Source organism: Callorhinus ursinus, unplaced genomic scaffold (genome assembly GCF_003265705.2).
Source record: "Callorhinus ursinus isolate GAN/ISIS: 27379988/994484 unplaced genomic scaffold, GSC_fseal_2.0 scaffold10, whole genome shotgun sequence".
Classification (NCBI taxonomy): domain Eukaryota; kingdom Metazoa; phylum Chordata; class Mammalia; order Carnivora; family Otariidae; genus Callorhinus; species Callorhinus ursinus.
The window spans coordinates 67,907,955-68,014,257 of NW_027397072.1; the positions used below are offsets into that span (position 1 = coordinate 67,907,955).

The 106,303-nt window shown below is 37.4% G+C and overlaps 1 long non-coding RNA gene across 1 annotated transcript; it reads right to left on the reverse strand.

The window, feature by feature from the left end:
- Positions 1 to 10,522: 10,522 nt before the first annotated feature.
- On the reverse strand, positions 10,523 to 70,401 carry LOC141373520 (uncharacterized). The gene is made up of 3 exons (XR_012379585.1): positions 70,320 to 70,401; positions 52,660 to 52,734; positions 10,523 to 10,698 (listed from the first exon to the last, which is right to left on the reverse strand). It is a non-coding gene; the product is annotated as an uncharacterized lncRNA (long non-coding RNA).
- Between the last annotated feature and the right edge of the window lie 35,902 nt (positions 70,402 to 106,303).

The window sequence follows — 106,303 nt, forward strand, 5'->3', positions numbered from 1 at the left end:
TATACATACCACATCTTCTTTATCCATTCATCTGTTGATGGACATCTTGGCTAGGGAAAGAATGTTTTTAACACAGCATCATCTTACATATGCAGATTGTGCCTTCTCTAGTTACTTGGTATAAATCAAGTAGTAGATATTTCTAGCAGTAGTGTTCTTCAAAAGGCTTAGCTAGCACAGTCCTACCTATCTAGGAAGTGTTCAATATATAGGTGGGGATTAGTTGACTATGCATATTGTCACTTTCTTGTCATTCATTTTTTTTTTTAAAGATTTTGTTAGAGAGAGAGAGAGCACATGAGAGGGGGGAGGGTCAGAGGGAGAAGCAGACTCCCTGCTGAGCAGGGAGCCCGATGCTGGACTCGATCCTGGGACTCCAGGATCATGACCTGAGCTGAAGGCAGTCGCTTAACCAACTGAGCCCCCCGGGTGCCCTCTTGTCATTCATTTTTTTAAAAAGATTTTATTTATTTGCCAGAGAGAGAGAAGGAGAGAGAGAGAGAGAACACGGGTGCATAAGCAGGGGGAGCGGCAGGTAGAGGGAGAAGCAAGCAGAGGGAGACATAGGCTCCCTTTGATGAACAAGGAGCCCCATGCAGGGCTCAATTCCAGGACCCTGGGATCATGATCTGAGCCGAAGGCCAACGCTTAACCGACTGAGCCACCCAGGCATCCCATCTTTGCATTCATTTTTAAGACTTAACTGTGTGAGCATGCATGCCAGTAGAACATAAAAAATACTTATTATGGGTCCATTATGCATTAGTTTCTGAGGAATACAGTGGTGAACAAGAGATAGTTTTTGCCCTCAAGGGATTCAGTTATTGTAAGATGGTAAAGAAACTTCTAAGGCTGTTGGTTAAGTTATACATACTACATTAAGCATCCTGAATACACGGTCCTGTGGATGGTGCTGGAGATACAAACACAATTGATACGGCACTTTTGCCCTCAGGGAGCTTACAGACCAGTTAGAGGCAAGATGTGCATACACAACTAGGTAACCAGCAAGGTAAGGCCTGGGAGCTGACAGGTGAGTGCTGCCCATCTTGTCTCTTCTTCTATGTTCCAGACAAATGGATGTTGCCCTCATACACTTCATGGATGCAGCTCCTTAATTCTTTCAGGAACTTAGATTTCCACACTTAGAGTTCTCCCCTGCTTTCCCATCACCGTTTACCTTTCATTTTTAAACTTGTTTCTGATGTCTGAAAGTTTCAGAGGGAGAATATGTGGTCCCTCTATTCTCAGACTCCTCTCTGATTGGAAGAATAATCATTCAGCACAGAGGATGGATTTTTTCAGGTATATGATCTCCACTGAACCATTTAAGTTGCTTTTGCTCTCAATTTTTTGATCATTTCAGATTGCATCTGCAGAAGACCCCATTATTGCCACAAACTCTTTAATCAACTCAGTGACCTTCATCACATTATAGGCAAAGACCCATAGAGGTAATTTTAGCAAAAGTGAATCCTTCATATTTGATTTGATAGAAGGCTAAAATCACTCTATTCAACCTAAGTGACCTTATTTGGACTTTTTATTTAACAAAATCCTGGATTAGCTTAGATTGTCGGTGACCATCCTTGCATAAGATAAAATATAACTGCAGGGCAATGTTAATGTCTTGAATTTGGTTTTAGAGGGGAAAGAGATACAATTAGCTGTAATAAGTAAGAAAGGAAAGGAGGGAACGCGAGTTTTAGAGTAGACTTTATTTTTAGTTTCTTTATTGCAGATGCTAAATTCAGATTTCTAAATGTGAAAACAGTATATCAGCCTGCTTTGTCATGGTGCAGAGCGCATCATTTATTCCATAGATGACTGAGCAGGGGAATGGTCTTAGATCTTATGACTAAATCACAAATACATTTCCTTTCTTGTAGATGACTGAGATAATATATATCCCATAAAGCCCTCTGATCAAACATATTTTTTTTTCTATAAAAAAGAGGTATAATCTTGTAAAAAGATCGGTGGTTCTGGTTTTTGTTTATGTCCAGGGATACATTTTATCCTTTCTTGTCTGCACCATTGGAATTGCCTTTTAACTAGTTTTACTGCCTCCACTTTCTCCCTGTTCAGTCAATTTTGCATTCTGCTATAGGAGTAATCTTTGGGAAACTCATCACTTTTGTACTCAAAATATTGGATGGCCTCATGTTGTTTGTACAGATATTTTATCTTGTTCTAAAATATTCAGTTCACCTTTTAAAATATTATTTATGAGTAGTTAATGTATTAGTTCTGTTTCACTGAAATGAAACCATTACGATTTGCCACTCCCTACACAAACTTTTTTCTTTCTAAACCCTTTCTTTAAAGGCACTTTCAATTTCTTAAAATGTACCTCATCTGATCTCCTTCACCTAAATCCTTTCTATAACTTTAAGACTGAAAGGCCATTATTTTACAAAGGCTTCCCAGGATTGCCACTACTATGAATCATCTCTCTTTTGCTTAAGCCCTCAATGTACTTGGCACATTTTGACGGCAGATATGTATGTGTATCTGCATGTGTGTGTGCATATGTATATAAATACACACGCATATACGGGTTGTGTCTGTGACTTGATTTACTAGACTGAACTTACTGAAGGAAATAATGGTGAATCTTCATTGTACCACTTCTTTTAGTACTTTCTTCCATGCAGTAGATATCTAATAATCATTCCTAATTTAGGATTTGGTGTGAGGCTTATCTGTATTAACCTGTGGTCAAAGATGTGAAATTATGGAAATTCTGGAGTAAAGAGACCCTCAACATAAATAATTTTACTCTGGAGAATATTGATTTTCATGTGTTTCACAATGAGACTTCAGAAGATGGTATGTGATAGCTATTGGTCCATCCATATCAGCCAGAATTGGGGGCAAGGAAAGAGAAAGACAGTCAAAATAGCTTTTGCCAGCCTATGGTAATCTGGAAAAAAAACTAAAATGTGATTAAAATGTGATACAATTAAAATACTGTGGTCTAAATCCAAAAAAAGGAAAAGAGTAATGGCATGTGATAGACTACAAAATGTGATCCTGATATTGAGGAGGGACAGTGGGGTCAGAGCCTTTGGCTATCAACAGCTCAGCCAGCTAGACGATTGGACCTCCAGAGAGGTGGCTCTCATTTTTCATGGCATTCAACTGTGATCACTGTTCAAGATGCAGGGTTACACATATGTCCTTCCCCTGAAGAAGAAAAGAAAAAGTGGGACAGAATGAGTGTTGAAAGCATATTCAAGTAAATTTACTCAAATAAATGACAAAACCATTAATAAAATCAGTAGATTGATATCAAATTTCTTAACAAATATTCAAAACAACAGATAAAGGAATAACATCTTTAAGGTACTCAAGAAAGGAGGTGAAGGATGTTATTCCATTCAAGTTGTCCTTCCAGTCGAAGGCTGTAGGAAACGTGTGAAACATGCAAGAACTCAGGGGATAGTGTCCCCAGAAGCTCTTCCTAAGGAAACTACTAGAAGATGAGCTGTATAAAAAAGAGATAGGGCAGAATTTGACAAAGAGATTGGTGGTGAGTATTTTATATATCTAACTATAGATTAAAGATCTCAAAGTTGTGGACAAGGGCTAAAGAAGAGTTCATTTAGTGTTAAATGTAATACCAAAGTAAGAGTGCCATAACTAAAACACACAGAAAGATGGGAGGGAAGGAGATTAGATGATACTTTTAATATTATTTAAAGTCGAGACAGAGACATGAAAAGATGCTAAACATCACTCATCATCAGGGAAATACAAATCAAAACTACAGTGAGATCAACCTCACACCTATCAGAATGGCTAAAATTAACAACACAGGAAAGAACAGATGTTGGCAAGGATGCAGAGGAGGAACCCTCTTGTACCGCTGGTGGGATATAAACCCTCTTGTACTGCTGGTGGGCAGCCACTCTGGAAAACAGTATGGAGGTCCCTCAAAAGGTTAAAAAGTAGAGCTACCCTATGACCCAGCAATTGCACTCGTAGATATTTACCAAAAGGATACAGAAATACTGATTCGAAGGTACACATGCACCCCGATGTTTATAGTGGCATTACCCACAAAAGCCAAAGTATGGAAAGAGCCCATATGTCCATCAACTGAAGAATGGATAAAGAAGATGTGGTATAGATGTACAATGGAATATTATTCAACCACCAAACAGAATAAAATCTTGCCATTTGCAACCATGTGGTTGGAGTTAGAGTGTATGATGCTAAGCAAAACAAGCCAGCCAGAGAAAGACAAATACCATATGATTTCACGCATATGTGGAATTTAGGAAACAGAACATAGGGGAAGGGGAGAAAAGAGAGGGAGGCAAACCGTAAGAGACTCTTAACTATAGAGAACAAACTGAGGGTTGCTGGAGGGAGGTGGGTGGGGAGACAGGCTAAATGGGTGATGGGGATTAAGGAGGGCACTTGTTGTGATGAGCACTGGGTGTTATATGTAAGTGATGAATCACTAGATTCTACTCCTGAAACCAATATTGTATTAACTAACTGGAATTTAAATAAAAACTTGAAACAAACAAAAAAATAAAGCCAACAAATAACAGAAGCTTTGGTATATTTAAGAGGACAAAGATTAAACACGAAGAAAAACTAATGTTGACTAAAGTACATGGTTGAGAAGGAAAAAGGGTGAAAAAGGTATTAGAATGGTAAAACATTATCATAGTAGTAAAACAATATGGTTTGGCTGAAGAAAAAGAGGTGTTATGGGCATTACCAAAAATATTAATAAAAAGACAATCAACAGAACAAAATTTAAACTTCCTTGATGCTAAAAGAACACAAACAAAGCAAAAAGTGGCCTATAGTCTAGAGATTAAAGGAACTGAGAGGAAATCTTAAACATGTTAGTAGTAGCAATATTGATAGTGTTATTTTGTATTTTTTTACTATGTTGCAAAATAATTCAGTAATTACACTGAGATTTTCAATGTATGAAAAAACAATTATTGAGTCAAAAATTACATGAAAATTCTGTTAAATTTGCCTTTGGAATATCAGTTTGATTCATGATGATAGGCTATATTTCCTATTTCTGTCCAGTGTAAGAGCATGGGAGTAATGGCACTTTATCAGGAATCACCATTTTGCTGTCCAAATTTTGTTTTCTAAAAACCATTCATCACAGAAAGCAATTAGGGTTCCTTGGAGAAGTGGCTGGAGGATTATAGGCTGGAGGAAAGAAAAATACAAGGTGAACTTTAGGATACTGTGTTGTGCTAGAAAGCAGGGAAACAAAGACCAATAGGTTGGGTCAAAGGGTTATGAGGGCAAGATTTAAGAAGTTCTCATTGGCCAAATTTGGAACATTTTGTTAATCTAAAAGGATACTGACTATATTGATTGAAACAGATAGTGTACATAAGTATCCAAGAGGCCATGAAGAAGAAAAAAGCTTTCAAAAATGAGTTGAATTTGTTTTTTGTGTTTTTTGTTTGTTTATTTTTTAAGATTTTATTTATTTATTTGAGAGAGAGAATGAGATAGAGAGCATGAGAGGGGAGAGGGTCAGAGGGAGAAGCAGACTCCCCGCTAGGCAGGGAGCCCGATGCGGGACTCGATCCCGGGACTCCAGGATCATGACCTGAGCTGAAGAAGTCACCCAACCAACAAAAAATGAGTTGAATTTGAATCAGTTGAGTAAGTAAAGCTGATTGCTCTCCCCCATGTGGGTGGACCACATCTAATCAGTTCAAGTTGTAAATAGGAGGAAAAAGCTGATCCTCCTGAGTAAGAGGGAACTCCTTTAACCTGACTGCCTTGAGCTGAGACATTGGTCTTTTCCTGCATTCAAACTTGAATTGAAACATGGTATCTTCTTGGGTCTCCAGCCTGCTGGCTTTTGGACAGAACTTACACCATAGACTCTCCCGATTCTTAGGCCCTCAGATTCGAACTGCAACTGTATCATTGGCTTTCTTGGGCCTCCAACTTTCTGACTCCAGATCTTGGGGCTTCTTAGCCTCCATAATGCATAAGCCAATTCCTCATAATAAATCTTGTTCTTTCTTTCAGAAAAAAAAATGAGTCGATACTATTGGAATTGACTATTAGGTGTACTCCTGAAAGTTGGTATTAAAGAAAAATTATTATATATTTATCCTGGCTTTTCAGTGGGAACTATAGTCATGGCATACTAAATAGCCTAATTCATGAGTAAAAGTTTTCTCTACAGAAGAATGTTAGCTAATGTATATGGAATGAATGATAGAATTTAAAAATACACAAATGATAAATATATATTGATATATATTTCCTATATGTACATTTATTTCTAGGGAAACCTATTATTATATAGGAAGTTTTCCCACTGTAAAAAAAAAAGTTTTGCAAAGAAGTATTCATTTATTTAACGATCTTTTGAAGACCTAATATGTACCTTTGAAAAAAATGCTGAATGGTTAATGTTACCATATTTTGTGAAGCCAGGTCATTTAAAGCAGTGATTATGAATGCCATTTAACTATATAATTTCAGAACTAGAAGGACCCGGACAGGTCATTTGGTCACTCCCTTCTCCATACCCCTTCTCATTTATAAACAGGAGTAATTTTTGGCCTTTCAATAAGTGAGGAAATAAAAAGAAATTTACAAATCTAAGAAACTAAAAAATCATTGCAGCATATGAAAATTTGGCTTATACTTAAAAAAAAAAACCGCTAGTCCCTTCTTTCACCTATTTGTTTTTAACCTTCAGAAAATTAAAATACACACATGGTCAATCTGGATCATTATAAATTTATTTTTCTTTCTTTGACCAAATTGATATTTTCTCTAGATTGCTCTCAGACTTGAGCTGTGTTGCTGTGGTAGCAGTTCAGGGACCAGGGCATACCTGTGCCCTCTCCACTCAATAACCGGCAAGCTAATTTGATGTTCCTATTGACTTGAATCTGTCTGCTTTCTATCTTAAACCTATGAGTGTGTGACCTCTTCTGCAGAGATCTGCTGCTTCTGGGCATTTTGTAAAGAGCTGAAATTGTCTGGAAAACTGCTCTGAGTGCTTTGCAAAATAATGGAAAGACAGAGTATTTCCTCTTGGCTGCTTGTAGCAATTCCCCAATAATAAAGTTGAAATGTATGTTTTAATTTTATATCCATTTAGTTTTGGAGCACCATCTCGAGGTACTTGGGTTTCTCACTATTCCTCCTTATCTGCTATCTTTTATGATTCACTGTTTCTCTCAGCTGTAATTTCTCTTAGACTCTGCTTCATAACAAATAGCTCCATATTTTCCCAAGTCCTTCTATTTTTTTTTTTGAAATAAAGTGGAAACAAAAGATAATATTAGGCCCGTCTCAATCTTGAAATTCCATCCATTTCCTAATGTGTTTAGCAGTTAGGCAATTAAGAAACTGGCCTTCTCTCTCATCATCTCAGAAAATTAGATTTTCTTTATGGCTAAATTGCATTTCTGAAAACAGTTGAAAAGGCTTTTTGTAATTTATGCAGAAACTTATGTTTTCCTCGAGCTTTTGTATATAATTAGTCATTAAAGAAATAACTTAATTTTCTCTTCATCCTCCCCTCCTTCCCCTCCCCTTCCCAATTGTCCTTTTGAAACCTGCCAGGGCCAAGGTGAGCTACTTTAGTGTTTGGGCAAATAGACCATTTAAAGAACAGCACATCTATGTAAGGTTATGGAGTAGTTAGTAGGTTGTTCCCTGACTCCTAGCAGCAGGCTTTACCTGGTTCAAGGAGGCCTTGAACCCCTTTCTGAATACATGTATTTCCCCAGGTCCTTGGTTTTTACAGACAGCAAGAAGTCTAAGATGGCTTAGAGAAGAGATACTCTGTCCTGGGATTTGCATTCCTATCACTCTCTCCTCGCTAGGACTAGACTCTGACTAGAGTCCGAGACCTCGGGGCTTACCCGTGTGGGTCGACTTGCTCCATCTGATGTCTTCTCCAACTGAACTCCTTCCCCTCACCCTGCCCTTGTGCTTTCTATGATGTTTTGCCAGGACTGTGATGTTACAGTCTGATGCTGTGTCTTCTTTGTTCCAACATCCTCAACTTAGAATCTTGCCCAGAGTGGTGGGTCTCAGTAAATATTTGCTGACAGATTGTGTTAACTGTAGCACACAGGGAGTAGGTCAGAGTGAGTTGGAAGTGCTTGGTTGTTGAGAATTTGTAAGGAATCCTTGTGTGAGAAAACCAAGAACGATGGAGTGGGTACCTGGGTTATTTTCCTGTACCTTTCCTCTCCTCTTCAGTATGTATTCATAATGAGCTTAAGTGAGTGTCGGTCAGTGTAGGACTGGAAATAGACCATTCCTCTGAATCATACTTGCCTTGGCTCCTGCACTTTTCCAGTTTCTACCCTTCAATCCTCTTACCAGAAAAATAGTGGAGATTCTCAATCTCCTTATTTTAAAGATATAGTGAAATGTCTACATGAGCTTGGGGTAGAGGGAGAAATTTGGATCATGAGATTTTAAGAGTGCAGTGAAGATGTATGAAATATTGAAATCTAAACTTCTTTCATGGGACAGAATGGTTTAGGGGGATCATAAGACAATAAATGCAAGTCCTGCCATCAGTGCACAGGACTGAAGGGTTAGGGAAGCAAGGAGAGAGGTAAATGTGCTGAAGTTTGAGATGCCTCAGTACTGGGGTTCCTGGGTTCCTGACTATAGGCAGCTGTTCAGTGCTGTGTGCCTATGGGAAGGCCATAGGGGAGCTTGCTTTGAAACTTGAGTCACTGGTGGCCTTAGAAATGAGCTTTCGGGCATCTGGGTGTCTCAGTTAAACGTCCATCCGGTTCTTGATTTCAGCTCAGGTCATGATCTTAGGGTTGTGAGACTGAGCCCCACATCGGGCTGTGTGCTGGGCATGGAGCTTGCTTAAGATTGTCTCTTGCCTTCTCCCTCTGTTCCTCCCCCCTCCATGTTTTCTCTCTCTCTCTTTCTCTCAAAAAAAGAGCTTTTGTGCCTGTTCTGCCATTGGCAGAACATCTTGGGTGATCTAGCATGACCACCTTGGACAGGCAGGGATACTCACCACTATACTAACAGTTAAAAACATGTATGCACTTTGCTGACTGCTCGGATGATGGACATAACTCTGCCCTTCTGTAACCACCAAGGATCCCTTCTGTGAGGCTCCTTCAGGAGCCAAGAAATGTCTTTCTCTTTCTTTCAACTTAAATGCATCTTGTGGATTCATGTGTCTGCTTTAAGATAGGGACTTGTTTTATTTTGCTCCTTTTCTTTCCTGCACCTTATCTTGTGTTAGCCTGAGATTGGGAAAATGAATACCCCGGAGGTGGGGGTGAGGGGGTGGGGGAGTTGGGGGCTTCTGCAGCCCAGATAGCAGGAGCCTGAAGAGCGCTCTACTCTCTGTGTTTTTATGTCCTTTCAAAATGTCAGTTAGCACCATTAAAATAAAGTCTGCCATCAAAGACACACTCTTCTCCTCCCTGTCTGGTGTGCCAAAGATAGACATTACTCTGTCTGCTTCAGTTCTCAGCTTCCTGTCATGTTTGGCAAAAATTTAATTGCCTCTCCTTTCAGAACAACTTTTATTTGTTTTCTTGGCCTCAACATCTCCTCTACAGGAGAGTTTTTGCAGCAGGGCAATGTAGATGGCTTTTGTTTCTGCCTCTTCATGATTGGCTTCCCTATGTCTTTTAAAATGAAATTTGTGCCCAGAAAAGATGCCACGGGAGCCCGGCAGTGTTGGTTTATTCAAGGGTGACCGTTCCCACAGGGAGGGAGCCAGTCTGACTCCGCTTCCACTCCAGGCTGTGCCTCTACTACAGGCAGCAGCATCTCTCTCTCCTGCCTTGGAAGCCACGTCACAGGCTGCCTTTGCAAAGTGAATTAAATAATAATTAGAATCACAATAAGACTCCTCCATCGGCTCTCTTATCTTAAACTTAATGTTTCTTCTCTTTAGAAGGTCCTTGTCCTTCAACCTGGTGATTTTATACTAATCCTTTGAAACCCGGCTCAGATGTCATAGGGAATGAATACGGCTTTCTTCTCTGTTGCCAGAGCCCTTGTCACACACACACACTGATCCCAGAGCACTGCACTTGTGCACGGAAGGATGACTGCTTGCACATGGCCCTGACAGCTCAGCGTTCCCACTCCCCCTGCCCCAGACTGTGAGATGCTTAAGGTTCATGAACATGACTTTCACTTGATTCATTCTCAGATCCTCACCATCTAGCCAAAGATTTGATACACAGTAACCATTTAAAAGATATTTATTAGCTGACTGAATAAAGGTGAATGGTACTTTTGCACATAGATACCACAGTTCATACTGTCCTCAAGTATTATACGGTGGGGATGCAAGTTGATATCCCAAGAGGAGCACAGATTGAAACTGTTCCTGGATGAACTGAGTATGCAGATGTTTACATAGGACCAAAGGATGAAGCAAAAAAGAAAGTTTAATTATTAAGTAAAAGGGAATGACTAGCTGTCTCCTTTGGGGTTTTGTGAAAGAACTGAGAATTTCTTGAGATTGGCAAACAACAAGAATGGTAAGACTTTACAACTGAAGAAATGAGAGCACATATTCAGAAGGGTAACCTGATACACCAACGTGAACAAAGGACCTTCCGGGAGGGTAGGGAGAATGCAGGCTTTCTGGGTGAGAGGTTCTGAAGCAGAGATGCCACTGGTCTTCAGTAGAAGGGAGCGATCCTGAGTGTAGAAGGCCACCTGGGGAGAAAACATCTGGAGAGGTTGCAACTAGAACTGGGGATTCTGAAGTTTCGGAAGAAACTGCTGGAAATCCAAGTGAGGATGAACTACACATGGGCCATGTTGTTAACAGTCTGCTGGACCAAGCCAGCAAAAAAAAAAAATCTATAAGTTCATGACCCCAGCACATCTCTTTCACCATTACCCAGCGAGACAGTGTGTTGTGGCAAGAGACACTCTTTCATGGCAAAGCAGACATCTCATCCATTAGCCAGATGACCTGCAGAAGTCACTAACCCTTGCTGGGTCTCAGGTGATTTATTTGTAATATGGTAATAATGGTATTTTATCTGCCTGAAAGGAAAGGATAGCACTGAATGATATATCAAGGTCTTCAGCTACTATAAAATCCACATCTCGCTGGAAATTCAACATTGTGTCACTGGGTTTTCTTAAGAGTCTACTGTTAGAATTATTTCATTATTGAGATTCATGATAGATAGCTGTCAAGTAGCTCAGATCATGTGACCCATCTTGGGTGATCTAGCATGACCACCTTGGACAGGCAGGGATACTCACCACTATACTAACAAGGAACACCTTCATGACCACCTTGGAAAGGACTTTCTTGTTGGTAGTATTGAAAACCCGCATTTAAGCCAGATGAGCTTTATATTTTAATAAGAGGGTTGAATGTTAAAAGTTGACTACTTCTGAAGAGCTGAAATGTATAGAGTTGGAATGATATCTGAATATCACATTGTAGTATGACTCTCACATAAACGTAATTTTCCTTTAACTTGAGATCTTGGCACTTTGGAGTTCATCAAAGATACGTCTAGCTTTCTGAAGAATTAGATGTTCTAGAAGGTTAAATAAGAGTTGATTAAAAGCATTTTTAAAAATGTCTTAACAGAAGAAATTCCTTTTAATCAGATAAATACTGTCTTTCCATTTCTGTCCTTCTCAAATACTGTATAAACATAACCACACCGTTTAAAAAAATAGGTATTTCTTTTTTTTAAAAAAAGATTTTATTTATTTATTTGTTAGAGAGCATGAGCAGGGAGAGTGGCAGGCAGAGGGAGAAGCAGGTTCCCCACTGAGCAAGGAGCCCGATGTGGGACTCCATCCTGCACTTAATGGACTGAGCCACCCAGGCAACCCCCAAAATAGGTATTTTTAATGACAAGATAATGTACGTATTTTAAGAAAAATATAAATGAAGAAAAGCCAAAGAAGAAAATTAAAATGGCCTCCTAGGAATCACTGTAATATCTCTATTTCAGTGTATCTATCTTTTCTGTCTTGTGTGTGTATGGAATCACCTATATAGACATACACATAGTCTCATATGAATCTATATATATGTATGAGTACCATTTTATAACTTTATCACTTAATAATTTAGCATTTGAGTCATTCAAATTATTTTGAAAATAATAAAATAGGGGCTCCTGGGTGGCTCAGTCGTTAAGCGTCTGCCTTCGGCTCAGGTCATGATCCCAGGGTCCTGGGATCGAGCCCCGCCCTGGGCTCCCTGCTCGGTGGGAAGCCTGTTTCTCCCTCTCCCACTCCCCCTGCTTGTGTTCCCTCTCTCACTGTGTCTCTCTCTTTCAAATAAATAATAAAATCTTTAAAAGAAAAAAAAGGAAAAGAAAATGATAAAATAATAAGAGCATATAAAAAAATGAAATTTTTCTTTACCTTCCCTTTCTCTTTCTAAGCTCCACTCTGCATAGGTAACTGCCTTCAACTCTTTCAGTTTTAGATTTTCTGATTAGTATACTTAGGTCTATCTATATCTTAATTTTATTCTAATATGTATTACTCCTTTGCTATTGAAGATGAAAAATCAGCACAAAATTCCCACCTTTCTTTCTTCCCTCTATGTCCTCATTTTAAAAGTTGTATCATTACTTCCCCTAGTCTTACAATGAGTTCACTTATAACTAAAATTCATGTATTAAACTAGCTGTGGGCTATGTTCAGTCGCTCTCTTCTATGTAGGATGAAGGAAGAGCATACCTCACTTTCCTTCAGTCTTCTCCTGCACTCCCTTAATTTTACAGCATCAATGCATATAGTCTTGTTCTTTTGACTTACAACCATAATTGTGTTTTCTGTGCTTGATTTTTAAGTTTATTATAAAAATTAAAAACCAATGAAATAATGTAGTTAGTACAAGCACAGGCCCTGGAACTGTATCGCTTGGCTTCAAAGTCTTTTACTTTCTATCTGGGCTTTTATATATATATATATATGTTTAGAGGTGCAGGTGCAATATATATATATATTTAGAGGTACAATATATATATAAAAATATATATATATGTATATTTAGAGAGATTGCACCTGCGTATGCACACAAGTTGGTGGGGAGGGACAGAGGGAGCAGGAGAGAGAGAATCTCAAGCAGACTCCATCCCCAGTGCAGAGCCTAATGTGGGGCTTAATCTCACCACCCTGAGATCATGACCTGAGCTTTGAACAACTTTAAATGGCCTCCGAAGGGTCAGGTGCTTAACCGACTGAGCCACCCGGGTGCCCCTGAGTTTTTATAATTTTGGATAAGTTATTTAACTTCTCCGTGCCTTATTTTCCTAATATGTAAAATGGTCATAAAATAGTGTCTACCTGATGGTGATACTGTGAGCATTAAATGAGTACTTGTTGAGTCCCTAGAATGAACGGTGCATGGTACATAGTAAGTGTCCAGTAATAACTGTTTCTCAGAGAGCCCCAAAGTATGAATGGGTCCGTTTCTCTAAACCTGTGCTGTTCAAACAAAAATGTTCTAGAAATTGAAGCAAAATGGTTTTTCATCTTGTTAGTTATTAGAAGAGAGAAATGCCCTCATGACATTGTTAATCTCTTTCAGGAACTTATTTATTAAATTAATTTAAATAGAGATTGAAAATAGAGCAACAGTGTAGAGAGACACTTTCTTTCTACAGATTATTAAATTTGATTTAATGTCTGTCTTAAGGTCTTTTCAGAACCAAATTTGAGTCTGTCTGGCCTCAAAGACCAGCTCAACATGGCAATCACAAGTAGAATTGGTTGACATTTTTTCTATGGTGCATTCTCCATCTCTCATTATTCTGGTTTAATGCATCAGATTGGCTCACTGTGACCCTGACTTCTTAAGAGTTTTTTTCCTCTAGAAAAATTACTTGGAGAAGTGAACTAGGTGGATTTTTGCACCTTGAGGTTGGTGCTTCAACTTTTATTATCTATGCACTACCTCTCCAGTACTTTACTCAAAGCCAAGGCTTCTAGACCGAATTTGGAGTTGTTCAAATAGCCTTAGTGACCTGCTTCCCTGAAAACAGCTGTGCAGAAAACCCTATTTAGAGGCATCCATGTGTGGATAAGCACTTATGTTTGGGGAACAGTAAACCATTCAGCATGTTTACAATTAAGGGAGTTTTTGAGGGAGTAATGATAGATGAGCCTGGAGAGGCACATGGCTAGGGGGGAGAGGATGAAGAATGTAGAAAAATTTGGCAATGAATTTTAAATTTATTCTGTGCTATAGAGAGGAAATGATGGAAACAACTGTAGTAGAAGAGTGCCATGATCAGATGTGTGTTTCCGAAAAGAACTCTTTAGTGGAAGTTTTCAAGATGGTTACAACAATGAAACATTAGTGAGAAAAAAACTGATTGGAGGCCATTTGAATTCTTTAAATTCTTGACAGTGGAAACTTAACATCCAAACAATTTTTAATAGAATTAGTGGGACATACTATTCAGTTATATATGACAGATTAAAAAAAAAGATTTGAAGACAAGGTTATAATGTGAGCATAATAGGTTTTGGGGAAGAAGATAAAGAATATTAGCATTTGTATGCCTGTGAGATATTCAGATAGAGATTCTTAGTTGGCAGTTAGGAACAAGAATTGGAGATTAACAGAGGGGAGGCTTGGAGACCCTGATTTAAGAGTCATTGATGTAGCAGTTGTAGCCAGCGATACTGGATAAGCTCTTTTCAGAGAGACTCTATTGCATAAGAGGAGGTCTGAGGACAGGAAAAATCCATGGATCTCAAGTGTTAGACAGATGATTTGAGGAAGAGGAATTAGTGGTAGGGAGCTTATCTTGTTCACCTTTGTGTGCCCAGTGTCTAACATGACCTCTCGTACAAATGCCTACCGAGGGACTCCGTGAGCCTAAAAGAATTTAGGAATGAAGAAATGAAATCAAGGGTACTAGGGACCTGGCAAGCAAAAGCAAACAAATGCAAGCAAGAAGGAAACATTAAGTAAGACGAGAAGTGTCCTTTGGATGTGTGCTTTGGTCATTTCCTACCTTAGCAAGAGTTTGTGATTTAGTGTGATGGTGGAGCCAGAACCATGTTGGAATGAGCTGAAGGATTCATGCTAGACAAAGAGGAGAATGAAGAAGTTAGACTGTGAAAGGAAGAAGGTGATATTTATAAGATAAAGGATAAAAATCTTATCTATTAATAAGCATTCCTATTTGATAATTTTGTGGGGGTTGGAGGGACCTGAGAAAGAAAAGACTACAGAATGGAGAGCAAAGGGAATAACCTCTCACTTGATACTAAACATTCATTGCCTGGTCTTGGTTACATGTTTGTGTGTGGATGTGATTTAGTGCAAGAAGACCATCAGTTGTTAAGAGGCAAGGTCTCACCCCAGACTTCTATTTTTCCTCAGCCTATTTAATACATGACATGCATATGGTTATTATGCTTGAGTTATAGCCATTTAATATCACTGTATAAGGATATATTTGGAGGCAGATCTCTGGATAATTCCTTCATTATTTGTTTTTAAAGTAGACTCAATGTTGAAATGGTGCCACAGATCTCTTAGCAATAGCTCCAGGCCTCTTGCTATGTAAGTTGGTATGTAGTTGTGCACTTGAATTGTTCCATTTAGTTTTCCTATTTGAGCATTGTCCCCACTCTTTAAACTGGAAAATTGGCTCCATTTTTGGTAAGATTAGGGAGTTTCTAACTCTACACTTTGGATTGGGAAAGCATGTTCTCTCTTCAAAAAGATAAAAGATAACATTATTCCCATTTCTCTCCATTTCACCTGTTCTAAGCCTTTTTTTTCTTCCAGAGGCCAAGGACTTTCCTGAAGCTCTGGTCCCACATAGGCTTGTATGACTGACTGGCTTTTCAGTCTCCTGCATATATTTGCAAAGGCAAAGGGGAGAAATGTTTTACAGTTATGCCTTGAACTTGATGATACCAGTAGATGTCACTCTGGACAGCAGAATAGAGTATCCCTGTTCTTAGCTCTGGTTCAGAATGGGCTGTGATAGTCCTGCTCCCAACCACTTTCCAACATCTCAGCACTGACACATCTGAATTATGACATTCTCTGCATTGCCAGTTTTACTTCTATGTTGTGAAATAAGAGGGCTGGGAGAACTGCCATTTCATCTCGTTCTCATTCAGCTGGAATGCCAAATGCTTACACAGTTACACCAATCAACTAGGCAAGAAAAAAATGGTTCAAGGGAAGAATGGAGGAAATACATATTTTAAAGCAGCATATCTGAATTCATTGTTCAGGCACATTAAATTCTGCTGAGACTTAAGGCAGAGGAGAAGCAGTAAATACTTTACTTACTATATGTGGGCAGATCCAGACTAAGCTGACCTCTCCCTACCTATATAATATAACTTTCCACTAGTGACCCAAATCAGTGATTCTCAAGCAAGGTCCTAAATTAGGGAAAAGAGGAATCTTCCTAAAATTCACAGAAGTCAGTAAAGTTAATAAATAAATTTTCCTCAAATTGATTTTTTTTTCTTCCATACTCAATTCCCTCTCCACAAACCTTTGGAGTCTGCTTTAACACATAACAAGATCAATGAGCAAATAGCAAACAGGAAATGTTGAGAAAAGGATCAGTCTAGCTGGATAGATTCATATTTTGTAGACATACGTTTGTGGTTGTCATTCTGCATATAATTTCATTTCATCATATTTTCTTTTAAAAGTGTTTCCATTATGGGCATTGTATACACTGTATATAAGATCGTATGTATCAGTTAATGACTTTCTGTCATCTGAATGTGAGGACAGTGCCCTGTGTAAACGACCCTCCACATTTAGTCTTGGATACTCATTTTACCCTCTGCAAGCCCTGCCCACTTTAGGTCAAAGTTCTTGGTGGAGCTTTAATCCTTGACTTGGAATTCCCTTCCGTTTTCCTTACCAAATGTATACAATCCCACCAACACTCAGGACCCCTCTCCAGTGCCCCCCTTCACCATAAGGAAATGTTGCTCAAGCAATAGGGATTATTAAGAAAGGGAGTAAAAGATGGTACATGCAGGAATAAAAGACTTTTCATTGGGAGGCAAACATATGACAGATTTGGAGGCTAGAGTTAATGGCTCTGAGGGCTCCTGGGAGGAAAACTCACTCGCAGTAGGTGTGAGAAGACACATTTGTTGAGGAGGTAGAATTGATACTCAACTCCTTGAAAGCTTAGAAGTATGTGGTTAGCCAGCAAATAGGAGATGGGTCCTCTAGGAAGAGAAGATAAAAAGAAAAACACAGAGATGGACAAGGTTCAAAGGGGGATGGGTGACAGTGAGGTTCAATTGTCTGGAACCCAGGATTTAGGACTCAGTATTATTAGGGACAAGGCTAATATGGCTTCCTACCGATTCCTCCTCTCTACTGAGACTGAAGACCAAAGGGATCATAATATTTTTTCCAAGCACATGTGATTCTCTTCCTTCTCTATGTCAGCTGTGAGTCCCTCCATCAATCCCATCCTCCATATGTTCTTTAGATTACCTTTTTGAATGTGAATCAACAAGAAGATGCATGTTTAATAATAACAAAAAATAAAAGATAGTGCTTGACTTTTCTGTATATCTTGTCAAGGTTTGAGAGACTTGGACTGCCCCTGATCTTCCTGGTATTGTGTCAGCTCAAAATATGTCGTAAAAACAGGTATATAGAACTCGAAAGAACTCTTAAGAGTCCTTTGGAGAAGGAGAGACACAGATAATACCATTTTAATTAAGGTTTTCTTAGAATCCCCATTATAATTTCCTTCTTCAAAGGGTACACAGGTGTTAAATCTGTGACACTGTACTGAAAAAATGAATACCTTTCAATACTGGAAATAATTTTCTCACTAATAACTATATTCTCAAGATGTTATTTTAATACTATTTTTTTTTTCAGAGGTTGAGGACACATTTCTGTTTTCCCATGTTAAGATGACCTCAGTGTTTTACAAAATGAGAGTAGGTGTGATTCCAGGGGCTTTCTTTTAAAATTAATATTACTTAATCCTCAGAAATTAATATATTTACTTGGGAAATATCCTACAGAGTAATCTACAATTTAGATCTGCAGAGAAAGAAAAGGATGACTTTCCCTTAGATGAAAAATTTAAAGCTAAATCTCAATCCTCTCTGTTGACTATCCAGTTAGATGATGCAGTGAAGTATTGGATTTTCTTATAAGTTATAGGATCTTTATTAATCAAAACAAGTTAGTGCAAAGCAGAGGATTGTTTGCTTTGAAAATTAAGGAAAGAACATACAGAAGAGAAAAGATATTAAATAGCATGATATTTCATTATGTTCAGAATTAATGAGCATCCTGATCACCTTATTTGAATTTCTGACCTTTACCATATTATCAAAATTCATTACGTGCACAAAAATCTGTGGAGATTTCAGATCCATGTGTTATGGATCTAGAGGACTTGAGAAAATTGTGAACCTTTAGAAACTTTGTTATAAGAATTCTGTGATGTCATTTAAATTAGGGCACATGGGCAATATCTTTTAGTATTGAATCCTGCAGTATTTACCTGGTTGTAATACAAAGTTGCAAAATGACTTAACTTCCAATATGGTCACCCTTTTTACAGAGGTTTTTATAGAAGTAGTCTCTTCTTTTAAACTCCAAGCACTTTGTACTTCTAATAAGTGGCAAGTACCACCTAATATATGAGAACAAAACCATGATTTTTCCACCTTCCTGTCACCAACACAGTCAAGTAATTGAACTTAGAATTGGTAAATAAATGTTTGTGAAGTAAATGTCATGACCCACTTGATCATCAGGTATTAAAAACCCGAGGCTAAATATCAAATTATATCTTGGTCAAAAGAAAACAGAATCACATTGCTGTGGCATCCTCTGTATTGTAAAGTAATCCTTTCGGCTCAGACTTTTATCTTTCAAAATTGAAACCAGCACCTGTAAGAATTCAGACAATTTTCATTTCCGCTCCTCTACATGTCAGTGTATCTCTTCCTGCTTCTCTACATCCCTCCTACAAAAGTAGCACACAAGTACAAACTTGACTACTGTGCTTTTGATTCCAATCTGAAATAGTTTTCTAAGATCCAAGTATAAATGCATATGGAAATTCCATCTTTATAGTATAGATGTAGGAAGGGGAAAATCACTTATAAATTATCTCAACTAGATCTAAATTAGATTCAATATTGTCAAATGATTTTCTTCATGCAAGGCTTTAGATTGGGAACTTCTTGTCATGACTACCCAAGAGCAAAAATTCAGTCTTTGCAGACGAAGATCAATTTCTTAGGTAATTTTCTCTACAGGGCTCAGCAGTGTAAGTTAGAGAGGCCCTGGCAGTAACAATTTGAACCCTGATAATGCTCTTAAATGGAGCTACATCTATCAAGAATATTAATATTTGCTCTGCTATTTTAGATGTACTTCTGAGGTAGTCTCAGGACTATGATAATTCCAATAATCACTAATATTTGAGTGTTACTTATGTGCAAGGCACTGTTTTAATCTCTTAATAGGTATTACATCATTATAGAAAACCAATGAGTTGAGTAATTGTATTATTTCATTCTCTGGATGAGAAAACCAAGGCGTATATCATCCAGTCTTATTGCTTCATGTTCTTTTAAAAAAGCATGTGTAGCAACTAATTATCCTGGCTAAGGCTAACAGGGCTTATGCATCAGGGCTTAGACTGATACTTTAAAGAATAGACATATTTTAGCTTGAGAAAAATGGGGAAATTTTAGTAGATTTTCTGAGGATACTGATTTAATAGTATGGGTTCTTAATAATACCTATTTTGCTCTTTGCCCCAAATTGTAAAACCAGTTTAGTGTTGTTAAATACTCCAGTCTTTAACTATAGATTATAAACTAAAATATTCTATTTAGTACTTAGGTCTGCTGTTTTATATTTAATTTTTTTAAAGAAATTTATTGCACAGTTGAGGTTGTTGTGCATATTTTTTAAACAATGCTGAATCTGTCTAGATAATGTAAACTTTCATTTTTTTGAGGAAAATGTTAGATCCTAGTTTGAGCTTTGACTAATATATAGTAAATGCCAATCTATAAACTTGATGGAGATATTTTTGTGAGTTTTATAAGACTTTTCACATTTAATATGATGCTTTGGTTTTGCTTAACTCTTTGGCCACTGGAGTTGGTATAGAAACTTAAAGCTGTCGTGGTATGTACAACTGAGATGTTTCTCATTAAAATTTTTGAAAATTAGAATCTATCTGAATATAAGGGAAACTGAAGTAGGAAAAAAATGTGACCTTGAGATTTTTTTGAAGATAGAGTTCGCAAATGGCTAATTTCTGGGTAGACAATTGAATAAGGCCTCCTGATAGTTCTTTGTGAAAGGGAATTTCTGTTCTTAAAATTTTGGGAATCCAGAGTCCTGAGTTCTATTTTGGTGTCTACCAGGACTTTGGGGGAAGTTACACTATCTGTGTTTCAGTTTCCTCAAAGCACACAATGGAAGGGAGGAAGAATTGAATTATATAATCTCATCATCGTCAAGGCCCTTTTCAACAATAAGCGGCCAATTTTATTCTATTCTAAGTCCCAAATGGCTCTGATAAGCTTTACCCCAGTTGGAAGGGGAGTTAAACCAATCTAAAATGATAGTAATGAAAAAATGGCTAAGATTTATTGAGCATTCAGTATGAGTCAAGTATTGTCGGTTTTAAGGGTTTAGTATATATTTACTGATTCATTCATTCCTTATACAACACTGAGCTTTTTGAGAGCGTCCCTGTTTAAAATTTAGGGAGCTGGGGCACAAAGACATAGGGAAATTTGTGGAAGGTCTTGCAGCATGTAAGGAAAGGGTGGAGCAGAGATCCCGATCCAGTGAGCAGGGTTCAAGAGGCCATATCCCAAGCTACAGCACTGCCATCCTGGAGGAATCAGAGCACTTCGGTGGAGAATGGTCCCTTCTCTGGGTTCTTATCTTTGGTAGGGATAATGGAAAATAAGAGAGAAATACTTAATAGCTGAAAAATCTACTCTAGATCTCTTTGGGGACTACTTTATCATTTTAAATGATTTCTGAAACATTCTTCTTTCATGCTTAAGCAAGATTCTGATATAGTATCATATTGGCAGAGGTTGTAAAGTGTCTGTCAGGTTGCCATTATAGTGCTACCCTGGGCTTTTCCACTGTCCAACTCAAAGCAATATTTATATAGAAGATCAAAGAGGCTGAACTGCAAAGCCTTTCTCATTCGGGCCTTGCTGGTGGCACTTAAATATATCAATTTCAAGCAGCCATGGGCCATGGCTAATAGGTGGGAAAACAAAAGAAAGGCTGCACAGATATGGTCCTCTTTGATGGAATTAAATGTACAAAAGCAGGGTTCTTCAAACATTTGGGAGGAGGTATGCCTATGCCTTGTGAATTACGTCTTGGTTTTCAATTATTTGCTATATATTTTTTCACTATAGAGATATCCTGTTTACAGCTTCTGAACTATATTTAGGATCACTTGGGTTAAAACTTGGAAGAGACCTATATGGCCAACTGGCTAGTCAAAATCTCTCAAAGGTGAAAGCTTGGCCCCACCTAATTTTAATGTAATGTATCATTTCATTTGGAGAACCTCCTTTCATGTGTGAAGGGAGGTCTACCTCCAACTGATTCATGCTACCTGCTCTAACACTCTGGCTGGAGAATCTGATTTTTCTGGGACATTTTCAAAAAATATTCTAATCAGCCAGTGGTAAAAATTTGTTCGGTTAAATCAGACCTTTTGAGGATCTGTGGTGGGCAGACCCAGCCCTGTCACTGAGTTTTAATCTCCTCATCTTTATCTCCTAGTGAAAGAAGGATTCCCACCCTATGGCTGTGGGGATGGCTCAACACATGACGCCTGACACTGGACAGATGAGATCAAAAGGTTTTTTGGTCATATATTTACTGTCCAGGGGAGCAAGATACCATATGTCATGCAGGTGGAGGTTCATCCCTACAATGGGCCATGGACTTTGTGTTAGAAATTGTACTGAAACCTAAGCCTTCTGATCTTTATTCACACCTCACTGAATGAGGTGGACTTGGGTACAAAATATATACCACCTCTATGTGAAAAGGATGCTATTGTTACATGGCATGAAAATGAATTTAAATGTGTTGGATCTTGGGAGCATCAAGGGTCAATGAATTTCTCCACCTTCCCTAGTTGAATTTCTGGTATTCAGAAATTAGTGGTGGTGGGGGTGGGTGGTGAGAAAAGATTAGGCCACCCTGCCTGGTGGGTGTGCTTCTCAGAATTGCAGCCCATGCTTTCTTCTTTGGTCAATTTCTGGAAATATGACTGATGAGAACTTTACAGGTTTCTGAGAACAGAAATAATTAAAAGGCTCCAAATTCTATTAGAGATTAATTTTATATAAGGGCCAAGAAGTATTTAGACACATTAATGGAATTTACTTTATGGAATCAACCAGATACATATAATGTTTTCTTGATGTGTATTCATTAAAAAACAATGTGGAACACTGAAACACAGACAATTATTGTTTTGAGAGCTCTGGATAATTAAAGAGGAATCTCAGTTTATTAGCATAGAAGTCTTTCAATTCATTTTGTCTTGGTTACTGGCTATGCTAGATAATAAAACTTCTTTTAAAAAAGAGTAAGGGTTATCTTAAATCATAGGATACTTCAAGAGACCCTTCAGGGGGAGAGGAGGTTAAGAGTATTGGAGAAAGGAGTTAAGTCAGTAACAAAATCTTTGCATTTTGATATTAGCAATCACTCTGTCTAGGTATTCCTGGGTCCATAGTATTTGTTATGGCAGCCCAAGCAAACTAATACAATTACATATACACCGATGTGTCCTCTTCATTGTTAGGATTTCAGAGTCACTTGAAATGGTATGCAAAATATTTATAAGAGCAGGGCTGGCTACAGAATTTTGGGGTTTCAGTGCAAAATGAATATGTTGGGCCCTTTGTTCAAAAGTGTTTTCAGAAAAAAGTGCCATTTTTAGAAACTATAGTATCTTTTTTTAAAATTTTATTTTATTATGTTATGTTAATCACCATACATTATCTCATTAGTTTTTGATGTGGTGTTCCATGATTCATTGTTTGTGTATAACACCAAGTGCTCCATTCAATACATGCCCTCTTTAACACCCAAGACCAGGCTAACCCGTCCCCCCACCGCCTCCTCTCTCGAACCCTCAGTTTGTTTTTCAGAGTCCATAGTCTCTCATGGTTTGTCTCCCCCTCTGATTTCCCCCCCTTCATTAGAAACTCTAGTATCTTTAAGGTACTAAAATATGCAGTTTTTCCTTTCTCCCATGGTTTGTCTTTTGACTTGGCATTTTTTATTTCTAAGAAAAGAAAAATGAAATAATTTTAAATTATTGGCATGTGAATCACTAAATTGTGCACCTGAAACTAATATTACACTGTATGTTAACTAACTGGGATTTAAATAAAAACTGGGAGAAGCCTAAAATATTGGCATGTATTTTTATCATTCATATTTACAGTTGACACCTGAACACAGGTTTGAACTGCATAGGTTCACTTATACAGATTTTTTTTTGATAACTGCAGCACAGTACTATAAATATATTTGATTTTTTTTTGCTTATAACTTTTAATTTTTTAATTTAAGTACAGTTGACATATTAGTTTCAAGTGTACAACATAGTGATTTAACAATTATTTATGTCATGAAATGTTTACCATAGTAAGTGCAGTTACCATGTGTCACCACATGAAGTTATTAAAATATTATTGACTGTAGTCCCTATGCTGTCCTTTTCAACTCCATGACTTATTTATTTTAAAGATTTTATTTATTTATTTGAGAGAAAGAGAGTGAGAGAGAGAGCACGAGAAGGAGAGAGGCGCAGAGGGGGGGAGAGAAGCAGACTCCCCACTGAGCAGGGAGCTGGACGTGGGACTCAATCCCAGGACCCTGGGATCATGACCTGGGCTGAAGGCAGATGCTTAACCAACTGAGCCACCCAGGCGCCCCAGACTTACTTATCTTATAACTGGAAGTTTGTACCCCTTAATCCTCCTCACCTATTTTGCTTATGGCCCTACTCACCTCACCACTGGCAACCACTAGTTTGTTCTCTGTGAGTCTGTTTTTCCTGTTGTTCATTTGCTTTTTTGATTCTACACAGGAGTGAAATCATATGGTATTTGTCTTTGTCTGACTTATTTCACTTAGCATAATGTCCTCTGTGTCCATCCATGTTATTGCAAATGGCAGGATCTCATTCTTTTTTTATAGCTGGGTAATACTTGTATACATATACCACATGTTCTTTATCCATTCATCTACCAATGGACACTGAAGTTGCTTCTGTATCTTGGCTATTTGTAAAAAATGCTGCATAAACGTATGGGACATGCATCTTTTCAAATTAGTGTTTTTGTTTTTCTCAGGTAAATACCCAGAAGTGGAATTACTGAATCATATGGTATTTCTATTTTTAGTTTTTTTGAGGAATCTCCACACTTTTGTCTATAGTGGTTGTACCAATTTATGTTGCTACCGACAGTGCACTAGGGTTCCCTTTTCTCCCCATCATCACCAACGCTTGTTATCTCTCATCTTTATGATACTGGTCATTCTGACTAGTAAGAGGTGATATCTCATTGTTGATTTGCATTTCCCTAATGATTAGTGATAATGAGTATCTTTTTATGTGTCTGTTGGCCATCTGTATGTCTTCTTTGAAAAAATGCCTATGTCAGGTCCTCTGCTCATTTTTGTTTTGAGAGAGAGAGAGAAAGAAAGCATGAGTGGGGAGATGGGCAGAGAGAGAGGGAGAGCCTGATGTGGGGCTTAATTCCACCACCCTGAGATCATGACCTGAGCTGAAATCAAGAATCAAACCACCCACATGCCCCCCCCACTCATTTTTAATCAGATTATTATTTATTTTTTGGGGTGTTGAGTTGTATACATTCTTTACCTATTTTGGATGTTAACTTTTTATTAGATAAAGAATTTGCAAATATCTTCTCCTGCTCAGTAGGTTGCCTTGTCATTTGGTCATTTCCTTTGCTGTTCAAAGCTTTTCAGTTTGATGTAATCTCAATTGTTTGTTTTTGCTTTTGTTTCCTTTGCCTGAGAAGACAGATCCAAAGAAATATTGCTAACACTGATGTCCAAAAGATGACTGCCTATTTTTTCTTCTAGGAGTTTTATGGTTTCAGATCTTAAATTTAGTTCTTTAATCCATTTTGAGTTTATTTTTGTATATCGTGTAAAAAATGGTTCAGTTTTCCCATTACCTTTTATTGAAGAGACTGTATTTTCCTCATCGTATATTTTTGCCTCTTTTGTCATAGATTAGTTGACCATATAAACACTGGTTTACTTCTGGGCTCTCAATTCTGTTCTATCGGTTTATATGTCTGTTTTTGTCCTGGTACCATACTGTTTTGATTACTGTAGCTTTGTAGAATAATTTGAATTCTGGATTGTGGTAACTCCAGCATTGTTCTTTTTTTTTTTTTTATCAAGATTGCTTTGGCTATTTGGGGTCATAGTGGTTCCATACAGATTTGTGGCATTTTTGTTCTAGTTCTGTAAAAAAAATGCTGTTGGTGTGTTGATAGGCATTGATTGATCTGTAGATTGCTTTGTGTAATATGGAGATTTTAATTCTTCCTCTCCGTGAGCAGGGTATATCTTTCCACTTGTGTCGTCTTCAATTTCTCTTATCAGTATCTTGTAGTTTTGAGAGTACAGGTCTTTAGCCTCTTTGGTTAAATTTATTACTAGCATTTTAGTCTTTTTCTTGCAATTATAAATGAGATTGTTTTAATTCTCTCTCAGCTATTTCATTATTAGTGTATAGGAATGCAACAGAGTTCTGTTGTTTTGACTTTGCATCTTGCAACATTGCTGAATTCGTTTGTTCTATATTTTTCATGGACTCTTTATGATTTTCTCTATTTTCTTGTCACCTGAAAATAGGGACAGTTTTACTTCCTCCTTACCAATTTGGATGCCTTTAATTTCTTTTTCTTAGCTGATATCCATGGGTAGGATTTTCAGTACTATGCTGAATAAAAGTGGTGAGAGTAGAAGTACTTATTCTTGTTCCTGATCATATGGGAAAAGCTTCCAGATTTTCATTATTGATATTTGCTGTGGGTTTGTCATATAGGGGTTTAGATTTGTTTTATTAGGTTTAGATATGGTTTAGATATGTTTAGGTTTAGATATGTTCTTTCTAAACCCATTTTGCTCAGAGTTTTAATCATGAACATATGTTGAATTTATAAAATGCCTTTTCTGCATCTGAGATGATAATATTTTTATCCTTTATTTTGTTAATGTGGTGTATCATGTTGATTGATTTATGCACATTGAACTGTTCTTGCATCCCTGGAATAAATCCCACTTGATTGTGGTGAATGATCTTTTTAATGTATTGTTGAATTTGGTTTGCTAATATTTTACTGAGGACATTTGCATCTATGTTCATCAGGGATATTGGTCTGTAATTTTCTTTTTTTTTTTTTGTAATGTCTTTGGTTTTGGTAGCAGAGTAATGCTGACTTCATAGAATGAATTTGGAAGCATTCCTCCCTTTTCTATTTTTTGGAATAGTTTAAGAAAGATAGGTATTAAATCTTTAACAGTTTGGTAGAATTCACCTGTGATGCATCTGGTCCTGGATTTCTATTTGTTGAGAATTTTAAAATTACCAATTTAATTTCATTACTAGTAATCTGTTCAGATTTTTGTATTTCTATTTCAGTTTTGGAAGACTGTATGTTTCTAGGAATTTATTCATTTCTTCTTGGTTGTCCAATTTGTTGGCATGTAATTTTCTGTATTTCTATGGTGTCCGTTGTAACTTCTCTTTCATTTTTTTTTGTACTTTTCTGATTTTTTTTTTGTTTCTCTTTCATTTCTGATTTTATTTCTTTGAGTCCTCTCTTTTTTTTCTTGATGAGTCTGACTAAAGGTATATCAGTTTTGTTTATCTTTTCAAGGAACCAGGTCTTAGTTTCATTGATCTTTTCTATTGTTTTTTAAGTTTCTATTTTATTTATTTCTTCTCTGGCCTTTATTATTTCCTTCCTTCTACTAACTTTGGGCTTGCTTTGTTCTTCTTTTTCTAGTTATTTTAGGTGTAAGGATAGATTGTTTGATATTGTTTTTTCTTGAGGTAGGCCTGTATTACTGTAAACTTCATTCTTAGAACTACTTTTGCTCTGTCTCAAAGATTTTGAACTGTAGTATTTCTATTTTCATTTATTTCTGTGTAGTTTTTTATTTCCTCTTTGATTTTTTCATTGACCCCCTGGTTATTTAGTAACATGTTATTTAGCTTCCACATGTCTGTTTCTTCCAGTTTTTTTCTTCAATTGATTTCTAGATTTATAGAAACTAGATGTAATTACAGTCTTCTTAAATTTATTGACCTATCCTAGAGAATGTTCTGTGTGGCCCTTGAAAAGAATGTGTGGCTCAAAGCCACTATTTTCTTACTGGTTTTCTGTCTTAATGATCCATCCATTGATATAAGTGGGGTATTAAAGTACCCTACTATTGTAGTATTACTATCAATTTCTCCTTTCAAGTCTGTTAATATTTATTCTGTGTATTTAGGTGCTCCAGTGTTGGGTGCATAGATAATTACAATTGTTATATCTTCTTGTTGGATTGACCGGTTTATCATTATATAATGACCTTTTTTGTCTCTTGTTACAGTCATTGCTTTAGTCTATTTTACCTGATTTATGAGTATATCTATGCCAGCTTTTTTTTTTTTTTGCGCTTCCATTTGCATCAAATAAATATTTCCATCCCATTCACTTTCAGTCTGTGTCTTTAGGTCTGAAAAATCTCCTGTAGGCAGCATATAGATGGGTCTTGGTTTTTTTTTTTTTAATCCAATTAATCATCCTATGGTTTTTGATTGGAGCATTTAGACCCTCTACATTTAAAGTAATTATTTGTAGGTATGTATTTATTGCCATTGTGTTAATTGTTTGCTGGTTGTTTTTATAGTTCTTCTGTGTTCCTTTCTTCTTGTCTTGCTGTCTTCTGTTATGGTTTGATGGCTTTCTTTATTGTATGCTTGGATCACTTTTTTATCTTTTGTGTATCTATTACAGGTTTCTGGTTTGTGCTTACCATGAGGCTCATATATAACACCCTATGTGTATAGCAGTCTAATTGAGTTGATGGTTATTAAGTTTGAACACATTCTAAAAGCACTAAATTTTTATTCTCTCCTCCATTTTTTATGTCATATTTTACATCTTTTTATGTATCCCTTGACTAAGTTCTGCACATATAATTGATGTTACTATTTTAAACTCCTTTCTAGCTTTGTAAGTTATTGATTACTACCATTACCATTTTTTTTTTTTTTTAGTAATTTCTTTCTTTACTAAGTTTCATCTACCTATGGCCTTTTCTTTCCACTAAAGAATTCTCATTAACATTTCTTGTAATGCTGGTTTAGTGGTGATGAACTCCTTTAAATTTTCTTTGGGAAATGCTTTCTCTCTCTTTTAATTCTGATGAGAAACCTGCTGAGTAGAGTATCCTTGGTTATAGGTTTTTTCCTTTCAAGATTTTGAATCTATCATGTCACTCTCTTCTGGCATGTAAAGTTTCGCTGAAAAATTAGCTGACAGCTTTGTGGGGTTTTCCTTGTATGTAACTCTTTGCTTTTGTCTTCCTGCATTTAAAACTCTTTTTTTCTTTTTGTTAATTGTTATGTATCTCCTTACCGGGCTCCTTGGGTTTATTTTGTTGGGGCTCTCTGTGCATGGATAGGTTTCTTTCTCCAGTTTAGGGAAGTTTTCAGCCCCCTTGTCTCTCTGTTCTCCTTCTGGGATCCCTATAATGTGACTATTATGCTTGATAATGTTGGGGGGATCCCTTAATCTATCCTCATTTGTTACTCTTCTCTGTCTTTTTGCTGTTCAGCCAGGTTGCTTTCTATTACCTTTTTTTCCTCAATCATTGATTCATTCTTCTGTACCCTCTACAGTCTTGACTATTTTTATGACCATTACTTTGAACTCTTTATCAGTCATATTGCTTATTTCTGTTTCATGTAGCCTTCTTTTCGGTGATTTTGTCTTTTTTTTTTTTAATTTGGGACATACTCCTTTGTCTTCTCATTTTCTCTAATTTTTTTGTTTTCTTATTAAGTAGGTCGGCTCTATCTTCTGATCTTTAAAGCACTGGCTTTGTGTAAGAGGGTTCTTTTGGTGCCCTATAACATAATCACCTCTGGTCTCCAGAACTAGGTACTCCATCCGTGTCCTCTGTGGCTGTGTGCGTTCTTTTTTGTGGCTGAGCTGTGACTGCTTGAGGCATACTGGTGTGCAGGGCTTGCTCTCTGTGAGGCCTAATTGCACAAACCCAGGGTGCATTGATGGCAGGGTTTGCTCCCATCTTCCCCAAGTATTGTGTAGGAGCTGCTCTGGAGGGGCATCTGCTGGGGCAGGTGGGTTGGATCAGGTGGGAATGCCAGGGCAGTGCTCATGGTGGTAGCAAGGTAGATGGAGAATGTCAGCACTGGCTCCTGAAAGTGCCTGGCTATCTAGGCTGGACGAGGGCAAGACAAAGGACACCTATCAGCACTTTTGTACCCAGAAAAAGCTCCTACAGAACCTGCCCCTACTGCACTTGTCCTGAAATTAGTTTATAAATCTCCTTGCATATCTCAGGGACTTTACAAATTACTGCTTTTATGCTGTGTCTCAGGCCAAGTTAAATAAGAGCATGCCGGCTCTTTAAGTGTGGAGAGTCAGTTTCCTTTAGCCCTTTGGCTCTCCCAGAGTTAAGCCCTGATGATTTGCAAAGCTAGACATTATGGGAACTGGCTTTTCCAATGTGAGCCCCCAGAGCTAGGGATTTTAGGGGATGCCAGATGTGGGGCCTGATCCCCTCACTCCTTCTTGCTTATGACAACCCACACATAAGAAGGACATGTCAGGGAGTCGATTTCCATTTACAACTGTGCCCTTCCTACCTTTTCTGACGTGGCCTTCTCTCTATGACCAGCCATGGAAGATCTGTTCAGCCAGTCTTCAGATCTTTTTCAGAGTGAGTTGCAATACTTGAAGTTGTTTCCGTGGTGTGTTCATGGGAGGTGAGCTCACGATCCTCCTACTCTGCCATCTTTCTGTGAACTCTCTCCTTTATGCTTTTCTTTTCTCTAGCTTACTTTATTGTAAGAATACAGTATTTAATACTTATTTTGTATGTTATGTGTTAATTATTTATGTAGTAAGTTTTCTGGTAAACAGTAGGCTGTTAGTGGTTAAGTTTTTAGGGAGTTAAAAGTTTAACATGGATTTTTTTTTTTTAGTGTGTTGGGGGGTTGGCATGCCTAACTCCCATACTGTTCAAGGGCCATCTGCATATTGTGCAATGCAAATTTTAAATGCAAAATTAAAGCATTTAACCTGTATGCAGAATTACCAAACTTGCACAATTCTTCCTTTGTAGTTTGTATATATGTATTTTGTTCTCACCAGAATAGCAAAAACACTGCGCAAAACTAACACAACTGTTTTTACTTCACTTTTTGGTACAAATATACTCTATCCACACTCACTACTTACAGCTTTCTGATGAGTCAGGTAGGACTTAATGGAAAAAAAGGACTATGGGTTGCCCTGTCTTTCTATGTCATCATCTTTAGTGTAGGTTATTGGCTAATACAGGGGAGTAGCAGAAACAAGTAAGGATACAGTAGGATTCTTTGGTTACGTGTGGTTCTTAGAACAACACTGTCACCTTCCGGTATTTGGAACAAGTTCTGGTTTGATCTGAAAGCCTGGCCTCTTGGTACCCTTGCTCATCTGTAGTAGATATACACATTTACCTTGTTCTTGCTTTGACTCTTGCTGCACCCCCACACGTTGTGGGTCCACCAGCATTCTGTGGTCCTCAGACATTGTGAATTCTATATGCAAATAAAATAGGAAGCACAGGGGACACACACCTATTTCCCATTCTCCTCTGCTCCTTTGCATTATCACAATGGACTTCTCTTACAAAGGAAAAATTCAGAAGTGTTAATAATTCAAGATAGTGATATCAGATAATAAAGTAACTGTGAGAATCCTCTAAGCAACAGACCCTTTATGACTGCACAAATCATATGCCCATTAAGTCATCCTGGGTATGTGTATACACATGAACATGTAATAAATTTTTTTGGCAAGAAGATGCAGACGCTTTCTAGATTTTCAAAAGAGTGACCACAAAAAATGAAAAGATACTATTTTTAGAAGTATAGTTTAGAAAAAAACCAGCACTCTCAGGGAAGGTACTAATTCTTATTTTTTCTCCTCTTTGAACACCCTAAAGAGCTGGTACAAAGCAAGTGGATTGCTGATGCCACTGACAATGCATTTCACAGACCCATCAAGTTTGGACTTTCCCCTCTGAAGGTTTTACTGAAAGGAAATATAGATATTACAATATCATAAAATATCTGAATTAGAATATCTATCACTCCATCTTTATATATGAGGAAAAGGGACTCTAGACAAGGCTCATTGTTTGAGAGCTTATGACTGTTTAAAAGCATGTCCTGACCATTATCCTTTAGGACTGTAAAGCTAGAGGAGAAGGGAGCTCTAGGATGGCCAAAGGAAAGCTGAGACTCTTAAATATTTCAAAATAATGCTTTTGGCAAAAGCAGTCACTGTTCAGTGATGAGTAACATCTTCGGTTACATGTGGCTGGCAAAATAAATTGTCTGCATCCTGCCTCATCACCTCTGTTAGGCATTGATATCACACAGTGTAAAAATGGGTGTTTTATGCAGGGAAAGGACACTAACAATTGTGTGCACCATTCCGGAGTCTTTGCTGCTGGTGGATGCTGTGATAATTACACACAAATATTCATTCAGTCTGCCAACCATTTCTTTGTAATTGACAGTTTCTGACTCCTGGGCTCACTGGAGAATTGTACACTTGGTGCAGCCCAATAAAAGACAGGAACGGGTTTGTATACATTGCTCTGTCAGGCAGACACAGTTCTGGGATGTTGGAGTCGTTCATTTCAGCCTTTGCCACATCATCCCACACAACTCCAGCTAGGATTCAGTTGCATGAAGAATTGCTTTCAAGCTTTTAAAGTAAGATGGTTTGTACTATGAGACTGAAAACTAGGGGGTTTATGATTGTAGCAATATTTTTCCTACCCACTTAGCAATGTGGAAATTTTTTTTTAAGATTTTATTTATTTATTTGAGAGAGAGAATGAGAGAGAGAGAGAGAGCACATGAGAGGGGGGAGGGTCAGAGGGAGAAGCAGACTCCCTGCCGAGCAGGGAGCCTGATGCGGGACTCGATCCCAGGACTCGATCCCAGGACTCCAGGATCATGACCTGAGCCGAAGGCAGTTGCTTAACCAACTGAGCCACCCAGGCGCCGCAATGTGGAAATTTTTAAAAAATTTGCAGTCAATATTTACAGATTAAAAAAAAAGATTTATGTCTTTGCCCAATGGTGATTGAAACAAATTTGAGAAGGACACTATAGTAACAATAGGTGGTAAAATGCAAACAGCTTCTAATCTCTAAAACAGGGAAGGCAAGGTTGAGAATATTGAGGTTACTTTTTCCCTTTTAAGTTTCAAACTCAGTGTCAGAAACAGTCAACATAATGTATCATTGCTATTCAACAAATGAAGCAGTCTTTGTTTATGATAAAAGCATATGGTAATTTGGAAACATCAAAACACATGCTATAAACATTCTGGAACTAAAATATTTGTCTAAAGCCAACGGATCACTTGCATTTTACATGCTTTACCAAATATTCCTTTTCCTTATGTGTCAGAAAATACAGGCAAAGGCTACAAATGAGTGCATGTCTATAGTGGCAGGGGAAGAGAAAGATAACTGACATCCTGAGATATATAATTCTGCATATGCATTGTTTCCTGCCTTATTAAATATTCTGGTGAATGGAAACTCTAAGATCCTTACAAGTGTCTAATATTATAAGAGGTTTATTAATTTTTTTCTTTACATTTTCAATCCCATTTCTTAATCTGCATCGAGCTCAATTAAAAGGCTGAGGAACTACCAACAATAACTTTTTCCTTGTAGGGCTTGTCATTTCTATTCTTTGTCATATACTTTCAAGTACCTCTTTGAACAAGGAGATACTATAGCGGAGTGGCTAAGAGCATTCACCATAGAGACTAGGAGGTCTGCATTGACTCCAGTATTCTCTTCCTTTTTCTGAGGACCAGGGTCTCATCTGTTAAAGGGTATTAACATTTCATACTTCACAAGATTACTATGAACATTACATGAATTAATACATCCTCTGGACCGTGCTTGCTTCACATTATCAGCAGCTAAAATTGTAGTATTAATAGAAGGCAAGTTTTTTTAAAAAATATTTATTTATTTGAAGGAGAGGGACAAGCAGACTCCGCATGGAGTGCAGAGCCCAACATGGGGCTCAGTCTTAGGACGCTAAGATCATGACCTGAGCTGAAATCAAGAATCGGACACTTGACCCACTGTGAGCCATTAAGGTGCCCCTAGAAGGGAAGGCAAGCTTTTTTTTTTTTTTTTTAAGATTTTATTTATTTATTTGACAGAGCGAGCACAAGCAGGCAGAATGGCAGGGAGAGGGATAAACAGGCTCCCCGCTGAGCGGAGAGCCCAACATGGGGCTCGATCCTAGGAACCTGAGATCATGACCTGAGCCAAGGCAGACGATTACCAACTGAGCCACCCAGGTGCCCTGGGAAGGCAAATTTTAATAAAAAAAATAATTCTAAAGTGTTCAAAAAGTTTTCCAAAGCTTTCAATTTGGTCCACTCTGGTGGCTTTATGTTACAATCAGTCTGTCTCTTGCTACTTCTGAAATTGTGCCTTGGCTTCTCTTCCCCCATTTAATATATTTCTGCTGCTTTTCCTCAATAGGGGAATCCTTTTCCCTTCTCCTCAGATATTAAATGATTTTGTTTAATGCAGTTCAAGATGGTGCCCTTCAATAAGTTTGCGGTGCTTGGCCCCAGTTGGCAGTGACCACATACGGCTTTTTGTTACCTTAACCCTTTCTTAGGTGCTTGGTTTAGCTTTCTGATATTTGCTTATGTAGGGGTGCCAACCCCCCACATAGTCAAAAATCTGCATGTAACTTTGGCTTTTCAAAAATGTAAATCACTTAGAGCTTCCTGTTGACCAGAAGCCTTATCCATAACATTAACAATCAATTAACATATTTTATATATGTATTATATACCATATTCTTACAATAAAGTAACCTAGAGAAAGGAAAAATGTTATTAAAATCATAAGGGGTAACAAACTGGGAGTTACAGAGGGAGGGGGTGGGCGCATGGGGTGATTGGGTGATGGTTATTAAGGGCACGTGTTGTGATGAACACTACCCCAAAAACTGATGATGTACCCTATGTTAGCTAACTGAACATAATAATAATAATAAAAAAGAAAATCTTAAGGGGTGCCTGGGTGGCTTGGTCCGCTAAGCATCCAACTCTTGATTTCGGCTCAGATCATGATCTCAGGGTTGTGAGATCGAGCCCCCCATCCGACTCTGTGCTGAGTGTGGAGCCTGCTTAAGATTCTCTCTCTCCTTCTCCCTCTGTCCCTCCTTGCTCACACACACTCTCTCTCTTAAAAAAAGAAAATATATTTTCAGTACTATATTGTGTTTATCAGAAAAAAAATTCATGTACAACTGGACCTGCACAGCTCAAACCCATGTTGTTCAGGGGTCAGTTGTACTATGCAGAATTAGTGAAACCACTCCTGATTCTAAAGATATAACGTCAAAGTATCACCATCTTTTACAAGCAGCTTTCAGTTTGCTAAGAGACATTTACAGTTATGTGCTAACATTTGCTTTCCTGGGCTGTCTACATTTCTTTCCTAAACTTCGCTATAACCCTTTACCTTCTATTGAGGCTTCTTGACTAGTACCAACTTTAAGTTTCATTTTTCCAATTATTTGTATGGGATAATTCATTTCTGTACTGTTTTTATTTCCCATTCTTATGTTGTGACTTTTCTGGCTGGGGAGAGGTGCTAGCCAGTTCTTACAGATAGCAAAAGGCTCAGCTTAGAGCATGGCTTTGATAAAGACACTAATGGATACAGAGCCTTATCTCCTTTACCTGGCTGGTACACTCAGGAAGCATTATTCCTCCCTCTGCCTTAATCATCCCAGGGCTGGGTGCCAGGCAACTAGAGACTACCCATATGGATTAGAGCCTAGCCAATCCTGAACTATTTATGTCGTCTCAACTTTCCTATGGAAACCCCAATAAAAACAATGGCCTAGATTCTCCCCTTGATCCTGCTCCTTCTGCCTCTTGACTGCTGTGTTTCTTATGTGGCCATGCAGGGCATGCTCCTGTCTCTAGGACCTGTGGGTATAAGAAACTGTTTTTCCTGAGCCTCTCCCGTATCTTCTCTTGTGGCCATGGCTGACTGAGCATCGCAAAAACGAACACGAAACAATTTCTACTAGACCAAAGATTTCTTAATTGACAAAAATGCTACTTAAAAACAGATATAGACTGTGCTTTAGGTAAATTTGACAGTGGGGAATAATGTTATAGTTACAATATATGATGATAAGTACCATAATGCAAGTATATTCAAATGAGGGAGATTCATTCAGGTCTGGGTTGTGTGTAAAGGTGGCTTCCTGGAAGAGGTGATATGCTGTATTTACAAGTTGGAGAAAGGATAATTCAGATACAGACAGCATGGAATTCACAGCAGGAAAATGGGAAAGAATGCTAGGGTGGTATAAAGTGATGGAGGAGAGGATGTTAAGCACATATAGAGCAAAGGACTCATTCAAAACTTTTCATTTTTTTTGGTCACGCTAAGAAAATGTATTTTTATATCCTTTCCCTGCCCTAACACACATGGAAGATAATGTTCACATGGAAAGAAAAAAATATTCCCAAGGGATTTATCTAAAATGATTACTAATTCACTAGCTACATTTAACCCTTTACCCTAGCTCTCAAAAAAAAATAGTTTTGCTTAAGCAATTTTTATTTTAAAGAATTACTCTAGTATCTTCATTATATGAAGGATACAAATCCCTCAAAAATTTTGCAGCTTTGTTAGTAGTAACAAAAAAAATGACAAGATGTGACTTGACAAGATGATCAATATGATAGTTTGAGAATCCCTGGAAAAGAACATGCTTTGGGTATGAGAGAACACTGAAGGTAGAATACCAGCAAGAAAATAGGTGAAATTGTCCAATGGTCTCTTATGAATGACAATGGGAATGGAAGCAGGGAAAGATCAAATATATCTGGGGACCAAACTGTTTAGGTTGAAGGAGAAGAATTAAATCATAGTGGTTAAAAAGCTTTCACTATTGTTTGGATGGTGAAATCATTGTTATTAGAGAAATAAATATAAGGAACAGATTTAGAGGTGGAAGGAGATGTTGGAGAGAAGGAAGATAAATGTATCAGATACAAATGCATTCTGCTGTATAGCACACATTTTCCACTAATATTAACTTAAAGAGGGGCTTTTGTTACTTTCCTAAATGAAGTCCAGATAGTGGTAGGTTTTGGGATGAGTCCTGCTACTCAGAAACACCTTCAGGGGTGCAGACTCTTGTCGTATTTTGAATCTACCATCCTTCCCATGTTTGCTTTTGGTTTCAAGATTATAACACAACTACTACAGCTTCATATAATATGTCCCTCTTCAAAGCAAGAAGGCAAAAATAAAATGTTAGGAATGTGTATGTAGCAGCTTAAAGTAATATGTCTGAAAAAAATTATACATTGGGCACATAGTGTATAGGAGTCATTCATTAAACATCCATGTGACTAATAGGTTTCTCAAGATAGTTTTGGGATGGAGAATGATATTAGTGATGAGAGGTAAGGGGGTAAATGCCATCAAGCAGGGAAAGATTCTGGAGACAAAAAAGAGAAATGAGAGATCAATAGCGTATACCAGTGTACAAGGTGCTTGGTTAGGAAGAGAAACTAGGTTTGGAGATGAAGGAGTAACAGTGAAAGAATTGGAAGAACAGGAAGACAGTGCTATCAAGGACCTAAAGGAAAATTTCCTTAGGAGTGTCACTGGCCACACAAAGGAGGAAAGCAGAAAAGAGTGAACAAGAGCTATGTGGTAGTAAGATAGACTTCAGTAGCTTCTGTAAGAACTGTTTTCATTAAGTCTGAAAATGGTTGCTAGTGTACTGAACCAGAACTGTTAAATAAACATGAATGTACACAACAATCTCTAAAAGTTTGGTAGTGAAGGGAAAAGAGAAATTCAGAAGTACCGTGAAAGAGATGAAAATTGGGAGATTGGAGAACAACTGTAGAATGAGGGGAAAGAAGAGTGAAGAAAATAATTGAAACTAGAAATGAGAAAAAGGAATCATTTTCTGTAAGAATTAGGAGCATTTGGGTCAAGAGCAGAAGCAGGTTCTGGGTTTCAGAGGAAACTCTTATTGTCTTTAAGTTATTGCCAATGATCACATATTGCAACTATAATAGAAAGAAAAAATTATCATTAAATTCAGCTCATGTTGACTTTGGAATCAAATACGTGGACAGAGCCAAGTGCACTGCTTGGCATGCATTCACAGAGTTCCTCTTACACTGAGATAAAAGGGAACAATATGATGTAGGTACTTTTAGAAGTGGACAGAAGGGAAGACCATAGCCAGTAAATTCCTTTAATTCTCCATCTCTTAGAATACTGCTGGGCTTAAAAGCAATAACAAATTAATATACTCTCTGATGCTGTTGAGGAAGGGAATCATCTGTACCTGGCAGAGTAGCTATTCAAGTAATGTTTATGATTAAGGTCTTATGAGAGTAGAGCTCAGTTCATTAACTGAGGGGTTGGAAGTTTTGTATACATGGATGAGAACCTGACCTTTTCATCAGAGCTGACCAGCCCCCAGGTTTAGAAGCTCAGATCTTACCATGTGAGAAAATACCAAAGGCAGAGACTACTTTATTTATTCTTTTTTATCCTGTAACTAAAAATAAGCAAAATAATACTAACATGGTTTTTGTGAGAGATCTCCATGGAGTGATTTTTCTGGGAGTCAGAAAGAGGCCATCTTTGAATGTCTGAGAGAGATGTCCAAATTTTCTAACTCTAAGCTTATTAAATTCTAAAAGCAAACTTACACAAAAGATTCCAGGCCATAAAGAATGTTATCACACATGTAGTGCAAAACACAGCCCAACCACTTCAAAATGCCTCGATAACCATCCATTATACTTTACACTTTGGATTCCAATTACCTTTTCATAGCTGCATGGGATAAGGTAAGTGTCCATTTACCTGACAGGTATGGTACTTTTACTTTCCCACATAATTCTATCCCTTCGCTGTTCTATGGGACTGGGAGCTGAAAAATAGCTTTCTTTTTTAGACAAAGAACGGAGAGATTTTCTTTCATTTTTCCATCTTGCAGGCATTTATTAAACAGATCAGGGAGGAAGAGCCAAGCTTTGTCTTAGCCCTTTACTATATAAAATCTGTAGAGCACAAGCCCTCTATTGCTAGAGTGAGAGCCGTCATTATGACGAAAATCCAAAGAGGATCCTGTTGCTCCCCACAAGAGAAAATATTATTCATTTTCTGGACTAAACTATCCCATGCTACTCACTTGCCTTACATCTTTCTATATTTCATAACAGAAGAACCTCCATCCTCTTACATAAGACTAAATTAAGCAACTTTGCAAGCCATTGTAAACTTTCAGTACAGCTTATGTACATGATGAAATGAACAGAAAGACCTCATCCGTGGCACTCGTTCCAGCACGATTCAAAACCAATTAGGAAATACGATAGCAGCAGGGGGATCTAGCTGACAGGATTCCTTGAGACATAAAACTTAAGAACCATCTCTAATAGAAACTATGCAACTTTTCTAATTGTAAATATAACCAATGTATATTAGCCTGGACGCACATAAAAATAAGTGAGGCCAACATACTTCCATTTTCATGTCAGCCACCCAGAGAAGAGTAGAAGTAGCTACCTCGTCATACAATTAAGCTCTTCCACAGGTGCAAGTTGGGCCTTTTGGGAAGTAAGCACTAATGGAGTCAAAATAATTGCAAAGGTATCAGGAAAAGATTCTAAGATGAAAAATGTGAACATGGTTCTCAGGACACATTTGTCATTTATGGAAGCCCCAAATCTTTTGAATATCTCTGCCCTGTTCTGGTGGTTCTCCAGTATCATGAATCTAGGCTTCCATAGGTAGAACTATTAAATGATCATTCCTAGATTTCCTTGGCATTAGGTATAGACATTTGACCAGCTTCCATCAAGCAGACTCTTTTGCAGGAGACATAAAAGGTAAACGCTAACATTCTGTGACAAAGGAGTCCTGGCAAGCATGGTCTCATGGAGTTGTGGGTTTGTCGTATCAGTTAAGAAAAGCGCTGCCCTATATTTCCTGTTTCCGTAGACTCAAGTTAACTAGCAGAGAAAGCAGTAGGATTTCCACTGAAACAGCTTTGTGGAATGATAGGCATTTTCCCAATTTCAAGCTGTACAGTATCCAAGATTGGTACATGGTCCTTGTAGACATTTTGTACGATATCAAATACCTCTGGATAAATCAATTTTTTACTTATCTAGAATGAATTCTCTTGTCTGAAACAAAACACTGACTGATAAATTGTTTGGTTTAGAAAAGGCTAAGGTTTGTCTAGGATTCTTAGATGAAAAAGCCCAGACTAACCTTTAGAAGTGCTTGGTTGAGGAAGTAGCTCCATCTACAGCAGACATTGACTATTTCAGAACCTACAGGTTTGGGGCTCCTGGGTGGCTCAGTTGGTTCAGCGACTGCCTTCGGCTCAGGTCATGATCCTAGAGTCCCGCATCCGGCTCCCTGCTCAGCAGGGAGTCTGCTTCTCCCTCTGACCCTCCCCCCTCTCATGCTCTCATTCTCTCTCTCAAATAAATAAATAAAATCTTAAAAAAAAAAAGAACCTACAGGTTTGACAAGCAGTTATGCTCTTGTCGATCTCATTTTGATGTCCATTTAGTTTACCAACTATGAGGAGACATTTCCTTATCATTATTATTATTTTTAAAGATTTTGTTTATTTGACAGAGAGAGAGAGACACAGCGAGAGCAGGAACACAAGCAGGGGGAGTGGGAGAGGGAGAAGCATGTTTCCTGCTGAGCAGGGAGCCTGATGTGGGGCTCGATCCCAGGACCCTGGGATCATGACTTGAGCCGAAGGCAGACACTTAACGACTGAGCCACCCAGGTGCCCCTCCTTATCATTAAATAGTGTATCAACATAAACATGATAAAAATGGGATAGGATTTTACATAGGTCAACCCATTTTTCCCAGAGGTATATTATTACCTCTGGATAAATTGATGATTATTATGTTCAAAGATTTTCAATGATTGCCATGTCCATAAAATTCCCATATTCTGAGCCTGTATTAGTAGTTCCTTAGGACTTAATTTCACTTGGTAGTAGTGTGATGTTAGAAATTAACAGTGTCACAGGTGATACACCTCTCAGTAGCCCTAGAGCTCAAGTGGAAAAATTCATGGGAAAAGACCAAACATGTCCAAATTATGTGCTATACTACTAATACCATATGATTTACTATTGGCTAGGTTTAATATCTGCCACACTAGAATGTAAGTACTATGAGGGCAGGAGTTTTTGTTTACTCATGTAACTTAAGCCTCTATAGTAGTTTGAATTCAAACCACATATGAATGAATATTTATTCAATGAAAACAGGTGCCTGCTTTAAGCCTTCAAATAAGTAGAGAGCTGCTAGCACTATGACTTCCAGTTCACAATTCTCCACGTGAAAAGTCTTACTCAAAAGTAATCCCTGATATATATTCCATGGGCAATAATGAGTTGCTTTTATTTAAATTCCAGTTAGTTAAAATAGAGTATAATATTAGTTTCAGGTGTACAACATAGTGATTAGACAATTCCCTGCATCAAAATGCTGAGTTTTCTCCAATACTGGGCCAGGAGATAGTTCTGTTTTGTACTTCACAATCTATCTGCCTCGGCCCTTTTCTTCTCATCTCCCATACACCTATATTTGTGAAGGTAAGTCATAAGAAAGGTACACACACTCTACCATTTACTGAGTGCTATTTGTATGCCACATGCGAGAAAATACTATCTAACTTAATGTCTACAACCACTGATGAAATAGGCATCATTTTCATTTTACAGATAAGAAAACTAAGAGCCATAAAGGTTAGATGTCCAACAGTATCATACAGCTAGTGAGTGCAAAGCTCGGATTTAACACAAATCTCTCTGAATTCAAAACTCAGGCCCTTAACATCTACTTTCTTTCCAGTAAATCTCACCATTGATAAAAATTCCGTGTGTTGTTATTACATCTTACACACTGTAAGTATGATTCACTTCTCAATTCCATTTTGAGAAAAACTGCTTGTAATTATTGACTTCATTGGTAATAACTACACTGAGTTTAGAGTAATCCTATTTCTGACCCTTTGCATTATAGTTGGTGCTATAAAACATCATGACTTAAAAAGGAGAGGAAAAAAGAGCAATAAATCGTTTGCCCATTTCACACAGTTATGGAATAAACTGTCAGTATGCCTCCCTTCAATTCATTTGCTCTTTGGACTAAAGTATGCTGTCTCTTGATCCTATTTTCTTTGTTCCTGTGAAATGTCAGTGTGATTAAATGACATATGATAACTCTGGCAACTTTGACTTGCCACCTTCCAATCCATCCTTCATTCATTACCTCTTTAACTTGCTAAGCAATCACATATTTGCACTTAGAGTGTGGCAACATAATTCATGCCAACTTCTCTCCTTAGGGCTGGTATGATGACCTCAGTGCCTAATACAGCCTCCATCTGTTCCATTTCAGCCACTGTTCTCTAGTCTAAAACCTCCTTCCTCAGCTGTTGCTGGCTGACCTTGGGACCCCCTGCATAAACAGACCATTTACCATATGCAATGCCTTTCCGTTATCTGCAAAGTCAGGGTTTGAAATACATTTCCATTACCATCTCTCCCCTATACTCTACGACAGCATCACCACCTGCTTGCTAGTCAGAACCTCTTTCCTTTTCTCTGAAATGTGAATGTCCTGGGGAGACGGCAAACCGTACCTCTCCATTCTCGCCAGCCCTCTAGACCCAGTTTCCAGCCATCAGAAACTTCAACTTTATTGAAGGCCAAGGCACTGTGGGAATCTTCAGAGACTATCTCACATTGACTCATTTGCTCCCCAGGTAGCCAAGGAACCAGTGAAAAGTTTTGTCATGGCATTTATTGAGCCCGGTTCTGTCCTCAGTTTGGAGGAGAGTATCATTTATGGTTAAGAATACCCCAAAGTTGCCACTTATCTTACCCTTTCTGTAAGACCTCTCATTGCTTCTTTGAGTTTTGTGGAATTGTTAGACTCTTTAAAAAATATCCTTCCCCCTCCCCCGACACTTTTTATCCCTGTGTTCACTATCTATCTATTATTCAGTGATTGTAACTGCACCCGGCAAAATCAGGGCATCTAAGAAACACGGTCAATACCAAGTGCTCCACCCTTCAGCTCTCTGTGCAAGCCTGAAAGTCTGATTTATTGTCCTCTCATTTCTCTAGTCTCCAAACACATGGCTTCTTACTTTAGGATCATTGGCTGTACCTGTGCAGGTTAAAGCTTGTGTGGGTGCAGTTTTGGTTTTTATTTTTAAAGAACAGCTATAAAAATGCTGCATACCTGCATTGCTATTCTCTCTGACAATAAGAAGAAGATGAACACTTTCCTTAAGTTAAAAGGTTCTATTTACCTATGTAAAGGGGAACACAATCCGGGGATCATACTTGCCATCAGGCAAATCAAACTGCAATGTCTTTCTTAGGGACACCATCAAATAAGCTGGGGAATAGTAGATGTCTGACTCTCTTATGAGGAGTAACTTGTTCATGTTACTAACCACTATTGATCACTATCAAGCTTACCAATTGGATTTGCTTCATTTTCTCTTGATTTGTTGTCTTCTTATTGAGAATGTAATATTAATGAGTACAGACCAATGTAGTCCCTAGGCAGAAGAGCACAGGGGCTAACATTGATGGGCTTCCATTTCTGGAACAGAATCTCTTTTTCACTGTTGGGGACCATGGGCAAGTTGAACACATTCTCTGAGCCTCAGTGTGCTTGCATTAGAAACAAAAAGGAATAATCGTACATTCTTCACATTGTTGTTGTTAAGATTAAATAAGCTAAATTAAAGAAAGTGCCAAGTACAATCCCTATCAGAAGCAAGTGTCCCAAATATATGACAGCTCTTATTGTTAATAAAGGAGAAGAGAGTAACAGTGGAAAGCTTCTCCTTCCCTAAAAATCTCTATCTGGGGTAAGTTACGGCCTCTGAGGAAATACTGGGAATATCTGTACTGGCCTGTACATCCCTTATTGCACGAGGCCAAGCAGTACCTGTGTCCCTTTGCCTGCAGTGGCATCTGCCAGTGGGTACCCACTCCTAGTTTGCATAAAATTATTCTAACTGGTACTTTATATTATTGCCTTTCTTCCTAGAGCAGAATATCAGGAAAATGCATCACTTTAAAAAACCCTACAAGTAAGTATGGCAAACCTCTTGACCAACTCCAGATGTGTACAATTCTTTATCTTGAGAGGCTCACTAGATAGACTTCATGAACTTATTTTTACTGGAGGGCTTGACAGTCATTCCCCTCCCCCCCACCCCAAGAAGCCCTTCTGAAAACAGCTCAGGAAACAGGAGATATGGATCACTTGAACTGAAATGAGACAGCAGCGTAGAATGAAAAGCACTGGACCAGGGCCCAGCTTAATCACTAATCATCTGTATGACCTTGACCAGACAAGGCCTCTGATCACCAGCTGCATGAGAGGACTATGCTAGATCAGTATTTTTCAAAGTGTGTTCCATGGAACATCAGCCCAGAGAGATGCGCCATAGGAAGAGAGTTTTGTGGTTAAGTTAGTTTTATAATTGCTGCATATCAAGTAATTTAGGAAAAAAAAACTGTTTTTGGAAATCTATAGTGTTTATTAGGACAGCTGCTTAAGATGGTTTAACTTGGACTAACCTGTTTGACCACTTCTCCTTTTTGTTTTTCCTCCTATGTATTGCTGTCATTATTCCTCATACCAGGTTCCCACAGACCATTCTTTGAGGAACACAGGTCATCTCTCGAGTTAGCATCCAATTGTTGACTCCAAATTAGTGTCTGTTTTATGAGATTTCAAATTCTGATTTAAACTAATCTTTGGGCAGAAGGATATGCAATTGGGGCAGACACATTCAGGGCCTTGGCACTCATTTCAACCTACCTGAAAGTTACTTGCCAGGCACAACTCAGCCTCTCTCTACCTGAAAGCTTTTTTTCAGCTATGAGATCAGACCTACAAGCACAGAGCAGGCCTGAAATGGCCGAGTTAATGCCCCTGGAATCAGCTAAAGACAAAGGACAGAAGGGGATTTGGTGGATAAATGTTCCAGTTTTGTCATCTTTAGGGGAGATAACTCTGAGGCATGTTCTGCACTGACCCTCAAAATTCCCCTGTGGGATGTCTTAAATTTCATTTGTCCTGAGTAATAACTTTGTGGGTGAGTAATGATGTCACCTTATGTTCTGTTTCACTTATTTACTCCCCATTGGTGTTTTGTGGAATCACCTCTCAAGTCAGCTATTATATTATAATCCCTGTCACAATGTCTGCTATTGGAAAAACCCAAATGAAGACAACCACCCTTCATGCTGTAAGGCTCCATTGACAAAAGTATGCAAAACAAGTCTTCAAGAGCCTACCATTTTAAAACTCAGTTCAAAAGTCAGGTTCTACAAGCAACAAATATCATCAGCATTATACCAAATAGAAGTTGGTAGAGGGAAAAAGTCCTTGGCATATTTTTAAACATCGTATTAAACTGATGGGCACCAAAAGAACGTGCACCAGGGTCAATGGGACTGCAGTATTTCCTTTCTGATACTTCCACTTTTCAAAAATGTGTACAGATAATGGAGGGGGGTTTGCTATGATGAATTGCAAGAGAAGATTTAGTTTTATAGGACATCTGATCAGAGTGGAAGTTAAAAAGAGTAGGAGGCAATGAAATAAAGATGAGAATGACAACTGTCCCATTTTTCCAAACTTAGATCATCTCATTGAAGTCTCTAAGGTCACTCTTATCCATTGATGTTAAAAATATGTAAAAGGAAAATGCTTCTTGATATCATAAGTAATTATAAGCAATTATACATTAGTAATTATTTGTTAGAAGGGAAGGTAGAAGGGGCATAACAGTTTCCTGGGTCATTAAGATTACTTAGCATGAAGGCAACAATACTGGTAACACAGTGTCATAGAGTTGAAAAGGTCTAACCGAAGCTTTCACACTAGGACCTAACTTTTCTAAAGCTTTTTCAGAGATTATCTGGAGTGATGAGAAGTTCTCCATTTCACTAAGGCAACCATTTTCATTGTTGAGTGGCTTTTTCTTATAGTGAGCCAAAATCTATTTGATAGCAAAATTTTTTTCTGTATAAAGTGAGAGCTATTTTAATAATCTGAAAATTATATAGATCTAGTAAGTCTAATTCTATTTTGATACCTCCTGAGAGGTAATATTTTATTTTTTTTAAAGATTTTATTTCACAGAGATAGCACAAGCAGAAGAAGAGAGAGGGAGAAGCAGGCTCCCTGCTGAGCAAGGAGCCTGATGTGGGACTCGATCCCAGGACCCTGGGATCATGACCCGGGCTGAAGCCAGCTGCTTAACTGACTGAGCCACCCAGGCGTCCCTGAGAGGTAATATTTTAATCCATGGCTCCTGATAGTATCACTAAACTTATCAGAGTGACTTACACCTAATTTTAGAGAATTCTGAGCAAGGATAAAGATATCCTACAACTAGACGGAGTTACAGAGTCTTGAGCTTAACTATATTATGGTGGTCTAACTTGTCTGTAATTGCTTAATTTGATGCTTTGAAACTGGGGATTCCAAATGGGATTTGGGAACCATTACTAAGAGCTTTGTAGAAATTAAATCTACAGAGTATTAACCAGGCATTTTAAACAAATGAGCTGACCCTCCCCAACTTCTATATTTAATTATGAACTTGATCCTCTAAGCTTCAACATATTTGGAAATTTAGGAATTAAATGCCTGCTTAGATAGTGTGGTGCCTCCATGATAGATTATAGTCTGGATCATTGTCAGCAGGGTAGTTGGGAAGACCACCAGAAGTGGTGAGGAATTGATAGGAGGAGTCAGTGTTACTTGATGGAAAAAGTATAGCATTTAAAGTTAGAATGAATACTTGACTTTGTGTTATGATATTACCCTTCAAAATGTATGTAATCTTAGAAAAAATTGTGAGCCTTGGTTTCCAGATCTGTGGAATAAAAAGTAATTTAAAGATTTGTCCTTATTATATCAAAGTGATTTTTAAGAAAGATTATTTTAGAGAGGGGGGAGGGGCAAAGAGAGAGGGAGAGGGAAACTCTAAGCATACTCCATGCTGAGCACAGAGCTTGATTTCACAACCCCAAGATCACAACCTGAACCAAAACCAAGAGTTGGATGGGACGCTTAACTGACTGCACCATGCAGGCACCCCTCAGAGTGATTTTAAATGCTTAAATCAGGTGCTTCTGTAAAAACCTTTCATTATGAAGTGCTATGCAAATACATAGTATTTTTCAACTTAAAAGCCTTTAATATCACATACCACCCTATACCTGGTCCTTCCTTAAAAATTGACCTGACCCTAGACAAGAACTCTTTTTATATTTGAAAATAATTAGTTTTATATTTTGTACTGTTTTTGTATTCCTTTTATCATCTTTCCTGACAGATGTCCTTTACCCATCTCTGTATTCATACTGGCTCCCCAGGATGTTGTGGCTGAACATAGAGGTCAGGACACATTATGGTTCCAGAGACGGAGTTTCCCCCCGGCACTTGAAGGGCAAAAATCCAAGTGAATTAATGAGAGATGGGTTCCTTTTGGGTTCATACCCTCTGACAGACCTTTGAGGAGAAATTAAAAAAGAGCTCTACACTCCTTGTTGAACAATTAAGTTTGGTAACATGTAAAATAATACTGACTTCTCTACCTGCTCATGTTTTATTTGGTCAAACACTGAAGATGTCACCTCCCCCTTGCATCTTCAAATACCTCTATTTACACTGAGCCAAGTACAATAAGCATGTGCCTAAGGAGCTAGCAGATTACAGTCACCAAGAATTATTTGGAAAGTATACTGTATTTGATATTTTAAGGTAAGCATAAAAAAGACCAGGACCTTGGGCATTCTTTCTTAATAAGTATGGAATTGTTTTTTAAAAACTCCTCTAGATGATCTTAATAAAAATAAAAGTTTAAGAATCATGGTTTTTTGTTAGCTACCACCATCTGTTTTGTTTTTTTATAATCAAGTTTAATTCTCCCTATAATTCAGATACTTTGTAACAAACTCTTTATTGCTTTTCATTACTAGCTAGAAGGGCAAGTTTTTGCACAGTTGAGATAGGCCACATTTCTCCCCTGTCTTTCTTTTAAACTTTATTAAATGAGAAGTGATGATAGCAAAGGGACACACGTTATAACAATGGTATAGACAATGAAAAGGGAGCTACTAATGAAAGAGACTTCAACACATTTTTAGATAAATTAAAGCCCAGACAATGTCCAGAGGAAGATTCACCCAGTGAGAGAGACAATCAGACTGCTAAAACCATGGAGATCATTGGCATTCCTAAGTGTAAGGTACTACGGAAGGCTGGAGTGAGAATTGATACTGAAGATAGGGCAGATGTTCATTCAACCACAGTTAAATTGTTTAACCCTCCAGGTATAACTTACTTATCACAGCTATTTTCTACCAAGGCAAAATAAACAAGCCCTCTAAGAAATTTCAGTCCTTGAGAGAAAAGACCTCTATAATAGAGCATTGTAGGTTTCCACAACATCATGAATAGCTTCTTGTCTATGTAATCTAAGGCATGCCCATAAATGTACAAGCCCTGCAAATGTATACAGATCCCCCAGTCAACTTCTTTTTCATTGTCTCCTTCCTACATGTGAACAGATAAGCAAGTATCCCCAACATTTGATAAAAGCCTACACATTAAAAAATATTTAAGATGTATGAAAAAGGAAAAAAATGACCCCATAAAGCAGAAATACATCAAGGAATATAGAGAACTTCAGCATTAAAATATTAAATGCAGAACGGAGTGATCTAAGAAGACATTTTATCCATATAGCATGAAGATCCTGCTGCCATCTGAAATAAACAAGAAGTGTATCTGAAAAAGTAAAACTAATCACCAAAATAACAAATTCATTAGAACTGAAAGTTAAGAATACTACCTAAAAAATATGGAGATAGGGTTTTGAATAAAGGCATGAAGAAGCATAAACAGTTACAGCTAATAAAAGGGATTCCAGTAAAGGAAAACAGAGAAGTGAAAGGAGAATTATATCACAGCAATAATGAAAGAACGTTCTTCTCCAGATTAAAAGATTATACTAAGTGCCAAAATTATTAATATACTTGCATGTATGGCTACTATGTAATTTCAGGACACCCAAGAGGAGAGTCTATGTTAAAGAAGATTCTTTGAAAGGAAAGAAATGCCTATAACTAGAAGTAAGAAAATTATGAAAGGAAAAAATTTTACAGGTAAAAGCAAACATATAGTACAGGTAGCAGATTAATCACTTATAAAGCTGAAAGCACAAAAGTGCTTCTAACACACAAAAGTAGTAAAAAAAATATATCTATAAAAAAACAGTCTCTAAAAATCAGATACACAAAATGTGAAATATGACATCACATACTTAAAACATGAAGGGGAGGAGTAAAAATTTAGTGCCTTTACAATGTGTTTAAACTTAGGTGACAATCAGCTTAATATAGACTGCTATACACATAGGATGTTGTACATGAAGCTCATGGTAACCACAAACAAAAACCCTATGATGGATATACAAAAAATAAAGAGAAAGGGATCCAAGCATAAGACTAAAGAAAGCCATCAAACTACAAGAAAATAAGAGAAGAAGAAAGGAACAAAGAATTACACAAACAATCAAAAAATCACAAAATAAGTACGTACCTACCAATAATTGTAAAGGGAAATGGTGTGAGTGCTCCAATAAAAAGACATAAGGTGACTGAATGGATTAAAAAGACAAATAAAAACCAAAACACACAAGGCATCTATATGCTGCCCATGAGGGACTCACTTCAGACCTAAAGGCATGCAGACTGAAAGCGAAAGGCTGGCAAAACATACACCATGCCAACTGAAACAAAAGCCAAGGTAGCAATACTTATATCAGACAAAATAGACTTTAAAACAAAGACTATAACGAGACAGAGAAGAATACTACATAATTATAAAGGGAATAATCCAATAGGCATATATAACAACTGTAAATATGCACCCAATACAGGAGCACTTAAATATATAGAGCAAATATTATAGGTATAAAGGGAGAAATTGACAGTAATATAATAATAGAAGACTTTATAGCACCTGACTTACATCAAAGGTAGATAATCCACATAGAAAACAAGGAAAGAGTGGCTTTGAATAACACATTAGACCACATAGATCTATAGAACATTCCATCCCCATGCAGCAAAATAAACATTCTTTTCAAGTGCACATGGAACATTCTCCAGAATATATCATATGAGGTCACAAACAACTCTCAGTAAATTAAAGAAGACTGAAATCATACCAACTACCTTTCCTGACCACAGCAGTATGAAATTACAAATGAATTACAAAAAGAAGATCTGAAAAAAAAATACATGGAGGCTAAACAACATGCTACTAAACAATGAATGGGTTAACCAAAAAATTAAAGAAGAAATAAATACATGGAGACAAATGAAAACAGAATGGTCCAAAAACCTTTGAGACACCTCTAAAGCAGTTCTAAGAGGGATGTTTATAGTAATGCAGGCCTACCTCAAGAAGCAAGAAGAATCTAAAACAACCAGTTTTACACCTAAAAGCTAGAAAAAGAATAGACAAAGCTCAAAGTGAGTGGAAGAAAGGAAATAATAAAGATTAGAGCAGAAATAAATGTAACAGAGACCAAAAAACAATACAAAATATCAAAATATTGGGACTACAGCAAAATAAAAAGCACTTGCACGCAAGAGGAAAGCATCAACAAAAAACACAGCCCACCGAATGGGAGAAGATACTTGCAAATGATGTATCTAATTAGGGGTTAATATCCAAGATATAACAACAAAAACAAAAAACTTATACAACTCAATACCAAAAACCAAGGATCTGAATATAGAGTTTTCCCAAAGAAGACATACAGATGGCCACAGACACATGCAAAGATGATCAACATCACTAAACATCAGGAAAATGCAAATCAAAACCACAATGAGATATCAACTTAGGCCTAGCAGAATGGTTAGTAGCAAAAGACAAGAAATTACAAGTGTTGGTGAGGGGACCCTGGTGCACTCTTGGTAGGACTGTAAATTGGTGTAGGCACTGTGGAAAACAGTACTGAGTTTACTCAAAAAGAAAAAAAAAATAACATATGATCTAGTAATTTCACTATTGGTCATTTACCCAAGAAAAACCAAAACACTAATATGAAAAGATACATGCACCTCTATGTTTATTGCAGCATTATTTACAATACTGAAGATATGGAAGCAACCCAAGTGTCCACTGATAGATGAATGGGTATATGTATATATAAAATGGAATATTATTCAGCTGTAAAAAGGAGTAAGATTTGCCTTTAGAGACAATATGTGTGGATCTAGGGACTATTATGCTAAGTAGTGAGAGAAAGAAGTTAAATAACATGATTTTACTTACATGTGGACCCTAAAAAACAAATAAACAAAGAAATAAAGAAACAAACAAACAGAAAATGGATTCTTAAATACAGATAACAACTGGTGATTACAAAGGGGAGGTGGATGGGTAGATGGGTAAAATAGATAAAGGAGATTAATAGGTATAAACTTCCAGTTATAATATAAATCACAGATGAAAATTACAACAAGGGAATAGCTGATCATATTGTAATAATACTATGGTGACAGAAGGTGACTATACTGTGGTGAACACAAAAAAATGTATAGAATTGTTGAATCAATATGTTGTACATCTGAAACTAATAAAACATTGTATGTTAATTATACTTCAGTTTTTTTTAAACTAAAATTAATCTGTTATGGTAAGAAGGCAGGAAAATCTTGTCTAAAACCATTAAGAAAAAATATTGTGAAGTACATAGTTTGTAGGGATAAGGGACTACCTGTAGTAAATGGTACAGGAGTTAAAATAATTGCATTTGGTGATGAAGTCTGGATGATGATGGAAGCTTACAGAAGGAAAACCACTTTTTATGAAAAATCTTTAGTAGTTTGGGAGGAGGAGTTAAGATGTCAGAGCAGTAGGGGGACCCTATGCTGGCTCATCCCTTGAACACAGCTAGATAAATATAAAATCATTCTGAACACCCAAGAAATCGATCTGAATGCTGAGAGAACTGTAGACCTAGAGGGAAAAAAGCCACATCATAGAAGGTAAGAAGTGCAGAGATGTGATTCCAAGGAGAAAAGAATTGGGGGTGCTGCAGACGGGAGCCTTGATCTTGAAGAGAGGAGAGCAAGAGATAGAGAGGGAAAGTGGCATGCAGGGGATTGCGCAAGAGAAAGACTTCCCCAAAATCTCTGACTAGGAACACTAGAGGGGCTGATTATCACAAGTTTTTATAAGTAGTGGATCTCAGAGTCTGAAGTTTTAGAAGTCTGCACCACCACTGGGTAGAGCGTGGTGGGTATAGAGATGCTTATGTGGGGAAGAAGGAGAGAGGCCTGGGAGCAGATGGCATGGTTTGAACATCCCTTGGGTCACAATGGGAGAGACAGTTCTCCTTCTTGGAGTGCACTTGAGAGACGTGGCATGGCCTCTGAGGGGACAAAAGAGCTGGTGGGCACCATCATGCTGGCTTGTTCATTAGTATAAGAATAGAAACACCTGCTGAGGGCAGCAAACCTTGGTGCAGACTTTTTGATGTGCTTTACCATAAATTCTAAGCCCCTGTGCAGTCATGTGACTGCTTTTCCAAGACTAACTAGCACCAGCCACAGTGTGGCAAGACCTTCCCCCAGAGGATCAGCTCATGTGCCTGAGATAAACCACAGAAGTACTGTGCCACCTGGCAGCCAGACAGCTCAGACACAGGGTGAAGGCAAGGATCTGATGGATGCTGGGACACAAGAGGGGAGATTGTACATTCTTCTGTGAGGGCTTCCTGAACAGTGGTGGGCAAGAACACCCCACTCTGGAAATGAGAGAGCTGGGAGGCTCCATTTTCCCCTTGCCCATCATCACTGACAGACTACGGTGAGCAACACAGTGCCCCCCAGGGGAGGCTAGAGCCACTTATACCAAGTCCCACCCCCCTGCACTCTGCAGGTGTATCTTACTGGGGCAAGCCAGCCTGAAAACCAGCACAGCAGACCCCTCCCCCACAGAAGACCAGCACAGACCCCTCAAATGCACCAAGTCTACTGATCATAGAGTGCTGCAAAGCTTCAGCTCTAGGGGAGAGAAGATCTAGCTTCTTTTAACAAGGAGACCAGAACATACCTAGTCAAAACTTGCCACACAGTAGACAAGGTCCAAACACTCCCCACTGCAGGCATGGAGAAAATCTGGAATGGGCTGACATGAGAGAAAGACCAGTCAAAACACAACAGCAGAGTGCACACTCTGAAGCACTTCCTGAAGCACCACGCCCTCTTCTTAATATAGCCATTACTCTTAGGAGCAGGAGCTATAAGAGGCTTTCCTAATACACTCAAAAAAATAAAAACAGTGACCTAGACAAAATGACAAGACAGAGGGCTTCATCACAAAAGAAAGAACAGGAAGAGGTCATGGCTAGGGATCTAATCAAAACAGATACAAGTAATATGCCTGAACCAGAATTTAAAACAATAATCATAAGGATACTAGCTGGGCTTGAGAAAAGCATAGAAGATACTACAAAATTCCTTACTGCAGGGATAAAAGAACTAAAAAACTAGTTAAGCAGAAATAAAAAATTGGTATAATCAAGATACAAAACTGACTGGATGCAATGACAACAAGGATGGACGAAGGAGAGGAATGAATCAGTGATATAGAAGATAAAATTATGGAAAATAATGAAGCTAAAAAGAAGAGGAAAAGTATTGGGTCATAAAGGTAGACTTAGGGAACTCAGTGACTCCATAAAGCATAAAAATATTCATCTCATAGGAGTCTCAGAAGAAGATAAGAGGGGAAAAAGGGACAGAAGGTTTATTTGAGCAAATTATAGCTGAAAACCCCTAATCTGGGGAAAGAAAGAGTCATCCAAATCCAGGAAGCACAGAGAACTCCCATCAAATACAACAAAAACTGACCAACACCAAGACATATTGTAGTAAAATTTGCAAAATACAGAGATAAGGAAAGAATCCTGAAAGCAGCAAGGGAAAAGAAATCCCTAGCCTACAAGGGAAGACAAATCAGGTTAGCAGGAGATCTCGCCACAGAAACCTGGCAGGCCAAAAGAGTGGCATCATATATTCAACATTCTGAATGGAAAAATATGGAGTCAAGAATACTTTATCCAACAAGGCTGTCATTCAGAATAGAAGGAGAGATAACGAGTTTCCCAGACAAACAAAAACTAAAGGAGTTCATGACCAATACACCAGACCTGCAAGAAACATCAAAGGGGACCCTTGACTGGGAAAGAAAGACTAAAAACAACCAAGACTAAAAAGGAACAGAGAAAATCTCCGGAAACAGCGACTTTGCAGGTAATACAATGGCTCTGAATTCTTATCTGTCAATAATTACTTCAAATGTAAATGGACTAAATGCTCCAATCAAAAGATAAAGGCTATCAGAATGGATTAAAAAAAATGGATTAAATGTGCTGCCTGCAAGAGACTCATTTTAGACCTAAAGACATCTCCAGATTGAAAGTGAGGGGATGGAGGACCATCTATCATGCTAATGGATGTCAAAAGAAAGCCAGAGTAGCCATACTTATATCAGACAAACTAGATTTTTAAATCAAAGACTGTAACAAGAGATGAAGAGAACACTATGTCATAATTTAGAGGTCTCTCCAACAAGAAGATCTAACAATTGTAAATATTTATGTCCCCAAATTGGGAGCATCCAAATACATAAATCAGCTAATAACAAACATAAAGAAACTCACTGATAATAATACAATAATAGTAGGGGATTTAACACCCCGCTTACAGCAATGGACAGATCATCTAAGCAGAAGACCAACAAGGAAACAATGGCTTTGAATGACATACTGGACCAGATGGATTTCAGAACATTTCACCCTAAAGCAGAATACACATTCTCTTCAAGTGCACCTGGAACATTCTCCAGAATAGATCACATACTCGGTCACAAATCAGTCCCCAACAAGTACAAAAAGATTGAGATCATACCATGCATATTTTTAGACCACAACAGTATGAAACATAGTTAACCACAAGAAAAAATTTGGAAAGACCACAAATACATGGAGGTTAAAGAACATCCAATTAAAGAATGAATGGGTTAACCAGGAAATTAAAGAAGAAATAAAAAATACATGGAAGCAAATGAAAAGGAAAACATGACAGTCCAAAACCTTTGGGACACAGCAAAGGCGGTCATAAGAGGGAAGTATATAGCAGTACAGGCCTTCCTCAAGAAGTGAGAAAAGTCTCAAGTACACAACCTGACCTTACAACAAAAGGAGCTAGAAAAGGAACAGCAAATAAGGCTAAAGCCAGCAGAAGAAGGGGAATAAGAAAGATTAGAATAGAAATAAATGATATAGAAACAAAGAAAACCTAGTAAGACAGATCAACAAAACTAAGGGCTGGTTCTTTGAAAGAATTAATAAAATAGATAAACCCTTAGACTTATCAAAAAGAAAGGAGGAGTGATCCAAATAAATAAAATCACCAATGAAATGGGAGAGATCACAACCAACACCACAGAAATACAAACAATAAGAGAATATTATGAGCAACTATATGCCAACAAACTGGGCAATCTGGAATAAATGGATAAATTCCTAGAAACATACAAACTACCAAAACTAAAACAGGAAGAAATAGAAAATTTGAACAGACCAATAATCAGCAAATTACTAATCAAAAATCTCCCAACAAATAAAAGTCTAGGGCCAGATGTCTTTCTAGGGTAATTCTACTGGACACTTAAAGAAGAGTTAATACCTCTTCTTCTCAAACTGTTCCAAAAAAAAAAAAAAATAGAAATGGAAGGAAAACTTCCAAAGTCATTCTACAAGGCCAGCATGACCTTGATTCTAAAACCAAAGACCACTGGTAAAAAAGGAGAATTACAGACCAATATCCCTGATGAAGATGGTTGCAAGAATTCTCAACAAGATACTAGTAATTTGAATTCAACAGTACATTAAAAGTATTATTTACCACGATCTGGTGGGATTTATTCCTGAGTTGTAGGGTAGTTCATTATTCACAAATCAGTCAACATGATACACCACATTAATAAAAGAAAGGATAAGAACCATATGATCCTGTCAATAGATGCAGAAAAAGCATTTGACAAAATACAGCATCTATTCTTTTTAAAACCCTCAACGAAGTAGGGATAGATGGAACATACCTCAACATCATAAAATAAATTGAAGAGGACCCAATGAAATGGAAAAACTTTCCATGCTCATGGATTGGAAGAACAAATGTTAAAATGTCTATACCACCCAAAGCAGTCTACACATTCAAAGCAATCCCTATCAAAATACCATCAGCATTTTTCAGAGAGCTAGAACAAACAATCCTAAAATTTGTATGGAACCACAGAAGACCCCAAATAGCCAAAGCAATCTTGAAAAACAAAGCTGGAGGCATCACAATTCTGGACTTCAAGCTTTATTACAAAGCTGTAGTCATCAAGATATTATGGTACTGGCACAAAAACAGACACATAAAGCAATGGAACAGAATCAAGAGCCCAGAAAACGACCCACAACTACATGGCCAACTAATCTTCAACAAAGCAGAAAAGAATATCCAATGGAAAATAGTCTCTTCACCAAATGGTGTTGGGAAAACTGGACAGCCACATGCAGAAGAATGAAACTGGAACACTTTCTTACACCATACACAAAAATAAATTCCAAATGGATGTAAGATCTAAATGTGAGACAGGAAACCATCAAAATCCTAGAGGGGAATGCAGGCAGCAACCTCTTTGACAGCTGCAGCAACTTCTTGCTAAACCCATCTTCAAAGGCAAGGGAAACAAAAGCACAAATGAACTTTTGGGACTTTATCAAGATAAAAAGCTTCTGCACAGTGAAGGAAACCATCAACACAACTAAAAGGCAACCTATGGAATGGGAGAAGATATTTGCAAAAGAGATACCTGGTAAAGGGTTAGTACCCAAAATCTATAAAAGACTTCTCAAACTCAACACTCAAAAAGCAAATAATCCAGTTAAGAAATGGGCAGAAGACATGGAAAGACATTTTTCCAAAGAAGACATCCAGATGGCCTACAAACATGAAAATATGCTCAACATCACTCATCAAGAGGGAAATACAAATCAAAACCATGATGAGATACTATCCCACACCTGTCAGAATGGCTAAGATTAACAATGCAGGAAACAATCCATATTGGTGAGGATGCAGAGAAGGGGGAACCCTCTTGCACTATTGGTGGGGATGCAAACTGGTGCAGCCATTCTGGAAAATAGTATGGAGTTTCCTCAAAAAGTTAAAAATAGAGCTACCTGTGGCCCAGCAATTGCACTCCTAGGTATTTACCCAAAGGATACAAAAATACTGATTCGAAGGGATACACCCACCCTGATGTTTACAGAAGCATTATCAACAATAGCCAAATTATGGAAAGAGCCCAAATGTCCATTAATTGATGAGTGGGTCTTCTTTACCCATATGGATATAGTGGAATATTGGCCATCAAAAAGAATCAAATCTTGCCATTTGCAATGACTTGGATGGAGCTAGAGTGTATTATGCTAAGTGAAACAGGTCAGCCAGAGAAAGACAAATACCATATGATTTCACTCATATGTGGAATTTAAGAAACAAAACAGATGAACATAGGGGCAGGGGGAAAAAAAGAGGGGGAGGCAAACCATAAGAGTTTGATAGAGGGGAGGTGTGCAGGGGATGGGTTAGATGGATGATGGGTATTAAGGAGGGCACTTGTTATGTTGAGCACTGGGTGTTATATCTAAGTGATGAATCACTAAGTTCTACTCCTGAAACCAGTATTACACTACATGTTGACTAATTAGAATTTAAATAAAAACTTGAAATAATAAAAAAAGATACTATTTCCAAAAAAAACCCTTAGTAGTTTGATTTAATAATGCGCATTTTAATCACAATTAGAAAAGTATATTTTGAAAAAATAAAGTATATATGACAAATCTGAAAGAATGGAGATAGAGAAAGCTTTCAGAAGCTAGTGCTTGTGTTAGGTAGAAGATAAACTTTGTCATTAGTTCATGACAGATTTTAAATATCATCTAGATATTATTTCCAAAAGAAGATTTTAGATACATTTACTTAATGTATACAATACATAAACTTGTTTATCTATGAAATTTGTCTTATTCTCTTTTAACTCATTATTTTAAAGTAATTTTATATTTACAGAAAAGTTACAGAACTAACACTGAGTTTCCACATATCACCCAGCTTCCCTAAATGTTAATATATCATATAACCATAGTACAATCATCAAAACCAGGACATTAACACTGATTCTCTAAATCTAATCTACAAATCTTTTTTGACTATCACCAAGTCTCCCACTAGTACCTCTCTTTCTAGCTCAGGTTTCATCCAGATTCCCATATTACGTTTAGTTGTCATGGCTCCTGGGTCTTTTCTTGTTTTATTTTCTGTCAGTTCCTCAGTTTTCTTTTGTATTTCACGAACTTGATGCTTTTGAAGAGCCAGCTACTCTATAGAATGTCTCTTACACTGGGTGTGTCTCATGTATTCTCATGACTAGATTAAGATTATACATTTTGGGGGACACTTGGGTGGCTCAGTTGGCTGCCTTTGGCTCAGGTCACAATCCCAGGGTCCTGGGATCAAGCCCCGAGTTGGGCTCCCTGCCCAGCAGGGAGCCTGCTTCTCCCTCTCCTCCCCACTTGTGCTTTTTCTATTTTTGTCTTTCTCTCTCTCTCTCAAATAAATAAAATCTTTAAAAATAAGATTATGCATTTTTGGCAAGAGTACCACAAAAGTTATATTGTGTCCTTCCCGTTGTATCATATTGGGAAGAATATGATATCTATGTCTCTCTCTTTTTTAAGATTTTATTTGACAGAGAGAGACACAACGAGAGAGGGAACATAAGCAGGGAGAGTGGGAGATGGAGAAGCAGGCTTCCCGCGGAGCAGGGAGCCCGATGCGGGGCTCGATCCCAGGACCCTGGGATCATGACCCGAGCTGAAAGGGAGATGCTTAAGGGCTGAGCAACCCAGGTGCCCCAGTGTGTCTCTTTACAGGTGACTTTACTTGGTTAGAGTGGTGTCTGCCAGATTTTCCCACACTAAAGTTATGATTATTCCCTGTGTAATTAATATCTTGGAGATAGAGACAGATCCTCAGGCTTTCTTAAATCTAACATTTTATCTAAATTGTTAAATGTGCAAAGCGTAAAAAAATGCTAGTTATTTAACTGTTCTTATTATTCAAAGACTTTAAAATTTTTTTTCTTAACATTCATTTATTTTTCTTTCAATGAGTGTGTTTTTAATTATTTAGGACACTCTTCATAAAATCCTGCCTTCAGGATGGTGGTCATTTGTGATGGTGACTATGTTCTTGTATAGGCTAATATAAATTTGATCCTACCCTGCATAATATCTGTATAAAGGAATAGTTACCCTAAACAGGTCTTTTGGCCTTGGCTGTGCTATGGGGATATAGTTTATTTTCTCCCTTTTTAGTAGTGATTGTTATGGAGTAGGGGGAATTCACTGTCCTTTGAATGAGCTCTACATTATGAAATGCACACACAATAGAGCAGATCAGAGATATGCAAACTCTTCTTAGACAGAATATTCTCAGATCAGCCTTCCTGGGCTCTAAATTGATTGAATATATTAACATACTTAAAGAAAGAATGTGTCAATCAGAAAAAGATGAATCAGGCTATGGAAGCATAGAGAAGAGTCACTTTGCAAACATTAGCAGCATCTACCCAAGCAGTGTCCAGAGCAGAGAGTTTTAGTCTGTTGCATCCAGGCTTGTTGCAATCAAAACTCCCAAGTACTAGAATTAGCTCTTCTTGTTTTGAGCCCAGCAGACCAATTGTGTATTTGAGGACACCAACAAACCAAGATCACAAAAAAATTAGTTTTGATAAAATATATTTGATGTTTCAATGAGAGTATGAAAGTATTCATCATGGGATAAATGAAAACTTTGTTGGAGATTTCACATTTTTGTAGTTTTGTATTGTTTATATTTTGAATAACATAAGGGAAGTGGGGAGACATGCTAAAATGCTTATGGCCTCAAAAGGTCTTAGTCTTGCCCTGTTCTGATCTCATACTCACCACACAATCTTCATGTTATAATTTAGCTTCCCAAGTAGGAGCTGTTGTTATATGGTTTTCTGGAATAGAATGTTGACATTAGTATTCTAGTCCATGTAACAGCTATTTTTCTCACTGTAAATCAATAAATAGTCATTCTGGTTTTATGCATTGGTCTGTGAGCTTGTTTAATTTAAGTCTGCCCCTGACGTATGAGGTACTCTTAGTGAATGACATTATCAGGTCTCTAGGTCTGTCAATCTAAAATCCAGAGTCGGGTCAATGTATCAAAGGGAGACCTTCTTCAGAAGTTTCATCTAGTTAGTTCCTCCTAGAGACAGCTTTTAATTAAATTTCTGTTTTTTAAATATCCATCCATATTTGAGGATTAACTCTTCAAAATAAAAGCTCATTATCAAGAAAGCATCATATATTCATGTTCAAGGAAATAGAAGAAATGTTCATGCCCAGCAAGACAAAATGATTTGGATTCCAAGTCTATACCTGCAGGGATGGAAGAAGTGTTAACTAACCTTTCAGTAGCAAGCTGAATTATGAAAATAGACTTAGAAATAAACAACATAATGATTGAAGTTAAAACCCAAAGAAAATCATTCCCTGAATACCAGTATATAATAGTTTTAGTGGACTTAATAATTTCTTGTTCCAAGGGGTTCAAAATCTAATGAACAAGACAACTACATATGCAAAACTCATAAGGCAGAGATGCTTTAATATCTCTGATGAAATATAGACTGGGGGAGCTAGTTTTATGTAAAAGATACTTTTGAAAAGAACATAGATATAAAGGTCGGTCAAAGTTTTTAGCGGAGATTTTCAGTCAAGAAGAGTGATATGGGAAACTCAGAAGATGCTCTGGGCAGTTCAGAAATGGTGAGGTGTAGATTTCTACAATCAGATGAAAGTCAATATGTGTGAAAGTAAGAGACCGCAAACCTGACACCTTACAAATGGATAATGAATAGTCTTAAAACCATGTTTGTGTTCTTGATGTCTCATGGCAGAAGTAAGTTGGGGAGAAGCAACAATAGTTTTCTGGTGAATGGATTCTTGTATAAGTCCCCTCTCTCTTCCTTCCAAAAGACAATGGTTTCTGCTTAGTGTAGCAACAAAGACAAGGAGGTTCTAAAGGCAGAGAGGCAGACTAAAGTTTGGTGAGTTTAATTTTTTTAAAGATTTTATTTATTTATTTGTCAGAGAGAGAGAGAGAGAGGGAAAGGCCAAGTAGGGAGAGCAGCAGGTAGAGGGAGAAGCAGGCTTCCCAGTGAGCAGGGAACCCGATGTGGGACTCGATCCCAGGACCCTGGGGTCATGACCTGAGCCGAAGGCCGATGCTTAACCAACTGAACCACCCAGGTGTCCTGAGTTTCATTTTTTTAATAGTAAGTATTAGTTTATTTTTTCTGAGTGCCTAAAGCCCCCCTTCCTCACTTTTAAGAGAAATGTATCCAGAAAGCAAGTGCCTCTGCCCACCAATCTTCAAACTCATATTGACAACCTATCATCTGGGTAATTAGTCAGGATTGTAGAAGGGACTGTAGAAATTAATAAAATGGAAGTCAGCCCTTTATTGTTTATAATTTGGTTGGAGAGACAAGATTTACACACGTAAAATGTTACCTTGAAATGTGAAGCAGAATATCAAAAACTCTCAGCAAGTGATTTCATCTCTCTAGGCTTTATTTTCTTGATCTGTAAATTTAGAAGCTTGTTTAAAAGTACCAGGATGCTGGGCGCCTGGGTGGCTCAGTTGGTTAAGCGACTGCCTTTGGCTCAGGTCATGATCCTGGAGTCCCAGGATCGAGTCCTGCATCGGGCTCCCTGCTCAGCGGGGAGTCTGCTTCTCCCTTGGACCCTCCCCCCTCTCATGCGCTCTCTCTCTTTCTCTCTCTCAAATAAATAATAAATAAATAAATAAATAAAATCTTTAAAAAAAAAAAAAAAGTACCAGGATGCTGAAGTGTGTATCAAAGGATTGTCTTAGACAATTAATGGTTCAGAGAAGAGAGCAAAGTGTGGGCGGGGATAGTTAGAACACCTTAGGAGTCTGAGTCCTTAAGAATAAGTAGATTGCGATTGGGCAATATCAGGACAGAAGAGTGTTCAAGAGAATGTACGAAAATAATCTTTTCTAAAAGGAAAAATTCAACTTTTTTCAAACACCCTGTATTTACCTTGATTCAAGTTTTCTGCTGAATACACTTTTTAAAAATAAACACATGTCTGCCACCTATTTTTCAAAACCAGACAAGTTTTTAAGGTCACCCTCTGTGATTTCTCCAACAGCCTGTCTACTATTTTCCCTGACTTCCTCTGCTCCTGCCATACTGCACTGCTCATTCTGCCTTGAACTCCAGATGTTCTCTCTTGTCTCGACTAGCTTTTTCTTTGTACTTCAAATGTTTCCCCGCTTCACCTTGTCTGTCTGGGAAACACCTTCCAAATCATCTTTCAGGGACCAGCAGAGGATACCTCCTTCTCTATCAAGTCATCCCTACCCTCCCAATTCCTCATACCTTGGAAAGTAGATTACTTCTTCCTTTGGCCATCACTGCTTTTGCACATAGCACATACTAGATCATGCTATATCCCAACTGCTTGCTTACACAGCAGCTTCACTATTCATCTGTGAGTTCTCTATTTGGTGTCACATATCTCATTTGTCATTGTCACCTCAGTATATAACAAAGTACATAGAATATAATAGATGCTGAGGTAAATATACACAATTGAAGAAGTTGGATGAATAAGTGAATCTTTGGAGTATCTGTTAATCATCTCTTTCTTTCTTAAGAATTTGGACCCCATGACAAGAAGGACAAGGTGTCACTCTCCTCTTTTTGCCAACTAAGGGTTTTGATATTATGAGTCTTTGCCTTCAAAAGAATGTTTCAATAATAATTTGCTAACTAATCATAAATGAAAGCAAAATGAGAGCTCCACAAAACCATGGCCTTTTTATGAGAAAGAAATTTTACAAATCATTGCCATTTTAATTTATAGCCTAGTATTTTCTTCTAAGGGTTCTCACTCACTAATGACTTAGAAAAAAAAAACTGCAAAAATGTTAACAGATCTATCAGTTATGCTTACCACTAAAGCTATTGTCACCCCCCAATGTTAAATAAAGACCAAATCAGATTATAATTTAGCTAACATTTTTCCTTTCAGAATAAGCAAAATAGATGCTAAGTAGAGCAGAAAGTATTGCTTTTGCTGTTGTCTAATGGCCTGGTGACTGCCTGGGAGGGACTAACTAGCTTTTTAGAAATGACAGCTTTCTCATTGCCCAGGACATGATAGGCTTGATGCCATCCCTGCCACTTGAAGATAATGAATCATCATACTCTGTCAGAAATAAGAACTTACTTAATGAATAGTAAAGCTAGCAATCATAAGCAAGAAAAGTGCTTCGGTAGCATTTCACACCATTAAAATACATCTAATCTGATTTTTTTTTGTCCTTTTGTTATATTGCTATTTTTCTGGGACTCCTTCCTGATGCCTCTTATTTCATTAAGTTTCTTCTTTTGACCACGTCCATCATGTTCTCACTCATTCTAATTCTTTTAACTCCAACTTCCCCAATCCATATAATTCATAATTACATACATATGCATAGTAGTGTTCTAAACAAGGGACTAAGGAACATTTTGAGTTGCCTTAAGTTGTGTATCCAATGATCTAAAATGACTTTGAAAATAGTATTTTAAAACTGTTTTACACAGAAATTCCATCAAACTTAAAAAAACAATATTGTTCCAAAATTCAGATATCACTGTGAAATACTACCCTATCTCATAACTATTTGCAGACACATTTTACCAGGGCCTATTCAAATTCTGAACTAAAACATAATTTGGGGGACAAAAAAGTGGAAGAAGTAGGTATAAAACAACTTAAGTGTTTTGAATGGCTAATTTAGTATTATTTTATGTAATTTTTTTGCGTAAACCAAATAGGCTCACTGTGACTCCTTATAAACCCTTAGCTGAACAATGTAATGGATTACTCCTGGAATATTGAAAGCATGGAAGTCAAATCCTAATTTGCTACATCCTAGGAAGACTTTCCAGAGCTTAGTTTATTCCTTCAAGGTAAGGTGCAAAACCTTTCGAGCCAGGCAGTCAAGGATTAACTCCTAGTGCTAATGTGGATGGACTCCTTTCTGTGCTTCAGTTTCACGCTCTGTAAGATGGAGATGATAACTGTACCTACATCATAAGTTTGTTGTTAAATAATACACTTATAGTACTTAAAACAGAACTTGGCACATGGTGAGCATATTGTAAGCATTTGTTATGATTATCTGTGTAATTATCATATTAATTCTTACCATACACACAATTTTTATGTAGCATAAATTAAATTACAACTAGGATTTTCATGGTGATTTGGTTTTCAGAGCACTTTTCACATGTCCACCAGGGATATATTTAACATGTTCATATTCCTTATAAATAAAATATTTCATTAATGTACCAATGGAAGTAACTTAGATGTCTCACCCTTTTTAAAAAGAACCACCTATAAAAATCTATGCACTATAAAATGCAAATGAATACTGTTTAAAATACATTACAAAATAATACTCATGGTAATACTTAACATTTATTGAGTAGTCTCTGTATGCCAGACATTGTGGTAAGTGTTCTATTTGCATTGCCACCTCTAAATGACTACATAAGCCTCTGAGGAAAGTACTGTTAGTAAAGCCTAAGTAAATGACTCAAGGTTATGCAGTTCTTTTGTTGCAAACAAGGCTTTGAACTTGGGCACTCTGACTCCAGTTCTTGTGTTAATATGCCAACTTTTCAGAGGCCATGTGTTGTCTTTAAAACAAATCATATAAATAATCAAAACCATGTGTGGTGGAATGATAATTATATACCTGAGTCAACTCCTTGTTACCTTTATTTCTGTTATCTTTGATTTTCTGGCTTAAGATTATATTATTCTTTGTCTTTGGTTTTCTGCAGTTCTGTATTATGATATACCTAGGTATGAATTTGTTTACTTATCCTGATTAGGATTTTTGGATTTCTTGAAGCCTTGGAATGGTGTCTTTCTTTTGTAAAATTTCGGCCATAGTCACCTTAAATAATGCATCTAACCTATACCTGGGGCAGCAAGGTTCTAGATAACGTCTTCTGACCTATATTTCTAAACACGAATTCTTTTTTCAGCAGTGTTTAATTTGGAACTAAATCCATCAATTAAGTTCTTCATTTGGGTTATTGTGATTTTTAGTTCCAGAACTTCTATTTCATTATTTCTCAAACCTACTTTAATTTTTGTAACTTTTTGCAAATATTTTGAAGTGTGTCTTTGATTTCTTTAAAGATAGTATTATCATTTGTTTTTAATGTTTGTCTAAACTGTTTCTCTTTTTTCTGCTGCTTTTCTTGCTTTTTGTTTCTGTATTTGCTCAGGTGCTCAGTAACCTTTTATTTGAAAAATTATTCATAGGAATACATTGAGGCTTATAATAAAGCTCCATTGTTACTGAGAAGATTGTTGTTTACTTCTGTTATCTGCCCGGGGCTCCTTACCAATGTATGGACATTTCCTAGTTCATCCAGAGTGTGAGCATATAGGCTTCAAGTTTATATAAGTTTATTTCCAGTTTAAGTTTCTTAATAGCCATTCAGAAGCTTAATATATCATGATAGACTCTCCACCTAAGAAGACCCTGTGTTTCAAGTTAATGTCTTTTTAGTCTGATTTTACACCAGCAAAACAAAAGCTCAACTTCTTAGCCTTTTTTTCCCCCTAAATGGAAAAATATCCTTGGGGAAAAGTCACTTGACCTTGCTCTCTGGTTTCTCATCTATTCCAGGATTTTAGCCTGTTAATTCCTTGCTTTTTTTTTTTTTTTAGATTTATTCATTTATTTGAGAGAGAGAGAGAAAGAAAGAAAACACACACAAGCAGAGGGAGGGGCAGAGGGAGGGAATCTCAAGCAGACTCCCTCCAAACCTGACACAGCGCTCTATCTCATGACCCTGAGATCATGACCTGAGCTGAAATCAAGAGTTGGACATGTAATGGACTGAGCCACCCAGGCACCCAATTCCTTGCTTTTAAGAAAGACTCTGGTGTTTTAATTTGTCCTAATTTGAATAATTTCTCCAAATTCCTTATTCTGCTGTAACCAGAAGTTTCAGCTCCTTACAACTGGTGTCTACAAACCAACTTTTATCCTGAAATTCAAAGTTGTCTTCCCCTAAGGACTGATATCAGATATTCCTTAAAAAGCATCTATTACTGGTGCTAATACCCAGCTCCAACAACTTATTAGATATCATGGTTAAAATCTAGCTTTTGGCTTTGCACTCCAAAGTAGCAAACACCTGTTCAACATTTCAGCATCTTTGCCCTTTTCTAGCTGCATAGCTCCCAGGAAACTCCAATAAACCCAAGTTAGAGAATTTAAGAGAGTGCCTTTAAGGTGAAAGGGGCCAGAGGATATGTGCTCTTTCAAGTCCCTGAAGTGAGTACTGACACTGCCGGGAAACAGATAAAAGTCATCATTGTGACACCATGTACCCAAACAGTGTGCCTATTCCCTGTTTCCTAGTAGCACTGACACTGGATTAAAGCCAATCTGGTTTCTGACTCACTTGCATTCTTTAGATATTTTCCTTATTCCTCACTAATATGTTTCTCCTTATGTCTTTAGGTGAAGGAAAGTTACTATTAATCAGAGAAAATCCTGATACCAAAGGGTCTCTTTTATGATCATCATAGCAAACACTCAGGCTTTGGCTCTGCCCCAATCCCCAGAACACGAGAGTAATAGAAGAATTATTTTTACTTGCTTATTTCATCAAATAGTTGAGCTATTTTACCAACGGTTCATCTCATTTTGAAGGACTTAATTCCTTTTGGCATAGTTTTAAAAATAACATTTTATTATTTTGTCCACTACTGATTAATCAATGTTTTCCTAGGTGTACTGCCTCATTAAAAAATAAAAAAGTAAGCAGTAAACATAGGATTTTTACCCTCACTCTTGTTAGAATGATAACATATCTTTTTAGATTTCATTTAGCAACTGTTCATACTTATAGAAAATTGCATATCACATTATATAATTAACAGATTTCATCAATTGTCTGTTGATGAACCACAATTTGGTGGGTACTCGGGTACAGATTTAATGAGTACCAAGACAAAGGAAGAATTAAGTCAGTGTTTGGGAAATTGAGAATAATGTAAAAGTACACATTAATTAATTAGTCAAATCCACATGTTTTGACCTGTCCACACTTTTGACCTGAGAGCATACTTATTATCATTTAACAAGGATTTACTGGACCATAACACTGTTCTCAGCATGGTGGGGATAAAGAAAGGTATACAACATGGTTCCTATCTTCAAAGGATAAAAAATGATTCATGTCTTGCTGGAAGAAGGAGATATACACAGAGCTGAAGTGAGAAGAAGTGAGAGGTGGTAAGGAACACCAATAGGGACAACATACGGAGCAAATACATGAGGTAAGTATGAGTATATTAAACGTGTATGCTGGAGAGTAGTGGGACAAAAGTCTGGATGAAAAAGATCTGACATTACTAAGGAACAAAGAGCTTCAGCTATGGAATTCATAACTGATCATCTACTATGGAGCCATTCTAAAATTTCTGGACATGAAAAAGCATGGTGAGTAAGAGTTTAGGGTCATCAGAGATTTTCCCAGTATTTCTGATAGAAAGTAAAGAATGAGTTGATTTGGGGCAAATCTTGGAAAAGAAAAAGACAACTTAGAGAACACTTTAATAATTACATGCTTTTACTTAAATACACTCTGTCAAATGGCACAAAGATGTCAGAGAAAGGGATGACCAGGCTCAACCTGTGGATATTCAGATTTACTAAGTCTGGTGTAGTACCTGGGAATCAGAAAAACAAGTGTGGAAATCATTAGTTGTGATTAAAAAAATACCAGTTTAGTGTAAGGATAATAGAAATGGACAGGAAATCTATCAAAATTTATCAAAGTGTTTCTTAAAAGGAGCCTCAGTGGTATTTGGATTATGGACATGAAAAGCAACAGAAAGAGATATTATATCAAAGATGATTCTAAAACTAGTACCTAATAGGTATAAAACAAATCTTGATTGCCTGAATCAATACCCTTAACATTTTATTTGATTTTTATTTTTTTAAAGATTTTATTTATTTGACACACACACAGAGAGAGAGTGCACACAGGCAGGGGAGCAGCAGAGCACGAGAGAGAAACAGGCTTTCCACTGAGCAGGGAGCCTGATGTGGGGCTTGATCCCAGGACCCTGGGATCATGATCTGAGCCAAAGGCAGATGCCCAACTGACTGAGCCACCCAGGTGCCCCTAACCTTAACATTTTAAAGTTAGATTTCAGTAGAATAACTGAAGGAAGAATTGAAGGCCCTCAAGCTATTAGTCCCTAAATGTATAGTGAGATTGGGAAAAAGCAGAACTGGAGCAGAAAAACAAACCTTCAACCTCCCCTGTGATAAGTGGTAATTTAATTATCACTGGCAATCAACTACATAGAAAAAAAACCCTATAATCAGGGAAAAACTGATTACATTTAATTTCCCTAGATGCACAGCTCAAAAAAGCAGGACTACTCCGGTGTTGGTATCAAGTGGAAATTATTCCTGGCCTGATTTTTTGGGAGAATTATTTTCTTTCTAGAGGCAGTCTTCAGCTATGTTAATCTTTAAAATGGGACAATCTGGAAGTGATGAAGATAAAAAGAAAAATCAGTTTATATAGTACATGACCATGAGTCAGAACATTCAGGCTCTCTTCTTAACTCCAAAGGAGTGAACTACTTTTTTGAAAGCAATGTACAAACAGTCTCACTGGATTACCCTAATCAGGTCTCTTAATCTCCCTCAGTTTATTTTTTTATCTAGAAAGTGGGGGAATTGGACTAAATACTCTCTAGATCTATTGTGGTTCTAACTTGTTTCTGTGATGTCAGCTGGATGATTGATAATCTTAAATTATCAAATGTATTATTTATGTTAGAATTAAATAAATGTGAGAGGCTCATAAAAAGCCCAGGAAAAAATAATAGAATAACATCTATTAAAAGTATTATCCAATTCTTATCTTTTCATAAACTAATGTTTATTATCTATTCCTAAGAAAAGCAGAGAAAAAGGATGTTATTATCATTATTAATATCACCATCATTTTTTAAAAGTGTGACAAGGCAGCATTTTTAATTATTTTTAAAATTGCTATTATATAAATTTCATCAGCACAAACAAATCTTGAATTTCCTCAGGGATTCACCAGATATAAATTAGCGTTTCCCTTTAGGATATCTGGTTAATCATTTGGTACAGCCACTGCAATGAGTAAATTCTATTTTTGAGAGGGAAAAGATGAAAAAATTTAATTAACATGATATACTCACTTAAACACATTAATTTCAGGGAACTATATATATATTATATTATATAATATATATATATATATTATAATACAGATTATAACTTGTAAATATGCATATATCTTGCGTTTAATGTTACTATTACATGACCATGCACAAAGGTGTCTCTACTGATGGAAAGAGATATAAATAGATACTCCACAGCTCCTGGTAGTTAGTTGCTTGTTCTCACAGATTTACCATTTCTTCCTCATTAGTCCTCCCCAGTGTCGTCCTTTCCAGTAGTCACCTATATTCCATTCTTGCTATCTACCAGAGGGTGCATCACCACCAGCTTCCTTACATCTCTCTTTAGGCTGCCTGTGTACACCAGGAGACATCCAACTATGAGTGTTTGGCCTTCTGATCACCGGCCCAGTCAGTTCTCTTCAGTCATTTTGGATAACACATAAAACATACAGCTATACCTACTGATGAAAACTCAGGGAACACACTTCATTTGTACCAAATATTTGGGTTGAGCCAAAGGTTAGACTATCTGAGACAAGTGGAGTTAGGCACTTAGTATTCTGTGTCCTCTATGTTGACTAACCCCCTAATTGCTAGAATCTCCAGGTTACTTCCTAGCATTATGAAATGGTAAGGGACACTGAAACACATGTCTGGGGTCCTAAGAGATCAGTTGGAAAGATTTTGAGACTGGTCCATAAATGTTTCTCAGAGATGCACAGACTAGTTTAATGAACTGAAGGACCCCAAAAGAGACTAGATTGAAAGAAAATACCCAAGAGTCTCTTGGACTAAAGTGAAGGAGGAAAGATAATGTTGTAGAGTGGGCAAGACAGATTATTAGGGCCTAATGGGTCAGAGGGAGCAGGGAGAGTTCCAAGGACATTATGAGGTTGGGCTCTACTCAGCTTGCCCTCAGCATGTGGTTTCTGGGGGAAAAACCCTTCGCCATAAAGGAAAGGACTGTGTCACTAGGATTCAACAGCTATGCTAGCAGAATACTCTTAGAAAGAGCAGGTGAAGAGAAGCTCACTCCTAGGAAACTTGGGAAAGATGCTGTGTTCAGGAGTCAAGGAAACACAGGCAGGGATGGGCATAGGCAGTAGGCTTGGGCTCAATGCAACAGAACCCCACAGAGAGCTCTGATTACACATCCTACACCCTTGAAAAAACCTTTAATGTTAGAGTTGTACAGTTATACATGACTGACTCTCAGTATTCTCTCAAACAGAAATCACTGGAAAATATTAGTTACCTTGTTGATGGAAGTGAGGTAGGAAAGCTGAAGGGACTCCATTTTAGAAAGGCTCCATCTCTGCTGTTTTCTGCCATTTACTCATGTTCTATATTTTGCCTCTGAATAGGACAAATAAACTATGTTCCCACTTCAAGGGAAAAGCAAACAAAAGTTAATCATTCTCTGAGTTTTGTCCTAGGTTCCAAACACCTGATACCATCTAAGAAGAGCCAGATCTCAAACATGTTCCAGGATGTTAGCTTTGAACAAACCTTGGCTGATGCTGGCTTCAGCACTCTGTAGTGTGTTCAGTGGTTGATGGAATGACACCTACTGTTCACCTGACAGTTGTACCCTACCCTGGGTTCCTGAAGGAACACATACCCTAAATCCCTTTCCAACATATAGCCCCAACCTCTAACGATGACAGCAAGACTCATTCTCCTTTCCTTTCCGAGTGTCCCAGATACTCGAACTGCTATTCCCTGTCACTCACACTATTGAATAAACTCTGCTTTCACTTTCTCTGGCCCACGTTTGATTTCTACTCTGTGTGAAGCCAAGGACCTTCTTGGCTGATGCTGTGGGACCCCTCTCCGGGTCCTTGGACCCAGCCTGCCTGCATCATAAGGAGTTGGGGACTGGAAATATTGATTCTGGGACACTGTGACTTATCTGTACATACCAAGAAGCATTATTGGTATTTTGGTTATGCATAGTGTATAACCAGCTTAATCAAAATATCAAAAGCTGATTTTTGGAGATTTCATAACATGTCCTGTATGTTTCTAAGTGTCTTACATGGATTATCTAATGTAATACTCAAGATTAAATGTTTGCATCTCTTTGTAGTTAAGGTTATTTGCATTTTACAGATAAGGAACCTGAGGTACAGTGAGTTGAAGCAACTTGCTGAAGATCAAATAGCTGCTAAGGGTGGATCAAAATATGTCTCAAAACAAAAGAAAAAGAAAACACAATATTCCAAAACCTATGGGATTCAGCAAAAGCCGATGTTAGAGTGAAATTTATGCTATAAATGCTTGTATTAAGAAAAAAAGTTCAAATAAACATGATACCACAAGGAGACCTGCTATTTGATTTCTTATTTGGCTCATTGCTTGCGAAGTAGTGTGTGGTTTAATTTTTATGATATTTAATAAATATTTACGTGTTAGATTTTCCAGCTTTGTTTTATTGTTGATCTTTAGTTTTGTATCACTGTGGTTGGAAAACATAACTTGGTATGATTTCAGTATTCTTAAATTTGTAATATTTGTTATGTTTCTTTTATGCGATTTAACCAGAGATTCTTCTTTGTGTACTTGAAGAAAATATGTATTCTATTTTTCTTGGATGGAATGTTTTATATATGCCTTTTAGAATCATGTATTCTGAAGTATGCTTCAAGTAAAAAAATGTTCTTGTTGAAAAAAATAACTTTAACTGAGGGTACTTATTTAGAATAAAACATATCAGAGGGGAGGTGGGTGGGGGGATGGGTTAAAAGGTGAAAGGGATTAAGAATACACCTATCACAATGAGCACTGAGCATTGTATGGAATTGTTGAATCACTGTTTCGCACACGTGAAACTAATATAACACGGTATGTTAACTAACCTGGAATTTTAAAAAAATTAATAAAACAGGTGCTAAGAGTAGAGACGGAACATAAATCAGGACAGCCTAAATCCAAGCTTTTATTTATAATACCATACTGCTTTGACAATCAATTGATTATTGTTTCAACTGAGAGAAGAAATGGGAATTACTTCTCTAAGGCCACCATTTTTTGTCTCTATACAACTCTGCAGGTTGTATAGAGCAAACTATACGTGGTCATTTCTTCCTAAGATCTTTTCCTCACTGCCCCTATTGTCTGCTTCTTTAATGTACAGTGAATACCATAGACCATCACACAATATAACTGGCTTAGGCCACCAGTTCTCCAGTTCATGGAGAAAGTACATATATCATTATCTCATTGGAGATAGGGCTGTTCATATTTATAGAATCCCTTCTTAGCCCACTGCCCACTGCTGTCCCAGGACATCTAATAGATACCTTTAATTTATAAATTGCTGTCTTAATGTCTTCTATAGGAGCTCTCAAAACCATGCCAGATAATTGTTTCTTTTTTAAATAGTTTAATTCTTTTCAAATAGCAGTTAATTTAAGCAGTATGCTAGACACCTTTATTATACAATACTCCTTAGTACACATATTCCTTGGCACATTTGCACTGGTCACTGTTGCTCTCACTGCAGAGTACAGAGTGGAGCCCAGGACTTCACCCAGCCTAAGCAACAACAGAACCCCCAAGCTTTCTCTGACACTGTTTACTCCAAGTGCAAGGCCTTGTCAGTGAGGACATCCATCATCACCTCATGTCCCATTTGCCATACATGACTCTGGTGAGGCCAGTTGTGGCGATCTTTACTATTGTTAGGTAGCCATTTTACTCTGGATTCATCAAGATTGGAAAGGTAAACTGCTTTTTGCACCGTTGTAGGTCTTACTGACAAAAGGAATTGAAGAATTCCTAAGTAGACTGGGCAAGGAAATAAGCCACTATATAGCTGTTTTTTTTTTTTTTCAAAGATTTTATTTATTTATTTGAGAGAGAGAGAGAATGAGAGATAGCACGAGAGGGAAGAGGGTCAGAGGGAGAAACAGACTCCCCGCCGAGCAGGGAGCCCGATGTGGGACTCGATCCCGGGACTCCAGGATCATGACCTGAGCCGAAGGCAGTCGCTTAACCAACTGAGCCACCCAGGCACCCCTATATAGCTGTTTTAATTTTACCTCCTCCATTTCTCTTTAGCTACCACTAATGCCTATGTCATGTATGAATTCTTAATCAAGGTAAATTAGTAAATTAGAGCTCTGTCACTTTACCTTCAAAATCATCTCTCACTCAGTGAACATATCAGCTATGTCTTTAATGAGAATACTCAGCTCTCTTTTTACTTCTAAAAGGACAAAATCATATTGTCAATTTGCAATTCAGAATTAGTTTTGCTGTTGCCTGCTGCTACATTCTTGAGTGGCATTGATGTATTAGAGAAGTTACTGAAGCCTTGTTGCAGGCACTTCTACATCCTTAGAATGTGAGCTGAATATATGAATTAGAAAAAAATCTCTCCAATACAAGTTAATAAAAAATACAATTTAGTATTGTTTTACTTATGATCAGGCAAGGCAATAAGACTCTTGTATTACATTCCTCCAAGTTCTGTGTTAACTTATTCCAAGTGTGTGTGTTTTAGGTAAAAGACTGTTTTTTAAATTTTCTATTGAAAAGCTCCCTGCAAGGGATCAAATAGACAGAGATTTACATTCACCCAAAGGGGGAGGGTTTAAGTGCAATGGTGTTACTACAATCAGTAGAATGCAAATTGTGTACTCCAGGGACCAGAAGGTACAATTCTAACTTCAGAGGTTTCCAAGTAAAGGGATAGCCCTATTCATTTCTTAGGTTTTCAGATAATATTATGGCAAATTTGGGAGAGCCTGTGATAGCACCCGATCCAGAGAGATGTAAACCTGTGAATTAATAACAAAAATATTGGGATGTTGCTTTGATTTTTAAGTGTTTCTATCCTGGAGGGGAAAAGATAGTTCAGCACTGTTCACAAAAATACCTCTTACTCTTTTTAGTAAATTCACTCACATTTTATTGTATTTTGTTAGTGCTGTTTCCTTCTCTGTCTTTATTCTCTATTTTTTTAAAGTTTTTATTTAAATTCTAGGTAATATAAAGTATAATATTAGTTCCAGGTGTACAATATAGGGACTCAACACTTCCATATATCACTGGGTGCTCATCACGTGTGCCCTCCTTAATCCCCACCACCTATTTCACCCATCCCCCCACCCACCTCCCCTTTGGTGACCGTCAGTTTGTTCTCTGTAGTTAAGAGTCTGTTTCCTTGCTTTGCCTCTCCCTCTCTTTTCTCTTTGCTCATTTGTTTTGGTTCTTCAGTTCCTCATATGAGTGAAATCATATGGTATTTGTCTTTCTCGGACTGACTTATTTCACTTAGCATTAGACTCTCTAGCTCCATCTGTGTCTTTGCAAATGGCATGATTTCATTCTTTTTTATGGCTGAGTAATATACCACATCTTCCTTATCCATTCATCAGTCAGTGGACACTTGGTCTTTTTTCTCTCTTTAAAAATTAATTCGGAATAAATCAATTTCATGGGGCAATAGAAACCTTTTTAATGAATGTGGCCCCTAGAAATTATATCTGTTGCATGTGGTATAGGACATTCTTTATTAGATATATGGCATTTGTTGAGTGCCAGGTACTATTCCAAGAGTTTTGCATACATTTAATTAACATAACCCTACTAGGTAGATGCTCTGGCCATCCCCTTCTTATGAATTAGGAAATTGAGGTATGGAAAAGGTAAACTGTTTTATCACATACGCAGACAATAAAGGAATATGAATTTGAATCCGCAGAGGCCAGTTTCAGACACCGCTGTTTAATTAGGGTGACTATATATAATTTATTACCCAAATTCAGATAATTTTGAGAGTTAAAGGGGGCCCTAGTAGTAATTACACTGGGCCAGTGAGTATAAATCGAGATATCTCAGGAACACTGGGATAAAGGTTACCTGACTCTTAATCTCCATTCTGTGCTGCCCCAAGTTTATTATCACACTTACTATGTTGCCAGATGGAGCCTGTATGTAGGGTAATGGTAGCCCTGTAGCAAATATAGCCATTTTATCATTTATGGAAACAATATAGAGATAACCAGTAAATACTTTAATCAGTAATGAATCCCTTTCTCAGTTGCCACTACCATGTGGAATATGAGTTACTATTAAGGGTGCCACTTCACCAATTTTCAGGTCTACCGCAACTTCCTTGTTGGAGGAAATTAGCTACATCCCACTTACTTAAAAGAGATTTGTTGCTGTGGGAGTGAAGTCCAACTTCATAAATTTTGTCGCATAGATTCCCATCACAAAATAAAGTGAATGGTGACAAATCAAAACAAATTGAGGGGTATGAGCTATGTTAGTCTTTTGCCATAACAACATTGTTTCCAAATGCAGATCAGTTCTAAATAATCATTAAGGTAACCATACAATACTTTCTTTTGATGAAAATACATTAATTTATTTCTAACTCACTGAATAGAGTTACATGTTAAGAGACTGATGGAGTCTATCCTGAGGACAATGAGGATTTAACTGGAAAAATCTCATTTACAGAGAATAACTGAACCTAAAATAATGATGGCAGAATTCAGCTACTCAGAGCATTTCTCATACATGGGAAATTTCCTTTAAAGAGAACATGTGAAGCAGCCATAAATCAAATGCAGGGTCATCATGTGCACAAATTAAAGACTCCGAGCATTAAGCAAGCCCATTGCAATCAATAGGCACATGAAGGACCTTAAAGACTAATCAGAATATAGGTTCTACATTCCATTTACAGAAATGTCTCTGTAAAAGCCTGTGCTTACTCAACCATCATTTACTTTGAGCTTAGATGTCAAGATCTAGCATGTATCTTAGTTGAACTGTAAGAAATAGTCATTCCAGTTACATTGTCATTTAGTGGGAGGAAGGGGAGAGAAATTTGCTATTTACCTAAGCAATTACATGGCACATAATCATCTGGTTATACATTAAAATATTGAATGTCAGAGAATTTCAACAGGAATGGTGGGGTAAGGATGACTGAAAACCTCTCCATAAAGTCATGAGAACACTAGAAAAATTGACATAATTATCTGGAGATAAAGATGTTCATAAGGTGGTTTAAAAGCTCTAGCACATAGTTGGGAATCTAGAAGTCCTTGCACATGGGCAGGGCTAAGTGTATGCCCTAGAAACACCTAAAAAGGCCCTAAACTCTCATCTCTGGCTAATGTTGAGGCTCTGTGTGAGCAGACAGTGAAACCTGTGTGAACTGTCCAATGCCTGGTAGAGTGTAGACGGCATACCCCAGCCATCACACAGAGGTAGTTCCTGTATAGCTCTGACCTCTCCTTCTTTTATGCTGTTATTGTCACAAATTCTATCTATATAAATTGTGTGCCCATCTACAGAGATTTATAATTATTGCCTTATATAGTTGTCCTTTAAATTAGGAGAAAAAGAGTTTATAAAAAACACATATATATTGGGGTTTTTTGAATTCTAAACTAAATTGGTATACACTAGGTATTAATCAATCCTCTGGCATTCACAAAGAAAATAATTCTTAAAATACAGCAAATGAAAAACAAGAAAATTAAAATAATGCAATGAAATTCATCTCTTTAATATCAATAAAGGCATTAATAGAGGAATACAGAAACAAAAATCCATAAGACATATAGACAACAAATAGCAAAATGGATGATGTAAATTATGCCTTATCAATAATTCCTTTAAATGGAAATGGATTAAACACTGGAATCAAAAGATTAAAAGATTAATCTTTTAATCAAGAGATTAAAAGAATGGATTAAAAAAATACAACTGTAAAAGAATGAAACTGGTCTACCAAACAGTAAACAGATTTAGAATGACTACGCTAATACCAGACATCAAGTTGAAGACAAAAAAATGCTACTAGAGATAAAGAAAAAACATTTCCTAATGACTAAAGTATCAATCCATCAAAAAGACATAACAGTACAAGCATATATGAAACTAACAACACAGTTTCAAGAAACGTGGCAATATCTGACAGAATTGTAGAGAAAATATGATTCAGCAGTTGGTAGTGTCAATATCTAATTTTCAATAATAGAGGGTCTAGCTATCGTAAGAGCCAGAGGGTCAACAACCTGAACACTGTAAACCAGCTAGACCTAGCAGACATCTACACAACACTCCACATAACAATAGCAATATACATATTCTAAAGTGCACATGAAACACGGTCCAAAATAAACCATATATTATCCCATGAAACAAATCTTAATATGTTTAAAAGAACTGAAATCATACAAAGTATGTTCTCTGACCAAAATATAAATAAATTAGAAATCAGTAATAAAGGGAAATTTGGACAAGTCACAAAAATGTGGGAATTAAATACACTTGACAAAAACCAAACTCTGCACACTGACGTAAACAAAGCAAAAAGATGAGTTTAATGCAAGGCATTTGACCTGCAAACAGGGAAACTCAAGGCTATGGGAACATGGGACTCCCAGTTACAGACTAAAGGATTTTTATAGAATAAGTATGGAAGTTATTTCACTTTTTTAGCTGATTGGTTGCCCAGGGTTCTTCTTTCTCACTTGGATCAGGGTCACTGAGTCAGGGGAACAAGGAAGTCCAGATATGGCATGAATAGACTTGGCATTTGGGGATTGGCTAGTACCCTATGCCGATTTCTAAGAAGGGCTATAAATTCTCATAAGGAAAGATTTGTTCCCTTTACGTTCTTGCTTTGACCATTTCTATTTTGTTCCTGACACAAGTAACTCCATTTTAGTTAGGTTGTGTCCACTCTTCAATAACCATTGAATCAAGAGGGAATCACTAGGAAAATTAGAAAAGATTTTGAGATGAATGAAAATAAAAAGGCAATATACCTCACTTACGAGATTCAGTGAAATGATTACTTCCACGGGGAGCTTTGAAGGCAGTAGGTGGAGACAAACAATAAATATAATAAAAAATTGACTTATCAGGTAGTTTCCTTAGAGGCCATGATCTGTGTCACAATGTCTTTTACCACAGTTCAGGACATTTTCTACTCTGTCACATGTTTGAGGAAAAGACTTTTTTTGGAAAGGAAATACTAACAAGATTTTGTTGGTAAAACAAGAAGAGCACTGGTTCTTCTTTCATCTTCCTTCCTTCCCAGAGAGGCAGGCTGAAGCCGAGGTAGTCGGCCTGACATACAAGACACGCCCATATGCCAAGAGAGGGATTCCTCCCCCTTGCATTCTTCCTTTTCATGGTAAATGTGGCAAAAGCATTGTTTTTAGTGGAAGAATACTCAGAACCCTTTGATCTAAGACAGTCTGGCTTTTTACACCACCTCTTTAGTTACTGTCTGGGAAGCAGGAATTTGCACTTGGAACCCTTTCCTAGTGCTAGTGCCAAGTGTCCAGACAGTGGGGATTATAGTCGCCCACCTTCCATTCCCCCATGTCTTATCCGAGGAAGGGAGCCATTAAGCCATGGGAAACAGACATGGGTACAAGGTCCAGGACTGCATTTGGCTGAAGGGATTTTGGCTATTAGCTGAATCAAAATCCTGAACTTCATATTACTTCCTATTACTTGTTAGCATATCTCAAAGATCTTGAATATCATATATTAAAAAAGGAAAAAATATAGAAAGTGAGTCATGGGGCTAAGGAAACCTTCCTCCCATCTTGAAATGAAAGGATTGCCCATGTCAACAACCCCATACTGACTAAAGAGATTTCAGCCTCAGACTCTCACTCTCTCTGGAAACACTATTTTCATGGTGCATTTAGCAAATGCTTTATTATAATTGAACTTCTATGAAACTACATATTATGCAAATAAATTAATTACCATTTGTAGCATTACAATGGCTAGTAAATCAATTCATAATTATATGACACTTAAAATAAATAGAATAACACTCTTTAAATTTCCCTGCCGAAGTGCTAATGCATAATATGCTCCGTAGCATAGCAATAAAACAGTAAAAGGCGAAGCAACATTGTACGCTGAATCATGGGTACTGAGCGTAAAATAAAGCCACAGCAACTACAAGCTTTGCTCTCTATCCCTCTGCACAGAAGCCTTTTGAACACTCCAAATACCCTGAGGAACGGCCTATATATATCAATATACTTTTATTTTCATAATCAGTAGCTGACATCTAAGGCCAGAACAGAGTACTTATTGAGATAAACTTAACTTTCATTGTTCTCTAATATGGAATATTGTTCCCAAATAGTCTCCTGTATCAAGAGCATTGCTTTGCCAAGCAAGAACAGATAAGGTAAAATTAAAAAATAATAAAGGAAAACTCTTACCCTAGTACTGCGCTTGCAAAACATATAGGGTGGATACAATACTGCTAGTGGTAATCTTTTAAGCATTTCCGTGGATAAAGTCTCTCCAGAAAACGAGATATAATTCAGCTCTAAAGACAGGCATCAGATGAATCTAAGGCTCTAGAGAGACAGTGAGAATAAAGCACCAATAAGGAACTATTCCTTATTTTGTGTTTATTTCCTTGTCAGTATCTGAGGATCCTGTAATCCAAAGAATAGCTATAATCCAAATGTCCAGGGAAGCATTTGATGTATCCCAGAGGTCACATACATTTGAAGGCCTTCAATAGGTAAAAGAGCCAAACTGGCTTATTTTATTTTATTGCTACAATAGAAATTGCACATGTACATATACACTAGGAGCCATGCTCTGAAGAGCAAATGGAATGTATAATGAGATGTGGCTTTGACATGCTTGGTTGGCAATGTTTTCTCCTTCCATAGTAAATCATAAGAATGGTAGCAACATGCTGTCAGAATGTATGATAAATAATAATTTCCTAAGTCCCAGTCACTCTGAACCTCTAGATGAGAAGAAAACCAATTTAGAAGCAGTTTTGTTTTGTGGTATGTGGTCACAAGAGCACAGTTCTAACAGCAGGGGGCCTGGGCTCTCCAAAACACTTCTCTGTGGCCTTGGAAAATTCAGTTAAATCCTCCACTTCTAAAATCTGTGACATGTGAAGATTTGAAACCTTACCAATTCACCTCTGATAAAATGTTGTAAGCCTGAGATTAAATATTAAAGTAACAGTAGTTATCATCAACTGCGAGATGCAATGAAATCCTAAGTAGAAATTTTGTTAATCCAATCTCATGTCTGTTGATTTATTACATAATTTTAGAAGCACTCAATGGACAGTTGTTTCTAAGAGTTTTAATATTTGTCAAGTATTGATCAGTAAAACTACTCTGAAATGTGGTAGAAAAGATCTCTCTTGAGGCCAGTAAAGGGAAAAAAAAAAAAAACAAAAAACAAACCAAAAAAACAAAAAACACTCCATCTCTGCAGGGTGCCCAGAAGCAGTTAAAGGCAGGGATTGGTGGAGTGCAGGAAACTGGGAGGGGTTGAGCCTTCAGGGATGATTAAAAACCTAGCTTGACTTTTAAAATTTGGGGGATAAAGAGTAGTTATGAGTGCAGGTTCATGTGTGTGTGTGTGTGGGATGGTGTGTTTGTGTGTGTGTGTGTGTGTGTGTATGTGAGAAAGAGAGAGAGAGAAAGCATTCTCCTCTGCTGGGTGACCCTAGTTGCACTGGGTCATTACCAATTCAGAAGAGGTTGGAAGAGCTTCACAACTCAAACATTGAGGAAGCACCCATGCAAAATTGAAGCTCAAGGTATGATGAGACAGAGTGCTTGTAAAGATGAGGAAGCCTAATGCTGACCTGTTGCACTGAAAGACATTAATGAAATACAGTCATTTTTATCCCGATTCAGAAATCAAAACTGAGGTGAAGATGCTCCTTGCTCTTGCTAAAATTACTGAGCCCCTCTCCTTTCTCCTTTTAGGAAAAAAGAGAGGCTGTGGCAGAGAAAGTATCTTGAATATACACAGAGACACCAATTATCATCAAATTTGCTTTATTGACTCTTCTTATATTAGGTTTTTGTGGAATTTACTCAATTATTTCTTTACCTAAAGCAAAGTAAAGGGTTTAAGGTAGTAACTGTAAGAGCTATTTTACTAAAATCTCTGTAAGTGATTGGGCTTAAAGCAGTGTAACATAAAATCTGAGCAAGGCAGTCTCTACAGAAAAGCCAGTATGATCTTTAAAAAAAGTTAAAGCTGAGCACATTATTGCCACGCTTAAAATCCATCCGTGGCATCCCATTGCGTCCCACTTCTCTTAGGGGAACAGCCTAAGTCCTTGCCACAGCCCAGCTGCATGGCCATATTTCTTCTACCTGCTTCTTCATTTCCATTTCCTGCTTCACTGTACCTGAGAGGCACCAACCCCCTTCTGTTTCTCAGACATGCAGGCACACTTAAGCCTTTGAGACACTGCACTTACTTCCTCCGCTTGGAATTTTCTTCCTTCATCTTACTCACACCCTTCAGATCCCAGATTAAAGGCTCATCCTGTGAGATGCATTCTCACCGACCTTATCTAAAGTGATTTACCCCAGTTATTTTACTTGTTGCTCTGTTCACTTCATGGCACTTAACACAATCAATAATTAATTTCCTTATTATATATTTACATGTTCATTATCTTTATTCCCCACTAAAATGTTACCTTCACGACCCAGGAATCTCATCCTTTACTTACCATGTTATCTTTAGTGCCTAGAACAAAGTTTTGCACAAAGTACAGATGCAATATTTGCTGGATGAATGGAGTTGCACTAAACTCTGCCATGTTTTTAGTGCTAAAATCCACTCAGCCAGAGAGCTATGCATATTGTAGAATATTAGAGACAGAACACTTGTGAGAACTAGCCTACCATCCTTATTTTATTAGAGATGAAATGAGACATCATGTAGTTATCCTTGGGCCAAAATACTATTACAACCATATTACTGAAGGAAACATGCCCCCATAGACTTCTCCTGAGAGAAGCATACATCTGGTCAATATAAGTCTTTTGGTAACTTAATATTATGTATTTATAAAGGTCAAGCATGTTATCAACACTTATCATCTGAATAGAAAATCAGCCTTGATCCTATATTTTTCCTAGAAATTGAAGAAGTTTTTCTCAACTGGTATCAACAATTAACTAAGGAAGTCACATGCCTTTTCTTATCCCTATTCAAGACCCCCTCCCCCCTTTTCTTTTTAGAGAGAGAGAGAATGAGAGGGGGGAGGGGCAGGGGGAAATGGAGAGAGATCATCTTAAGCTGGTTCCACACCCAACATGGAGCCCGACAGGGGGGCTCCATCTCAGGACCCTGAGATCATGACATAGCCAGAATCAAGAGTTGGTCGCTTAACCGACTGAGCCACCCACGCCTCTATCCTTTTTTTCTTTTTATTATGCTTTTATTCTGTATTTTTCAGATCACAACACTAGGAGAGATTTTGTTTATATTAACATCCAACAGGGAAAATACTAGTATACAATCTAATATTTGGTTGAAATTAAATTTAATTATTTTCTTTATCAAAATAACTGTTCACTGCATAATGAAATTCTACTAATGCCATATCAGCTGAATTACAAAGACAAGCATAAATCACAAAATGAAATCAAATTTGTGTAGATTAAAATATTTTGAGAAAATTCTGAAATATTTAAAGCTAGTATTTAGAATACTATCAAGTTTCTCTTTAGAACCTTATGTTTTCTGCAGAATGAGATGTCAAGAGGTCAGCTAAATCATCTCTTTTCCTCCAGACAGAATTCTAAAAAAATACAATGACCACATATAAATTGAACAAACATGTCTGGAAGCTCAAAGAGAAGACGAGGAAAAGGAAATTTACTACCTTACTCAGTTATGCTTTAGAATATTGAAGCTTCTTATTTCTAACTATAGAGACTCCCGCTGAGGTCATGACTCTTTGGCTGCTGGTTATACTTAGAATCTTCCAATTACTAACATCACATCAAAATTGAAACCAAACATATGTGAAGATCTAAAACTTAAAAAAAAATAGGGAACAGAATCACATACATATTTGAGAAATAAAATTAATTTGTGAAAGATAAATATATTTCATAAAGTTATACATTGATTAAGCAGATAAAGCAAATAAAGTACACATGAATTCTATGCACTTGGCTAGCACTCAATAGTTGGTGTTTTCCTTCACTGTTTCATATTCTGTAAAACTGTCCATACATGAATACATGAATAAATATGCTCAGTGACTGTGTTTCATACAGAATAGGGCTTTTGTGAGGAATTAAGAGGCCAATTAAGAGTATCAGGCAATGCCACCAAACAGCTGATAGCCTTTCATATATACACACATTAACTGCACAAAACAACAATCTTATTTTTAATTGCTTTTATTTCAACTTGTGGATCATTTTACAACATTAAAGAGATAGAGAAGATGTGAGAAACACAAATGAACTACCCATTGCTTACATTGTGTCTAGAAGCTTAGAAGGGAAACTCAAGTCAGAGACTATTTTATTATTGAGATCACTCGGAAAATCAGTCTCTAAACAATGAAACGAAACTATATCCCTTACTGCTACCCAAGTACAGATTTTCTGGATTAAGATATTCATGTCTGTGATAGCATCTTTACTTAGCATTACATTCAGGTTATGGAAGAACCCTGCAGTGCTATGCTACAAGGCCATCCTGAATCAGGAAGACGAATGGCTAGAATCTAGTTTTTCCCTTGATCATAAGGATAGCACTCTGACCCCTGGGTCTCCAATTTATCACAAGGTGTTCTATTTTGATTCACCCCTCCACCCTAACGTAACAAATTAGTCTGAGTGGAGCATTTGACGGTAGTGTTTTCACAAGAAGGCTGGACTGGATTCCTGTACACTTAAACCTGTGCCATTTCCTACCTATTCTCCATAAGAATAATGATGGTAATGAAAGATTAGAGTAACTATCCACATTCCTCATGGGATAAGTCATGAAAAGATGCACAGAAAGTACAATGTTGGCTTTCCACTTCAATGTGAAGTCTACAGTTCAGGAAGTAACTAGTTTTCAGAGATAATATTTGAGAAAATTCAGCCAGGGCTAGCATTTTTCTCTCTCAATTTGGCTATCCAAATGAGATGAAAAGAACTATCTGCCTCAGGAGAGATCCTATGAGAGCACAGACGATGTGGTTGTTATAAGTGTATTTTCAGCTGCTAAACACACTATCACTCAGCCTTAATATATATGTATATATATAAAGTCTGTGGGGAAATGCGATTCCAGCAGTTGGCTGATGGACAGAAGAGAAGAACAAAACCAATTTTATATTTCAGAGGATAAAAAATAAAAGCAGCTTAAAGTCAACAGCATTTATTGGTATAAAGTCACATGCATAAAGCTGGATTTCTGGAACTGATTTCAGGTCGTCCTCTTCTCTGGAGGCTCTTTATCTTCAATTCTTCACTTTCTGTCTCAAAAAAAAAAAAAAAAACTAGTTCCCAATAGCTGTGAGAAATTCTCACTAACCCAGATTTCTACCTTTTTACCCCATTTTATTTTTACTTAATTCTCCTCTTTAAATAAATTCCCTTTATTGTTATTTCTGTAATTCAATAATGTCTGTGAGATGTTCTTTAGAATGCATATTACTTGAAGGAGGTAGAATTGGAATTAAATGTAATAGCAGGATCAGCCATCCTAGTGAATGATTATGCTTCCTGTATGACCAGTTCAGACGTGCAATTCAATTTAACAGTACCAAAGGAACATACTGTTTGTATAGATATTTAGTGAAGTGATCATTTCATTTTTACCAAAAAGCCTGAAATATTTCATCCCTGTGGATGATTTCTAATAAACCTAAATGGTTTTTTAAATTTTTTATTGTTATGTTAATCACCATACATTACATCATTAGTTTTTGATGTAGTGTTCCATGATTCATTGTTTGAGTATGACACCCAGTGCTCCATGCAGAACGTGCCCTCTTTAATACCCACCACCAGGCTAACCCATCCCCCCAACCCCCTCCCCTCTAGAACCCTCAGTTTGTTTTTCAGAGTCCATCGTCTCTCATGTAAACCTAAATGTTCTGTACCATCTTCCTATTCCCACTAAAATGTAAAAATCTTCTAAAAGAAAAGGAACTTTTCCCTCTATCTTTGTGATTTTCTTTTGAATTCCAGCATCACTGGCAGATACATTGTCTTACATAGTTCATTTTTAAATTGTTTTTAACTTACTTTTCAATTAAATCATAAACTACTTGTTGATAGAGATTTCATGTACTCCTCACAGCACCTTTTGGTATAAACTAGATTCATAACTGTTAAGTGGATTATACCATTAAATTCTATTGTCTTATTCTTCTTCCAACTTGGACTGAGGTTCTCTCTCAAGTTACTCATGTCCTCATCTCCACTGATAGTGCTTTACAAAAATCAGATGGGCGAACTTAGGGGGAATATGTATTTTCTTTCCCTCAATTATAATCCTGCTCTGTTATTATTAGGTCTGATCATATAAAATATAATTTACTGGTGGATCAATACTATATTTTTTGAACCTGTCAAATTATTTTATTTTCATAAACTGTACATGAGACTAAAACATATAAGGAATACTGTCTGTAAAACCCATTATGTCATGTAAAAAAACATGAATGTTTTACTGACATGAAATTTCAACCTTGATATGTTCTTGTGCCAATTCATAGCCTTGATTATCTTTTTATTCACAAAGTTTAGAATAAAGATTATCTGTGTAAAATCCATGTATTACAGGATAAGATGATGAAAAAGTGGCTCAATAATAGTCCCAATGTCAGAAACAGCTTTTCAAACACTCAGAAGGAGTTCAGATGTCATAGGAGATGTGATAATACAGTAGATATGTAATTTAGCAATGTAAGATCACAAATCAACTAGCATTTCCCCATTAGTACAAATAATAAGATGGGATGAGCTTGCATCAAACTTAGAATAAATGAGAAAGGACTACGTATTCATTGAAGAAAATGTTCTGATGAGAATAGCATTTCTGTAAATAAATACTATTTAATTCTATGACTATGTGACCATTTAATTTGGACATCAAATTCAATTAGTCTATAATTTGTATTTTATTATTCTGATAACTTACCATGATGAAAAATAAGGATGCAAAGCACTAGTTTGGTTTGTGACATTTTGACAAAGATGTCCTGGAATAGAACAACTTGGTACAATTCTGTACAAATCTACTTCTACCATCCATTTCCCATTAATTCTATAGAGGTCATATGAGTTCACAAGTATTCCAACAAAATACAGCACCCTTTCCCCCAAAGAAAAATCCAATCCAAGAATTATTGGTATAACTGGAGCAATGAGACCCAGAGCCCGTATTCCACCACTTACTAAAGCAAAAGCTTCTTGGAGATGGTAAAGAAAGAAGAAATTTCTGCCCTTCTAGCACCTATCAGTGTCCATTAAAGAGTAGATGTATAAATTAAGGAATAATTGATCTTGGGAAAATAAATTTTCTTCCTAAGATTTTATATAAGCTTAACTAGAAGAGTAAATATCAGGAAAGGCAAGAAGGATCATCTGTCTTCCATTTCTGTGGTATGACAAGAGGTCATAGAACAGATCCACAAAAATTAGAAGATGCTATACTAGAAAAGCTTTATTTATTCTCTAAGCTCTGTTTTCCAAGGCAATAGCAAATCAAACTGATGCAAAATCACAAGACCTCACTCACAAAATTCAGCATCAAGTTACCAAGTAAGCACAATATTTGTCCCTACATGAGCCTGGCTGACAATATGGCAAGAAGGAAACTGCCCATGGGGAAGATTCTGAGGTCTCTCCAAATGACATCAACACTAGACTGAATCACCACATCTATTATTGCTGATTAAATGACATGTAAAGGTATAGGTTTTGCCTCCAGGTCTCTCTGAATTCAATAAACATTAATTGTATTTCTATGATGTTCTAACACATATGAAACTGTAGGAATTTCAAAGGTGACTATGGCATGATTCCACTTTCACATAACTCAAAATACAATGAAAAAGACATTCACACAACTATCTGTGATACAATGTGATCAGTTTATGAGGTTAATTGTCTCATGATTTGGTTCCCAAGACTGTGAAATACTAGCTAGGAACTGATTCAATAATCAAGGCAGGGCTGAGGGTGGTTGACATGACCTAGCGTCAATGGGCCATGGTGAAAAATCCTGAGGATGATAAACTGAAAGGCAAGTCAGAGGTAACAAGGCTCTGCTGAGATAATCCCACAAATTTGTAATTCTGGCTGTGATGCTTCATACTTGTATTCTCATTGAAATTAAACTGCTTAAAGCTGTGAAATAAAAAGAAACCAAAAAGTTAAACTTCTTGACAACATTCTGAAAGGTCAGACCTTGTTCTCAAAATTCAAAAAAATCAAGCTTGTTCTGGATCCTGAGGGAGAGGGCTTTAAGTAGCTGGCATAAGTTAAAGATATTGTCTGCCTTTTGTCCTGCTTATGGAAGTTCCAACGGGGTGTATTTTAAAGACAAAGGGACAAAAATTAGAGCAATATATTCGTGGTCTTTCAGAGTATAATGACCCCAAGATTTGAGAAGAGTCCATATCTGTATGCGACATTTGTCAGTCATTCGCATCCTAATGCAGACTAAGAACAGTATCTTAAATTAGAAAATATGAGAGAGAAGATCTTCCTGCAATAAAGACTGATTTTGTTGCATTTTATTATCAATTCAGAGGCAAAGAAATAAGAATGACAGGCTACAGTTAATGAAATCAAGACCATGGTTTCGTTGGTTAATAAATAAGCAATTACAGAAAAAAAGACAGCTATCTAAAGGAAATATATGTAGTGAGAGCTTATAGAACAAAGTCATTTTGATATAGTGTTATTTAGTTTTAATACTTGATTTGTAAATTTTTAAGAGTTGCTTGGGAGATCATAAGAATCCCAGATACTTAGAATTTAAAAGCACTTGGACTTTATGACCCAGCTCAAAGTGACTGTGACAGAAGGGAATACTGTAGAGAAACTGTGGCAGGCCCTAAAAAGACAATCACAAGAGTAACCTTGAGGGTTTTAAAGTAAAGTCATGCCTACTTCTTCAAGTAACTATTTGCTTTCAATAAATCACTCCTGGCTTAGAAGTGAGGCTGCACAGTGCAAGGAGGAGTTAAAATATGTAATCCTTGGAGCCGGATTCTCTGAGTTTGAATCCTAGATCTCTCCCTTAATAGCTGTGTGACCATGGACATGATACTTAAACCATGCCATATTTTCTGTCTGAAAAATAGGGAAAATAATAGCACTAACTTCACTTTGCCACTGTGATGATTTAATTAATATATATAAAGTGCCTGTGAAAGTGTCTGACAGATAGTACATACCATATTCATGTTTTCTATTATTATTACAACTGGATCCTGGTAGAAACTCCGTGTCTGCCCTTGGGACATCAAACGCCCATAAGACCTGAGCTCTCAGACATAAAGTGTGTTATTCGATTCTCCAAATGCTAACACATGGTCAACAATACCCCATCATCAAACATCCGTGGTGCATACCTAGTCAGGTTCAGTTAAGGCCTCAAGAAGGCACCAGCAAGTGTTATGAACATGTCATTAATACTACCAGGGCACCTACTCTTGCTTCATTGTCACTTCTTCCTCCACTCTTGTAAGTCCCTTAAAACCAGTGAACTAGGAAGAGCATATATGAACCTGGTTTAAAAATGATTCCACATGATATTCTGGCCTCCGCCTGAAGTGGAGGACTGTAACACAAAAGATTGTCTTCTTCGCCAAAGTTGGTCAGGGACTTGGAAATAATGAGATCAAAGCTTTGACAAAAAGGATTCTTCAAAAGACACTTGTAGATAAGATTCTCATAATGGGTATAGAATATAAGGATATCTATATTTGATGTGAATTGTCATCAAAGAATACCAGCTGCAGAAGAGACTCTCGACAGTCAGGTAGATACATGATCGACTTCTGGATGTCAATCTCTTTACATGAACACTCCTGTCCTTTTTCAAAAGCTCATAAACAAAGTGGTCATGATGATTGAAATCTAAGTTTTACAAGTGCTCAATAAATTGGACTTGTTTACAACACAACAGATCTGACTTCTATTACTGTTCAATGCCCACTCTACCAAAGGTAGAGGTCAATGTAGAGTCCAACATGGCATCAAGACTCAAGGGAACACGGTCATAAGTTCATTAATTTTTGACTCTATCAAGACAATTTGTTCTTCCTGGACCAGATACTTATTATGGATATGTATACACTTTTCTTGCCTATCATGCTCTGCCAGCAATGATTCTGCAGTGTTAGGGTATTCAAATAGCATCCTATAGCTGGCCAGGTAATTCAATAAGAAAAGAAGTAAGGAGTGGGTTCATACCCATGGCATTCACAGATCTTAGCATATACTCAATCATTCAGACATTCATAGCCCTTATGAAAAGTGGAAATGGCTTATAGGGGATCCAGTCATGGTGCCAGCTATGAAATAGCACCTTGAAAGGCTGAATTTGGTTCCCCTGAAACCAGTATATGCTGTTAATTAGGAATCAATATACATTTTTTGTTAACTCAATCACCACCAAAGGAGACCACTAAAATGAGAAATTAGAAAACCTCGATGCTAAGGAAATTCTTAATTCTGGTGACAATTGCAACTATCTTTTTTATACTATACAACATTGTCTTTCAAAGTATGTTTCACTGATCACTATCTCCTTAGGATATGTTAGTAAACACTCTATGGTCAAATTATTTGGAAAATTTGAGACTTAATAAGGCTAAAAAGTTTATTATAAAACTTCTTAGAACTTATGGTAGTACACTTTATGAATTTTCAAAGGTATAGTATGTATTAACAACATCAAATTTGATTTGATCATTTATTTGATCATGGAACCCTATTTTCTTCTGAACTTTTATTATTGTGTTACAGGGAAACATTCAATGGAAAATTTGAGGAGATATTTAAATAATGGTGCTTGGATAAGAATCAGTCAAGTAAGTGATTGATTCTGAATTATGGAAGCTATATGTTTTCTCCTTTTACTACGCTCTATGCATTGAGGAAACAAGTTGATCAGTTTTAGCTAAATGTGATCCAAAATGGTTGCTCCAGAAAATTATGGCTCTTATGTTTACAGAGAAATTGTAAAAATTGTAATAAAAAAAGCCCTGGAAAAAAAGGTTTGTTGAATTTGGTATAAACACACTGTTTGGCCAAATTCTTTAGCTTCAGGAAAGACAGTATCTGGACATGACAAATTATCAAAGAGTGTTTGTATTCCTGCATTCCCAGCACCTCCATTCACTAGTATTAAAATCAAAGCAGTGAGAAATATGCTATATGCTGGATTCATAGGCATTTACTCAAGGATACTTAACAGTTTATAAGAAATCACTGGAGGCCTCTTCTCTCTTTTAGTCAAGCATAAATATATGCAATTAATTTTTCAAGAATTATAAAGTATTCGGTCAACAGATATGTCAAATACAATAAGGGTGCAAACATCTGCAATGTAAAGGCACATTTATTTTTATTTTCAGGACATTTTGAAATGAGGAGATGGCATTCAATTCTCAGAACCTGACAAGCTACCAGGTAAAGAAATGGAATTGTCAATCTTCAGCCTGTGACAGAAGATACAAAAGCAACTAATTGAACAATCCTGCTTGATTGGCTTATTTTTGTTATTTCTAGTGTTAGAGAAAAGACTAGGGGAAAGTAAGTGATAGGCACAAAATGTTACTTACAAGCGAACAAGTACTTTCAAATCCATGTGTTGATGAAGTATTTGATTTTTGTCTTCAGTAGAAGAAAATCATTAAACACTTAATAGTGTTATTTTGGGATTCATAAAACCTGACATCTTAAACAAGTCATGCTTGTATAGCCAGTTCTGTGACGAGAGTATCACGTATTTTCTTATTTCCACTCTCTCTCTTCTTTGCTTAGAAAAGTCTTTCTTTACAAGATCTGTTGGCACTGTTTTAAGAGTTAAATTACATACTCCTTAGATTTAGTTTTTCCAATGAGACATGAATATAAACTTTCAAACAGGAAACTATGTCATTTAAGATAGGCCATCTGTTATTAGAAACAGTTATTTCACACACCAGTGTTGTTGCCGGGCATGGTCAGTCCCTTGGAATTTCTTGTGTCAATAATTTACTCGACCTTTCAGCCAATTTACAAAGTGTCCATTTGTTAATGGTTAAGCAACCATTGTGGATCACATTTAGCTAAAACTGATCAATTTGTTTCCTCAATGCATAGAGCGTAGTCAAAGGAGAAAACATATAGCTTCCTTCTAAAGTGTAGGTTTGTATGATCCACCACAAAAAGCTATGCCATCACCTCTCCATTGAAGACACTGTAGTAGGCCAAGCCAGGAATTTTAGCTAGGAGAAAGTAACTCATTTAGCCCGACTATATTCAGCACTTTATAAATTAGGCTTTCATCCTCTCTGGTTTATATGAACACCATTTATTTAATTTGTTATGATTAAGAACCAAATAAAAAGAGTTGAGTGAGGAAAGAATGAGAGATGAAAAACAAGTAAATCATACAAAATGATTTTTAACACATTAACTTATATTGTCTCTGCACACTTCTTTTATTTTATATTATTTCTGTACTCTCACAGGTCTGGTAAAGTTAGTAAAAATTTTATTATTTCTTTCCCTCAGTGCTATATAGCTCTGGGCTCCATTCTACAGTGCTCATCACATTGTAGTGGAGTCACCTGTATACTTTCCTGACTCTCCACTGGACTGTGAACTCTTTGAAAGGAGGACTCTATTGCATCTTTTTGTGTCTTCAATACAAAATACTGAATGAATACATGAATGAATGAATAAATGGAATTTTCCTTACCGTACTAGGTACTAAGAAAAATGGCTAAAAACAAGCTCAGCTCTCCAAGACCTTATAATCTACTATGAAGGACAGGTATTAAGAAATAATTACTAAAATATAATTGTATTAATACAGCTGTGCACTTAGAAGAACAGAAAAAGGATTACTTGCAAAGTCTTTGGAGGGTATGGGGAAAGGCCCTATTAAAGACTGCCTGAGTGGGTCTTAAGAGATGAAGGGGAGACTTGGGAAGAAAGAACACCCTAATTAAAGGAGAAAACATGAACAAGCCCATGCAGATGAGAAGTGGTGTGCTGAATATGGCAAATAACAAGCAGTTCACATTTAATGGAACATAAGGGGAAGGGACGTTTAGAGATGAAGTTGGAGAGGTGGACTGGGTTGAGATCCTGATCAGGAGGTTTAGGTGATGGGAAACCCTTGCAGGGTATTAAGCTGGATAGTGGCATGGTCAGATATATGTTTGAGTGGGACAAAGTTAAATAAGGGACAAGAAACTATTTTACTTGTTCAGGTAAGAGATACAGATGGGCTGAACTAGGATGGACATAGGAAAGAAGAAGGAGAAAGCCTTATAAAGGTAGAATGCTTTTCTTTCCTCTGTAACACATAGCCTTCTAGCTATTATTTATAAAACTTAGCACACTGCGTCAGAATCAACCACAGTTAATTGGAGTCAAATTTGAAATTCAATAAGGTGTGGAAGATATGTGAATGGTTGAGGTCAAGAATATATCCCAGGTTTCTAGCTTGATTAACTGGGAGGACAGTGATGTTGACATAGAAAATACAGAGAGATCAGTAGATCTGGATAAACGATAGGACTCAGGATGAAATAATGCTTACTGATTCATTTCTAGACATGCTGAGTTTGAGATTTCTTTAGTACGTTAAATGTGTACCATGGGTAGTTGATTATGAAGCTGGGTATGAATGTGAGGCGCATCCAAGACATCTAGAATTAAGATAAAAATATTAGCAGTATCTGGATGTTGAAATTATAGCAGATGAGAAGATGCAAGAGGAGGGTATAGAACAAGGGGGTAAGTGGTCTGAGGAGGTAGTCTGGGGAAACAGCTCTAGTTAATGGTGGACTCAAGGACAGTTTGTGGAGAAGATACCTATGGTAGGACATTTTAAGTGAGTATACATGATATGGTTAGACATACACAGTTAGGATATGATATGGTAAGATAAACAATAGAATCGGAAGAGTTTGGTATCAAGGACCCAAAGGGATAGACAAGTTTAATACTGAAGAGTAACGAATGATGTCAATGCAATACAATTCCAATAATGGCATCTTTAAACACGCCCTGGACTTGGCAGGTTGGGAACCATTGTTGTCTTTCCCCAAAAATAGTTGCAGTAGAGGCAAGGGCCAGGTTGCCATGGTAAGACAAAGTCTCCTGGAGGTCCTCACTACACTCTAGGATGTCAAAGCCTCAAGAAGGATTGTAGCAAAAATCCTGCTTACATTTATTTATTTTTTAATCTGGCTCTTTGCACTTCACTAACTTAACAAATTTTTTTCCCCATATAACATGAATTAATGTAACAATGGATCTGTGTTCATTAGAACATACTTTAAGAAAGATGGATTAAAAAAAGAAAATACAAAATCTGTAAATAAATTGACTTACAAATTACAGAAAAAGAAAGATGGATTGGAAGCTATATATATTTAGCCGTCTCTAAAACAGACAAAATGATGCATTGAAAGAAATAATCTGAAAGGGAGAACGATGGAGGTTTTCTAATAAGGAATAAATCATTTCTCCAAATTCAGAAATGATTATTTCTAAATCCCCTCAATTTTTATGGGACTACAAGTGTGCCCTGATTGTTTGTCTCAGCTGTATATAGAAAACATATGCAACAAAGAGGAATAAAATAATTCTGCTTTGGGGTGGATTTTTAGATTTCCTTATCTAGATTTGAACAGAAATTAAATAACTCCTTGGTACATTATTCTCAGCTAGGGATTAGCGAAAATGCAGATGTAAGAGGAGCAAAACCACTTGATCTATCAATCACAGCCTCCTGCAACTTGTCAGAAACAGCTATTTTTTAAATGTATATAAAATCTCTTCCACTGAATTGGCAAATAGAGTACTATCCAGCAGCCAGTCACCTGTGTAGTTAGGGTCCATTACAGGGTAACACGGGACTTCTCACTGTAAGGTGAGTGGCTCAGAGACACTTTCTTTATATCCTAATACATTAACAAATAAAATAAGCTAACAATGATACTGGCTGTTTTTCACATCTTCTCTTTCTTCTGTTTTCAGTTATGAGTGTATTTATGTGTTTGTGAGAGAAGGGAAGTCATTTTTTGTTTTTCTTCTTCAGGAATAAAATAATTTGCTGACAAGCTAATAGGAAAATATATGGGAGACCAGAGCAAAAGCAGTGATATTAGAAATGCCTACAGCACAGTGAATTCACCATCAAATGAGATACTTTTAACATACACGGATATTACGGATTCTCCATACATCACCAATGCCCATTTTATTTCAAGGAACTTTGAATCTACATAATTTGCCATCAGTAGCTCTGGAAGAAACTGAAGAACGTGTGAACAAAGACTGAGCAATTCTCCTCACTCAAATCCATTATCTGTTTTCTGAGGGCTAGTTGAACCCTTCCTCACTCACTGTTTTCATAATTAAAACCAGGAACACAACTAAAATATCAGATAAACACTGTGACACAATATTAACTCTGGAATGAAGAATGAGATTTTTAATGATTATGGAAAATCACCCTTACATTAATTATTTCTTTACCTAACACTACTAAAGAGTTCCTTCATAAAAAGCAAGAATGAGTAGCAATTAAAAGTTAGTTAATACATCTACAAATATCTACTGATCACCTGACCTATGCTGATCACTCACTAGGTGTTATGGGGAATGAATAAATAATTTAATAACCCTCACCATCAAGAACTAGAAATTAAATCAAGGCATTAGTGCACAGATATGAATCTTAGAGTCAATTCTAAAACTTCATTTTCTCTGAAGCTCCATATATATATCAAATATGACTAAAGAACATTTAAGCTGTCATATTTTCTTTCTTCCTGAAATAGCTAGCTCTAACCTACGTCAAATTTTTTTCAGTGATACCATTAAATCATAATGGGATAAAGGGCAAGGGAAAAACAAACAAAAATGCATTTACCTTAATGAAAAAGAAGAACAAAAGCCATGTTATTTTCTAAATGGTAATAGCAGTAGAAATGACAATGGTAATAAAATGTTATCATTTCTTAAGCACTTATTACCAGTGAAGCAGGAGACTTGGTGATTACACACTTTAATTCATTTAAGCCTGCCAAGAACTGTTTCAGACAGAAAAATCCCCCTTTTGCTAACAAGAAAAGCAAAGATAACAATTGTTAGGCAACTAGTCCAAAGTTATACATTTGGGAAATAGGGAAGCTGGGGCCCAAACCCACATTCTTAAATACTACACTTCATCATACATACCTATGTATGCCACTGTACACTTCTTAAAAATCCAAGTAACATTTTTAAACAGACCTCTAAGCTGTCAACTGAATCCTATAGTGACTGATCCCCTGTTAATTGTCAGTCATCTTCATCAGTAAAATTGGATATTATTCGTTGCAATGTTGCATTTCTCAAAGGAGGCCAAGCCCATATGCCCCACTGCACAAGCTCTTTTTAAAATGCAATGTTGACTATTTTTCAGTGAGGAGTGTGGTCTTTCTTTCCCTTCCTTGAATATGGCCAGGTCTGTAATTATGGCACAAGTGACCCTATATGACTTCTGAGGCTAAATGATAAAAGGTTATTAGGCTTCCACCTGGTTCTCACGAGATACCTATCCTTGGAACACAGCTGCCGTACTGTGGGGAAGTCGAGAAGCCACATGGAAAGGCCATGTGTAGACGGTCTGGACACAGCTCTAGCTGAGGTGACAGCTGTCTTCCAGGATCAGTCATGAGACAAATGAATGAGCAAGCTTTTAGATGAATCCATTCCTTAACGTTTGAGCTGCTCCCAGTGATGTCTTGTGGAGCAGAGACAAGCTGTGCCCACTGAGCCCTGTTCAAATGTCAAGGCAGTGAATGAAATAAATGTTGTCATTATTTTTAGCTACTAAATTTGGGTATGTTACTAAACAGCAATATATAGCCATAGCATCTAATTTCACAGTTCTGTGTTCTGCGATAACACGTGAAAAATCCCATTTTAAAGAGCTAAACCAATCATATGATTATTACTGCTTTTATTGGTTGTTAAAATTACCCTGTGGAATCACTTCAAATGGTTAAACTTGTTCTAATACCTTCTACTCTTACTATTAAAAATATGGTCCATGGACCAGCAGCATCAGTGTCACTCGTCAAACAGAAATGCAGAACCTGAGGTCCCACCCTAGACCTGCTGAATCAGAATCTGCCCCTTAACAAGATCCCCAGGAGATTCCGATGAGTATTAAAGTTTGAGAAGCACTAATACAGACCTCCTGAGCAAGTCCTTGATGGTGTAGGGTCTGTCTGTGATCAATCATATGTATTGGTTAGCCTGAGGGCGTCACTACTCCTGTGGATAGACACTGTCTCCTCATCTTCTATAGAAAGAAATGTTGAACCAGGAAGAAACCCTCTGCATTTTCATGGGGAAATTCATGAGAAATAAAAACCTTCAAAAGCTGTCTCTCTTTTAAGATGAGCGGAAGGCTGACAGAGGCGACCCAGCGTGATCTGACAGATGGTGTATGTCAGATGGATGAGTGGAAAAGAAGAAAGAGAGCCTTTCAAAGTATCTGATTGTAGTTTTAGCTAAAAGCTGCCTTTCAGCCAATTTTCCAGAGTCCAGTAGCTTCCAAATGTTTTGGATCAAGGGTCCACTATTGCAGTATTTTGCAGGTAATTGGCTAGCTGCATTGCCAATTACCTGCATAGGTAAAAGTGAGCGTCCCTGTCTGTGCTTTTTCCCTAATTAAAATCGCTGGTTTGAGGAAAAAATAGGAGCCATTAATATGGTACTGTGAGGTCAGAGCCTTTTCAATTTTAATTTAACCTGGTGTGTCCACCCCAAAATTTTCAATCAGATCTCAGTTTCTAATTCTGTTTGGCCTTCACCCTTAATCTAAATATTAGTTTATGTATTTTTATTCAGAAAAGAAATGGATGTACTTGCTTATCATTGCTTAGATACTCTTAACATTATTAAAAACAACAGAGAAGTACCTTGGACTCTAAAAATAGCAAATATTTTTGAAAGTGGAATAAAGAAAAGACAAACCCACATGTTTTCTTTAAAATGGGTTTTAAAACATGACATCCTCTTTAATCATCATCATCATCATCACTATAGTAAAAAAACTTCACAGTTATAGGATATTTTCCAGCTTTCTGGTTGGCCCTCTCAACAGCCCTGTAAGAATAGCAAGCACCTATTTTCTCTCTTTTACAGATGAGGAAGGTGAAACAGAAGAGATCAATACAGGTGACCTCACTAGTCTGTTGTTTTATGGTAGAGGAGAAACTAATGTTTATGTCTCTGGACTCCTGTGGACTACTCTACAGAAAATAGAGAAGATGCCTTAATGTTAGGTAAAAATTATGGCTAAAAGCAACACGGGCTGAAATATAACACAGTCATTTGCACAATGCTCTCTGATTCCAGCAGGACTTTCTGTGACAACAAGAATGCTCTTTGCACTGGCCAACACAGTACCACTAGCCCTATATGGCTGTTGAACACTTGAAATGTTGCTGTTATGACTAAGACACTGGATTTGGGGGTTTGTTCAATTTTAATTAAGTTAAAAAAGTTAAATTTAACTTTACTCTGAGGGTAGATGCATAAAGGGCTGAGGGACAGGCTTTGGAAAACCCATGTTTCTAACAATGATTTCTAGGCATCTTCTTCCACAAAGAACCCTATTATTACCTCTGCAGAGACCCCAGGATAGAAAGGAAAAGAAAGGAAAGGAAAGGAGTCAAGTTGCCAGAGGCCAATGAGACAAGAGTCCAAGGAACCAGATTAGAGCTCTGAACTCTGCTCTCTCTTATAAACAATATGAAAATTGGAGTCTGTAAGTTCTAAGTTATAAAACTATGTGATTTTTAGCAAGATAACAACTGCTCCTCCCTAACCCCATTCTGTTTCTTCTTTCTGTAACATCATCTTGAAATTCCTTCTAACCTCACCAAATTAAAAAAAAACAAAAAACACTTCCAATCTCCAATTTCATGTTCCTTTCTCATAAGCCAATTAAGAATAATTTCCTTGTATCATTTTCCACTTTAAAAGAGCCAGGTAATGTACTTGTCCAGCTTCTGAGATATGGCAAAAGCAATTAATTCAAAGCATGACTTTGTTCTTCCTATTTTCTTGTCCTTTCAGTCATGAATCACAGTTATTTGGACTTGGTACTTACACTTGCTTTGCCTTAGGATGTTCCAATCTTTTTTTACGATGGTCTCTTCCACAGCTATGCTAAGAAATATGCTCTATGCCCTCGGCAGCTCTTTTTTTCTGACTTCACATTAAATGCAAAGAGGAAATAGTGATATAAAATCCCCCATTTCCTGATAAATTCTCTTTAATTCTCCACTCTTCAATTTTACTAGGGCTATTTTTCTTTCATGTATGTTTCAAATACATTTGCAGTATCTTTTCCTTAGTAAGAACCTGGTCTGAATGACATATATTTCTTCTCCCATCCCTAACTATCCTTTTAACATGTTTCTGTTCACTCTCAATCCAACTCTTTTCCTATCAGCCTTCTTAGATTAAAAATAAAACTGTTATTCATCAGTTTCAATCAGATCATTTTACTTTCCTATGCTCTTCTGCTAGCATTCAGACTGAACCCAATTTGAGAAAATTTGCGTCACTTCCAGTTGAAGAAATGTGCTTAGGGATTTAGAGTAATTTTGAAGATGTTTCACTTTTTGAAAACAGGTTTCCTACAAGATATCAAATCCTATGAAACATATTTAGGGCATTAATTTTCTGAAAGGCAGTATCCATCCAATTCCTACAATTCTTGTTTTTTTAGAATTTTGGTCTTTAAAAGCAGGAAATAGGTAATAATAAGAATCCAAGATTCAGTTCACATACTCTTGATGGTTAGGGAACAGAATAAAGAGCATCTAAATTTAATCCATGGAGTTTCAAAGGGTTTTAACTGGCCTTAATACCTTTCCAGTTTGGATGACTCTTGGAGAGATGAGATGAGTTTCAGAGGTCTCCAGGTCAAGGTAGGCCTGGAAAGGATCTTCAGGAGAAATTCAGACTGATTCAGATTCCCAAGAATCTGGAACCCAGCCTAGAGCTGACTGAGGAAAACACTCTCTCTACGGACTGAAACTGGTTCTGAAGAGAACAGGACAGGGGGGGCAGCTGTGCCCGAGCCTTTAGCTTTACTTTACTTTTACTTACTTTACCTTCCCTTTTTCTTTATGAGAAGTTCAGTCCAAAGTGCTGGGAAGCTCAGAACTCCTATCAATACTGCTTTAAGTCTGAATAATCAACAGCTCTGCTGCTACGTAACCTCCCTCGCCCGTTTCAGCCTCACAGAATTGCAACTCTATCGGGGATTATCAGGGGTGTTCTCCGTTCTCACTTACCACCTTCTCTCCTGTCCTTTCTGATGAAGAAACCTACCTAACCCTGTTTGCCCTCAGAGCTCATCACCAAAACATTTCCTTTCTGGCAACTATCTTACAACATTTTGAATAAGAAAAGCCTGTCACTTCTGAGGGCAGGTCTTTTTATTGTTTTCCCTCCCAACTAGCTCTGCTCTGTCAGCCAAAGTATTTGGATCCTTTCATTCGGCCCTTTCAAGGTTGTAGTTCTCAAATGGTATCACCTGTATCTTCGCCATCCTCCAGGCACAGCCTGAGGGAGCAGCTGATCTTTCCCACTGCATTTGGTCTAAGGACTGGCCGTCATCACTTCAGTGAACAAAGGATTCTGCATCCACACTCCAGATGTGACTGTCCATTCCTCTTAGAGTTCCTCTGAACCCTTCCCCACAAGCCTCAACAACCTGTTTCCTCAGTCACCACCCAGGGACCAAGCTTCTCAGTCATCATTATCCCTGAAACACCCATCATGTCTTGTTTTTTTTTTTTTTTTTTTTTTTTTTTTTTTTAGGGGGAGAGCACGTGGGGGGGGGGGGGGGAGGGAGAGAGAGAATCTCAAGCAGACTCCCCACTGAGTGGGGAGCCCAATGTGGGGCTCCATCCCACGCCCCCCGAGAGCATGACCTGAGCCAAAATCCAGTCAGACGTGAGCTGACTGAGTCACCCAGGAGACACCCATCATACCCTGCTTCTGATGTCTCCCAATCGGAGCCAATCCCTTATGCTACTCCACCTCGCTCCCAAACACTTTATCTGGATCTCTGGTACTCTGTTCTATGATTACTGGATTTTAGTATATTTTCAAGATTTTTCCTGAATTTATTGTTCATCACCAACCCTCAACAGAAAACTTGTCTAACCTTTGGAAAACATTTCCTCTTTGAGTAGGTGAAAGCTGGTTTTCCTTTCAAGGGGTTGGCAAGGTTTCCTCCTTTCTCCCATCTTGATACATAATTATTCTTCTTGTCTCTTGCCACATCTTCTGTGAAACATGGTGGTTATAGGCACAGGATTGAGTCCCACTGCTAGGTTTCAAGTCCCAACTCTCTGTTTACTAGCAACTGTGCCTTTTGACGATTATTTGCCTCATTCTGCCTCAGCCTTCTTGTTTTTAAGATGACACAAGTACCATACTCACAGGGACAATTAAGCCTTTTATTTTAAAGATTAAATAAACTAACTTGTGCAAAGAACTTAGAAGAGTTACTGATAGAAAGTAGATCAGATCCACTTTTGCTGCTCCATTAAAGTTCTGAGGAGGCCGGGGATGAAATTAAAACCTAATTTTCTTTTATTCATGCCTTCAAACATGTTTGACCTCAGAACACTTCTTCTGCTCCTCCTTCTAAATGTAACTCTTAATACATTTTCTTGAAATCCCTGTTGCTAAGAACTCATTTAGGGAAACCCTGATTTTGAGTTTTAAACAAAAACCAGCAAACAAGTTAAAGCCAAAGAAAAGTCAAACGACTTCAGTAATATTATAATGATTAATATGAACAAATCCTGAATTAGAACTCCAACCTCCTGGTACTTAAGAATGCTGAAATTTGATCCATAAAAAGGAACTTGTAAAAGGATTGTTTAAGGGTTACATGAGAGTTCTTTTTAAGTTAGTCAGTGCTACACAACTGCTATTTCATATCGTTTTCCAGGACAGAAATCACTGAACATTGCCAGCTTTTCTTTTCTGGTTTCAGTAAGTGTTTCTGCCCTTTCTTTTATCTTGCAACTGATTGATTTTCACAGTTGTTTCTTAGGTTATATTTATATATTATAGTCAGTGGACATATATATTTTAAATGTATAAACATTAAATGGTATTTGAAAAATGCATACACTTTTGAGTATAACCCCCATTCCTATCAGAATACAGAACATAGTAATCACTCAGACTACTTCCTAGTCAACTCTTATAACCTCAGAGAAGCAACAACATTCTGATTTTGATCTCCTTTACTCTTAATTTAGTTTTGCCTCTTCTGGAACTCCATATAAATGGAATCACTCAGTGTGTACCCTATATGTTTAGTTCTTTCATTCGAGATAATATTATGAAATGAATCTATACTATCGTGATATCAGTACTTTATTCCATTTTAGTGCTGAGTAGTATTCCATTGTATGAATATACTACAATCTATTCTGGTGTTGATTGTCTTTTGGATTTTCCCATTCTGAAGTCAGCACCTTTAGTTGGCAAGATAGAGAGACCCAGGAGAGCGATGGCATATAGTTCCAGTCTTAGTCTGAAGGCCTGAGAGCCAGAAGAGCCAATGTAAGTTCTGATCCAGGTTTAAGTCAAAAGGCAGGAGAACACTGATGTCCCAGCTCAAAGACAGGCAGAGTGAGCATTCTCCCTTACTGAGCCTTTCTTCTAGTCAGGTCCTTTCAACGGATTGGATGAGGGCCACCTGCATTAGGGACGGCAATCTGCAATACTTGGGGTACCTATTCAAATGTTAATCTCATCCAAAAATATCCTTGTGGACATATCCAGAAAAATGTTTAATCAGTACATGGATATCTTGTGGCCCAGTCAGGCTGACACATAAAAAACCCAATCACACCCAGTTTGGGGCCATTATGAAAAAAATGCTCCAAAATGCTTCTGTGTTTTTGTGGAAATACACTTAATTCTCTCTAGTAAATTCATAACACTGGAATTTCTGGATTGTCTTTTTAACTATTCTAGTGGGCACATACTGCTACTTACTCTGGTTCTAATTTTTCCTTTAATTAAGTTTAATTTCCCTGATGTCAAATCCTGGTGAACACTTTTTCATATGTGAATTGGCCATTCAGATGTGTTCCTGTAAAGTATTTATTCCAGCCTTTACTTATTGTTTACTGGGTTATCTTTTTATTGTTGAGCTTCAGAAGTTGTTTTTATATCCTGGCTATTAGATCTTCTGAAAGATACAGGTTTTGAAAATATATTCTCCTGGCATGAGTCTTGCCTATTCATTTCTAAATGATGTCTTTTTGATGGGCACACATTTCTAATTTTGATAAAGTCTAATTTTCAATTTTTTCTTCTGTGGTTGTTGCCTTTTGAGTCCTGCTTCAAATCTTTGATCCCAAGTTGTGATAACATTCTTCTGTGTTTCCTTTTCCTTTTCTTTGGGTGGGAGGAGAGAGGCAGAGGGAGAGGGACTGAGAGAATCTTAAACAGCCTCCATGCCCAGCACAGAGCCTGACTCAGGGCTCGATCTCACAACCCTGAAATCATGACCTGAGCCAAAATCAAGAGTTGGATGCTTAACTGACTGAGCCACCAGGCGTCCCTTCTGTGTTTTCTTTAAAGAATATTATCATTTAGCTTTTCAGTTTAAGACTATGATACCTATCAAATTAACTTTTCTGTATGGAGTGTGGTAGGGGTGCAATGTCTTTTTTCCATGTGACTATATCATTATTTCAGCATTTGTCAAAAACTCTCTTTCCCCAATAAATTACTTTTTAGCTTTGTTAAACATCAATTGAAGTGTATATATGTGGATCAATTTATGAATTCTCTATTTTGTTCCACTGACCTCTTTGTCTATCACTATGTCAATACCACACTGACTCCCATCTTAATTACTGTAGCTCTATAGTAAGTCTTAAAATAAGGAATTGTAAATTCTACCAAATCATTCTTTGTCAATTGTTTTGATTACTTGGTTATTTATTTCCATATAAGTGTTAGAATTAGCTTCTAAACTTTTATTTAAAAACCCTACTATGATTATGTCTGTGATTACATTTATTTTTTAGCCTTATATTTAACTTTTTTGTTTAATAGAAGAAAAGGCTAAATGCCCAGGTCACCATTTGTCAGAAATGCAAGAATCAGTATGTTCTTTGTGGTTATATGTTTTTGTGGTATTTGTCATCTTTTTTTTTTTGTTGCTCAGAATCTGAGCCCCATTCTTAACTTTTGGGGAATTCCTCACACGTGAGTCTTAGAAAAAGGCAGTCCCTGCCTTTAACTACAGATGTTGAAAATGCCAGATGCTCATTTATTAATTTCCCTTGTATCAAAGGCATGAGCACTTGACCTAGAGTGTACTACTTCTGAACTTAGAAGTGGGAGATAGTCACCAAACAGGAGAATGCACCAGGGGGAATATACTTTGATGCAGTTGACAGCAATTGCAGCAACAGCATCAAAGAGTTTCCAGGGGCAGAAATGGCTGTTTTTAGGGTCAAGCAACAATATACGGTAGATTTGCAAGCTGAGTGTAAGGCTTAGCAGCAGCGGTGTGCACACCACACTGATTTTATGGGCATGATTTTTTGCCTATAGTCCTTATTGCTGCATTAACTCCTTAATTCCCACCTATTCTCCACGCCAGGTTCAGTCACCTTTCTGTCACTTCTTTCAATTAAGTCATTGTCTTCTTAAGTCAGCTAAAGTTTTTGTTGCTTAAAAATAAGAACTTGACTGATTAGTTTCAAGTAAGCCTATATCTCTCCACAGTAGGGTGTATATATGTGAGGATAGAAGAAAGAGGGTTTCTAAGAATAAATGGAATTTTTAAAGCCTTTTGGTGTATAAAATGTTCACACAAAACAAACCCAAACTTTTTCATTCCTTTTTATGGCTCAAACCTGACCCAGCTTGTATCCAATAGGACTCTTAAAACGAGCTATTCAGCTGGGGATACATGTATTTTTCGAAGTAGACAAAAACTGTCCAGAGGTATATAGATAGCTTTAAAATAATTCATTATAGGGGGGCAGAGCAAGATGGCGGAGGAGTAGGAGACCTGGATTTTGTCTGGTCTCAGGAATTCAGCTGAATAGGGATCAAACCATTCTGAACACCTACGAACTCAATAGGAGACCGAAGAAGAGAGTAGCAACAACTCTCTGAACAGAGAAGCGACCACTTACTGGAAGGTAGGACGTGCAGAGAAGTGAATCCGAGGCGATATTCAGGAGGATAGACGGCGGGGGAGGGGGCCTCCATCGGCCGCTTCTGGCAAGTGATAGAGCCGCGGAGCACAAAATCGGAACTTTTAGAAGCCGGCTCCGCTGAGGGGTCGCTCCAGTGGCTAAGCGGGGGGTGGAACCCTCGTGGGACAGTGTGGTCTCAGGACCCTCGGGGTCACAGAAAGACCGGGGGTGCCTGAGTGCGGCAGAGCTCCCAGGTGTCGGAGCGGGGAAGCCGGCTGCAGAGATGGAGCAGAGTCGCGGGCTCTCAGCTCGGGGTTGCCATAAACTGTGATCCGTGGCCCAGTCGGGCCACTGCTCCTCCAGCAGGGACCCAACAAGCGGCAGAGCCTGGGAGACTCCCCTTTCTCCCCCGGGAGGAGCGGCGCAGGAGCGCACCACAGGGATCTGCTGGGTTTGGAGACTCCACACGGGGTCGGGTGCCAGAGATAGAAACGCTCGGTCACAGGCCGGGTGAGCACGGAGGGTGGCCGGAGACCAGGGAGACGGGAGTGACTGCTTTTCTCTGGGGGCGCACTGAGGAGCGGGGCCCCGAGTTCTCAGCTCCTCCGAGTGGAGATTGGGAGGCCACCATTTTCACCCTGGTCCTCCAAAGCTGTACCAGAGCTTGCAGGGAACAAAAGCTCCTGAGAGCAAACCCCAGCAGCTTGCTTAGCCTGGACCGACAAGGGCGGGGCAATTCCGCCTCCGGCAAAGACATTTGGGAACCAGGGCAACAGGCCCCTTTCCCAGAAGATCAGCACAAACAGCCAGCAAGCCAAAACCAAGTTTACCGATCAAGGAGAACGGGAGAACTCCAGCGCTAGGGGAATACTGCACATAGAATTCATGGCTTTTTTTTTTACCATGATTCATTAGTTTTTCAAAGTTAATTTTTTTAACTGTTTTTTTTTAATTTTTCTTTTTCCCTTTTTCAACCAACATCTTATCAATCCCTTTAAAAAAAAACATTTTTTATTTTTCATTTTTAGAGTCATATTTTATCCCTTCATAGTAGTTACCCTTATTTTTGGCATATATATATAAGTTGTTCTCTCTTTAAAATTTTGAGATACAGTTTCTTCTAACAGATCAAAATATACCCTAAATCACTAGTGTATGGCTTTGTTCTAGTCTCCTGCCTGATCACATTCTCTCTTTTTTTCCTTTTTTTTCTTTTTTCTTTGTTTTTAAATCTTCTTCTTTCTTTTTTCAAACAACTTATCTTATCAATTCCTTTTATAAAATCTTTTATAATTTTCATCTTGACAGTCATCTTCCGTCCCTTCATTGTATCAACCCTTATTTTGTATATATATAAGTCTTTCTTCCTTTAAAATTTTAACAAGCACTTTCTTTTAACAGACCAAAATACGCCCAAAATCTAGTGTGTGGCACTGATCTATGCACTAGCCTGATCATATTTGATCATATTCTGTTTTTTTTTTTTGTTTTGTTCTGTTTTTATCTTTTTCTTTTTCCTCTTTTTTTTTCTCTTCTTTCTTTCCCTTTCTTGACCCCTGGTTTCAGGGTCTTTTCTGATCTGTATAGAGTATATTTGCTGGAGACGTTGTTAACCTGTTAGCATTCTGTTCTCTCATTCATCTGTTCTCCTCTGGACAAAATGACAAGACGAAAAAAATCACCTCAGCAAAAAGAACAAGAGGTAGTACCGTCTGCCAGGGACCTACTCAATACGGACATTAGTACGATGTCGGACCTAGAGTTCAGAATCATGACTTTAAAGATACTAGCTGGGCTTGAAAAAAGTGTGAAAGTTATTAGAGAAACCCTTTCTGGAGAAATAAAAGAACTAAAATCTAACCAAGTCGAAATCAAAAAGGCTATTGATGAGGTGCAATCAAAAATGGGGGCACTAACTGCTAGGATAAATGAGGCAGAAGAGAGAATCAGCGATATAGAAGACCAAATGATGG